General features: G+C 40.0%; 2 protein-coding genes, 1 long non-coding RNA gene, 1 other non-coding gene and 2 pseudogenes across 5 annotated transcripts; 3 read left to right on the top strand and 3 right to left on the bottom strand.

Moving 5' to 3' along the window:
• Positions 1 to 997: 997 nt before the first annotated feature.
• Positions 998 to 6,826, bottom strand: PFN2 (profilin 2). Of its 2 annotated transcripts, none has more exons than XM_024244098.3 (3): positions 6,580 to 6,826; positions 4,226 to 4,418; positions 998 to 2,379 (listed from the first exon to the last, which is right to left on the bottom strand). In XM_024244098.3, the coding sequence occupies exons 1-3, from the start codon at positions 6,709 to 6,711 to the stop codon at positions 2,282 to 2,284; spliced, it is 423 nt and encodes a 140-aa protein (XP_024099866.1). In that variant the 5' UTR covers positions 6,712 to 6,826; the 3' UTR covers positions 998 to 2,281.
• Positions 6,827 to 18,625: 11,799 nt separating this feature from the next.
• On the top strand, positions 18,626 to 22,788 carry LOC129058380 (peptidyl-prolyl cis-trans isomerase A-like; annotated as a pseudogene).
• A 15,156-nt stretch (positions 22,789 to 37,944) lies between these two features.
• Positions 37,945 to 38,617, top strand: LOC100441275 (heterogeneous nuclear ribonucleoprotein A1-like). Its single transcript, XM_054551161.2, has one exon. It carries the CDS (start codon positions 37,945 to 37,947, stop codon positions 38,443 to 38,445), a length of 501 nt encoding a protein of 166 aa, XP_054407136.2. The 3' UTR covers positions 38,446 to 38,617.
• A 17,052-nt stretch (positions 38,618 to 55,669) lies between these two features.
• LOC129058274 (uncharacterized) lies at positions 55,670 to 61,641 on the bottom strand. The gene is made up of 4 exons (XR_008523345.2): positions 61,434 to 61,641; positions 58,488 to 58,849; positions 57,105 to 57,214; positions 55,670 to 55,992 (listed from the first exon to the last, which is right to left on the bottom strand). It is a non-coding gene; the product is annotated as an uncharacterized LOC129058274 (long non-coding RNA).
• A 28,981-nt stretch (positions 61,642 to 90,622) lies between these two features.
• LOC100441646 (eukaryotic translation initiation factor 3 subunit J-like) lies at positions 90,623 to 91,658 on the top strand (annotated as a pseudogene).
• A 26,163-nt stretch (positions 91,659 to 117,821) lies between these two features.
• Positions 117,822 to 117,926, bottom strand: LOC112132938 (small nucleolar RNA U13). The gene has a single exon (XR_002914637.1). It is a non-coding gene; the product is annotated as a small nucleolar RNA U13 (small nucleolar RNA).
• Positions 117,927 to 144,179: the final 26,253 nt, after the last annotated feature.

The following is a 144,179-nucleotide window of genomic DNA, read 5'->3' on the forward strand; positions in this document are numbered from 1 at the left end:
TAGCCCCAAATCCTTTATCTCCCATATTTGTACATCTCTATGTACAACCATATTCACAACCTATGCCTGACAACTAGTCAAATAAAAAAAAACTTCTTTCATGATGCGTATATTAAGACAGAGAGGTTAATTCCTATTCCCTAACCCATTGTTTCTCAAAAGGTAGCATATATACCACTTAAAATGAATCAGACTGACCCAGTGATTGTTTTTGAAAAGGGATTCCTGGGCTTATGGACTCTCCATCTCCAGAGTGGAACCCCAGAGTCCATAATCTGCCTTATAACCAGCTCCCCAGTTTTATTGAGCCCTACTAACTTTTGAGCACCCCTGGCTCTAAGCGTCTGCTTGACAGTTGTTGGTAATAATGATTTATCTAAATAGCCCTAAATTTACATATTTACCGAACTTCAATACATATCAGGGATTTTATGGCCTCTGGATTTAAACCTATTACATAGCCATGGTCAACATGTCACTACAAAGCCAAAAAATGCAAAAGCATCCCAATTATCTTATATGCTGCCTAAGGAATGTCTTCTGCTCTTATGTGGGAGGGCCCCAGCTGGCTGACTTCAGCCTGCCAACACAGCCTCCAAATCTAAAGTCATATGACATTTCAACACAGAAAAATCCACAATAGTGCAGAAACCCTTCTTGGTACTCCCTTTACTGTTTATTAGATTTCACATCTAGAAACCAGCAAGAAGAGGAAAATACTTATTTTCTAGCAGATAAGTCAGTTGCTTCTCACATACGCCTGAAGATGAGCCTGAAATGACTAAAAGCTATGTGTAACAGATCAAAGCCCATTAAAAAGGAATTCCCAGGCACTAATTTTATCTGTAATATTACTTGAAGTAGGCCATCACCTAATGTTGTTAAAGTTTTATGCTTGCAGCAGACTTTGGCCTATTCTGTGTATTCCCACTTTGTCAAAAATCAACTTTTAACAGTTTATATAAACAATGTATATAAACAACAGGAGCCTAGAGTATTTGGTTGGAATAAATTTATTTCATCTGTCTGTAAACAAGGTGTTTAATAGTTATGGCATTTTTTTAAATGCATATTAAATCAGATGAGTTAGACTGTATCCCAGATGTAACAAAGTGCAGGGAAAGAAATGGACAAATCAGCAACAAGATTTGTTTTTAAATCTGTACATTATCCACAAGGCCCAAACAATAGAAGCAAACACTAGAATGTCCCTAAAGTAGTGCCATTCGAAAGAAACCCTTAATAGGTCAGTTAAAATCCATCTCACAATAGCAACAGTTCATTTTAACAATAGTATGGCACAGAATACATATGAAAAAAATTCATCACAAGACAGCCAAGTCCACAAAAATGCAACTTCATATAAAAACTCAAGCTGCAAATAAAAATTGGTCCTATGAAGAACAAACTGGACACACTCCAGATGGTTATGTTGGGATACCTAATGTCCATAATGGCAGCCTTTTACAATTTTACTAAAGAGTAGAGCTGGTGTGCAAAGAAAAAGGAAGAAAAATCTGAGCTATTGCAATGATGGAATGTCCCTGGGGATTCAATCAGTATGGTTACTGTAAGGTCATGGGAGGAAGTGCTTTTTGCTCTTGTTTTGCCATTGCACTCTTCATATGTCCTGTAGACACTATGAATAAAGGTTTGTCTCTACTCAAGTGCAACAACAATACTAAAAGCAAACTACTGCAGCTCTCAATAGCTCATCAACAAAAGGGATATTAATTGGTTAAAAAAAACAGGCACTGCATTAAAAAAGATGGACGCAAACCAAATGCCTATGTGCGAAGGGAGTCGGGGGCCCGGCGGGGGGTGGGGCGGGTAGGAAAAAGAGAAGAGTGAAGGAAAGATGCATGCACTTTTTCCTCCCAACCATGCGCTACAAAAGGAAGACTAAATGAGCCAAGTAAATGCTCAAAGTGCTGAAAAGACACTGATCAGAGATTGTACAACCGGCACCTTGCTTAATATTAACTTATTTTAGTAATCAATATCCCATTAATTGCTAAGACAAAGTGATGCCCAACTTGGCATGCCCCCTCCCCCCAATTTCAAGGTATCATGCAAATCATTATTGTGCTGCAATTATGTTGCCAGATAAGGGTTGGTTACATACAATGGTTAACATACAAATGATCCATTGGGCAAACAGGAATCATGACATTAGAAAATAGGTGAAGAAAAATTAGCTACCATCTATAGTTTGGTAGCATTGTGACCATAATTAGGGTTGTTGATGAAGACAGTTGCTAGGTAGATGGGGAGAGGCTGCTTACACATCAGACCTCCTCAGGTATAAAGCGAGTTCATATGCTTTCTTGTTAAGTGTGCCTCCGTGGACACCTTCCTTTCCCATGACTATAACCAATGCTGGAGTACACAAGGAAACAAAACAAAAGTGAACAGAATTATTTTGGGGGGGGAGGGCAGAAAGAAAGACACCTTTCCCCACCAACAGAGGGATACAAAGGAGACACAGGTTCATACCCCATCACCCTGCATTGCTAATAAAATTTCCAGAATTAAGACTTAAGCTTACAGCTAGGAAAGTTTAAGAGCAATTTTCCCCTAATACTTAACAGTCTGCCTAGCAGCTAGAACCCAGAGTCTCTCAAGTATTTTGCCATTGAGTATGCCTTCTTATTCAATCCGCCTCCATGGACCCCTTCTTTTCCCATTACAAAGACCAAGACTGAAAGAGAAAGAAGAAAAGTGTTTCAAAAGAAGTGTTAATCAAGAAAGTCACATAAGTTTTAGCAGACAGAACCCCGATTAATAAGTTAACATTAAGTTAGTTTTCCATGAACTGCCAAGCACTGAAGTCAAGTAGGTTTCCGAAAAGAACTTTCAAACTAGTAATATACTAAACAGAAAATAGTAAACTTGACTGCATCTTGGAAGCCAATCAATGCAAGCAAAAGTTCTATACAACTATCTTTACACTAGCTACAGAAAAAAAAAAGGGATCATTTGTCTTCTATTTTAGGGCAAAAAAATTCTGATAACTTCACCGTAGTAGCCTTGTTTTTAATTGCGTCTAAAAAAATAGGTTTACGATTTCTAATTGCTCTTCTATGATGCAATTCAAAGGTCTATAACCCAAAATATATGTATATGTCAAATTTTATATTCACTACCACTAGATGTCAGTAGTGCTGTATCATATAAAATATTCTGTTTTTTTGTCTTGTGTTTGACACTTCTTTTTAGCGTATAGTGCAGCTAAGGTTTAAAGAGATTTGTCACTATTTCAAAGTCATCTAATTTTCTTATAAATACTTTAATAAACATCAACTCACACCAGAATACGAGTAACTTTTAGGATAATCACAGGGAACTGGTACAGCCATAGCATTAATTATAACTCACGGCAGCTTCAACTCCCCTCACATGGTAGAGCTGTTATTAAAATTAGATGTGCCAAGTCAGCTATGTGAGGCTACAGAAGCACTCTCTATTTACAAAATATTCGTATGCGTTAACACATTAAAATGTATTTGTAAATCAATTAAATGTCATAATAAACCTCAATTTCAAAAGTTTATTTTGAAAAAGTAGGGAGACTTCTTTAGTGCAATTAAGAGTTTCTAAAATGCTGACAACAGTCTGGAGACACCTGATTTTTGGACCAAGTATACAAACTAAATGTAATTTCCTACTTTTCAAATCTAAGTCTCAGACACAATCTTTGAAAACATTTCAGTGAATGGACAACTTACTCCAAAATCCTCATCTAATTATCTTTTCCCCAGCAAAGTTCCTAACTGAAAAATGAACGGATGTTAATTTTTCCTTCTTTATGCTGAGCAGTGAAATGGTTAGAATACAAGCAAGAAAAAAAAGGAGATCCAAAGGTCAAACACACACCGAAAGGGACTAAAATAACCAAGTGATTCGAAGAATTTAACAATCTGAAACACCACAGGATTATGATTTGACATGTCAAGCAGTTTAAGAGACTTTTAAGTTTACTAAAGCTTAAAGTGAGTTGATACGAATATTCTATCCTAGAAACAAAATCAGGATCTAAGAGGCCAGGCTGTAGATGCTGTAGAGTAGGTAAAACTAAAGCAGTGCTTTTCCATAGTGCTGGGCAGTTCACAAAAACCACCTTAATAGCCATTATAGACTAACTTTTATTCAAAATGTTAAAAGAAACTGCTTAATAAATTGTAACTGTGGCATGCAACTTTAACCAAAAGAATGCCTTACTTACCTCTACCAGCTCTGCCGACAGCCACATTGTATGTTGGCTCCCCACCTTGACTCTTTGTCCGGATGTCCATTGTGCAGTCACCATCGACGTATAGACTATCTCTGATCACTGAGCATTTCTTCGCGCCAAGAGTCAAACCGTTGGTAAAGAAACCTTCCCGGTCTTTTCCTACAATCATATCTATTTCTATTGGCTGCCCCCCACCAAAAAGAAAAAAAAAAAAATTAAGTTGTAGTTAATTCCTTTTAGGGCTTGATGTAACAGGAAAGGCTGTGTGCTAGGCTTATACTACCACTGCCAGATAACCACATTTCACTAATGTAAAACCAAGATTCAGTCTTTTCTAAATAATTACTTAATCCTATATAATCACATCTTTTACATCAGTTGATTTGACTTCAGTTAACGGTGTCGTCTCTTAACCAAGACCAGTCTATACAAAGAAACTCTAAAGAGTTGATAGTTGACACTAGACAAAGTGCAAACTTAAAGAGTTATTTATAAACTGTATTAAGTCAGCTGGTGCCTGAAAGTGTTTACGTAATGGTAAAAATTCAGCTATCAACTCTGAACACAGCTGGTCTATCATATTCAGTCCCATTACAGTAAATCATGTTTCATCAAATTTAAAGTTGCTTCAAAGTCTCCCAAAATAAAGCCTGTTCTTTGTTCACTTTTCTGCTTAGAATAACTAGAAATATACCTGATGATATGGACTTCAATCCCTGGACATCAGTGCTTTTCCAAATTCATATTTCCCTCCTATTTTTCTAGCCACGACTCCTGTTTCTTTCCAACTTCCCTTCCCCTCCCATCTCAGTAATCAGTTTTCTTTCTGGGCAAACGCAAAGTGGATTCTGTCTACAGCACTGCGGTAGGCACTAGTAAAACAGAAAAAATGGAGGGAGATTGGGAAAGAAACTGAGGTAGCCACCAGAACCGGAAAGGAGAAAACGTGCATTCTAACATTCCATGAATAAGAAGGAAGGCGTCGCCCCCATCAGAACTGCAGAGTCATAGCAGGCCCCAGCCATTTCCAAGCACACTCCCGCAATCTTCCTAGTCAGACAGCGGGAACTCACACACAAAGACAAGAGGACTGCAGGAAAAAAGTTGATGACCAGATGCCAATTCCCTACAAGAATTGTAGTCCACTGCGGGTATACGAGACCTTAAAGTACTACTGTCAAGGACTGAGTTCCAAAGTTAGACTTTAAACCATGTTAAGTAGTAAAAGAATAATTAGCACCCTTAATAGGGGACCTGAATTTTGGTGTTTAACGGGAAGGGAGCGCGGTGCTAAGAAATTAAGGGAATGGTCTCGTATTTAATACAATTATCATAATTTTAGAAACAGCCTTGGGCAGAAACAGGCAAAACAATAAGCTGGAGGCTTAGTGGCAAATATTCCCCAAACATACTGCAACCAACTCAAAACCATCAAGTCTCAAGAAAATCAGGCAATGTGAAGCATAAAACTGCAGTAGTTCCTCTACTGCCACCACTAAAGAGGGAGGGACTTAGAGAAGTGAAGTGTGCTCCTGGTCTTCACAGATAATTGAAAGCCCCCGAAAAGCACCCCTTTTTTGAGCTATGTTGCGTAACTGGGGATAACCGTATATCGATGAATCTCCATATGAGGAGAGAAATCAATGGCAGTTCGCCATCTTGGAGAATTAAAAAAAAAAAAAAAACAGCCTATAGAGCTAGAGCCGAAGTCGAGATTCACGAATCCACCTACGCGGTCGGCGTACATCTCTCGCAAGCCCCAGAGGCCTGGACATCGGCAAACCTACGCAAAGTCGCTTCGAGAATCCCGGGGGCCGGGCCGGGGCCGCCGCCTCCCACAGCCGGAGGCGCGGGAGGCGCGCTGTCCGCGGAGCAAGAGGCGGCCAGAAAGCCTGGGGACCTCCACCCGGGGCCCGCGCTCCCCAGCCCGGATCCCCGACCCCCGCTTCCACCCCAGGACGTGCATAGCAAACCTCAGGGCTTCAAGAGAACCTAGAGGAACCGCACTACGAGAAAAAAGGAACCCCTCCCCTTGCCCTGGCCGGTGCGTGCCCCCTCCCCCAACCCGGGCACCTGGACCGACGCTGGAAACGCCAGGGGCGCCCCGGCCAGGGCCAGCAAGGAGTCCGGCCGCCGCCCCCCGCCTGTCAGCGCAGCCCCGGGTGAGGGGGCGTCCCCAGGCCTTGGCCTCCCCGCCCGCCCGGCAGCCGCATCCTCGGGGTCCGCTGCCTAGCACACCTGCAGGCTCGGCCCTCAGTGTTCCAGCCCCGCGCTGCGGCGCCCCCGCGGCCGGCCAACCCCGCTCCGGTGCAGGGACCAAGGTACCGGCCGCCACTGGTCCTCACCGTAATGCTCTGAAAGACGCCCCCGGCCGTGGCTGCCCAGACGTATTTGGCGTCGCAGTAGCCGACAATGGCGGCCTCCTGGCAGCAGCCATCGCACATCAGGTTATCCACGTAGCTCTGCCAACCGGCCATCTTCGAGCCCTTCGCACTGCAGCGCGGACGGCGAGGAGCAGCAGGCGCAGCGGCAGCGGCGGCGGCGGCGGCGGCGGTGGTGGTAGCGGGCGGCGGCGGCGGCGGCGGCGCGGGGGGAGGCGGGGCGGGGGCGGGGAGGAGGCGGCTCTGCGCAGGCACCGACCGCCCCCCTCCCCGAGGAGCTGCGGAGGGAGGACGCGGGTTCAGCGATGAGGGACGAACCTCAGAGCGCGCTCGGCCGCCCGGCCGCCCGCAGCCGCGGGGCTGACAAACCAGCGGCGGCAGGCTGCGAAGCGGCTGTGCCGGCGGCGGCGACGGCGACGGCTGCTCCTTACCGCAGCGCCCTCCGTTTTCCGCGGACACGGCTGGGCGTGCGCGCGCGCGTGCGTGCGATCCTTCCGCGGCGCCCGGGCACGGAGGGTCCCGGGAAGGGCGGGGGGAGACTGAGGCGGGGGCGCGGAGGGATACCGCCCCGGGACAATCACGGCCGCCACGTGCGGGAGGCGCCGGCCGGGCGCGGTGGCGTTGCGGTGAAGGGCGGAGCGTCGGACCCCGGGCCGGCGGAGAGGGTGGCCCCCGCGTCCCTCTCGGCACCCCAGGAACAGCGGCGAAACGGACGCTTTGGAGCCCGGCGGCCGGGCCGCGATGTGCTTTTCTCCTGTGTCCGCTGCCCGGGATGCGGAATCTTGAGCCTTGGTGTTGGGTTGCAGAGTTGCCCTGGTGACGGGATGCGGAGCGTTTCCTCTTCTTTGTGGTGGGGGCGGCTGGTGGCAGGGGCAGCTGGTGGCAGGGTTGCCCACGCTAATCTCCGAGTCTCTAAGGGCACCCTCTTTCCTGGACCCCTCTTGCGCCTCATCCATAAAGGCAGACCCGCGGGCGCGCGCCGGCAACCTGAAATCAGAGCAGGCGTCCGTGGCGCTCAGGAACCTTGCTGAGCTTCGCCGATCATTCATTGTTGCTTCATTTGGGTACCAAGGGCCTCTCATTCTGTGGATTCTTTGCCTGCAGGAGCCCCCTTAATGTTGCTAATCACGTGTGTGGTTAAATTGTTCGTAAATTCCGAACAAAACAAATAGCGACCTGTGTTACACTGTTTCTTGGTAACTGGGAAAGTTACGGTGGCTTGAAGTATACGCAAAAAATACAAAGATTAAAAACCAGGGAAGACTTCACTGAATGAACACCATAACACCTCTGCTCTGCAGGGTAAAATAATTTCGGGACCCAGGTCTGGGAAAGATTTGTATTAACAAGGTAAATGGTGGGCAGAGTGCCTGAGAAGCTATTCGTATCGTCTTTGGTAGCCTCTGGGCACTAGGACTAGACATGGAATTAGGGGTCCTCCAACAATGACTTCAATTTTAGGTTAATATAAACCATCTGCCAATTAACGGAAAGAAAGCACCAAAATGTAGATAAGTTGATGTTCACCCTTAAAGTTACCGTGTAAGGTCATGATTTGTAGGAGGATTAAGGAATGTATCTCTGGAAAGGGCAAGAACGTTGCTTTTAAAAGTCTAATTGGTTCTGAAGTTTTATATTTTTTTCTGCTGATTGCTTTAAAATGTTCAGCTACTAGAGAAAAAAAAAGTACAGTAAAAGAACCCCCAAGTCAGAGACCTATCAGACTGAGAATATGTATTTTCTCATGTTCTAAAGATACAGAATACCTGTGCGGTGTAAAATGTGAGCCAAAAATTGTTTCATTTTTGTAAGTGTGCCTCCCACCTGATTTAATTACACTTAATTGTTCTTGTTTATGACTCTGCTTTTTATGGTGATGTTGATCATTTTAGTCCTTCGATCATAGCACTGTATCATCTTAAAAGTTAATAATAGATTACTTGTAACACAGGCTCACTATGTGAGAATTCATCAAGCTGTATGTACATTTATTATTGTGCTCTTCATTGTATGTATAATTCAATAAATTGAAACAGTAAACAAAAAGGTAATGATAGAAAAAATAAAGTGATAACTTGAAGTATGTTGAATTTTTATTAATTTACTCTGAAGGTTTTAAGATATAATTTCTAGACGTTACTATCTTATTGTTATAGCACAGAGTTGGAAATAACTATATTCTTTTCCTATTCTTTTACTGTTGGCTTTAAACAGTGAAAGAACTGGACCAACAATATTTTCTAATTCAAATCTCAAAAGATTCTAAAACACATTTCTTGGGTAAAATATTCACAAAAATTTAGAATTCTTGTCATTTTTCTATATTTTTCAAAATATAATTCATTTTAAATTACTGCTACTTTTCCAACATGATGTTATTTTTCTAGAATTGCAAACAGTAAAATTTAAACAACTATGAAAAAAAATTCTGTATAATAGATTAAATTTTAGTTTCAATTTTTAGGTTATATATTCAAAGAGAATCCCTGTGCTGTCTCGGTTTTCAATACTGTAATAAAGTAACCTGTGCTTTTTTGTTTGTTTGTTTATTGAGATGAGACTCCGTCACCAGGGCTGCAGTGCAGTCAGTGGCATGATCTCGGCTCACTGCAACCTCTGCCTCCTGGGTTCAAGTGATTCTCCTGCCTCAGCCTCCCAAAAGTAGCTGGGATTACAGACGCCTGCCACTATGCCCAGCTAATTTTTTGTATTTTTTGTAGAGACAGGGTTTCACCATGTTGGCCAGGCTGGTCTCAAACTCCTGACCTCGTGATTCACCTGCCTCGGCCTCCCAAAGTGCTGGGATTACAGGCATGAGCCACCATGCCCGGCCACCTGTGCTTGTTTTCTTTAGAACCAGCTTCCTTGCATGCTGCTTTATTTTCCATTTGTGTACAGTGATCTCTTCCTATTTCATCTAAGTGTTGCTTATACGTTTCAGAAAGTATAAATAGAGGTGGAATACTGAGCTTTAGTAATAACAATATTGGTTCACTTAAGTCCAAAGGAGTATCAATGTGAGAAAAAGAATTGCCAATTTGTATCTTCCTCTACTTTTCTGAGAGTGAGTAATCCCTAGGATAATAATTGTAATATCTGGGCAGAAGTTTAGAAAAGTTGTGGCTGTGTTGATACAAATATCCAGAATAATGTGGCCATTAACAATCAGTAGCATATTTAAGTTTGGAGTGCATTATTATGCATTCTTTCCAGAATTATTTTATTCTTATTGAGTAAAGCAGAAACTGTGTAGTAAGCCACATTCTTTAATGTATAAGTCAAGTGGTGTCTGAACCACTTGAGTCCATGTAAAAATCATTTGAAATTTTAGCAAAACACAAACAAGAAATTACCTTTAAAATGTACACAACCTGATAATCATTGGGGGCAGGATCTAAAACTATACACTGTAATTACCCCCAAATTTAGTAAAACCATAATTAACCATCGGTTATTTAAAAATTTCACGTGCATACTTCATTTCTGAAAAAAGTATATGAATTATAAAAGCAATATCACAGCAATAAAGTTTAGAAAATGGAGAAAAATCCTTAATCCCACAAGCTAATACAAATATCTTTTGAATGTATTCATTGTTTTATTTATGATTTTTACAGTAAAGAACAAGGAGGACTTATAATTCTGCATTTGGCCATTTTACCCTGAAATTCTATGAATTTTTGCTTTTTATATTTTGAGGCTATCAGGAAAATGGAAATTTAAATTGTTATATTTTTCCTTTCTGATGAATTTATTCTTTATTATTTAGTAGTTGCCCTCTTTATCACCAATACTGCTTTTTGTCTTAAAATTTTTGTCAAATATTAAGGTAACATCCCAGCTCTCTTTTTATTGGTGTTTACCTTATATGTCTTTTCTCTCCCCCACCTCTCTTTCAACCTTTCTCTGTCCTTTTTATTTGTGTCTCATAAACTTCACACAGCTGGATTTTGTTTTTTTATCCAATATGGCAGTATAACCTTTAATTGGCAAGTTTATTCCATTTACATTCATTGTAATTATTGACATATATTTGGACTTGTTTGAACTAATTTTATTAGTCTCATTTTTCTTTCTATGCTTCTTTTTTCTTCCTTGCCTTTAAAAAAATGTGGGGCATGTGTGTTTTATTCTTCCATATTTTTTTCAAATTTATGCTAACAATTCTTCTTGTGTTACCCTTAAATTTTTGCCTTGCATATTTAATACAATAAAGTTTTAAGTTAAAGATCTTAAACATTACCCCTAGACAATTCAAAAACCTTAGAATGTTTTAAATCTGGATACCTCTCTCCAGACTATCTTACACAGATGTTTATGTATGTGTGTATATATATGTGCTTACATGTTTGTATTTTATTTACTTACTATTCCTTTTCATATCTCAGATAATTCTATGATCATTTTTCTTTCTTTCTAAAGTACATCTTTTAGAAGTTCCTTTAATAGCAGTCTCTTGGTGAGAAACTGTTTATCTGAGAAACTGTTTATATATATGTGCTTACATGTTTGTATTTTATTTACTTACTATTCCTTTTCATATCTCAGATAATTCTATGATCATTTTTCTTTCTTTCTAAAGTACATCTTTTAGAAGTTCCTTTAATAGCAGTCTCTTGGTGAGAAACTGTTTATCTGAAAATGTATTTATATCACTGTCATCCTCTGACAATGGGTTGGATCTACAATGCAAAATGGACACTTTGAAGATGTTATTCCATTTCATTTTGGTTTTTGTCACTGCTGTTGTATCATATGGATGATTTGTCTCTTTTCCTCTCGCTACTTTGGAACCTTTTTGTGTTTGCTCTTCCACAGTTTCACTATGATGTGTCTACATTTGGGTTTCTTTTATTCTACAGATTTATATTTATCATCACTTCTGTAAAATTCTCAATCACTATCTCTTCAATTAATTCCTTTTTCTCAGTTCTCTTTACTGTCTTAGAGTTCAGAATACATATGTTTCTGTTTCCTCTTCTGTTCTCCATATCTCTTAGCTTCTTTCATCTTTTTCATCTTCTTACTACTCTCTGTGCTCTATTCTGGGTAATTTCCTCAGATGTGTATTCCAGATCACTGTTCAACTATGTTTCATCTGTTGTTAAACCCATACATTGAGACTTTTTTAATTTCTAAAAGTCTATTTTTCATTTTAGAAGTTCCATTTTATTGTTATGCATATCTTCCCAGTTATTCCTGATACTCTTGTATTCTTTCCCAATCTTTGTGGTTCCATACTTCTTTAAATGTTTCTTACCTACTTATTCTGTACTCTGTATCTGTATCTCAGTACTCAGTATTAAATGAGGCTTTTAAAATCTTTTGTTTTTGCCCAATGAAACCATTCCAATATATAAACAAGTTGTATGTTGTTTTTAATCTACCTCACCCATAGTGGCTTGCCTCCTTGTATGCTTGGCGATCTTAAAGACTGTGAATGATATTTCATTGATCTTAATATGTGGGAAATTTAATGGCCTAAAGTGTGGAGACTTTTCTTCAAAAACAGTTTGTATCTGCTTCTACTATATGTCCAGGGTGCTAGCAACCTGGGGACACTTTAACTCTTTCTGTGGTGCCCCCTAAATGCAGGAGTATCTGATTCAGCTCCTCACATAGCTACCACTGGCATCTGCACTCAGACTAGCCCCATTTTTCCTGGTTACATACAGACTTCAGCTCTGCTTTCTGCTCAAGATTTGTTTCCCTTTATTTGGCGGGAAAAGGGTATTTTGAAGGTTTTTCTAATAATTTCTGTATGAGGATTTCAGTTGCTCCACATATGCACCAACAGTTGATATTGTGTGTCTTTTTAATTTTAAACATTTTGCTAGGTGTATTATGGTATTTAATTATGGCTTTAATTTGCATATTTCCAATGACAAAGGTGAGCATCTTTTTCATGTTGTTAGTCATTTACTTTTTTGTGAAGTGCTTGTGCAAATCTTTTGCTACATATTTTTCACTGTTAATGACTGTGTAGTAGTCCATCAAGTGGCTGTATCATAAGTTATCATTTCTTATTGAAATATCAGGTAAGTTGAGAAACAATAACCAAAAGAAAACTTCTTTATGACCTGTGTGGTGGTGAACTTTGAATTGTGTGGAAATGGATGAAATACATTCTTTTAAATGTCTGATGGCAAGATTTAAAATATGAAGTGTGGCACTTAATTCAGTTAGTGAAATGTGATAGACATTGCTGGTTTGCCTATCGAGTGTGTACTCTTCTTCCTTGCTAACAGAATCTTGAATTTGCTTGAGATAATAGTAAATAATTTAAAATACCTCCATAAACGCCCTTCCAGCTAGGGTGGTCATCTATTCCATTGGCCAATAAACTAGATCAAAAGCTACTTCATGGAAAGCTATTTTTTCCTTGATACCTACATCTTTCTGTAAAGGACTGCTCAGCTGGCATAAGCTTTCTACTTTTAACCTGTCTTTTCTCTTGTCCAGATTGTGATTCAGTGTCAAAGTGGGGCAGTCATTCGTAAGTGCTGAGCATTGTGGAGCAGGAGGGGAAAGGGGCCTGTTCTCTCAAGGGCCTTCACTATCCATACATTTCCTACCCCCAGACTCTTGTTACATTGGGTAAATAAACTCCTTACTTCGTTAAAGTACTGTAATCAGTCTGTGTTAAGTGCAACCAGACCTCGCTCTAACCAGAATATCCATTTTGTTATCCCACCTCAGGTTTCTAAGCATTCTAGTTTACCCAGTTTTGCTTTTCCATAATGAGTTAAGCTCTTGAGGAAATGCTTTATATCTATTACATCCCTATTGTAATAATGACTGAATTAGCCATATCATAGAAAATTGCTCTACTGTTTTTTTTTTTTTTTTTGGCAATAATACATTAAATAGTGCCCTAGAGGCTTCAACGATTCCGTGTACCTCCCTAAATATCACATTAGCTGATAGAAAATTCCTTAGGAGTTATGACTCATTTTTTCTGATTTGATGCAGAAAAGAGAATTCTGGAAGCACATGTGGAGCATTTCATTCCAAGTTATACGTGAACTTGAGAGATGTGTTTTGTAGAATTCCAAGGGTAAAGGCACAAAGCCTATAAAAACACTGGCCATCTTGTTATCTGATATGTGAGAGAAATGCAGGCAATCCATCAAAACACCCCCCAAAGAGATTACATGTCTAATTTTTCTTCATCTCAGTCCCAGAGGACAAATAATAAAATTTAATTAAGTAGCTGTTTCCACCAAAAAAATATTAAATGAGGCTTTTAAAATCTTTTGTTTTTACCCAATGAAACTCAGATATCACTTCTGGGAAAAATTCTTTCTGGGTTCACAAACATACTGACAGAGAACTAAAAGGAAAGTGTAAATTGAGCAATGGCTGTGTTCCATTTACAAGCATTTTAAAAGTGAATGTCAAATATATAGATGTCTAAATCATTTGATTTTCAAAGAATGTAAACTTTGCCACCACCAGCTACAGCACCCGCATACTTATTGAGAAATTTATATTAGGTAGCTAATTGTGCACATAATAAGACTGTCAAAGATCATGTTGACACCTTATCCCACTTTACTATTTCAGGCTGATCCAAACTCATAATACGAATAGACGGACATTGACCAAAGAGACCAGCAGCAGAACAAAAGCATAAACAAACATGAGAGTAGGCTAATTTTACCAACCTGAGGTCAAAAGGAAGTAGTTTTAGAAGTAAGTGAGTAACTAGATGAAGTAGATGATGAAGGTGGTATGCAGGACTGTTAATAACTGAAATTCCAAATAGAATCCAGGGAGGTTAAAGTGAAACACTTTCAATACGATTCCTTTATGTTGTAGAGGTTAGACTCACTTGATGACTTACTTGGCTCTGTTTTAAAGACCTCTTGAACAAAATATTTAATTGGAACAATTTATTTGCTATCAGTTCCTTTAGTGGATAGTAGATATTCCTGGTAATATTTACATTTTTCAAGTCATATAACAAGTATTGAACTCTTGCTCTTGTTACATATAACAAGTATTACATATAACATATAACAAGTATTGTAGCTCTTGTTACAGATAACAAGTATTGTAGCTCTTGCTACAGCTGTACTTGTTGGTATGTATTAAGGATAACATTTGTTAAAAAGGCCCTTGCCCTCTGATTTAAAGTCAGGCAGGAAAGTAGTGCATGCAAAGCACGTAAGCAATGTGGTCTGGCTGTAGAGTATGTGAGAGGCAAACAAGGATACGAACTAATTATATTACCAGTAGATCACAAAATCAGGTGGTAAACACTCTAGAAGGGCAGAGATGGTGAAAATTAATGGAGGCTGGAGTTATAAGAAACTAATAAAACAATGTTTCATAGAAAAGACCCAAGTACTGTTAGACCTTAAGGAATGGGTAGAACTGAAGTTTGGTTTTCAAAATCATAGAGACAGCATAAGCCACTGATTCCCCCTTCCACTAGAAAATGCAGCCCACAGAATGAGAGAAGATATTTGCAACACATACATCTGACAAAGTACTTCATATGGTTTGGCTGTGTGTCCCCACCCAAATCTCATGTTGAATTATAATCCTCACATGTCAGGGGCCGGGCCTTGTGGAAGGTGACTGAATCATGGGGTGGACTCCCTGCCTTGCTTTTCTTGTGATAGAGTTCTCGTGAGATCTGGTTGTTTGAAAGTGTGTACCACTTCCCTCTTCGCTCAGTCTCTCTCTCTCCTGCTCCACCATGTGAAGATTGTGCCTGCTTCTCCTTCACCTTCTGCCATGATTGTAAATTTCCTGAGGCCTCCCGAGCCCTGCCTCCTGTACGGACTGTGGAACTGTGAGTCAATTAAACCTCTTTTCTTTATGAACTACTGAGTGTCAGGTAGTTCTTTATAGCAATGTGAGAACAGATTAATATAGTACTCATTCAAAATATGTAAATAAACTACAGGACAACAGAAAAAGGGTGACAACTTGTAAGAAAGGTGGGCAAAGGCTTGAATGGAAAATCTACAAAAGAGATTACAGGCCAATAACCACAGGAGAAGATGTTTAACTGCGTTATTCACCAGGAAAAAGCAAATTATCTTTTGCACCGTCTTAGACCCATTAGGATGGCTATTATAATAAAAAAAAAAAAAAAAACAGAAAATAGTAAGTGTTGGTAAGGATGTGGAGAAACTGGAATCCTTGTGCACTCTTGGTGGCAATGTAAAATGGTACAACCAATATGGAAAATAGTAAGGTGGTTCCTCAAAAAATTAAAAATACAATTGCCATATAATCCAGAAGTTTCATTTCTGGGTATAAAAACAAAAGAAGTGAAAGCAAGAATTCAAACAGATGTGGCACACCCATGTTCACAGCAGCATTATTTCCAATAGCCAAAAGGTAGAAGTAACCCAAGTGTCCATGACAGATGGATAAACAAGTGGTGGTATATACATACAATGGAATGTTATTTAGCCTTAAAAAGGAAGAAAATTCTGACACATGCTAAGACACGGATAAATCTTGAGGACATTATACTTAGTGAAATAAGTCAGTTGCTAAACGACAAATATTGTATGATTCCACTTATATGAGATACTTAGATTAGTTCAAATCATAGAGATAGTAAATAGAATGGAGGTGCCAGGCCTGGAGGGAGGAGGAAGTGAATTATTGTTTAATGGGTACAGAGTTTCAGTTTAAGAAGATGAAAAGAGTTCTATATGTGGACGATGGTAATGGTAGCACAATAATGTGAATAGAATTCATTCTACTGATCTGTACACTTTAAAATGGTTAAGATAGTAAGTTTTGTTATGTGTATTTTACCACAATTGAAGTTTAACCACAATGCAATATCACTATTTACCTATTAGAATGGCAAAAATGAAAAAGAGAGAAAATACCATGTGTTACCAATCAGAACAACACATACACTGACTGCTATTAGAAGCGTAAAATAATACAATAATTTTGGATGATGCTTGCAGTGTCTACTATAACTGAACATACACAAACCTAAGACTTCACAGTTCCACTCCTAGATATATATCCAAGTAAAAATGCTTCCATGTCTTCCCTAAAAGACTGCAAGAATGTTCACAGCACAATTCATAGTAACTCCAAACTGGAAACACCCAAATGCCTATCAAAAATAGGATGGATAATAAATGTTATATTCATGCAATGGAATATTATACAGCAGTGAGAATAAACATAATGGTAACTATTTTCAACATATGAATGAAACTCACAAACATACAGTTAAAAAATGCCAGATAAAGTGTATCCTTTGGGTGGATTATTTGAAGGGTGCCCTGGATTAGTGTTATAGTACTGTTTCTTGATCTTGGGGCTATTTATATGGATGTGTTAACTATGTGGAAATTCATCAAGCTATATACCTATAACTGGTGCAATTTTCTGTATTTTTATCATAATTAAAATGAGAAATTTTGAAATCCCAACAGTTATGTGTGTGTGCATATGTGTGTGTCTGTATGAGAGACAGTGAGTGAGAGAGAGACACAGAGAGAGAGAAAAAATTGGCAAACTGTTAATAAAATTCATACATAAATGCAAAGGACCAAGAATAACCAAGAAAATGTTTCTTGAAGAACAACAGAATTGGAGGACATTCACTATTGGCTATCAAGTCTACAGTATGTGTAATAGTGGCACAAGGATAAACATATAGGTCAGTAGGCCACAATAGAGACTCCAGAAATAGATCTATGTATGGTCAATCACTTTTTCAAATAGATGTCAAGGTAATGGGAGAAGATGATTTTTTTCCAAAAATAGTGCTGGAACAACTGGACATCTGTGCAAAAAAAGAACCTCTACCCTTACATCTCACTCTCTGCAAAAAATTGAAGGGGATCCTAACCTAAATTTAAGAGCTAAAATTATAATATTTCTAAAAGAAAATGAAGAAGTCTTTGTGACCTTGAATTAGGCAAAGAATTCTTAATTAGGACACAGAAAAGCATGAATCACAAAAGAAAAAAACGATAAATTGAATCTTATCAAAAAGTTTTTAATTTCTTTCTTTATACGACAAACTCACACTGATAATGGGAATGTAAAATATGGTACAGCCTTTTGGAAAACAACTTGGCAGTTTCTTAAAATTTTAAACACAAACCCACCATATGACTGAGCTATTGTACTCTTAAGTATTTATCATGGAACTTTAAATCACATGTTTACACAAACACTTGGACAAAAATGGTTTTAGCAGCTTTATTTGTAATAACCCCAAACTGGTAAAAAACCAAATGTCCATCAGCGGAGGTATGGATTAGAAAATTGTGATGTATTCATATAATGGAATATTATTCAACAATAAAAAATAACACATCTGATACATCCAACAACAGTGAATCATGCTTAATGAAAGAAGCCAGACCACTCCCCACCACAAAAGAGCACTTACTGATAGAGCTGACCTAAGAAGCTTTGAAATGCAATATTTTGACTTGATACTACAAGGCAGACAAAACTGTATACAAACACTACACTCTGGTTGGTAAATTTATTTCTCATAGGAGCATGGTTAGCAATTCTGAAACTCTTTTACATGTTGTGTTTTCTAAGGCTGCTGTAACAAATTACCACAGACTTGGTGGCATAAAGCAAGAGAAATTTAATCTTTCATAGTTCTGAAAACCGGAAGTCCAAAATCAAGGTGTTGTCAGAGCTGCGGTATCTCTGAAGTCTCTAGGGGAGAATCCTTCTTTGTGTCTTCCAGCTCCTGGTGACTTCAGGTGTTCCTTGACTTGTGGCTGCTTCACTACAGTCTCTGCCTCTGTCTTTACCTGGTCTTCTCCTATTGCCTCTATGTTTCTCTTCTCTGTGTGTTTCTTATAAGGATACTTGTCATTGGATTTAGGGCCCACCGGGATAATCTAATGTAAATGAATCTTGAGATCCTTGATTATGTCTGTGAAGACCCCTTTTCTAAATAAGGTTACATTCACAGCTTCCAGTGGTTAAGACATAGGCATATATATTTGAGGATCACCAATCAACCTAATACACATGTATATAAAACGAATCGGTGCTTTGCAAACACTGTCACTGCCCAGACCCCCTGACACCAGCCATAGTCGACCCCACCATACTCTTTGACATCACTGTCAGTAGCGAGCCCTTGGGCCACATTTCCTTAGATCCATTTGTAGACAAAGCTATTAATACAAAGACAGCAGAAAACTTTCATGCTCTGAGCACTGGAGAGAAAGAATTTGGTTATTAAGAGTTCTTGCCCTCCTTTTTTCTTTATTAGTCTTGCTATCGGTCTATCAATTTTGTTGATCCTTTCAAAAAACCAGCTCCTGGATTCATTAATTTTTTGAAGGGTTTTTTGTGTCTCTATTTCCTTCAGTTCTGCTCTGATTTTAGTTATTTCTTGCCTTCTGCTAGCTTTTGAATGTGTTTGCTATTGCCTTTCTTGTTCTTTTAATTGTGATGTTAGGGTGTCAATTTTGGATCTTTCCTGCTTTCTCTTGTGGGCATTTAGTGCTATAAATTTCCCTCTACACACTGCTTTGAATGTGTCCCAGAGATTCTGGTACATTGTGTCTTTGTTCTCATTGGTTTCAAAGAACATCTTTATTTCGGCCTTCATTTCATTATGTACCCAGTAGTCATTCAGGAGCAGGTTGTTCAGTTTCCATGTAGTTGAGCGGTTTTGAGTGAGTTTCTTTATCCTGAGTTCTAGTTTGATTGCACTGTGGTCTGAGAGACAGTTTGTTATAATTTCTTTTCTTTTACATTTGCTGAGGAGAGCTTTACTTCCAACTATGTGGTTAATTTTGGAATAGGTGTGGTGTGGTGCTGAAAAAAAATGTATATTCTGTTGATTTGGGGTGGAGAGTTCTGTAGATGTCTAGACGCAATAAAAAATGATAAAGGGGATATCACCACCGATCGCACAGAAATACAAACTACCATCAGAGAATGCTACAAACACCTCTACGCAAACAAACTAGAAAATCTAGAAGAAATGAATAAATTCCTCGACACATACACTCTCCCAAGACTAAACCAGGAAGAAGTTGAATCTCTGAATAGACCAATAACAGGATCTGAAATTGTAATAATCAATAGCTTACCAATCAAAAAGAGTCCAGGACCAGATGGATTCACAGCCGAATTCTACCAGAGGTACAAGGAGGAACTGGTACCATTCCTTCTGAAACTATTCCAATCAATAGAAAAAGAGGGAATCCTCCCTAAAACTCATTTTATGAGGCCAGCATCATCCTGATACCAAAGCCGGGCAGAGACACAACCAAAAAAGAGAATTTTAGACCAATAGCCCTGATGAACATTGATGCAAAAATCCTCAATAAAATACTGGCAAACCAAATCCAGCAGCACATCAAAAAGCTTATCCACCATGATCAAGTGGGCTTCATCCCTGGGACGCAAGGCTGGTTCAATACATGCAAATCAATAAATGTAATCCAGCATATAAACAGAACCAAAGACAAAAACACATGATTATCTCAATAGATGCAGAAAAGGCCTTTGACAAAATTCAACAACCCTTCATGCTAAAAACTCTCAATAAATTAGGTATTGATGGGACGTATCTCAAAATAATAAGAGCTATCTATGACAAACCCACAGCCAATATCATACTGAATGGGCAAAAACTGGAAGCATTCCCATTGAAAACTGGCACAAGACAGGGATGCCCTCTCTCACCACTCCTATTCAACATAGTGTTGGAAGTTCTGGACGGGGCAATTAGGCAGGAGAAGGAAATAAAGGGTATTCAATTAGGAAAAGAGGAAATCAAATTGTCCCTGTTTGCAGACGACATGATTGTATATCTAGAAAACGCCACTGTCTCAGCCCAAAATCTCCTTAAGCTGATAAGCAACTTCAGCAAAGTCTCAGAATACAAAATCAATGTACAAAAATCACAAGCATTCTTATACACCAATAACAGACAAACAGAGAGCCAAATCATGAGTGAACTCCCATTCACAATTGCTTCAAAGAGAATAAAATACTTAGGAATCCAACTTACAAGGGACATGAAGGACCTCTTCAAAGAGAACCATAAACCACTGCTCAATGAAATAAAAGAGGATACAAACAAATGGAAGAACATTCCATGCTCATGGGTAGGAAGAATCAATATTGTGAAAATGGCCATACTGCCCAAGGTAATTTATAGATTCAATGCCATCCCCATCAAGCTACCAATGACTTTCTTCACAGAATTGGAAAAAACTACTTTAAAGTTCATATGGAACCAAAAAAGAGCCCGCATCGCCAAGTCAATCCTAAGCCAAAAGAACAAAGCTGGAGGCATCATGCTACCTGACTTCAAACTATACTACAAGGCTACAGTAACCAAAACAGCATGGTACTGGTACCAAAACAGAGATATAGATCAATGGAACAGAACAGAGCCCTCAAAAATAACGCCGCGTATCCACAACTATCTGATCTTTGACAAACCTGACAAAAACAAGCAATGGGGAAAGGATTCCCTATTTAATAAATGGTGCTGGGAAAACTGGCTAATATGTAGAAAGCTGAAACTGGATCCCTTCCTTACACCTTATACAAAAATTAATTCAAGATGGATTAAAGACTTAAACATTAGACCTAAAACCATAAAAACCCTAGAAGAAAACCTAGGCATTACCATTCAGGACATAGGCATGGGCAAGGACTTCATGTCTAAAACACCAAAAGCAATGGCAACAAAAGCCAAAATTGACAAATGGGATCTAATTAAACTAAAGAGCTTGTGCACAGCAAAAGAAACTACCATCAGAGTGAACAGGCAACCTACAAAATGGGAGAAAATTTTCGCAACCTACTCATCTGACAAAGGGCTAATATCCAGAATCTACAATGAACTCAAACAAATTTACAAGAAGAAAACAACCCCATCAAAAAGTGGGTGAAGGATATAAACAGACACTTCTCAAAAGAAAATATTTATGCAGCCAAAAGACACATGAAGAAATGCTCATCATCACTGGCCATCAGAGAAATGCAAATCAAAACCACAATGAGATACCATCTCACACTAGTTAGAATGGCAATCATTAAAAAGTCAGGAAACAACAGGTGCTGGAGAGGATGTGGAGAAATAGGAACACTTTTACACTGTTGATGGGACTGTAAACTAGTTCAACCATTGTGGAAGTCAGTGTGGCGATTCCTCAGGGATCCAGAACTAGAAATACCATTTGACCCAGCCATCCCATTACTGGGTATATACCCAAAGGACTATAAATCATGCTGCTATAAAGACACATGCACACGTATGTTTATTGCGGCACTATTCATAATAGCAAAGACTTGGAACCAACCCAAATGTCCAACAATCATAGACTGGATTAAGAAAATGTGGCACATATACACCATGGAATACTATGCAGCCATAAAAAATGATGAGTTCATGTCCTTTGTAGGGACATGGATGAAACTGGAAATCATCATTCTCAGTAAACTATCGCAAGGACAAAAAACCAAACACCGCATGTTCTCACTCATAGATGGGAATTGAACAATGAGAACACATGGACACAGGAAGGGGAACATCACACTCTGGGGACTGTTGTGAGGTGGGGGGAGGCGGGGAGGGATAGCATTAGGAGATATACCTAATGCTAAATGGCGAGTCAATGGGTGCAGCACACCATCATGGCACATGTATACATATGTAACTAACCTGCACATTGTGCACATGTACCCTAAAACTTAAAGTATAATAATAATAATAATAAAGAGTTCTTGCTTTCACAGTATTATTCCAGGATTTATGTGTCTGGGTGGTGATTTCACATGCCATAATGGCACTGGTAGAAAGTCCATCTATGGTGAGAAATTTAATAATGAGAGCGTCATCCTGAAGTATACAGGTTCTGGCATCTTGTCCATGGCAAATGCTGTACTCAACACAAACGGTTCCCATTTTTTCATTTGCACTGCAAAGACTGAGTGGTTGGTAGGCAAAGCATGTGGTCTTTGGCAAGGTGAAAGAGGGCACTAATAAGGTGGAAGCCATGGAATGCTTTGGGTCCAGGAATGGCAAGACCAGCAAGAAAATCATTGCTGACTGTGGAAAACGCTAATAAATTTGAATCGTGTTTTATGTTAACCACAAGAGAATTGCTTCTGTAGCTCAGGAGAGCCCCCTCCAACCCATTTGCTCACAGTATCCTATAATCTTTGTGCTATCTCTGCTATTCTTTAGGTTCCATATTTTCCTTATTCCCTTCCATGTCTAGCTGGATTACACAGTTACATTTATGATCATGAAATAAAAACTAAACAACAAAAAATAAAAATTGAATAAGACAATATATTGTAAATAATGAGAGCCAGGTTTCTCACTGACATGAGAAAGAAGTTACAAATAAGCAAGAGTGAAAGGTTAGAATGACCCCTGTGGTGCTGGATTAGAGTCACATTTATCAGCATGAACTTATATTAATATGTATACAGATATATGAGCATAAATACAGGTATTGTAGATACATGGGTTAGTATACATACATATATCTCCTACCTCTGTTCACTAACAGAAGCTGAAGCAATGACAGTCGAGTAGTAACAAGTACACATACTACTTAGATCTTTATTTCTAAATACCTTTTTTTTGTTTGTTTGTTTGAGATGTAGTCTCACTTTGTCGCCCAGGCTGTAGTGCAGTGGCATGATCTCGGCTCACTGCAACCTCTGCCTCACAGGTTCAAGCAATTCTGCCTCAGCCTCCCAAGTAGCTGGGATTACAGCCACGCACCACCATGCCCTGCTAACTTTTGTATTTTTAGTAGAGATGGGGTTTCACCATGTTGGCCAGGGTCTCAAACTTGTGACTTCAGGTGATCCACCCGCTTTGGCCTCCCAAATCTAAATACCTTTTTCCAACAAACAGAACCAGTGCTCCTTAAAGAAATAGTTGTTTCTAGATCTAGAGCAGAGTAAATACAATATAAGCCTGGAGCATCTTACAGTGCCAGAAAGGAAGTGTCCAGAAAAAAACTCTATAGAGATGGAAATTAGATTAGTAAACGCCTATGGCTGAGATTGAGAATGGGAAAATGACTGCAAATGAAGATGAGGCTTCCTTTCGAGATGGTAGAAGTATTCTACAATTAGTTTGTCCTATTAGTTTTACAACTCTGTAAATATACTAAAATTCATATTGATATCATGTACCTCCTGATGTGATGAGTATGAAAGTTGAATATGTGCATACACGTCAATAAATTTTATGGTATATAAATTATACCTCAACAAAGCTGATTAAGAAGAAAGTGCTCTATAAAACAAACAAAAAAAGGCCAGGCACAGTGGCTCACACCTGTAATCCCAAAACTTTGGGAGGCCGAGGCCGGGGGATCATGACTTCAGGAGATCAAGACCATCCTGGCTAACACGGTGAAACCCCCATCTCTACCAAAAATACAAAAAATTAGGCAGGTGTGGTGGCACACACCTGTAGTCCCAGCTACCTGGGAGGCTGAGGCAAGAGAATCGCTTGAACCTGGGAGGCGGAGGTTGCAGTGAGCCAAGATGGCACCACTGCACTCTAGCCTGGGCAACAAAGTGAGCTTCCGTCTCAAAAAAAAAGACAGAAAGAAAGAAAAAAGGATGGTGTATATTGAAGACATACAAGAACCAACTGAAAGTGCTACCAATGGCCAAAGTTGGAACAATTTGAGCAACAAATTAAGTAATGGTAGTATTGAATTAAAGCCCCAAAATAGAATCTTCGTGATATTCATGACTCCATACTGACATACATACATACATACATACATACATAAATGGGTAAGAAGGGACAAATCTTCCTTACAGAAGAATTGTAAGTACTAAATATACAAGGAATGAGAGAAATAGAAAATCACCATTAGAACACCACAGTAATAGCTACTATGAGCAGGATCCACTGATGAATGCTAAAATTAGTGAGTGAAACTTTTAGGATGAGTGAGATATTTGCATAACCTCAAAGTGTCTCCTTCTAAATATTTATTAATTACTGTGGTCATTTAACATAAGCCTATAAAGTCTTTCATATATACCCTCCTCCAGAAGTAGAGTTTATCTCCTTTTCCCTTGAGTGTAGGCTAGACTTAGTGACTTACTGCTAATGAATAGAATATGAAAAGGGAAAAATAGCAAGAGAAGAGTGGCAAGCATGACCTTGAAAGTGGGCCAAAGTTAGCATCAACAATAAGTCGTTGATATAATGTGCCTGCTGATATGTGATAAATATGTATCTTTGGGGTTTGTTCATTTGTTTATTTGTTTGTTTTGAGACACAGTCTTGTTCTGTTGCCCAGACTGGAATCCAGTGGCGTGATCTCAGCTCACTGCAACTTCTGCCTCCTAGTTCAAGCAATTCTCGTGCCTCAGCCTCCTGAGTAGCTGGGACTACAGGCACTCTCCACCACGCCTGGCTAATTTTTTTTTGTATATTTGGTAGAGACAGGGTTTCACCATGTTGCCCACGCTAGTCTTGAGCTCCTATGATGTGATATATATCAAATCTCCCAAAGCTGATCCTACCCATACCCCAGGACCTATCCATTCCAACCATAGTTATACATGCAACAAAAATGTGTTCACATTTTTTGCACCAAAAAACCTTTAAAAGAGGTTGAAAAACAGCATTATTTATAATAGCCCAATAAGTAATACCTAGCTCAAAAGACTATTTTGAGGACTAAATAAAGACTATTTTGAGGACTATATAATATATATATAAAATATACAAAGTAGGACCACAGGCTCTGGTGCAATAGACAATAAAAAGCTGTCATCATCATCATCATCATCATCATCATTATAATAAACAAAGGGGGCTGGGCGAGGTGGCTCACACCTGTAATCCCAGCACTTTGGGAGGCCAAGGATCACCTGAGGTCAGGAGTTCAAGACTAGATTGGCCAACATGATGAAGCCCCGTCTCTACTAAAAATAAAAAATTACCTGGGTGTGGTGGCAGACGCCTGTAATCCCAACTACTTGGGAGGCTGAGGCATGAGAATCGCTTGAACCTGGGAGGCAGAGGTGGCAGTGAGCTGAGATTACACCACTGTACTCCAGCCTAGGGGATAGAGCAAGACTCTGTCTCCAAAAAAACAAGGAGAACCTTCCTTTTAACTCTGGGCCATTCTTTGTTGCATATGCCTCCAAAGCAGCTCAGTTTGGGTAAATCTCACAAAGTCCCACTTGACTGTGTCTGCTTTTAGCCTCTCCGAAGAGGTTCAAAATCAGCCAAAAAAGAAGACATGCCATCCTATCTCTATTCATCAGCTCAACACAAAAGATCCCATTTGTGTGTGTGGCCAAAACTGCCCTTCTCCCTGCTCCCCTAGGTGAAGTAAGGATGTGAAGAAGCCATGGATTGGGTAAGAAGCTTTGAAAATGGCATCTTCCAAGGTTAACTAATTAGAAGATATTTTGCTTGTGATGTCACTCAAGCTCAAGCAGAAGATAGGCTCTAGTCATTATGTGGTGATATAAGCATAAAAATAGAATAAGTTTAAATTGAAACAAGTGGTGTTTATGAAGGGTTATGAGCTTCTAACTAATGAGTTAACAAAAAGTACAGAATAATTGGATTGTTAATTAGCACCAGGGGTCAGTTGCATAACCAAATAAAAAAGAGGTCCATTCGTGTATTCCAAAACGATAAATTTCCTAAATGTCCTACAGAGGTTTGCTAAGCACACAGACTGAGGTAATGAAACTCTGGTGGTTCCAGCAAAGGCAATAAAGTACCAATAAGAACATATATGTTGTTTAAAACCCTAATATGACAGATCAATCTACCCCAATACAGGGTAATGTATTATATCGTCTTGACCAAGTGAGACTTTAAAATACATTATTTCAGAAAACAAACACAAAGTTCTGGGGACAAACTAAAATCTAGAGAAAGGAGTTGACTTTAAAAAGTTTAAGCAACCTAACAACAAAGTTAAATAATAAGAAAGAGAGGCTATTGTCTTAGGTTTAAGTCACTTTAGAAGAAAAAACTGAATTTTGTGTAATCCCAGCACTTTGGGAGGCTGAGGTGGGAGAATCACTAGGTCAGGAGTTTGAGACCAGCCTGGCCAACATGGTGAAACCCCATCTCTACTAAAAATACAAAAAATTAGCTGGGTGTAGTGGTGGGTGCCTGTAATCCCAGCTACTCAGGAGGCTGAGGCAGGAGAATCCCTTGAACCTGGGAGGCGGAGGTTGCTGTGAGCCGAGATCGTGCCACTGCACTCCAGCCTGGGCGAGAAAGCGAGACTCCATCTAAAAAAAAAAAAAAGAAAAAAGAAAAAAAAATCCAGGACCCCAGGGAATTTGGGGTTGAGTAAAAATTATTACCCAGAAGGTATCCAACTAATATTACTGAAACATTAGGAAGAAATCAAAATAAGTTTATCTCTAATCCTAGAAAGGTATAAAACAACTTTAAGGAAGAAATAAATTCACCACATGGTACTTGATGTTTGGAATAGCTTAAGGTTAAATGTTGTAATAAGTTTTATTGTTTTATCTACAAAATGCATTTTGTGTATTTTGTATTTTAAGGTGTTGAAATGTTCAAAAGAATCAGACATACTAAGTTTGCAATTGCTGTTTAAAGGAATTTAATCAAATTTTATATCAATACCTAAATGCTCACTCCACTGACATTAAGGTTCATATAATTGTTAGTGTTCCTCTCTATGCAAAAACTCTCTCAGATATTAAAGGCTAATCTACATGCCAGCAAACTCAGTCTCTGCAGAGAGAAGGGCTGTGACTCAAAATGCACCCTGTGTGCTGGGAAGATTTCTGTCTTAGTGTGCTTGGGCTGCTGTATCAAGTACCACAGACTGGGGGATTTAAACAACAGAAATTTACTTCCTCACAATTACAGAAGCTAGAAGTCTGACATCAAGGTGTCGACAAGATTACTTTCTTCTGAGGTTTTTCTCCTTGCCTTGTAGATGGCCATCTTCTCTCTGTAGTAATACATGGTTTTTCCTCTGTGCCTATCTGTCTCCTAATGTCCTCCTCTTGTAAGGACACCTGTTATATTGGATTAGGGCCCACCCATATGAGCTCATTTTACCTTAGTTACCTCTTTACAGGCCCTGGCTCTATAGTCACATCTTTAAGGTACTGGATGGGTGTTAGGATTTCAACATATGTGTGAATTTTGAGGAGCACAATTCAGCTCATAATGATTTCCAAGAACCAAGAGACTGAGGGCTCAAACACTGTGGGCAGAAGAACCCAGCCTTGGAAAGGAACTGCGATGGAAACTCTGGGGGTATAGAAAAGGAATTGAATGATACGAGGAGCAGAAATCAGAGAGGAGGGTGTATTCTGAGGAAGTGAGAGAGGAGCGCCAAGGGTTGTGGTACAGAGGCCCCCGTCTGCACACTGGTCATCATAATCTGAATGCCCAGGTTGTACTCAAGAACAGTTCAATCAGAATGTCTGGGGGTGAAACCTGGGCATCAGTAACTTTTAAAGCTCCCCAAGTGATTCCAATTGTGCAGCCAAGGTTGAAAACCTAAAGGTTTGATCACAAGGCCTTCAGCTCCAGTACCCTACACAAAGAAAGTTAGACTAGACGATGGAACTTTCTGACCTCTTGCTCTGCAAAAGGTGGGGACGAATGGCCCCCACAGCCACACCATAGTAAATGGCAGGTGTCTTGATCATCTTCACTCTGACCCAGAAGGTCGTCTGAAAGAGCCACTGGTTGTAATGACTCCTACTGAGAAATACTAAATCTGACATTCCTGTCTCCCTTGACTCTTTCTAGGCACTTTACCCCTGATTTTGAGCTTCAGGGTTTTTCCATAGCTGTGTCCAACCCCACCCACACTCTCCCCACCCTCTATCCCCAAAAACATAGAAAAAGAGGAAGTGGGAAAGTGTGTTTAATATATTTGCAGATGTACATATTCACAAATATGTTGGGAATGTTTGAGCCATGTTAATTGGGTGAATACTTTGACCCAATCCTTCAGGAATATTGAATCATGGGAATACTGTACTTAGAACAACACAATATTACCATGGGCCTCTCTGCCCTGTGCAAATATTAGTCTTTAACTGGAATGACCAAAAACAGATGTTTCATATCTAGAATGTTTTCTCACAGAGAGTTTCAATAGAAATATTTTAGCCCCTCAGATACATCCAAATAAAATATTTGGTCTTGAAACATTCTATTTTAAAAGTCAGTGAGTTGTGGCTTCATTATAGCAGAAGAAGCATGAATCAGAGATCGGTTTTCATTTGTCACCTTCAGGTTAAGCAAGAGTGAACAGTGAAAAGTGATAAAATTCTGAACTCTGGTGATTTGGAGATGATTTTTTTTTAAAAACATGCATCCTTCATGTAATAAACCTGAGAAATGACAGTGACATTTGCTATAAAACATGCATGGTGCCTCCTTTCATGCTTATTTGTATTATAAAACCAGAAGTGACTTTTGATTAGAAAAAATTGTCCCTGGGATATACTAAAACCATTGCATGTAGCCAAATTTTAGTCACACCTTCAAAGAAACATGTATCACTTTAAAAAAGACCTAATATGGCCAAAACGTTAGTATTATTGATATGGCATATTCAAAATAAACTACAGGAAAAAAACATGGAAAGTAAAAATATTATACAACAATGCCTCTCAAATTTTAATTTGCATAAGAACCACCTGGGGATCTTGCTAATTCTGATTCTGGGAGGGCCCAATATTCTGCATTTCTAACAAGCTCCCAGGGGATGCTGTTGCTGCCAGTCTCTGGCAAAGGCTCTGAAAGCTTGATTTCTTCCGTATTAATTATGCCCACCCTAAAGGTAAAGCCTTGGTTCTTCGCTAACATTTTCATCAGCTTTGAACAGTCCTGACAGTTACAACTTTATATTACCACCCCCTTTTTTTTTTTTAAACTCCTACGGGATCTCTTCTTGAACAGATTTTCCCTTACCATCGCTGTTTTACTTGATTATATGGCCTATAAGGAAAAAAACTGCATAAGGGTTATGAACTCCCATTATTAATGAGCAAACAGACTTCTCCCCAGTGTAGGATTGAAAGTCTACTAGTAAGGAAATGTTTAGCAATGATCACCACATCACCTCCTGTAATGGTAATGGCAACTCCTGTTGACTACTTACTATTTGTCAGACATAATGGTGACTTATTTAAGTCATCTTAATTAAATGTTAAATCAAGGAAGTATTCATTTTATTTAGCAAACACTTATATAATGCTTTCTACATACAGGCATTATTTTGAGTGCTTTACAAATATTCACTCAATTAATCCACATAAATCATATAAGGTTGGTGTTACTCATCTTACAGATAAGGAAGTTAAGGCATGGAGAAGGTGAGTACTTGCCTAAAGTTATTTAGTTAGGAGATGGATTGATTGAACCTACGTAGTTTGGCACTTAATCATCTTCCTAAACAGAGGAGGGAGCAGGTGGCTCTGTCGCCCCGGCTGGAGTGTAGTGGTGCCATCTCAGCTCACTGCAAGCTCCGCCTCCCGGGTTCATGCCATTCTCCTGCCTCAGCCTCCCGAGCAGCTGGGACTACAGGTGCCCGCCACCACGCTCGGCTAATTTTTTGTATATTTAGTAGAGACGGGGTTTCACCATGTTAGCCAGGATGGTCTCAATCTCCTGACCTCATGATCCGCCCGCCTCAGCCTCACAAAGTGCTGGGATTACAGGTGTGAGCCACCACGCCCAGCAGATAATCACATTTCTAACAGATCACCTAAGAACACTGGAACTCAACAAAGAAATGACAGTAGACACCTAAGACAAAGGAGAGGGGAGTGAGGTAGTCAGCTCAGGGATGACAGGATCAGCTGGAGTCTGCAGAGGCTCCTCAATGTGGGGAAAGAGTAAGTGAGTGACTCCCAGTGGTCTACATTCTCACTGCAGACTCTCCCAATCCTAGCCATGGGAGAGCCCCTCAACTCATGAGGGCCCTGAGACTAACATAGGGATCTGCCTGGAGACTGCATAACAGGATTGCTTCAGAGGGGGGTCCCACAGATGCCCGGAGTCCTAAGCAGCTACAGCAAAGTGCCATTTTGAGAGTCCAGCTCCCACCAGCCTGCATCCTGCCCTGGGGCTCAGTAGCCCTTGCATCTCCATATCCATAGAGCCCCACTGACATACCTTGCATGCAGCCAGGTGCTGCTGCTAGTTGCCGCCACCAGGGCTGAAGTGCAAACTATTGGGAGCAACCCTGCCACTCCTAGTAGCATGGCTGCTTTGAAAGCACCCTGAGGACAGGCTATCCTCCTTAAATCTGCCACCAAGGGCCCAAGTTTGTATGCCCCCCTGCCATACATTTAAGACTGCAGCCACTGAAAGCAACCCTGCTTTTCACAGGAGCAGAGTTGCAGCATAGCCGCAGCTTCCCCCTACTTGAGCATTTCAGCCAGAGGCCTGGTGATCATCTCACCCCTGCCTACCACAGCCAATACCTGCATGCACCTCCAAGGGGTCTGAGGACAGGTCTACATGGCCCAGCTCATATCCACCAGTGCCCAGGCACGCCATTCAGGAACCTGGGGATCTCCCTTCCCCGTCTACCACCATTGGCATGTGAGGACTCCTCTTGGGGGCCAGAGAACAGACCACCCAACCTGCTGCTAGTACCACAGCTGGCACTCACCCATGTGTATCACCTTCAGGCCTGGGGACTGGCTCACCCAGCCTATCATAGCCACCGTCAACACCACTTAGGAGCCAGAGAATTGTCCCACTACTGCTACTGTCATTGGCCACACTACACCCACTGCCTAGAGGCCCAAGGACCCACCCACCTCCCTGACCCACCACTGCCACTACTGGCTCCCAAGTAAGCAGCCTAGAGGCCCAAGAATTGGCTCACCTGTACCTGCTAAAAACAATGCCAGCATATACTTCCCTGGGAGCGAAGGACAGGCATGCTTGGCATGCTGCCGCCACCATTGGGACCCAATGGCTGGCCCACCTGATGTGCCCGTCTCCAGCAAAACTTCACCACGCCCTCCGTTAATGATTACACCCTAAGCCACTGAGGGAACTACAGACACTCTTGACACTGTTTATAGGCAAAGAAATCAAAAAGAGACTACACTATTGCACACACCCTAATTCAAAGCCAAAGTACCCTGCCAACCAATGCCATAGGGACATCTTCAGGAAAAAGTCCTCCGCTATGAAAGCAAATTCAAAGAATTGGAAGAAGTGACCATTACACCAGATGCACAGACATCAACATGAGAACACAGGAAACATGAAAAAACAAGGAAATATGACACCTCCAGAGGAACACAATAATTCTCCAGCAACAGATTCCAATGAAAAAGAAATTTACGAAATCTCAGAAAAATAATTCAAAATGGTTCAAAATAATATTTAAAAAGCTCAGTGAGACACAAGAGAACTCAGAAAAACAATACAAAGAAATCAGAAAATTCAGGACATAAATGAGAAATTTACTAAAGACATAGATACCATAAAAAAGAACCAAATATAAATTCAGTAATGCAAGAATTTATTGAATAAAATACAAAATACATATGAAAGCTTTAACAATAGACTAGACCAAACAGAAGAAATAATTTCAGAACTTGAAAAAGGTTTTTTGTTTGTTTGTTTGTTTTTGAGACGGAGTTTTGCTCTTGTTGCCCAGGCTGAAGTGCAATGGTGTGATCTCGGCTCACTGCAACCTCTAACTCCCAGGTTCAAGTCATTCTCCTGTCTCAGCCTCCCAAGTAGCTGGGATTACAGGCACATGCCACCACACCCGGCTAATTTTTGTATTTTTAGTAGAGACGGGGTTTCATCATATTGGTCAGGCTGGTCTCGAAATCCTGACCTCAGGCAATACAACCACCTTGGCCTCCCAAAGTGCTGGGATTACAGGCGTGAGCCACCGTGCCCAGCCAAAATAGGGTCTTTTAAAATCACCTAGTCAGACAAAAATAAAGAAAAAAGAATGAACAAAGCCTATGTGACATATGGAACACCATAAGGCAACCAAATTATTTGAATTTTTGATGTACCACAAGGTGAAGAGAAAATAAAAGGGATAGTAAACCTACTTAATGAAATTTAGCTGAAAACTTCCCAAGTCTAGCAAGAAATTTAGATACCTAGAAACAGAAAGCTCAGAGATTTCCAAACAGATAAAATTCAAAAAGGTCCTCTCCACAGCACATTATAGTCAAACTGTCGAAAGTCAAGGATGAAGAGAGAATTCTAAAAATAGCAGGAGAAAAGTATCTAGTTACTTATGAGGGAAGCCTCATCAGACCAATGGCAGATTTCTTAGCAGAAACTTTATAGCTCAGGAGAGAATGAGATTATATATTCAAAATGCTGAAAGGAAAAAAAAAATTGTCGGCCAAAGATATTACACCCAGAAAAGTTATCCTTCATAAGTGAAGGAGAAATAAAGTCTTTCCTATAGAAGCAAAAGCTAAAGGAAGTCTTCACCATTAGACTGGTCCTACAAGAAATACTTGACCAGATGTGGTGGTGCATACCAATAGTCATAACTACCAGGGAGGCTGAGCCAGGAGGATCACTTGTGCCCAGGAGATCAAGGCCAGCCTGGGCAACATAGCAAGACACTTATCTCTTAAAAAACAAAAACAGAAAGAAAATTTAAAAAGAAAGAAAAAGAAATGCATAAGGAAGTCCCACATGTGGAAGCAAAAGATGATATCTATCCTCATTAAAACATACAAAAGTATAAAATGCACTGGTAGAGCAAACACATAAATAAGTAAGAAAAAGAATTCAAATGTTATTACTACACAAAACCACTAAACCACAGTGATAAATAATAAAAGAGAACGAAAAGAACAAAGGATATACACAACAACCAGAAATCAATTAATAAAATGACAGGAATAACCCTCACATAGCAATAAAAAGTTTGAATGTAAATGAATTAAACTGTCCATTTAAAAGATATAGAGTGGCTGAATGAATTAAAAAACATGACTCAACTACATGCCAACAAGAAACTCATCTCTCCTGTAAAGACACATATAGACTGAAAATAAAGGGATGGAAAAAGATATCCCATGCAAACAGAAACCAAAAATAAGCAGGAATAGCTATATTTACCTCAGACAAAACAGACTTTAAAGTGAAAAACAGTAAAAAGAGACAAAGAAGGTCATTATATAATGATGAGGAGATCAACTCAGCAAGAGGATATAATTATACTAAACATATATGTACCCAGTACCAGAACACCCAGACAGATAGCAAATATTAGATCTAAAGGGAGAGATAAACTCCAACACAATAATAGTTGGGGACTTCAACATCCCATTCTCAGTATTAGACAGATCATCTAGACAGAAAATTAACAAAGAAACATTGAGTTTAAGCTGCACATTAGACCAGATGGACCAAACAGACAGAGAACACTTCATCCAACAGCTACAGAATACAAATTCTTCTCATCACCACATGGAATATTCTCCAGGATAAGCCATATATTAGGACACAAAACAAGTCTCAACAGATTTTTAAAAATTGTAATCATATCGAGTATCTTCTCAGACCACAATGGAATAAAACTAGAAATCAGTAAGAAGAGGAACTTTGGAAACCGTACAATTACATGGAAATTTAAAAACATGCTCCTAAATGACCACTGGGTCAAGGAAGAAATTAGGAAGAAGCTCAAAAAAATTGAAACAAATGAAAATCAAAGCACAATATGCCAAAACCTATGGGATAAAACCAAAGCAGTGATAAGAAGGAATTCTATAACAATAAATCTGACATCAAAAAAGTAGAAAGATCCCCAGTAAGTTCTAATAATTCACGTTAAGAAACTAGAAGAGCAAGAAAAGAAGGAAAGAAATAATAAAGATCAGAGCAGAACTAAATGAAACAGACTACAAAACCATACAAAGGATCGACACACTGAAAAGTTTGTTTTTTGAAAGGATAAACAAAATCAACAAACCACTAGTTAGACTAAGAAAAAAAAAGACACAAATAGAATCAGAAATGAAAAAGGAGACATTACGACTGTTGTCACAGAAATGCATAAGATAATCAGAGATTGCTATGAACAACCATACACTAACAAACCAGGTAACTGTGAGGAAATAGATGAATTCATGGACATATATGACCTATCAAGACTGAATCATAAAGAGAGAACCTGAATAGACCGATTACAAGTAATGAGATTGATGCAGTATCAAAAGTCTCCCCACAAAGGAAAGTCCAGGACTGGATATCTTCACTGCCAAATTTTGCCATAATTACAAGGAAGAACTAACACCTCAAACAATTCCAAAAATTGAGGAGGACGGACTTCTCCATAGCTTATTCTATGAAGCTGGCATTGCCCTGATATCAAAACCAGACAAGTTTGCAATAAAAAAGAAAATTACAGACCAATATCCCTGATGAATTTAAATGCAAAATTCCTCAACAAATACAACCCCCCAAAATCCAGCAGTACACCATGATCAAGTGGGATTTATCTCATGGATACAAGTACAGTTCAACATACACACATCAACGGAATAAAGGACAAAAACTATGTGATCATCTCAATAAAAGCAGAAAAAGCATTTGATAAAATTTAACATCTCTTCATGATAAAAAAAACCCTCCTCAAATTGGGTATAGAAGGAACATACCTCAAAATAATAAAGGCCAAATATGACAGGTAACACCATACTAAATGGAAAATTGAAGGCCTTTAGATCTGGAACAAGACAAGGGTGACCACTTTCACCACTCCTATTGAACATAGTACTGGAAGTCCTAGACAGAACAATCAGGCATGAGAAAGAAATAAAAGGCATCCAACTTGGAAAAGTGGAAGTCAAATTGCTCCTCTCTTCAGATGACATGATCTTATATCTAGAAAAGCCTAAAGCCTCCACCAAAAAACTCTTAGATCTGATGAATAAATTTGGTAATATTGCAGGATACAAAATCGATACACAAAAATTAGTAGCATTAATATACACCAATATTGAGCCAGCTGAAAAAGAAATAAAAAAGTGATTCCATTTATAATAGCTATAAAATAATGAAATATGTGGGAATAAATTTAACTAAGGAAGTGAAAGACCTCTATAATGGAAACTAGTGAACTATGATGAAATAAAGAGGACACAAACAAATGGACAGACATCATATGCTCATGAATTGGAAGAATTAATATCATTAAAATGGCCATGCTGCCTAAAGCAATCTACAGGTTCCATGCAATTCTTATGAAAATACCAATGCTATTTTTAGAAATAGAAAAAACAATCCTAAAATTCATATGGAACCAAAAAAGAACCCAAAAAACCAAAGCAATTCTAAGCAAAAAGAACAAATCTGGAGGCATCATTATAAGGCTATAGTAACAAGAATAACATGGTATTGGTGACACATAGACCAATGGAACATAATAGGAAATCTAGAAATTAATTTACATATTTACAGCCAACTGATTTTCAACAAAGATGTCAAGAACAGACATTGGAGAGAGAACATCTTCAATCATGGTGCTTGGAAAATTGGATATCTATATGTAAATAATGAAACTGGACCCCTATCTCTCACCATAGATGAAAATAAACTTGAAATGGATTAAACACTTAAAATATAAGACCTGCAACTACAAAACTACTAACAGATAATATGGGGAAACACTTCAGGACATTGGTTTAGGAAAGATTTTATGAGTAAGACTTCAAAAGCATAAGCAACAAAAACAACAAATAGACAAATGGAACTTAACTAAACTAAAAAGCTTCTGCAGAGAAAAAATAACAGAGTGATCAGACAACCTTCAGAAAAAGAGAAAATATTTGGAAACTATGCATGCAACAGGAGACTGATATTCAGAATTTACAAGGAACTCAAACAACTCATCAATAACAAGAAAAACCCCAAATAATCTCATTAAATAGTGGGCAAAGGATATCAATAGATATTTTTCAAAATAAGACATACAAATGGCCAAGAGGCATATACAAAATGCTCAACATCACTAATCATCAGGGAAATTAAAACCATGATGCGCTATCACCTTGTATCAGTCAGAATGGCTATTATTAAAAAGACAAAAAATAACAGATGACAAGGATATAGAGAAAAGGGAATGCCAGTCACTGTTGGTGGGAATGTAAATTAGTACAACCTCTTTGGAAAACTGTATGGAAATGTATCAAAGAACTAAAAATAGAAGTGCCATTTGATCCAGCAATTCCACTACTGGGTATCTACCCAAAAGAAAATAAATCATTATATCAAAAAGATACCTACACTTGCATGTTTATCACAGCACAAAATTACAATCACTATAGCATAGATGTGGAATCACTTAAGTGTCCATCAATGGATGAATGGATAAAGAAAATGTGGTATATATACACAATGGAATACTATACAGCCATAAAAAGAAATCATGTCTTTTGTAGCAACATGGATAGAACTGGAGGCCGTTGTCTTAAGCGAAACAAGTCAGACACAGAAAGACAAATACTGCATGTTCTCACTTATAAATGGAAGCTAAATAATGTATATACGTGGACTGAGAGACAATGGAACCTGAGAAGGGTGGAAGAGTGTGAGAAGGTAGATGATGAGAAATTACTTAACAGGTACAATATACATTATTTGGGTGACGGATACACTAAAAGCCCAGACTTCACCACTTCACAATATATCCATGTAACAATATTGCACTTGTATTTCTTAAATGTATAAAAACAAACAAATAATAAATGAGATATATGTTTGTTAGCTTACTCTTTTCTGTCTGTGGAAAAAGTATCATTAAAGTATCCTCCCACTGCCATCTGTCTAATTCTGCCATCTGCCATCTGCCACTCTAAGTCAGAGTCTCCTAAAGAGACCAAACAGCTGTGGAAGGTCTTCATCAAAGGCTTGGTGAAACAACCAACGGGAGTGTGAGGAGCCATTGTGAGCAATGGGAAACACTCACAGAATCTGTGGTAACGAGAGATCCAAACACCTAGCGCCATGAATCAAGGCCACACAAGGTAGATGGAAGAGTTGTGGAAACAAAGGGAGTTGTCTCAAGCGAAGATTCCCAAAGACTAGGTGCCCTCTTAACTGTGAGAAAGATATTTGTTGGTGCTATTAAAGGAGACATTGAAGAGCATCACCTAAGAGATTATTTTGAACAGTATGGGAAAATTTAAATGATTGAAATCATGGCTGTCTGAGGCAGTGGCAAGAAAAAGGGCTTTGCTTTTGTAACCTTTGACAACCATGACTCGGTGGATAAGACTGTCATTCAGAAACACCATACTGTGAATGGATATAATGGGGAAGTAAGGAAAGCGCTTTTAAAGCAAGAGATGGCTTCACGGAGCCAAAGAGGTCACAGTAGTTTTGGAAACTTTGGTGGTAGCTGTGAAGGTGGTTTTGGTGGAAATGACAATTTTGGTCATGGAGGAAACTTTAATGGTTGTGTGGGCTTTAGTGGCAGCTGTGGTGGTGATGGATTTGGCGGCAGTGGGCATAGTTATAATGAATTCTGTAATGTTGGTGCTTATGGAGGAGGAAGCCCTGGTTATTCTGGAGGCGGAAGCAGAGGCTACAGAAGTGGTGAACACGGTTACGGAAACCAGGGCAGTGGCTATGGCAGGACTGGCACCTATGACTGCTATAACAATGGAGGAGGCAGAAGCAGCGTTAGTGCTAGCAGTGGAAGCAATTTTGGAGGTGGCAGAAGCTACAATGATTTTGGCAATTACAACCGTCAGTCTTCAAATTTTGAATCCATGAAGGGAGAAAACTTTGGAGGCAGAAGTTCTGGTTCCTATGGTAGTGGAGGCCAATACTTTGCCAAACCATAAAACCAAGGTGGCTATGGTGGTTCCAGTAACAGCAATAGCTATGGCAGTAGCAGAAGATTTTAGTTACTGCCAGGAAACAAAGCTTAGCAGTAGAGGAAAGCTAGAGAAGTGATAAGGAAGCTATAGGTTACAAGAGATTTGTGAACTGGGCCAAGCACAGTGCTGGCAGGGCCTAGCTACCACACACACACAAAAAAGGACATGTTTTAGACAATACTCATCTGTATTAGAAAAAAACTTGAGGACTGTAGTTGTGACTAATTGTATAACAGCTTAATGTTTCTGTTCTGTGGAAAGTGTAAAGCATCCCAACAAAAGGGGTTTAATGTAGATTTTTTCCACTCATACTGTTGACTGCCAGATGTAATAGTCTGTCTGAACATGATGCTGAATAAATATGCCTTTTTAAAAAAGTGAATGGTGCTGGGCAAACTGGATATCCATATGCAGAAGAATGTTCCCCTATTTCTCACCATACACAAAAATCAACTCAAAATATGTTAAAGACTTAAGTGTAAGAACCAAAGCTATAAAACTACTAGCAGAAAATATAGGGGAATCACTTCAGGACACTGGTCTAGGGAAATATTTTATGCCTAAGACCCCAAAAGCACAAGTATCAAAAACAAAAACAAAAACAGACAAGTGGAACTTGATTAAACTAAAAAGTTTCTGCACAGCAAAAGAAACAATCAATAAAGAGAAAATCTCTTGAATGGGAGAAAATATTTGCAAACTATTCATTCAGTCAGAGACTAATATCCAGAATATACAAGGAACTCAAACAACTCAACAATAAGAAACCAAACAATCCCATTAAAAAGTGGGCAAAAGACATGAATAGATATTTTTCAAAATAAGACACAGAAATGGTCAACAGGTATATGAAAAAATACTCAATATTCCTAATCATCAAGGAAATGCAAATTAAAATCACAATGAGATATCATCTTACCCCAGTTAAATGGGCTATTATTAAAAAGACAGAAAATAACAGATGCTGGTGAGGATATGGAGAAAAGGGAATTCTTATGCACTGTTGATAGGAATAAAAACTAGTACAGCCACTATGAAAAACAGTATGGAGATTTATCAGAAGAACTATAAATAGAACTATAATATGATCCAGCAATCCCACTACTGGATATTTATCCAAAGGAAAAGAAATCAGTGTATCAGAAAGATACCTGTACCCCCACGTTTACAGCAGAACTATTCAGAACAGTCAATATATGGAATCAACCTAAGTGTCTCTCAACAGGTGAATGGATAAAGACAGTGTGCTATACTTTTTACACAATGGAATGCTATTTGGCCATAAAAATAATAAATGCATGTCATTTGCAGCAACATGGATAGAACTGGAGGTTACTATGTTAAGTGAAATTAAGCTTGGCACAGAAAAACAAATATCACATAATCACATGTTCTCACTCATCTATGGGAGCTACAGAAGTTGATCTCATGGAGACTGAGAGTTGAATGATAGTTACGAGAAGCTGGGAAGGGTGTTGGGGGTTGGAAGAATGAATAGAGTTTGGTCAGTGAGTAAAAACATGCAGTTAGATAGAAGAAATAAGTTCTAATGTTTGATAACAGAGTAGGGTGATTATAGTTAACAACAATATATTGTATCTTTCAAAACAGCTAGAGGAAAGGACTTGAAATATTCCCAACACATAAAAATGATAAATACTTGAGGTGATAGGTACCCTAAATACCCTGACTTGATCATTACACATTCTGTGCATGTAACAAAACATCACATGTACCCCATACATGTGTACAGGTATTACGTATCAATTAAAAATAAAGTGGCAAGTTAATTTTTGATTAGGCTGTTTCCTAGAGAAAATAACTAATTTTGATAATGATAGACAACACTACGGTCTGAATTTTGGGTTTGCCCTCCTAGCGGCCTACTGAACAACTGACAAATTATGTGAGTTATATAAAGTATTAATTGCTTCAAAAATAAGATTTCAACTAGGAAAAAGAAGGATTAACACTATTTGATAAAAATATTTTTCTTTCCAAAATCTGACAGATTATGACATGTGATATTATATTTTGATGAACATAGTGTATAAAACTATGATGGTTCAGACTAGATTTTTAAGTACAAATGTTTCATATTCATGACTATATTTCCCTGTTTATGTTCCATTACATTATCAATAATGAGGTCAATTTGGGGAATCAGTAAGGATGTAAAACTAGAGAAAAACTTTTCATAAGAATTTTCAAAATGTTTAAGAAGCATTGGTAATTTTTAATTTGTTTCTTCTCCAGTTGTTGTAGAAACCAGAATGACTACATGACAAAATGCAGGGTTTCATTTTACCTTCTTCTTTCTGGCTTTTTATTGTGATATTCTGTGGTTCAGAATTTTTTTAAATAGGCAAGAGTTCACATGTATACTGCATTTTAATAAAACAGGGAGAGTCCAAAATTGGCTGTAGAAATTCTTTGTTTCAAGGGCTACCTGCAACCTACTCTCCTAAAGTAAGATTTTTCCTGGTTTCTTGGGTCCCTAATGTATTAAAAGTGCCCTATGTAGGGCAGTCTCTCTAGGTGATAGCTAACATTCCACAATTCTGAAAAGGGCCAAGAAGGTCTCTAAAAGATACAAACCTGAGATTTATAACCTTTTGTCCTGTCTCTCCTCTCACGAACACCTCACTGCACATTTGGCATGCATAGAAAGCCCATGACCACAGACTATTATTTCTAGATACAGAAATAATTAGAAATAAATTAGAAATAATTCTAGTTCTAGAGTATTTTATTTAGTATAGATAATTACAAGATTAGAGATTCACATTACATAATTATTTTTGACATGGGCTAAAAGCTTTGTCTTTTTCACGCTCTGCCAGTTTTATGGCCCCTTTACCTTGATGCAAGCCTCAAATATGGCTGGTTGCTCTTGCTTTAACTAAGCATTAGTTCAATCTCAGGCTCTGTCCTGTAGGACCCATTTAGAGCCTGGGAATGACAGTGCTCTTTTTCACTTTTGGCTCCCAGTGAGCTCCATGGGCTTTAGGTCAAACCTGGTCTTGCAGACACCTTGATCCATTGTCCCCGAGCTTTGATTGTCCAGAAATGCTTTGGATCCTCCTCTGAGAACATTGGCTGATGCTGTGACACAATATCTACACCAAGTTTAAATAAATTGTTTGTCAATATGTGAAATGTTATTGATAAAATTGTACCAGTTCTAAAAAGCCCAGTAAGCAAGCCCCTTTTTGTGGAATTATGACCACCTGAGGAATGTGTGACATTGTCACATTCTGTAGCCTTTCAGCAAGCCTGGAGTTTGTGCATTCTAGATAATGTAATCCAGCTGACTTCTATATGTGAATTATGAACATTGATACCTAATTACTATTTTTCTCTTTATGTCTTATCTAATGAGTAATAAGGAAGATGAATTAGTAATTCTAGTTAATCTCCGTCTCATGGAGACTGACTATAAGTCAATATCATAGTCAATCATAGGGTAGGGTGGGTGGGGAATCTCCACTCACAAAATACATGAGAGGCTGAGCTATAGAGTAAAGCCTAAAATCAGCAAATGAGACCCACCCTGGGGTACATTCCTTGTCAATGGAAGTGTTTGATGACAGGGAGAGGTTACAGGAAGAAATGCCAAAGAAAGCTGTTTCTTCAGGTCTGTACTGAGTCCAGTCTCAGACTATTAATGAGACATGGAAATTACTAAGTGATTTCCATATATTTCCATATAAGCAAATTACTTGCTTATATGGAAAGAAAGATAATAAGTAGAAAACAGGTTCCAAAAGTTTGGGTTGGCTATTATATTAAGACATTTGAAATATGCTAAATTAGTTTACCTTTGAACTTAGCTGGCACCATTTTGTCCTTGGCTAAGGTAGACCCTACAACATGGACGGAGATCTGAGCGGTGCTGTGATGATCTCAGTGGCTTTAGTGTCTACCAGTAACCATACTGCACAATTTTAGCATAATCATTGTCATCATGATCATCATCATCACTACTACTATTCAGAAGAGATGCGATATAGTAGAGTCACATAATATCACATAATATGTGCATATTGTGAGTCCAGTTCAACTACGTTCATGGAAATAAAATACTGTAAACATATTTGGCATGTGTATTCTTTATTATATTCTGTCCATCCTGCACACATAGCAAAAAGTTGTAAGTCCAAAGCCATGAATACTGTGTTTGATTCTTTTTAAGAGAAGATTGGATTATATGTAATCTTCTTATTACAGATTGATTTTAGAGTCTATGTTCTGGGTAAGACATGATTCTACTCTATAGTATAGATTCTCGTTAAGCAAATAAAACGTATTCTGTTTGTATTTTATCTTCACACATGGATTTATTACACTCATTTACTATAATAGTTATAAAAATAAGTTCTAAAGCAATATCCTAATTAATTATTCATTCTTCACAATTTATACTTATTCCATGGAGCCAGAACTCTTCTTTCTGCCATGAGGTGTTGGGAACCTGAGAGAACTCAGGCCAGTGTGATGTTCACCTTGGTTGAGGAAAGGTGCCCAGTACAGTCAACAGGGATACCACACACTTGGTTTCCCTTATCACAAAAGTATTTTTCTTGGCTTCTAAACTTAATTTTATTAAAAAAAAAAAAACACATATAGAATGGGAAATGTGTTAAATAGTGAGAGTGGGTGAAATTTTTATTAGGTTTTCTAAAAAGAGACTGGAGAAGTTAGTACAAAAGGAACTAGCTGACTAGACAGAATAAACATGAATATCATAGAGGGGAGAGGTCACGAAAAACACTGAAGACTTTGAAAAAGTTGCATGAATGTCCAGAAGGAGCCTCATCAATAGAATCTTTCATTGTGGAGATGAATTGCTAGGCAGGAATTACAGTCTTTCTCAGCCAGGTTGATGAATGGCATCATCTCAAATTATACAGCCTGTGAGACTGATTACCTTAGAGAGCCTAGACATGTACTGTCAGGAGCTGTGTCAGGGTCAACCCCCCACCATCAACTGGCAATTACACTGAAGCTTACATGCAAATTTACCTACAAACCTGTCAGAAATATATGTTTTGCAAAAATATATTTAAGAAGATAGGCATAAGATGTATCTGAATCAAAATATTGTTTCTACTTCTTTGGAAGACATAGAAGCCTTTAAAAAGATCTGCTTTATCCGCATTGCTCAGGTGATAGATACTCTCATCCATGTTAAGATAAAGCTTGATTGTTACAAGATGTATCTAGAGTCATGAGTCACAGGAACAGAGTCTGTTAGAGATTAGATCCTATCTGTTACTCTTGGGAAAATGCGGAAGTTCTGCTTCTTTTAAAGAAATATAGGTTTTTCCTGCCTCACTGGTCAGCCTTTCCCAGTGCACGGACACACACTCACGCTATTTGTACTGTGCCTTTCTCTCTAGAATAAGAACCAAAAACCTTTAACTCTGCAGAAAAATGATATTTAAACTATTCAGAGAAACCTAATGTGAGCAATATAATAAGATGCTTGGCTCTGAGCAAAGTTATACTCCAGGAATATGATTGGGAAATTGTAAGCTGAAAACATTTACCGATTTTGCTTCTGTAGCCCCAAGAAGATGAACTAAAACAACAGTGAAATGCTATGAATCATTAAGGAGACATGGGAAATGAAAATAACCACTATCCTGCCAGTTTATTGAACCTAGAAATATCATGTGTTATTCTGGTCACTGCATTCAAAGAAATCAAATCATAGCAGGCTTGAAGAAGAGCAGGGGGGACTTCCATATACAGAAAGCACAGAGCCTCCATTTCCCCTGAAGAAAGGCCTAGAAGGGGATAAGATTAAAATACATACAGCAGAGAAAGCTGTGACTAGATAAACACAAATTCACCAGGAGTAAGTCTCATGGGAAGCTTGAAAGTTGCAAATTTAAGACAAATAAAAGGAAGAATTACTTTGCACAGTAGTTAGTAAGTACAATGTACTGAATATTTGTATTCCTATAAAATTTATATGTTGAAGCCTAGATCCTCAGTGTGACGGTATTTGGAGATGGGGCCTTTGAGAGATAACTAGGTCATGAGGATGGAGCTCTCATGATGGGGTTGGTGCCCTTATAAAAGACAGGGGAGAGCTGGCTCCCTCCTTCTCCACCAGGACACAGCTCCTCACCAAACACTGGGTCTGCCAATGCCTGGATTTTGTATCTCCCAAAATTCTGCCTGCACAATTTTTGAGAAATTTCTGTTGTTAGAGTCATTCAGTCCATGGCATAGCTGCCCAAACAGACTAAGATAGTTAAGTTTTATGCAGTCTTTTCTCAGAGGGGAAGTACTAGTGACAAACATCCTTAATGCCATTTGCTGAGAGTGACTTTGGGCAAGTTAGGTAATCTCCCTGGAACTTCATTTTTCTAACCTATAAAATAGAGATGTTGACATTATCTACCTCACTAGGTTGTGAAGATTAAATGAGATAATGAATGGAAACATCTAACATGGGGCCCAGCACATAGTAAAAGATTAACACAGGTGAACTAGCAGTATGATTTATGCATTATTCATGGGTAAGAGTTCCTGTAATGCGGCTGGATGCAGTGGCTCATGCTTGTAATCCCAGCACTTTGGGAGGCTGAGGCGGGAGGATCACCTGAGGTCAGGAGTTTGAGACTAGGCTGGCCAAAATGGTGAAACCTCGTCTCTACTAAAAATACAGAAAATTAGCTGGGAATACCACTATTCCCAGCTACTCAGAAGGCTGAGGCAGGAGAATTGCTTGAACCCGGGAGGTGGAGGTTGCAGTGAGCTGAGATTGTGCCATTGTACTCCAGCCTGGGTGACAAGAGTCACCCACAAGAAAAGCAAATTAGGGCCACATCAACAAAAAATACTATAATAAATTTTCTCTTGTTGATATGTTCTGAAAATAACAAATATGAAATATTGTAGGAGCCATTGCCAATCTTATGTCTTTCTATTTGTGACTCAGTGGATCATAAGACTAGATACTCAGTTAATCAACAGCTGAAAAATATTATGATAATAAGGCCCAAGATTCTGAAGGTAGTTTTCTAAACATCTTTTAGAATAGTCTTTCTAATGACGAATGCTTAAAAAAAAAAAAAAAGAAAAAAAGAGTTCCCATAATGGGATTACTAAAAGAAACTTGGTGCTTCAGATCTTGTTCAGGAATTTCTGTGCTCCAAGACAGGGGTCCAGTGTTTTCTGTAAAGAGCCGGGTAGTAAATATTTTAGGCTTAGTGGGCCATATTATCTCTGTTGCAAATACTCAACTTTGCTCTTTGGCATGAAAGCTGCCATAATCCATAAATAAATTGACATAGTTATGTTCCAAATTAAACTTTATTTATGTATGCTGGAATCTGAATTTCACATAATTTTTTATGTCACTAAATATTATTCTACCATTTTAATTTGAATTTCATATAATTTTCATGTTACTAAATATTATTTTTCTTTAGGCTTTTTTTCCAACCATTGAAAAAATGTAGAAACCATTTTATCTCCTGGTCTAATCAAAAACAGGTGGTGGGCCAGATTTGGCTCACAGGTTGTAGTTTGCCTACTGCCGCTCTAAGATAATAACTCAGTTAACTTAGTTCTGACAATATTAAGAGCCGTTTTCAAACTCTCTAGTGTGCCACTCCATCCTTGCTTGAGGACACACACAGTCTACTGCTAAACACACCACTTGGCATCTCTGTGTTAGGTTAAAGGGAACTCAAAATATATTTTGAAAAGCATAGGATTTTCAGGATTCCATCTTAGATTCTCACCATTGTAGACCTGTAGAACAGTGGGGAAAAGCAAATTAGGGCCACATCAACAAAAAATACTATAATAAATTTTCTCTTGTTGATATGTTCTGAAAATAACAAATATGAAATATTGTAGGAGCCACTGCCAATCTTATGTCTTTCTATTTGTGACTCAGTGGATCATAAGACTAGATACTCAGTTAATCAACAGCTGAAAAATATTATGATAATAAGGCCCAAGATTCTGAAGGTAGTTTTCTAAACATCTTTTAGAATAGTCTTTCTAATGACGAATGCTAAGACATCTGCAGTGATGTTTGCAGTAGAAGACAAAATTTATTCTTGATATTTCTGTCAGTGTGCTTAAATTAATTTTATTTTAAATCTGAAAACTATAATCTTGTATTAGTGTTGTGGTGACTTATATGTGGGAAATGAAGCTTCACATCAATGCTCCCATCCTTCAAAGTGAATTGGAGATCCAGACATCATGGCTGAGAACAGGGAGCTGAGGGCAGTGTGAACAGATAGAAGGAAGCACAGTAAATGATTCCCTCATACCTCCATCTCTCTTCTATGTCGTGTTCTTACCCCTAAAGTTAACTTTTTTATAACATTCATCCATCCACCCATCCATCAACAGATACTTAACGGGCATATCTTAACAGGCGCAGTAGGTACAGCAACTAAGATCCACACTATTTTCAGAGGTCTGTGAAAATGTTTTAATTTTTTTTAAAATTAGAAGAAAAAATAACTTTTCAGTTGAAGAAAATGTTTTCATACTAATATTATTTGTCTTTACAGCAATGCAGTGACAAAATATAATTTCAAATATTTTTAATGAAGGAAGAAGCCCAGGGAAGTAAAAGTGCTAAGGGCCCTTGAAATTCATAATATGTATTGAAGGAACATACCTCAAAATAATAAGAGCCATCTATGACAGACCCACAGCCAACATCACACTCAATGGGCAAAAGCTGGAAGCATTCTCCCTGAAAACTGGCACAAGACAAGGAAGTCCTCTCCCACCACTCCTGCTCAAACACAGTACCAAATGTAGTCCTGGTCAGAGCAATCAAGCAAGAGAAAGAAATAAAGGGCATCCAAATAGGAAGAAAGGTAGTCAAACTATCCTTGTTTGCAGGTGAAATAATTCTATATAGAGAAAAACCACACAATCTCAACTCAAAAAGTTCCTTCAGCTGATAAACAACTTTGGCAAAGTTTCAGGATACAAAATCAATGTACAAAAATCACTAGCATTCCTATACACCAAACAACAGCCAAGCTGAGAGCCAAACCAGGAACACAATCCCTTTCACAATTGCCACAAAAAGAATAAAATACCTAGGAATACAGCTAACCAGGGAAGTGAAAGTTCTCTACAATGAGATTTACAAAACACTTGCCAAAGAAATCAGAGATGACACCAACAAATGGAAAAACAGTCCATGCTCATGGATAAAAAGAATCAATATCATTAAAATGGCCACACAGCCCAAAGCAATTTACAGATTCAATGCTATTTCTATCAAACTACCAGTGACATTCTTCACAGAACTAGAAAAAAAAGTTTTAAAATTCATATGGAACCAAAAAAAGAGCTCGAATAGCCAAGGCAATCCTAAGCAAAAAGAACAAAGCTGGAGTCATCACACTACCCAACTTCAAAATATACTACAGGGTTACAGTAACCAAAACACCATGATACTAATTCAAGAAAAAACACGTAGACTAATGGAACAGAATAGAAAATCCAGAAATAAGGTCTCACACCTACAACCACCTGATCTTTGACAAATTTGACAAAAGCAAGCAATGGGGAAAGGATTCCTTATTCAATAAATGATGCTGGGATAACTGGCTAGCCATATGTAGAAGACTGAAACTGGACTCCTTCCTTATACCATATACAAAAATCAACTCAAGATGGATTAAAGATTTAAATGTAAAACCTAAAACTATAAAAACTGTGGAAAACAAGCTAGGCAATACCATTCAAGATATAGGAACTGGAAAATATTTCATGATGAAGATGTCGAAAGTAATTGCAACAAAAGCAAAAATTGACAAATGGGCTTTAACTAAACTTAAGAGCTTCTGCAGAGCAAAAGAAACTATCATTAGAATACACAGACAACCTACAGAATGGGAGAAAATATTTGCAAACTATGCATCTGACAAAGGGTCTAATACCCAGCATCTATAAGGAATTTAAACAAATTGACAAGAAAAAAACAAACAGCCTCATTAAAAAGTGGGCAAGGGACACGAACAGACACTCTTCAAAAGAATACGTATGTGGCTGGGATGGTTAATACTGAGTGTAAACTTGATTGGATTGAAGGATGCAAAGTATTGATCCTGGGTGTGTATGTGAGGGTATTGCCAAAGGAGATTAACAATGGAGTCAGTGGGCTGGGAAAGGCAGATTCACCCTTAATCTTCGTAGGCACCATCTAGTCAGCAGCCAGTTCAGCTAGAATATAAAGCAGGCAGAAAAACGTGAAAAGGCCAGACTGGCTTAGCCTCCCAGCCTACATCTTTCTCTCATACTGGATGCTTCCTTCCCTTGAACATCAGACTTCAATTTCTTCAGCTTTGAGACTTGGACTGGTTTCCTTGCTCCTCAGCTTGCAGGCAGCCTATTGTGGGACCTTGTGATCGTGTGAATTTAATACTCCTTAATAAACTCCCCTTTATATTTATCTATCTATCCTACTAGTTCTGTCCCTCTAGAGAACCCTGATTAATACAGTGGCCAAGAAGCATATGAAAAAAAGCTTAATAGCACTATCATTAGAGAAATGCAATTAGAGAAACAACAATGAAGTACCATCTCACACCAGTCAGAATGGCTATTATTAAAAAGTCAAAAAATAACAGATGCTGGCAAGGTTGTGGAGAAAAGGGAATGCTTATACACTGTTGGTGGGAGTGTAAATTAGTTCAACCATTGTGGAAAGCAGTGTAGCAATTCTCAAAGAGCTAAAAGCAGAATTACCATTCACTTCAACAATCCCATTACATATACCCAAAGGAGTATAAATCATTGTGTCATAAAGAGACATGCATGCATGTGTTCATTGCAGCGCTATTAGAAACAGCAAAGACAAAGAATCAATCTACATGTCCATCAATGACAGACTGGATACAGAAAATGTACATATACACCATGAAATGTCATGCAGCCATAAAAAAGAATGAGATCATGTCTTTTGCAGAAACATGGATGGGGCTGGAAGCTATTATCCTCAGCTAACTAACGCAGAAACAGAAAAACAAATACCACATGTTCTCACTTGTAAGTGGGAGCTAAATGATGAGAACACAAGGACACAAAGAGGGGAATAACACACACTGGGGCCTACTTGAGGGTGGAGGGTGGGAGGAGGGAGAGGATCAGAGAAAAAACTATTGGGTACTAGGCTTAGTACCTGGGGGATTAAATAATCTGTACAACAAACCCCTGTGACACGAGTTCCCCTACATAACAAACCTACACATATACCTCTGAACCTAAAATAAAAGTTTTTAATAATACTTTAAAAAAAAGAAGAAGAAGAAGAAGGCCGGGCACGGTAGCTCACGCCTGTAATCCCAGCACTTTGGGAGGCCGAGGTGGGCAGATCACGCGGTCAGGAGTTCCAGACCAGCCTGGTCAATATGGTGAAACCCTGTCTCTAGTAAAAAATACAAAAATTAGCCGGGCATGGTGGCACACGCCTCCCAGCTACTTGGGAGGCTGATGCAGGAGAATCGCTAGAACCCGGGAGGTGGAGGTTGCAGTGAGCCGAGATAGCGCCACTGCACTCCAGCCTGGATGACAGAGTGAGACTCCATCTCAAAAAGAAAGAAAGAAAGAAATTCATAAAGTGACCCTGACTCTTACTTAAGTCTCAACTCTCTGCCACGAGCTGCAAAGGAAACCGAGAAAACATAAGTTACAATCTCTTATCCTTTCCCAGCCTTTCTCTTTGGTTTTAGTTCCTGTGTGTTGCCTACAAGGCAAAATTGAGAGAAGGTGTCCTGGACCTTGGCCCTGAAGTAGCAGCAACTCACCAGTACCTCAGTTCCAGATAAACATACATATTTATTTGTAAATATAGTTGAATGTCCCCCCAGAACTGAACTTCAGGGGCACCTTCAGCAAGAGGGCCTGCCAGCAGACTGACGTGCAAAGCAAATGACGTGCATGCAGTCTCAGCAGATCTCCTCATGGAGCAGCACCTTGGAATCATCAGGAAGTGATGGAACCCACTCCGAAACTGCAGAACCAATCTTTGTAAGAATGTCTGACCCAGAGTTGGGTGAATGGATATCGAGTCACACTTGCACGGGGACTTTGAGACAGCTTTAGATTGAGACTATCCACTCCCTCGTCAGCTTATAGGCTAAACACAGTTTGTTTTTTTTAATTAAAAAATTTTTATTTGAGCCTCCATAAAGATAAGTTTTTTTCAGGAAATGTGAATGCATTTCAGAAAAGAAAAGGAAGTCAGGGGCACACATCATGGGGTAGGTAGTATAAGGAGTGTAAGGAGTGTCAGTGGGTTCCTGAGTCCCACCACTCAGACTGCTGTTCCTCTGACACTGGTCATCCAGCAACACCATCTGGCAACACCATTGTCTGCTGTAGTGATGAAAGACTCTGACAGCCAGACTTCCTGATACCAAGGGACTGTACTGTGGCCTAGTCCTAGACCAGACCTCATCCCCATCTCTGGTGGCTAGAGACCCCAGAGAAGTTGGACTAGTGTGCATTTTAGAAGCAGCAGCATCACCATGTCATGGCTTACAGAAGCAGCTTTCTGAGTGTGTATGAATTTTTTTTTTTTTTTTTTTTTTTACCAGGGTTCAGAGTCTTACTCCTCAGAGTCACTGTGAATGGGTCAGTTTTCTCAGCCAATTGGAGGAACTGATGCTTCATGAGGGCTCCACAACCAGGGAGTCTCCAAGAGAGCTGTTGATAGCAACCCAAAGGCAGGTTGAGAAATAGGTTCCAGTAGAGAATTACAGTAAATAAAATAAGGTTCACTGTCATCCCGCCATGGTAGACTGCCACATTTTCCAATGTGGTAAGGAAGGTTACCACTGGAATCAGCTATTTATGTATGTAGGTTATTAAGAAGGATGTTAGCAACCTTTTAATAGTACATTTTATGGAAATTGGGATAGCTTTTAATTTCTTCCAGGAGGTCCATACTTTTATAAGTTAGCAGTATCTTTCTGCAGCGTTGTTTATGTAATCTTAGAATTCAGTAGTGCATTTAGGGGCCTCCTTTTCCATGTTTCTGTTTAGGAGTCAGAGGACTCGGGCTTGGGTTTTCTTGCTGATGGTTTCCAGGAAAGGTGCGCTGCAGTTTTATGCCAGTCCCCACTCAGAAGATCTGACAGGTCAATGGGTGTTGCAGGTACAATGTCAGGAGCCCCATAACCAGAGTCCTTATGAGACAGGTCTATCACTACCCAGTAGATGCCTTTCAGGAAAGCTGGGATGGTGGAGTCGGCCTCAGAATGAGCTTTATAGCTTTCTGGTCTAAATAGTATATGGGATCACACTCTCTGTTACAGGCAATAGGTGCTGCCCATCCTTCCTCAACTGGGCGCTTGCCTTTTTTCATAAACATAACCTCAACTATGGAGATCATATCCCAGGTGGCTGGCAACTTGACATCAAATATAAACTTTATCAAGCATTCCTGGAGGGTTGGCGGATGAACACAACTGGAAATACTTCCAGTAAATCTCACTGTCATGTCTAGATGGAATGCAATGATTACCTCCTTTTTTTCCCCACTTAAAACAGACACCAGACAAAACTGCCTTGACTGTCTTTACCATCTTTTCATTGTTTTTCCTCCCTGAACCATATTCATTTTTAACCATACAGACAATAATAGTGTTGGGATCCACTGGGAATTGGGCCGCTGTGGTGTTTCAATTGATAAGGGTTTAGAAACCACTAGTAGGAATTATTTGCTTTCAGAAACTACCGAAAATGTGGGCCAGATGGGAGAAGGGAACCTTGAGTTATGAAGGTGACAGGCCTCAGGTGGGGAAAAGATTGGGTTTGCCAAGTCAGCATTGTGAACTCAAAATTCGCGGGGCCTTTGTTTTTGTGAGAGTTGCTTTAGCTATGGAAAGACTTTTTTTTTTTTCTTTTTTCAAACCAAAGTGGGATTTCTAGGTAGAGTTCATAGCTACCTAGCAAAGGGAATAGAGAAATGGTCCATGTGTGCTTTCAGACACAAGAGGCGGCTGAGGCATCCACTCAGCACAATGGAGAGCTCTGGAGAAGCAGAGCTGAGGCTTGTTCAGGAAAACCTTGTGACCAAGAGATACCAAACAACCTTATATTTGGCCACAAACTAAAGGGCTGCCTGAGCTCTTACTTCCATGAAACTAATTAAAAAATAAGAAGAGCATGGGGTGACCATGGAGGTCATCAGAGAACACCAGGAAAGCACCAGGGAGCAGCTAATGAATCAGAAGTGGTGAACAGCCTGGCTGTGGAGGAGAGACTGAGCAGCCTTTCTTGCCCAGCCCAGGATCCTACCAGATCCTTTCCAGGATTTTGGTCACAGACAATATCCCTTAGTTTGCTTCCAACATGACTGGGTTGCTCACAGATAGAATCTCCCAGGTGGCTGGCCCTGTGGCCCCCAGGGACAAATCCCCTGATGTCTAGGAAACTGCAGTTCATGAGAAACTGGCTTGAATCTTGGTGGGTGGAGATCACCTCTTTGTTTCAGTTCTGGCAAATAATGACATCTGATATGAAATCATACTCTGAGGGTGGCAGAAAACTCAGTAAATATCCTACCTCCTAACCCTGGAAGAAGAAATAGACTTCATTAGGGGGTGGGGTGTAAAGAGAGTATTAGATTAAATTTAGTTGTAGATTTGTTTCCCTGCCACCTAATTTTAAACTTCCCAACTCCTAGATTTTTCTAGAAGGTACTTTACAAACTAGTTCTTGGCCTATTAGTGGGTTCTGAAACCAATTTAGTGGGGCATGACCAATAATTTTATTTTGTTTTAAATTTTTTATTATTAAAGATATCAAATATATAAAATATTAGAATAGTGTAACAAACTCCCACGTGCCTATCACCCAGTTTGATATGATCAACTCATGACCAATCTTGTTTCATCTAGTCGTCTGTCTCAATTATTTTGAAGCAAGCTCCAGACCTCACATCATTTCATCTGTAAATATTTTGGTATGTATCACTAAAAGATGATTAGTACCATTTTGAAATGACATACATAGAATAGAAAATATCAGAGTGAAGGTTAAGTAATATTAAACTTTTGCTTCAGATGTGTGTGTGTACACATATGTGCACTTGGCTGAGATGTGAAATGTATTTCTTACAACGAGTTGCAAAAGAAAAGTGTGAAAGTCACTTTTCTAGGAGAAAGTCTAGAGGACTTGGTCCTCACCAGCAACCTCAGTAGTGGCCTTCTACCCCACCCCCACAAGGCCTATGTCAGAGCAGAACCTGGCTGGACCCAATAGGAGAAAAGGATTGGGGGAAGTATGCTGGGGTGTCTGGAAGGTGACCCGGAGAGTATGATGTCCTCATTTCAGAGAACAGTAAAGTTTTCCCTAGAGAGAATTTGTGACTGGGTGAAAAGGAAACAGAATAGTATAACAAATGTTTGCAACCTCCCCCTTTCTTTCTAAGGAGGTCTTAGAGCCTGGCTTTGTGTTGCTGCTTGGAATAAAAAATGAATTGAAGGAGACCTAGAAAAGCTAATTGGGTCTCCTTAGTGAAGAGCTGAGCAGAAGTGGGGAGGGGAGAGGGAAACAGCCAACGCCGGAGGAGTTTAGCGGGAGAGTTTGCAAAGAAAGGGTGGGGAAAGGAGCCAGGAGAGATTTCTGAGTGGCTGCCGTGGAGACGGGCATGGATGGCTGGAGAGGGATTTTAGAGTAATTTGCTGTGAGTCATGCAGTGTATCTTGCTTTAGGCCTGTTCTTAAACCCCAGCAGAATGTTAACATCCTTTTCAGTGCCCTTTGGATGTTTCCAGTCAGTCACCCATATGAAGAGGAGGCTCAGGTTGTGTGGGTCAGAGTGAAATGGGGCAGGCAAGTTAGGAGGCTTGAAATTTCAGCAATTCAGTGAGAGGATGGTGGCTTGGACCAGGATAGAAATGCTGAAGCTGAAGAGGAGTGGGTGGATTCAGGATATGTTTTGAAGGTAAAGTCAATAGGACTGCCTACTGGGTTGGATGTGGGGGGAATGGGGAGAAAGAAAATAAGGATAACTTATCTATTTTAGAAATAGAATTGGTGAAGAGGCCATTTATGGGGGTATGGAAGAATGTGAGAGGGGGTAGGTTGCAGGTGAAACATCTCATGTTCTATTTGGGTCATGCTAAGTTTGAGATAGATCAGATATCTAAGTTGAAGGGCCAAGTAGAAGGCTGAATATATAAAAGTCTGTGGTTCTGCAGATAGATCAAGGCTGGAGATATGGGTTCCAGGACCATCAGCCCAAAGATGGTATTCAAGCTGGGATCCTGGTTGAGATCATCTGGAGCATGTTTGCTTTCTGATGAAAGTGATTGAGAAGTCATTGTTAAGGGGATGGGATCCAGAGCTCAAGTGGATGGGGCAATCTCTGGAGACACTTCATCCAGAGAAAAGAAAAGGTGGAGAATTTTACATAGATGCTGGTAGGTTAGGAGTCTACATTCAAGGTTGATGGAGTTCCTTTCTGATTCTTTCTAAAGTCTCAATGAAAAATGAGAAAAGTCACCAGCTTAGAGTGAGCACAGGGGAACAGGTATTAGAAGTTGAAATGATCAATCAACCAATTTTTCAATGTCTTGCCAAAGGACAGTCAACCCCATAAAACTAGTAGGGGTTGGGCCTGTCTTGTTCATTCTTGTTCCTAGTGCCTTGCAAGTTGATGCACATACAGTAAGTGTTCAATAAACAATTGCTGAATGAAAGAGTCAGTGATTGAATGAAAGTTAGACACCTCTGCTAATTATTTGTTCCATATAACCATCTACCCCTGAACTTTGTGGCTTGAAACAACCATTTATGATTACCTCTCACCATTCTGTGGCCTTGATGAGCTCAGAGATGTAGTTCTTACTTGGGGTTCCTCATATGATTCCAGTCAAATGACTGGGGTTAGCTTACAGCTTCTTTACTAATGTGCCTGATGCCTGTGATGTCTGAGACATTTGGGTATACTGGTGGAGCATCTCTGTCTCCACCAGAAACAGAGAGATTTTTTTTTTTTTTTTTTTTTTTTTTTTTTTTTTTTTTTTTGAGACGGAGACTCACTCTGTTGCCAGGCTGGAGTGCAGTGGTGCAATCTTGGCTCACTACAACCTCCGCCTCCCGGGTTCAAAGCTGTTCTCCTGCCTCAGCCTCCCGAGTAGCTGGGACTACAGGCACGTGACACCACGCCCAGCTAATTTTTGTATTTTTAGTAGAGATGGGGTTTCACCATGTTGGCCAGGATGGTCTCTTTCTCTTGACCTCGTGATCCGCCCACCTCGGCCTCCCAAAGTGCTGGGATTACAGGCATGAGCCGCCGCACCCGGACATGGTTTCTTCTTGTTTGCTGGCTTGGTTTTCCTTACAGCATAGTGGTCTCAGGGTAGTTGGATTTCTTCCATGATGGCTGGCTTTCTTCAGGGATTGCTTCTACCACAATTTGTGTTCCAAGGGACCCTGGTGGACTCTGCAAGGCTTCTTAAATCCTAGCCTTAGAAGTGTCACAGCATCACTATTTCTGTTGGTTAAAAAAGTCACACATCAGCCCAGATTCAAGGGGGTGAAGGGATAGAATCTACTAACAGGAGAAGAAATTGATGCAGCATTCTTGGAGACAAGCTACAACATTCATGCAAATGTGTCATGCAGACCTGGAATTTAGATGAAAGAATAGAACTAGAGACCAAAAATAGAAATCACAGACAGAGATAAGAGAGGTGGATTCACAAGAATGGATTGGACCCTTCAAAGGAGAAATGGTAAAAAGCCTGAGCCTTGGAGGACATTCCCCCACCAGCAACCAAAGGTAAAGGAGAGAGAAGAGGGAGGACAGGGGAGGGAGAGATAAAAAGGAGGTGGGAGGACCAAGGTAAAGGAGGTGAGGAGACAGAGCTGGGGGAAAAGAGAGAGAGAGAATATTAGATTTAGAGTCTAACTTTAGCTTATGGAATAAATAAGAACTCAATTATCTGAAGAGTAAAATCAAATTCTCAAATCTGTTTTTAGACACTACTCAGCCTAACTGATAAAATTAATTGCAGTTGCTACTTTAACCCTCAATGGAGCAGAAGTTTAAGATTTGCTATTTAGATTTCAGTTTCTAGTTACACCTGAGGTTGTTCCAGCTTGGTTAGGTTCAAGCCGGTGAAAGGCAGGCTGGTACTAATGATTCTTGTAAAGATTGCCATTCACACACCCTACTGCATGCTTGATTGAGTTTCATGAAGCTTTCAAAAAGTAGTGATTTGGTTATGCTCTGAGTTTGAAAAAGGACCATTATTATGTCAGATTTAAAGTTGGATTTGGGTTAGCTCAGTTATCTGACTCATCACTAATCTTCTTTAACAATTAAGTCAATTCTTGGGTATACCTTGTAACTGAGTCTCAGTTTTCATTGAGAAATAAGATTTTATCTTTGCAAAGTTAGAAAAGGGAAAAGATAAAGCAGCAGGTCCTGTCAAAAGGAAAGGTGAATTCAATGTCAAATGGTGGGACTGCGAAATTAGAGAGCCAGGGGCTGTAATGAGGAGGAGTTCAAAGGACAGAGAATAAAGGGGTGAAGAAAATGACGGAAGGAAGAGGAAGTCAAATTGGCTTAGCTGAGCTGATGTGTTTTCTCGATTTCTTGACCTCGTGATCCGCCCGCCTTGGCCTCCCAAAGTGCTGGGATTACAGGCGTGAGCCGCTGAGCCTTGATGTGTTTTCTCTTAGAAACCTTTCCAGGATCTAGCAGTACGCTACTTTACATAAAAAAAGAAATACTTCAATTAATCATTTTATTTAAGGTAGAGTCATACAATGTATGTGACTTTCTAAAAAATGATAGCCAAGTTAAAATGTAGCTAGAATCCTTTATATCAGCTGGTGTCTGTAAATATGCTCACATTCTTACACAGACACTTCATGACTTCTGCTCCAAGCTCAGAGTTAAGACGAGCGAGAAGCTTGATTTGTCCTTAAGTCTTGAACTGTTTGTAATAAGCAATTACTCCTACTTTGAGTTAAATTTCCCATGTTGAGCCAGCCTAGGATGTCGACGCTGGAAGGTACTTCCCAGCTCATTCATCTCTACCCCTCATTTAGCAGATGAGAACACACCATTCAGCAGACGAGAACACAGGCATCAGAACCCAAATGATAAGCCTATTCATTTTAGTTTAAAGACTGTGAATTTCACAAGAGATTTTTTAGATAAAATTGTATAGATGCCTTCAAAAAATCATTAATAGAATATTATTCCCTCTCATATCATCCGAATAAACTTATCATTGCCATAAATGTTTTGAATGAAGCCACAACAAAATATGAGCTGTCCTTTGAACCTCACTTTCAATGTCTTTAAAGCTACTCTTCCGGGCTTTGCAAACTCCTTGGCAAAATTAGTCTTTTAAGTCTGAACAGAAAATATCTTCACAGTGAAACTGTATTAGTTAGGGTAACCTCACTGCTGTAATGAATAAAACTCTTAAAATCAATAGCCTTGTAAGATACTTGTGTCTTGGGAAGTTATTTAGCCTTTTCTTGTGTCAGTCTCCTAATCTGTAAAGCGGGGATAATATTAGCATGTGCCTCACAATGCTGTTTTGTGTATTTAAGGAGTGAATATATATGAAGCCCTTAGAGTAGTGCCTGGCACATAGTAAACCTATGTAAGTGGCTGCTGAATGAATGAATGCGTAAGTAAATGAATGAACAAAAATGTATTTCTTGCTCACTCATAGTCCAGTGTGGGTGTTCCTGGTCTGGCTGTTTTCTCTGGGCTCACTCATTCCTCTTCTTGGGGCTGTGCTATCCTCTAGGTGCCCAGGGTCCACTCCATCCCTCCAGTAGCACCTAGCATCAGGCACTTGGTGCCCTCTCCCCTCCCCCAGCATCAGAATTGGAAATGCTCAAAAGCTGGCCAAGTGGGGAAAAATCCTGATTCAGCAGTCACTACAGGAAAGAGACCTCATCTGAGAAACCTACCTCATTGGGCCCTTTTGAGAATCATCTAAGACAGCACATATAAAGTACCTGGCACACAGGACCAACACGTAGTAGCCACTATTCATTTGCCATTGCTTGTTTATGCTTGTCTTCTGTATTTGAGCTGTTCTTCTGTTATTTCCTCCTCCTCCACCTCTGCCTTTCCAAATAGGTGTATGTATTTGACATTATTTTGTTGGTATTTAATGACATTTTCCATAGTATTATGTCTTGTTTCCCAAAATGTCTTCCACCTCATCTGTGACCTCTTCATTGTTTTGGCCTCTGGAAGAAATCTCCTGGATAAAGATGGGGGTGGTCCAAAAACACCTTCACTGACAGAGGTGCTGATGCAAAGCAGTTTTCAGGATGAATTCTCCTTTATTCCTTTGAAGCCAGTGGCATGGTTCCTGGTAAAGGATGAGTAGCAGTGACATGGAAGAAAACCTCTCAGGAAGAACACAATGTCTTTCACACACGGGCCATTTTTCCTGTTACATAAACACCATGGTCCTTGTTGCTGTTTACCTCTTTTGGGATTAGAAGGGCAAAAGTAAGATAGATGTCCTTCTGGGATGTGCACTGGCTCCCAAGCTAAGCCTTTCACTATGGTGCCATGAATTTCTGTAACCTTGGGTCAAGGCCTACTCGTCAGGCAAAAATTAAGCTATATCAGGTCACTCAAAGTTGACGGGCAGCAAAGCACTGATTTGTTTCAACTGATTAAAGAAGGACCAATTGTCTAAACCAGAATCCTAGACTCAGGATAGCTCAGGGATTATGACCACAGGCTTTGGACTCAGAACTATGTCCTTATCTTCACTCTGCCACTATGTGGAGCAATGTGATCTTGGACAATTGACCTAATCTTGCTGAGCCTCAGTTTCCTCATCTAGAAAACGGAGATATTACGTACCTCAGAGAATAACTGCAAAGACTAAATTAGATTGTAAAGTGTTTAGTGGCTGTCAGGTGCAAAGTAAACACTGATGTTGCTATTATGATTCTAAAAGTGGTTGTTTTATTGGGAGACATTCTTTGAAATGCCTGAAAGATTCCTGTATAATGTGCAGGATCAGGGCATAAACCTGAAGTTGCTCAGTGAAGATGGAATCTGATCAAGGCCATAGACAGGAGCAAAAGATTAGCAGTGCCTCCTCAGAGAGAGAATCTTTCTAGGGCTGAATTCCTGTTTGAGTCAGTGTCTCACTCCTTTGCATGTGCCTGCTCTATCATAGATATTCAATAAATATTTTTGGACTGACTAAGCGTGCTGGACAACAATGTATACTTTTTGCTCATCGAGTTTTCTTTTTCTATGCTTCATTCTCACCATCCCATGATAAAATTGATTCAGTTTTTATTCACTAAATTCAATCACTTTCAAATCTGCTTCCCAGAAATTAAACTTAGGTCACCTTGATTGCAGTCCTAGGTATTCTAAGACATTCTCATTCTTTTTTCTTTTTTATTTTTTTTAGATGGGGTCTCACTCTGTCATCCAGGCTGGAGTAGAATGGCGTGATCTCGGCTCACTGCAACCTCTGTCTCCCAGGTTCGAGCGATTCTTGTGCCTCAGCCTTCTGAGTAACTGGAATTACAAACATGCACCACCATAACCGGCTAATTTTTGTATTTTTAGTAGAGATGGGGCTTCACCATGTTGACCAGGCTGGTCTCAAACCCCTGATCTCAAGTGATTCATCTGCTTTGGCCTCCCAAAGTGCTGGGATTACAGGCATGAGCCACCGTACCTGGCCACGTTCTCATTCGTAATTCCACTTAAAAAATTTACAACTCTTAGCCCGGCGGTGGCTCACGCCTGTAATCCCAGTACTTTGGGAGGCCAAGGTGGGTGGATCACGAGGTCAGGAGATGGAGACCATCCTGGCTAATACAGTGAAACCCCATCTCTACTAAAAATACAAAAAATTAGCCAGGCGTGGTGGTGGGCACCTGTAGTCCCAGCTACTCGGGAGGCTGAGGCAGAAGAATGGCGTGAACCCGGGAGGCGGAGCTTGCAGTGAGCCGAGATAGCGCCACTGCACTCCAGCCTGGGCCACAAAGCGAGACTCTGTCTCAAAAAAAAAAAAAAAAAAAAATTACAACTCATAAATACTTACACAAAGACATATGACTTAAATATAAAACCTAAAATGATATAAAACCTAGAAGAAAACCTAGGAAATACCATTCTGGACACAGGCCCTGGAAAGAGTTCATGATAAAGACTCCAAAAGCAATTGCAACAAACAAAACAATTGATAAGTGGGACCTAATTAAACCAAGAGCGTCTGCACAGCAAAAGAAACTATCAACAGAGTAAACAGACAACCTACAGAATGGGAGAAAATATTTGCAAACTATGCATCTGACAAAGGTCTAATATCCAGAATCTGTAAGGAACTTAAGCAAATCAATAAGCAAAAAATAAATAACCCCATTAAAAAATGGGCAAAGGACATGAACGGATACTTCTCAAAAGAACACATACACATGGCCAAGCATGTGAAAAAATTCTCAACATCACTAATCATTAGAGAAATACAAATCAAACCCACAATGAGACACCATCTCACACCAGTCATAATGGCAATTAATAAAAAGTCAAAAAATAACATGCTGGCAAGGTTGCAGAGAAAAGGGAACACTTAGACACTGCTGGTGAGAGTGTAAATTAGTTCAGCCACTGTGGAAAGCAATCTGGAGATTTCTCAAAGAACTTAAAACAGAACTACCACTTGACCCAGCAATCCCACTATTGGGTATGTACCCAGCGAAATATAAATTGTTCTACCATAAAAACACATGCACATGTATGTTCATCACAGCACTATTCACAATAGCAAAGACATGGAATCAGCCCAAACCAGGATTAAGATGGCGAATAGGAGGCAGGACTAGCTTGCAGCTCCTGCTCATATGGAGAGAGCAGCATGTGGAGACTCACATCATGAGCTTTTTTGCTACAATTCTTGTAGCACAGGAACATACCAGGAAAGCCGAGAGAATCCACAGACAGTTTGAAGGAACTGGATCACTGCTGCAGGCTCCCTGAGATGCTGAAAAACTGTGAGTTAACTTGCTTTCTCAGCAGGGAGGCTCATGGTCTGGGGCAAGTTCTCAGCCCTGGTCACGGGCTGCCTGGAAATAGACTTGGTGCTGTTGCAGGGCCTCGGTGGGAGTGAGACCAGCCTTTAGGACTGTGGGCTGAGTGGGAGTGAAGTGAGGCCTGTGACTGCCAGCTTTCCCCCACTTCCCTGGCAACCTGTATGACTCATCACAAGCAGCCATAATCCTCCAGGGAATATAACTCCCTTGGACTGGGAGCCACACACCCATTCCCCACAGCAGCTGCAGCAAACCCCGCCCAAGGAGAGGCTCAGCACAGACACACCTATCCCTATCCCCACTTGGTGGTCTTTCTCTACCTGCCCTGGCAGCAAAAGATAAAGGTCATAATCTCTTGGGAGCTCTATGGCCCTGCCCACTGCCTGAGAAACCTGAACACTTAACCAGGTCTCCCTAGGGCAAATTTGCATCCTCCTTACAGGGCCAGAGCTGATAAACTCTTGAAAGTGGCACCTCCTGCCTGGAGGTTAACCAACACAAAACCAGTGCACTCAACAAAAACACAACCAAAGATCCTCACAGAGTCCACTTCACTCTCCTGCTGCCTCCACTGGAGCAGGTGCTGGTATCCATGCCTGCAAGGCCTGAAAATGGATCACATCACAGGACTCTTTGCAGACACTCCTCAGTACCAGCCCAGAGCCTCGTAGCTCTGCTGGGTGGTAAGACCCAAAAGAACAAAAACAAACACTACAGTTCAGCTCTCAGGAAGCCATATTCCTAGGGGAAGGGGGAGAACACCACACCAAGGGAGAACCCCATGGGACAAAAGAACCTGAAGAGCAGCCCTTGAATCCCAGGTCTTCCCTCTGATGTAGTCTACCCAAATGAGAAGGAACCAGAAACACACTTCTGGTAGCACGACAAAACACAGTTCTTTAACACCCCCCAAAGATCATACCAGCTCACCAGCAATGGATCCAAACCAAGACAGAATCTCTGAATTGCCAAAAAAAGAATTCAGAATTAAGCTAATAAAGGAGGCACCAGAGAAAGGTAAAGTCCAACTTAGAGAAATCAAAAACATGATACAGGATATGAAAGGAAAATTATTCAGTGAAATAGATAGCATAAATAAAAAACAATCGCAACTATGCAAATCAAGGACACACTTAGAGAAATGCAAAGTGCACTGGAAAGTCTCAGCAATACAATCGAACAAGCAGAAGAAACAACTCCAGAGCTTGGAGACAAGGCTTTTGAATTAACACAATCCATCAAAGACAAAGAGAAAGGAATTTTTTAAAATAAACAAAGCCTCCAAGAAGTTTGGGACTATGTTAAACGTCCCAAATAATTGGTGAGTAACCGGTGTTCCAGAGGAAGAAGAGAAATCTGAAAGTTTGGAAAACATATTTGAGCTAATAATCGAAGAAAACTTCCCTGGCTTTGCTAGAGATCTAGACATCCAAATACAAGAAGCTCAAAGAACACCTGGGAAATTCATCACAAAAAGAACATCCTCTAGGCACATGATCATCAGGTTATCTAAAGTCAAGACAAAGGAAAGAATCTTAAGAGTTGTGAGGCAAAAGCATCAGGTAACCTGTAAAGGAAAACTTAACAGATTAGCAGCAGATTTCTCAGCAGAAACCCTATGAGCTAGAAGGGATTGGGGACCTATTTTTAGCCTCCTTAAACAAAACAATTATCAGCCAAGACTTTTGTATCCAGCAAAACTGACCTTCATAAATGAAGGAAAGATACAGTCTTTTCCAAACAAACAAATGCTGAGAGAATTTGCCACTACCATGACAGCACTACAAGAACTGCTAAAAGGAGCTCTAAATCTTGAAGCAAATCCTTGAAATACACCAAAACAGAACCTCCTTGGAGCATAAATCTCACAGGACCTATATAACAATATCGCAATGAAAAAAACCAAGGTATTCAGGCAACAAATGCACAATGAATAGAATAGTAACTCACATCTCAGCACTAACATTGAATGTAAATGTCCTAAATGCTCCACTTAAAAGATACAGAATAGTAGAATGAATAAGAATTCACCAGCCAAGTTTCTGTGTCTTCAGGAGATTCACCTAACACATAAGGACTCATATACACACACATAAGGACTCACATAAACTTAAGGTAAAGGGGTGGAAAAAGATATTCCATGCAAATAGACACCAAAAGCAAGCAAGAATAGCTATTCTTCTATCAGACAAAACAAACTTTAAAGCAACAACCGTTTAAAAAGACAAAGTGGGACATTATATAATGATAAAAGGACTAGCCCAACAGGAGAATATCACAATTCTAAATATATATGCACTTAACACTGGAGCTCCCAAATTTATAAAGCAATTACTATGACCTAATAAATGAGACAGACGGTAGCACAATAATAATGGGGGACTATACTCCACTGACAGCACTAGACAGGTCATCAAGACAGAAAGTCAACAAAGAAACAGTGAACCTAAATCTAAATGTACCCTACAACAAATGGACTTAACAGATATTTACAGAACAGTCTACCGAGCAACTGAAGAATATACTTTTTTTTTTTTTTTTTTTTTTTTTTTTGAGACAGAGTCTCCTTCTGTCACCAGATTGGAGTGCAATGGCATGATCTTGGCTCCAGCTCACTGCTGCAACCTCCACCTCTTGGGTTCAAGCAATTCTCCTGCCTCAGCCTCCCAAGTAGCTGGGATTACAGGCGCCTGCCACCGCACCCGGCTAATTTTTATTTTTTATTTTTTTGTATTTTTAGTAGAGATGGGGTTCCAATCGCTTCTTGGCCTTTTGGCTCAGATCAAGTGGAGATGGGTTTTTGACATGTTGGCCAGGCTGGTCTTGAACTCCTGACCTCAGGTGATCCACCTGCCTTGGCCTTCCAAAGTGCTGGGATTATAGGTGTGAGCCACTGTGTCCGGCCCTAGAATATACATTCTATTCATCAGCACAGGATCATTCTCCAAGAGAGATCATATGATAGGCCAACAAACAAGTCTCAGTAAATTTAAAAAAATTGAAATTATATCAAGTACGCTCTCAGACCACAGTGGAATAAAATTGGAAATCAACTTCAAAAGGAACTCTCAAAACCATGCAAATATGTGGAAATTAAATAACTTGCTCCTGAACGTTGGGTCAACAATGAAATCAGGATGGAAATTAAAAAATTATCTGAACTGAATGATAATAGTGACACAACCTATCAAAACCTCTGGGATACAGCAAAAGCAGTGCTAAGAAGAAAGTTCATTAAATGCCCACACCAAAAAGACTGAAAGAGCAAAAATAAGCAATCTAAGGTCAGACCTCATGGAACTGGAGAAACAAGAATAAGTCAAACCCAAACCCAGCAGAAGGAAAGAAAGAACTAAGATCAGAGCAGAACTAAATAAAATTGGGAAAAAATACAAAAGATAAATGAAACAAAAAGCTGGTTCTTTGAAAAGATAAATAAAATTGATAGACCATTAGTGAGATTAACCAAGAAAAGAAGAGAGACAATCCAAATAAGCTCCATTAGAAACGAAATGGGAGATATTAGTACTGATAGCACAGAAATACAAAAGATTATTCAAGGCTACTATGAACACCTTTATGCACATAAAATAGAAAACCTAGAGGGGATAGATAAATTCCTGGAAATATACAACCCCCCTAGATTAAACCAGGAAGTTATAGAATGTCTGAACAGACCAATAACAAGCAGTGAGATTGAAAGGGTAATAAAAAACTGCCAACAAAAAAATGTCCAGGACCAGAGAGATTCACAGCTGAATTCTATCAGACATTCAAAGAATTGGTACCAAACCTACTGGCACTATTACAAAAGATAGAGAAAAGAGACTCCTCCCTAAATCATTCTATGAAGCCAGTAACACCCTAATATTAAAATGAAGGAAGGACATAACAAAAAAGAAAACTACAGACCAATATCCCAGATGAACACAGATGCAAAAATCCTCAACAAAATGCTAGTGAACCAAATCCAACAGCATATCAAAAAGATAATCCACCATGATCAAATGGGTTTTATACCAGGGATGCAGGGATGGTTTAACATATGTAAGTCAATAAATGTGATACACCACTTAAACAGAATTAAAAACAAAAATCACTTGATCATCTCAACAGATGCAGAAAAAACATTTGACAAAATCCAGTATCCATTATGATTAAAAACCTCAGCAAAATTGACACAGAAGGGACATACCTTAACATAGTAAAAGCCATCTATCACAAACCCACAGTCACTATTATACCAAATGGGGAAAAGTTGAAAGCATTCCCCCTGAGAACTAGAACAAGACAAGGATGCCCACTTTCACCACTTCTGTTCAACATAGTACTGGAAGTCCTAGCCAGAGCAGTCAGACAAGAGAAAGAAATAAAAGGCATCCACATCAGTAAAGAGAACTGCTGTTTGCTGATATGATTGTATACCTAAAAAACTCTAAAGACTCATCCACAAAAACTTTCTAGAACCGGTAAATGAGTTCAGCAAAGTATCAGGATACAAATTTAATGTACATAAGTCAGTAGCTCTACTATACACCAACAGTGACCAAGATGAGAATCAAATCAAGAACTCAGCCCCTTTCACAATAGCTGCAAAAAAATAAAATACTTAGGGATATACCTAACCAAGGACATGAAGGACCTCTACAAGGAAAACTACAAAACACTGCTGAAAGAAATCATAGATGATACAAGCAAATAGAAATACATCCCATGCTCATGGATGGGTAGAATCAATACTGTGAAAATGACGATACTGCCAAAAGCAATGCACAAATTCAATGCAATTCCCATCAATATACCATGATCATTCTTCTCAGAACTAGAAAAAAAAAAGTCTTAAAATTCATATGGAACCAAAAAAGAGCCCACATAGCAAAAGCAGGACTAAGAAAAAGAACAAATCTGGAGGCATCACATTACCTAAGTTCAAACTATACTATAAGGCCATAGTCACCAAAACAGCATGGTATTGGTATAAAAATAGGCACACAGACCAATGGAACAGAATAGAGAACCGAGAAACTCTAATACAGCCAACTAATCTTTCACAAAGCAAACAAAAACATAAAGTGGGGAAAGGACACCCTATTCAACAAATGGTGCTGGGATAATTGGCAAGCCACATGCAGAAGAATGAAGCTGGATCCTCATCTCTCACCTTATAAAAAAAATCAACTCGAGATGGATCAAAGACCTAAATCTAAGACCTGAAACCACAAAGATTCTAGAAGATAACATTGGAAAAACCCTTCTAGACATTGGCTTAGGCAAAGACTTCATGACTAGGAACTCAAAAGTAAATGCAACACAAACAAAGATAAATAGATGGGATTTAATTAAACTAAAGAGCTTCTACACAGAAATAATCAGCAGAGTTAACAGACAGCCCACAAAGTGGGAGAAAATCTTCACAATCTATATACCCAACAAAGGACTAATATCCAGAATCTACAAAGAATTCAAACAAATCAGCAAGAAAAAACAAACAATCCCATCAAAAAGTGGGCTAAGGACATGAACAGACAATTCTCAAAAGAAGATGTACAAACAGCCCACAAGCATATGGAAAAATGCTCAACATCACTAATTATCAGGGAAATGCAAATCAAAACCACAATTCCATACCACCTCACTCCTGCAAGAATGGCCATAATGAAAAAATAAAAAAAAAAATAGATGTTGGCATGGATATGGTGAAAACAACACTTCTACACTGCTGGTGGGAATATAAACTACTACAACCACTATGGAAAACAGTGTGGAGATTCCTTAAAGAACTAAAAGTAGATCTAGTGTTTGATCCAGCAATCCTATTACTAGGTACCTACCCAGAGGAAAATAAGTCATTATGTGAAAAAGATACTTGCAGAGTGATATATATCACATATATCTATATATATCTATATCTATACACACAAACACACACGCACACACACACATATATACACACACACACCATGGAATACTACTCAGCCATAAAAAGGAATGAAATAATGGCATTCACAGCAACCTGGGTGGAATTGGAGACTATTATTTTAAGTGAAGTAACTCAGGAATGAAAAAACAAACATTGTATGTTCTCACTCATATGTGGGAGCTAAGCTATGAGGATGTAAAGGTATAAGAATAATACTTTGGACTTCGGAGGCTAAGGGAAACAGTGGGGGTGGCAAGGGATAAAAGACTACACACTGAGTACAGCATACACTGCTTGGGTGATGGGTGCACCAAAATCCCAGAAATTACCACTAAAGAGCTTACTCATGTAACCAAACACCACCTGCTCCCCCAAAACCTATTGAAATAAAAAAAATTAAAAAAATTTAAAGCAAAAAATAAAAAATAAATTAACAAAACAACCCCTTCCCCCCACCAAAAAAAAAAGACATGGAATCAACTTAGATGCCCATCAACATGGGCTAGATAAAGAAAATGTGGTACATATACACCGTGGAATACTATGCAGCCATAATAAAGAATGAAATCATGTTCTTTGTGGCAACATGGATGGAGCTGGAGGCCATTATCCTAAGAATATTAATGCAGGAATCCAAAAATCAAATACTGCATGTTCTCATTTATAAGTGGGAGTTAAACGTTAAGTACACATGTACACAAAGGAGACAACAAAAGATTCTGGAGCCGCTTGAGGATGAAGGGTGGGAGGAGAGTGAGGATTGAAAAACTACCTATCAAGTGCTGTACTCAATACCTGGGTGACAAAATTCTTTGTGTACCAAATCCCCACAACATGTAATTTACCCGTGTAACAAACCTGCACATGTATCCCTGAACCTAAAGTAAAAGTTGGGAAGGAAAAAAAGATATATGCATACAAATAAATATTCATGTAATAACAAAAACCAAACCAAAACATAAAGTTTATGAGAGTTATTCACACTGGAAATATAAATTTGGGTGTCATCAGCGTACGACGGTGTTTAAAGCCAAGAGACTTGCAGAGATCACTAAGGGAGTAAGTGCACATAGAGCAGGAAAGGGCTTGGAGGACTGGGGGTCGGGGGAAAGGTGTTTAAATTTAGAGATCAGAGAGAGGATTAAAGAAAAAAACTGCAGAGGAGACTGAGAAGGAGTAGTTGGAGGTAGGAGGAAAACCAGATGTGTGTGGTGTCAGGAGTGAGCTACTGTGACAACTACAGATTTGCCATAGGATTTACCACCGTGGGAGCTTTGCTGAAGTTGCCTGTGATAAAGTTGACTGGGATAAAGGAAAACCTGACTAGAGTAGATTTAAGTGGAAATAGGGAAGACTTGGAAACAGGATGCAAAAAGAAGAAAAAGCTATACACACACATACACACGAGCATGCATTTGTACACGCGCAGAGGAGCTCTGGAAGGAAATGCGCTAAACTCAATGAAAACTCTCTTTGAGGAAGGAGGAGCTGGGAGCAGGCGGCAGTGGGGAGTGAGAGAGGGTATAGAAATGGAAACTTTACATTCTTACCTCATATAACTCTTTCCAAAGTAATTTATTTTTAGAAAGATATTATTTCAATAATAAAAGTATTCTATTTAAAAGCCAAAGAAAACTTTATAATCACATATTTACAATCATTTGGTTGCTTAATTTTATCCATTATGTGTGGACTGTATTAGTTTCAGCCTTAGGTAAAACATTATTCTTCCTATTTCGGGTGCTTGGGGAAGTAGCACCTCATGGTCAGGATTCATGCCACTTATACCAGACCTTTTGCAGCATCTAGCACTTCCCCCTGAAAAGCAGTTCTAATGTATTCACATTATAAAGTACAGAGAATTAAATTAAAACTACTTTCTTTGAAAAATTTGCAGTGCTTCTAAGATGACTAGAGACACCTTCGCCTTAATGTGTTGGAGAATGATAGAAGAAGTCAATGCCTAACAACTTCTCACCTACCGCAATGACAGTGCAGCTGATGAGCTAATGCCATCTCCTCTTTAGCCATAGAGGAATATTGTTCATGTGTTGCCCAATCTAACTATAGCAGACTCTCTAGAAGTGAGACCCAGGCATATGAATGTTTTCATACAAGCTCGCAATTCTAATGTGACCTCAGGTTTGAGAACCACTGGGGTAGACAATTATAATTCTGCCTAAATTCACACAAGGGCTACATGATTACTTTATTTTTCTAGTAGTAAACTGCCTGTTAATTTTATATACATGAAGGCACATGGAGGTAGGATGCCCTGAGCCAACAGAAGCTAGAAACTAAGTCTGCTGCCAAGGTTAGAAGTCCCCATTGTGTTTTTAAGGCCAACTGATTCACTTCTCTTAAGCCTAACATTGCCTGACAGGGGATCCACGCAGCTGTTGGGGAATGAGGTTGGGCAATGCTGCTGGTGTTAGTCCTGCTGAGAGTCCTGCAATGGGGGCATCAATAGGGGGGACCATAACCACTGTAAGTGGCATAGTTTTTACATCCTAACTGACTGTGTTTTCCCATTATTGAACTACCTTCCATCTTCCCTTACCCTCTTAATGAGCTCTCATTTAACTATGTCATTATGATAAGCAAACCCTACTCATTGTGTCCCCACCCAAATCAGGTCCTCTGCATTACTGCATATACATTGTGGAAATAAAAGACACGTATTGGAGGAGGTAGCAATAAGGAATAAGACATGTCATTTGTCCTCACAAGTGGATGTTTGCATACATTTCTAAGCACCTGCGTTTTCCAAGTCCAGGCTTTGTGCTCAGGACTAAAGCCAGCAGCATCTGCAGAAATTTCGTATTTTAGGCCTCTCCCCAGAATGAGTGAATCATCATGTTACAGTAGGTAGCTAGTCAGGCATGCTCAGGGCAGGAGAGGACTCCCCCCACCCCCCACCAGGAATGTCAGGCAACCATCAGGTGATGGTCAGGCGGTTGTTAACTGTCTTTCCAAAATAATAATTGGTCAGTTGCAGCTAGTGCCAGGGAAAGGCAGTCTCCCGATAGATAGAAAATGCCTGAAACTGGTAATCAGCAGCTTCCCAATAAGACCTCAGGAGTTGGGCAAGTGAGCTCAAGCATGAGCACTAAGAGGGAAAATGGTAGAGTTTAAATGGTATATGACCTTCTAGGGACATTCGACTGGTAAGAGGAGAACGCCTCAAGAGAGCATGCGTACAACTCCACTAAACACACCGTGCATGTTCCCCTCCCAAACGCTAGCAGGCCACTGCCTATGCGGACAGCCCACCCCATGGGAAGAATCAGGGAAGTAATGCAAGACCCTGGAAGTCAGAGGTCAAAGCACGTACTTGATCTCTCAAGTCGCCTTTTGGCCCTCTTCCTTTCATTCCTGCCCTAAAGCTTTTTAAATTATTAATAACTTTGATTCCTGCTCTAGCACTTGCCTCAGTCTCTCCTTTTGGCTTATACCTCCTCAGTCAAATTCTTTCTTCTTAGGAGGCAAGAATTGAGATTGCTGCAGACCCATACGGATTCACTGGTGGTAACACTCAGTGATTTGGATGCACATTAAAATGTGAGAAACACTGAACCAGCACACAAAGATGACTGTGAGAGTTCCACCTGCAGGGAGTGCATGGCTGCTGGCAAATACTTTTTTTTTACAAAAAGTAAAAAGCATGGATCTCAGAAAAATGTATAGTGAGTGTGTGCCAAAGATTTATTTAATTCACTAATGAGGGGACCAGCAAAATGGCAAAGCTGGAGCAAAGGAGAATAGGAAGAAACTGATAAATGTAGTCAATAGGAAAAAAGAAAATGCTGGAATACGGTGGCAAAGACAGGTACAAAACAGGTTAAGGTCCTTTCTTCAGGACCCTAAACCTTTGGGTTTATTCTTTTTGACTGGAAGAAAATAGTTTGCCTCTTTCCTGGATAAAAATCATTTGTAATTTATCAATCTTCTACAAATATCTAACTTTCCAGAATCTAGCCTCTAGTTAACAAAAAATAATAAGTCAAAGTTACTTTCCCTTTAAGTCTGTGTTAAATGAGGCTTGAGTATGATGCCAAAAACTATATGATTATCTTCAGTTTTGTGTAATTTTTCCTAACAACTCAAAGAGGAGACAGATCTAGAAATAAATAATTGCAACAAAATTGCACAGGTAATGATAAAAATAGTTAACATTTTTGGAGTGCTAGGCACTGTTCAAAGTGTTTCCATGAATTGGCTCTTCTAATCACTGTCAAAACCCTATGAGGCAAGGGCTATTCTTATCCCCATTTTACAGAGGAGGAAATTGAGGCACAATGAGGTAATTGTGTACAGGCTGATGGTGGCCTTGGATGCACTCCCATTTCCCATTTCTAATTAAAATTTGAATCGGGTGATGAGATGTAATATGACAATTTGGTCTGTGGGCTGCCTGGAAACCCTAAGATGGTTTGTGTAGAATGCCTGCTGCATTTTGCAATTGGGGCTGCTCCACCTGGTGCTCAGACCTCATGTGTCAGCTCATTACACCATCATTCCCAGTCTTAGGGCTGGAGCAGTTAAGTTGGTGTGTCTAGTAGAGACAAGGGGAGGGAGACTGGTGTGTATGCTGTAATTCAGTGGGATGGATGTGTCAGTTCTCTTTGTGAAAAAACAATTTCATAAAAATCTGGCATTTTCTGGAAGTCTGGGTACTTAATTGGAGGGCTATATGGCTTGATTTGGTGTTTGGAATCCACTTTAGCAAGATGAGTTGCTTTTTTCTAATTAAATAAATCCACAATCTAATCCTCTAAAAATATGTTTGTACGGCCGGGCGCAGTGGCTCACGCCTGTAATCCCAGCACTTTGGGAGGCCGAGGCGGGCAGATCACCTGACGTCAGGAGTTTGAGACCAGCTTGGCCAACGTGGTGAAACCCCGTCTCTACTAAAAATATAAAAATTAGCCAGGCATGGTGGCAGGTGCCTGTAATCCCAGCTACTCGGGAGGCTGAGGCAGGAGAATCGCTTGAACCCAGGAGACGGAGGTTGCAGTGAGGCGAGATCATGCCATTGCACTCTAGCCTGGGCGACAAGAGCAAAACTCTGTCTCAAAAAAAAAATGTTCATAGACAGTGGAAGGACTGCTCCAGCCTGCAAATCCCAGGGTAGGTGCTACTTTCCTGTCCCTGCTGTTCTACCTTATAGCTGGCACACGGATGAAGTTGGAGATAGGACTTGATGAGCCAAACTGTTCTCCTCAGCCTCCTTTTGTTTTGTCACAATGAGCTGCACGTGCAGAATTGTTTTTATATGTAATTGCTCCCATGAGGGGGTAATTGCACCCAAAAGTGGCTGGTTGCACCAATGGCAGGAGCAATTAGTAATAAAAATGAAAATAATTGCAGTCATCCAAATTGCAGTCTTAAAATAGGGACACCCAGTAGAAGCTTGGTGAAGGATTTGGCCTGCTTTTTGTCCCATTGAAAATATATTTGTAATTCAAAATCAATATTATAATCTCTGGGCCTTCCTTGAGTTTCCATGCTTTTAGGAGCCTCTTTAAAACGGTGTATATTATGGGACCAGTAAAAAATTAGACTAATTCCAAATGTCAGCTCATTTAAGAACTAGAAAATGAAGTGACTTAGAGTCAAAATTATATTTTGGAAAAAAAAACCCCACTGACAAATGAATAAATGCATTTTTATCATAACTGTGAATTTGATCTCCACACATCAAACCTGGGGGAAACAGGTCACGGAAGCAGTAATAAAGTGATTTTTTATTACTCAGCATCTAGGCGCAATTTCAGCAACTCTAGCTACACATCTTTCCTGCTACCCCTGCCCCCAACCAAGTTATTCCCAAAGAATGCAGAGAGATGGCAGCCTTGGTGAAGCCTGAGCATAACCTGTCTCCACAGCTTTGTACATGTCTCCTGTGATCTCCCACCTTCCCCACTCAGATAGCACTGGGTTGTGCTGGGTGGCTTTGGTGCTCTGCTGCTCTGGATGGCAATGTTGAGCTGACAGGTTGCCCCCTATAAAATGGGGATAAAATACTATTTTCTATTTGTGTTGTGCTCTGTAACATGGGCCATAGGGGATGGCATCTTTCTGCTTTTACAGCCTCACAGAGGTGTTAGTGAAACACCTCTTCTTTGTTTTTGTATCTCAACCTCCCTTCCCCACTCTAGCTAGAGAACTGCGGGAAGAAGGTACAGGGGAAAGCTAACGGTGGGGGCAGCAGGAAGGGGGATCCACGGGCAGTGTGAGCCCTGCACTCCTCGTCATACTCAAAATCATCCCTTCACTCACATTTATGCACACACACGAATCCTTTCTTCTTTTAGGAGTTTTCTCCCATAAATTTCTTGGACACTCATACAAATGAACATCCAAATGGGCTCCTTTTATTGGTCCACAGTGTTCCAGAGGTACCTGGACACGCCTGAATTTTACTGGTAAGACAGCCCCAGCTATCCTTGAGACCCCAGCTATAATGGTACTTGGTTGACAGAGAAACATTGCCCTAAGGAACACAGGAAGGGAAAGCAACATTTTAGAGCAAAGTATTTTACAGCACAGAAATAGCAAGCTCCTATTGATTACTGGTCCGTAGGGACCAACGTCACCAACAGAATGAAGAAAATAAACTCTGGTGATGTGTGTATTATTTAGCATTCTTATATTGGCAAAGTCTTTTCCTCAGGGAAGAAGTTTGTTACATGGATCAATGCCAACTCAACCAGAAGAATGTGGAAGAAATGTAGGAATACATAAGGCACTTTTCTCCTCTCAAAATGCCACAATTTTCTTTTGCTTGCAGGGTAGTGGTAGACCTTGCAATGCTTTGTGGCCACCCCCAGGGGATCAGGGTAAGCTCATTTGTTGACAAGAAACAATTTAGAGAAAACATTGGGCCACCTGTGGGCAGAATGTATTTAAAAACCAAAGGCTGGCCCAGCAGTGGAGATCTCATGGCTGCTGCTCTACGCATGAGCTGTTAGTTGATTTAATAATAGCCTCCTCCACCTAGTGCTGGGACAAAATGTCACCTTCCATTTATTCCCACTGTTTGTAGCATCTGGGATGCCACTCCATCACCTGGCCAATATAATTCTTCCTTCCTTTATTGCTGTAGGCAGCTCTCATTCAAAAGAGTTATGTAGCAGATAAAAGAAAAGGCAGTAAGTGGTCAAAAATGACTAAGAGAGAGGGGTTATAATGTGTTTTTGCAGAGACTGAGAGAGGAAGTATGAAGAAAAATAGAATTGTGCAAGAATAAGAGGGCTATTCAGATATGGTGATATCAGATGAAATATGGTTGGGTCAACTATTCGGTTTGGGTAACCAGAGAAGGGAAGATCATTTTGAGTCCCTAGTAAATCTCCTTAAGAAGAAGCGACTGTCCATGTGTCCCAGGCCTAAAAGAAACTATGACTGTTTATGGAAGGAATTCTCTGTGTACAGGCTGCAGGCAGATTCTGTTCTTCTGCCTTGATGAACCAGTGTGTGGTCAGTGAACTCTGTGTGACAATGGCTTGCATATGGAAAACTGCCCATCTGCTGGACTTTCACGTGTTGCAGGGAAGCTGCAGCCTCCCTGTTTGCCTATGCTAAAATTAATTTAAGCTAGGGATAAATGCTTTAATTGCTCACTTAAGCTTCAAGTTCAAATATTACTGGGAGACACAGTGCATTAGTGAAAAAAATCACATTAAAATGTAAGTGATTGACATATAAGTCTAAATCAGAAAGAGGCTGTGAGAGGGGAGTGACAAAGCAGAAATATAATCTGTTGAGAGCTCTGGGTAGATTCATGCAGAGATGTTGGAGTGTGAGACCATAGTTTCTAAATGGCATGAAGAAGGTGGAGCTCTGGGTCAGCAGAAGGAGGGAGAGCAGTGTTTCATAGTGTCATGGATGTCCACTGATTTCACCTGATTGGTATTCTTTCCCCTTCGTCAGGTAACAGCATGCTCTTTTTTCTTTTTGGGCACTATGCTTCTCACACTGCGTGTGGTCCTGGAAAAACTAAGTTCCCCCACGACCTTCTTCCACGACCTTCACAGAGGGCATCTCTGTGGCCCAGTCTGACCAACCGGCAGTCTCCATCATCTGGAACACTGGCCTTCCCTATGGCATGCTCTATGGACACTGGGAGAGAGGAGATGTCTATTTAACTCTGGGATTTCTAGTTGTAGGGATTGGGTAAGCCTGGAGTTGTTGGAAGCAATTTTCCCCAGTAGTATGAGAGAAACTGCCTGTAGAACCAAGCCAGCACACAAAGAAAAGCAGAGCCAAGGGGTGGGGAGACAAACACACTCAGAGTTCTGATGGTGTCACTAAAGGCCCCAGATCAAGCCATGCCTGAAGGGAGAACACCCTAGTTACAAGAGCCTCAATAGAGCCCCTTTCGGCTTGAGAGAGTTTCAGTTGGATTTTTGTCATGTGAAACCCAATGCAAGGGAATTAGAGAATAAAAAAAGCCAAAGGATTTTAATAAGAGTAGATACAAACACTGTGTTTACACTACATTTTTCAAAGGCCTGACACAGAAAAATGCAAACTGTTTGTGTTTCTTTGAATGAGATTTTGCTCTGAGATGGAAACGTGGGTTTTGGCTTTACCTGAGCAAGTTATTTATTCATTTTGTTTCCTCCTTTATAATATAAGAATAGTAGCAGTGCCTGCCTCCAGTAGGTTAATACATGCAGAGCTCTTAGAACAGTGCCCAGCACATAGTAAATGCCCTATACATATTCTCCACTCTAGTAGTCTCCTTGCATTTCCTTTCTTTCCTCTGTTAATTTTCCCCCCACCCGAAGTCAGCATCAAAAAAAGGCAGAGCCAGGTGTATAGGCCTGTTGTTCCAGCTACTTGAGAGGCTGAGGGGGGAGGATTGCTTGAGCCCAAGAGTGAACCCAGGAGCTCAAGGTCAGTGTGGGCAACATAGTGGGACCCTGTGTCAAGAAAAAGAAGAAAGAAAGGAAAGAAAGGAAAGAAAGAAAGAAAGAAAGAAGAGAGAAAGAAAGAAAAAGAGAAAGAAAGAAGGAAAGAAAGAAAGAGAAAAGAGGGAGGGAGGAAGGGAGGGAAGAGAGAGAGAGAGAGAAAGAAAGAAGAAAAGAAAAGAGGAAAACTAGTCTGGTAAATACCAGGCAGAACTTGCTTTGCAGGTTGGGGGCTGGGAAATAACTGAGCTGGTGAAGGCAGAGCCTCTTCAGTGAATGGGGATAGAAGACAATTTGTCAAGAACACATATTTGTTAACAAAGTTGAGTTCGTCAAATATAGACTGAACACAAATTAATCAGTTTGTTCACATTAGCCTTTAATATCTTCTTAATTAGTGAAAATTTAATGCTGGCACATATTTTCTGGTATAAGATTTTAAAGACAATTTGTAAGGCTGTAGGGAATTCATTCAACCAAATCACCTGTGGAACAGTGAGCAGAATGATCTTAAAATAATATAGAATATTAGATAATACAAAAAATTATAGGTGTTTAGGTTGGTTATTGATATGGTTTGGCTGTGTCCCCACCCAAATCTCATCTTGAATTGTAGCTTCTACAATTCCCATGTGTTGTGGGAGGGACCCAGTGGTGGGAGATAATTGAATCATGGGGCTGGTTTTCCCCATACTGTTCTCATGGTAGTGAATAAGTCTCATGAGATCTGATGATTTTATAAGGGGAAACCCTTTTTGCTTGGCTCTCATTCTCTTGTCTGTCTCAATGTAAGATGTGCCTTTCATCTTCCATCATGATTGTGAGGCCTCCCCAGCTGAGGCAGGAGAACAAGGTATAGAGGCAGGGAACCTAAGGCCATTTCACACCGACTTCCCAGAACTAAACTGAAAGGAAAACCCTAACTTCCCACGCCTAAGTAACAAAAGGACCAGAGACTACTCCCTTTACAAACCCCCACCTTTTCTGCAAGGCAGATGGGAAATTGAATGTCTGCAACCAGTCAGACTGATTGCAGGCAGAGTCTTCATTTGTGTAAAAGTGCAACTTTGTAACTTCACCTTAACCTCTGATTGGTTGTTTTTTGCAGCCTATCAGATGTTTGCACAGGAGTGTAACCTTTGTAACTTTGCTGCAGCCTCTGATTGCAGGCCACCACTTCATTTACATGAGGTGACCACCAAGTGGCCAATGGGAAACCTGCAGAGGGTATTTGGACCTGAGAAGATTCTGTATCCAGGCCCTTGAGCCCCTCTGCTCCGGCCACTCCCACACTTGGGAGTGTACTTTCATTTTCAGTAAATCCCTTCATTCCTTCCTTGTTTTGCTTGTGCGTTTTGTCCAATTCTTTGTTCAAGATGCCAAGAACCTGGACACCCTCCACCGGTGACAGAGCCACGTGGAACTGTAAGCCCATTAAACCTCTTTTTATTTATAAATTACCTAGTCTTGGGTATGTCTTTATCAGCAGCATGAAAATGAACGATTACAGTTATACACTAACTCAGAGCTGAAGATACTTGGTTACAGAATATTTGACATAAAAAAAAAAACAGGGACCTTTTTGTGCATGACTCCTTCCAATGCCCTTGGGGGATATAAATTTATGTGTTCTCATGTTTATATATTTCTATAAGATTTGCAAAAGTAAAATATTTTTGTATTCTTTTTTTAAAAGAGACTCTAATATTGTAAGAACTCCAGGCCCCATAAAACCTGGAATCACTTTCTGTCAAAGGACTTAACACTATTATGATAGATTTCCTAGTGTATTGATAAGAAAAATAATCAACCAAAATTTGGAAATAAGACCAAGAGAGAAACCACGACCTTTCAGTATCAGTCAAGGAGTTGTTCAAGAAACCCATCAATGAGTATTTAATTATCTAGGGAAATGTATCTTTGTTTGATTCCTTTTTAATTAATGTTTACAGGTCTCAGACTTTGTGAAATTACATGCTAACTTGTAGACATTTTTGTCTGGTGGAGATGCAAATGATTTCTGTCTGAGAGAAAAGGTAACCTAAAAGATTATAGTTTTATTGCCCTGTAAGACATTAACAAGTTTTGTATCTAATCTAGTAATCTCATTCTCTCTTTATTTTTTGTTGCCAAGGAACACCCAGTTCCTCCAATATTCTTTGCACCAGAGTTACCATCTTACAAATTCCCTCCTTAATGAATTAAATAACATATTTGACATGTGTTCATTCTAAATTTGTACAGGAGTTATGTCTTTAACTTCTTGAAAATTGTACTTTGACAGTATGTTAAACTCTCTAAAGAAAATCATTCTATTTATAATTTATTATGACATACGCAAGTATATGTCATCCGTCTTTATACGTTTACTTATAGTCAGGATTCGAACTTGGCTTGAGCTGCTCTCACCACAAAACCTAATAATCTCTTTCATTTTATGGCCTGGTGGGCTGGCACAGAGCCCCAACTTGAAACCATGCATGTAACCTTTCTGAGCCTCAATTTTCTCATCTGTGAAATGTGGGTTGCTGTTAAGCTTACGAGATGAGGTCTTTAAGGCTCTGACACAACACCTCACATATTTTCCCTCAACAATTGTTGACCTCTTTCTTGTCTCAGCCAGTATCCTTTCAGTTACCCAAGGCAGCCCAGGTGTCTCCCAGAACCCAAGGTAGAAATTGAGAAGATCAGACCCACAGCTGTGCTTTCCTGGCAAGTAAACAGTTGCAGCAAAAAAAACCTAGACCAGGGAGCCCATTTCTCTTTCTGATTATGGCTTACATGACTCTTTCAGCCCCAAGACTCACCCAGAAGCAGAAGATGGCTTCCCTCCTTGGGGCTTCCCTCCTGAACCCATTTGGTTCTCAGACAGCTGAAACTTCACTGTCTTATTAAACATTTTTTTTTTTAACCACTGATTGGATTCTTTTTAATCATGTATAGTCTGTCTTTCCATCTTCTCATTTTCAATCTTGAAGGCAAAAGATGTTTCCATTTTAGTTCTCTAGTTCCTTCAGATAACTCCCCCCTCCCCCTAAAAACTAGCAGCATGATCAACATTATTTACATGGTCTGTATTCTTGGCAAGACTCTATGGGATGAAGGATGTATGGGCAAAGAGGACATGAAGCTGAGTAGCTGGAATGGCTAGAGTGGGATACTGTTTTAGCTATATTTGTGGATTCCAGCAGAGGGACTCAAGGACACTGGATTCTGGACCAGTGTTTGCTCCATTCTGCCTTCATAATCCACCCCTGGACCTCCCCTTCATGTGTTTGCACCTTTCATTGTCCAGACTCCGTCACTATTTCTGGTTCCTTAAAGGCCATGTTTTAATTTCTTCCATCTTTAGAGATACATACACATATCCCTTTCTCCTTCATTTATTTACTCTTTTGAAACTGATGCCCAAGAAAGTCATTACAAAGTTTAGGGGAGGCAACTGGATTAGATTTGTCATAAAAAGAGCACTCTGGGCTCTTAGGAATTCTCTTTCAGTCAAGATGGAGGAACCCGGACCAGACTTACCCTCATGCCTATACAGCTAGAAAACCAAACAAAATATATGAAACAATGGCCTTCGCGTGATTAAATAAGATGTGGTGCAGGATTGTGATATATGATAGAAGGGAAACAACTGAGGTGACTTCTGTAATGTCCCCAGGTTTCTACCTGCAGGCTCTTTCTAAGCTACAGCACAAGGAAGAGGAACCTGACTTGGCCCAACCATCATGCCGAAGAGACGAGACAGAGATCAGAGTTTGGGGAGCCAAGGCAGCATAGTACCAGAGACAGAGAGAGAAAGGGAGAGAGAGAGAGACAGAGAGAGAGAAAGAACCAACAAGAGTGCCCTAGAAAGATGTAGAGGAATATCCTCAAGTTTTTGGCTGAGTACAGATCTGTATATGCATGAGAAGCAGCAAAAAAAGCCACTAAAATGGTGTGGCAGAAGAATTCCTAGACTTGAAAATAGCTTGTATTTCACCATCCAGAGTTAAAAGACCTTGTAATACACAGGAAATTGAATAGATTCCTCAGAAGGGTATTATTTTAGCAGTAGGGCTAAATTAGCCCTAAAGACCCCTCTGAACTCACTCTAACAGAGTTGGAAAGCAAGCCTCAAAAGGGTCAAAATCATTCCATGTAACTTATCTGTGTATCAAAAAATCCAACACTATTCAAAGGAATATAACAAAATCCAGCAATTAATAATGTAAATTTTGCAATATCTGGCATGCAGTCAAGACAAAGAATATTACTAGGAGCAAAGAAGGACTTAATAATAAAAGTGTCAATTTACCGAGAAGACATAAGAATCACAAATGTGTATGTACTTAACACAGAGCTTCAAAACATATAACGCAAAAATGATAAGACTGAAATGAGATATACACAGATCCACAATAACATTTGGAATCATCAACATTCCTCTCTCAGTAGTTGACAGAACAATATAGAGACACAAAAGCCCGTATATGAATATTCATAGCAGCACTATTACTAATAGACCAAAAGTGGAATCAAGCCAAATGTCCATCAGCTGATGGATGGGTAAACAAAATGCAGTATAGTAAATAAAGCCACCATAAGCATTGACTTAGTGAATACTGAACCACTGCACCTAGGCAAAATATACAGTTACGTTCCTGTGAGCCTCTGGTCACAATATTTTTGTCAACCAATCAATACATAATTTTTCTTTGCCTTTGTTTCTGTTTTAAAGACACCTTATTTAATATATATTGTTGATTCATTAACATCTAACTCACAGCCAACAGCATTATAATTCATGCCTCAATAAAGCTTATTTAAAACACGTATTTTCACTGTAAGGCGTATCACAGATTTCTTATTCTGAGCAACACGAGATAAGCACTTCAGCACTACACTTGGTGGGGCGCATTTTAAATAGCAAATTCACCAACAAAAAGCAAAAAAAAAAAAAAGGCAAAAAAGATAAGTGCTATGGCGTGGATATTTGACTCCTTCAGACTTCATGTTGAAATCTGATTCCCAATATTGGAGATGGGGCCTCATGGGAGGTATTTGGATTATGCGGATGATCCCTCATGAATGGCTTGGTACCATCTTTGTGGTAATGAGTGAGTTCTTGCTCTATTGGTTCCTGCAAGAGCTGGTTGTTAAAAAGAACCTAGCACCTTTTCTCTCTCTTGCTTCCTCTCTCACCATGTGATCTCTGCACATGCTGGCTCCCTTCGGCCTTCTGCCATGAGTAGAAGCAGCCTGAAGCCCTCACTGGGGTGCAATGCTTCCTGTACAGCCTGAGAAACATGATCCAAATAAATCTCTTTTCTTTATAAATTACCCAGCCTCACGTATTCCTTTCTAGCAACACTAGGTGGACCAGGACAACATGGCAATAAACAGACCACAAAAAGGACACTTGTTTATAGTATGACAGCTAAAACAAGACAGCTGAGTATCACTTTGTTTGACCTCAACTGGGAATATGCACATTGGGTAAATCCAATTTTTTGTTGTTCTGTTCATGTCCACAAATGACTGTGAAAACACTATGAGTGGTTATTTTTGGGATTACAAATAAATTTTAGCAAGTAGGCAAATTCACAAATATGGAATCTTTTAATGATGATGATTGACTATATATACATATGAAATATTATTAGGCCATAAAAAGGAATGAAGTTCTGACAATTGCCACAACATAGATGAACCTTGAAAATATTATGCTAAGCCAAAGAAGCCAGACACAAAAGGACACACATTGCATGATTTCATTAGTATGAAATGTCCAGAATTGGCAAAGCCATAGGAATAGAAAGTAGATTAGATATTTCTATTTCTAATCTATTTTTATAACTCCAAAAAGAAATTTCACATTGTTTAGCAGTCACAATTGGAGCAAATGGGGAGTGACTGCTAAACAATATGAAATTTCTTTTTGGAGTTATAAATATGTTCTGGAATTAGATAATGGTGATGAGTTATGCAATGTGAATATACTAATAATCCACTGGATTGTACACATTAAATGAGTGGATTATATGATATTAAATTATATTTAATAAAAATAAAAAAATAAAAATTTTAAAAAGCATATAGAAGGCTTGAATAACATAATCAACAAACTTGATTTAATTGATATTTATAGCACATTCCACTCAACAGCAAAATACACATTCTTGTCACATGTACATGGAACATTCACTAATATAGATAATATTCTGGGCCACAAAACAAGCCTTTAAAAATGTAAAAGTATTGAAATCATACAATATATGTTCTTTGTCCATAACTCAATTAAACTAGAACTCAGTAGTAGAAAGATATCTGAAAATCCCCTAATATTTGGAAATTAAACAAAATAGTGCTAAATAACTCATGAGTCAAATAGAAATTCGTAAGATAAATTAGAAAATAGTTTTAATGAAATAAAAACAGCATCAGCTAAAATAATGCTTAGAGAGAAATTTATAGAATTAAAGACTAATATTAGGAAAGAAGAAATGCCTCTAAACTTTCAGCTTAAGAAACTAGAAAAAAAAGAGTAAATTAAATCCAAAGCAAGCAGAAAGAAGACACTATATGAAAAGAGCAGAAATCAATGAAATTTAAAATAGAAAAGCCATAGAGAAAATCAATGTAACAAAAACTGGTTCTTTTAAAAAAATCAATAAAATTTGACAATCCTCCAGCAAGCCTGAAAAAGAAAAAAGAATGAAGAAACAAATCACAAATATCAAGGATGTAACAGGAGATATCACTACATACCCTGCAGACACCAAAAGGATAATAAGGGAATACTATGAAAAACTCTACACACATAAGTTTGACAACTTAAATGAAATAGACCAATACCTTGAAAAGCACAAACTACCACAGCTTGTCCAATGTGAAATAGATAATTTGAATAGTGTTAACAATTAAAGAAATTGAGTTCATGATTACAAACCACCCAACAAAGAATACTCCAGCCCTAATTGTCTATTCTGCTGAATTCTATCAAACACTAAAGAAAGAAAGAAGACTAATTCTTTGTAGTGTATTCCAGAAAATAAAAGAGAAGATACTCCCCAACTCATTTTTTAATATGAGTATTATCGTGATACCAAAACCAGTTAAAGACACTACAAGAAAGGAAAACTACAGATCAATATTCCTACAGACCAATTTTCCTACATGCAAACATCTTCAACAAAATGCTAGCAAATGAAATCCAGTGGTATAAAAAGATAATATATTATGACAATTATAATAGAAATGCAAGGCTGGTTCAACGCTTAAAAATCAATATAATTTACCATATCAACAGATAAGGGGAAAAAAAGCATAAGATCATTTCAACAAATGCAGCAAAAGCATTTGACAAAAATCAACAGAGGCTCATAATACAAACTGTCAGCAAACTAGAAATAGAAGGGAAAGTCATTAACTCAATAAAGGTCATCTTAGTTCTTTTGACCTAATTGATATTTACAGAATGTTCCACCCAACAGCAGAATATGCATTCTTATCAAGTGCACATGGAGCATTTACTGCAACTGCCTACATACCTACAGCTACTATCATTCTTAATGGCGAAAGACTGAATACTTTCCTTCTAAGATAAGGTATAAGGCAAGGCTGTGTGCTCTCACCACCTCTATTCAATGTTGTACTACAGACCCTAGCTAGTGCAATCAGGCAAGAAAAAGAAATTACATGCATACACATTGGAAAGAAAGAAAGAAAACTGTCTCTATTCATAGATGTCATGATTGTCTACATAAAAAATGCCAACGCACCTATAAAAAAGTGACTCAAACTAAAAAGTGAATTAGCACCTGTGCAAGATACATGTCAATATGAAAAAATCAATTCCATTTCTATATGCTATGAATACATAATTAGAAATTAAAATGAAAATATTATTTACATTAGCATTAAAAAATCATGACATTTATAAGTTATATAACAAAATACATGAAAGATCTGTATGCTGAAAACTAAAAACATTGAGAAAAATCAAAGACCTAATAAAAGAAGGGTATACTGTGTTCATGGTTTGGAAGTCTTACTCTTGTTACAATGTCAGTTCTCCTTGAATTGATCCATAGATTCCATAGATTCAATGCAATCTCAATCAAAATTCTGGGAGGCTTTTTTTTTTTAAAGAAATGGACAAATTTAGCTGAGCTTGATGGCATGCACCTATTGTCCCACTTACTCAGGAGGCTGAGCTAGGTGGATGGCTTGAGCCCAGGTGTTTGAGACTGGACAACATCGTGAGATCAAATTTCTAAAAAAGAAAGAAGGAAGGAAATAAATAAATAAATGAATAAATAAATAAATTGACAAGTTGATCCTCAAGTGTATATGGAAATGCAAAGGACCTAGAATGGCCAAAACAAAAAGCAAAAACAGAAGTGAAAAACTAACGCCACCCGATTTCAAGATCTACTACAATGCTAAAATAATCAAGAAAGTAAGGTATAGACATACAGATCAATTCAGCAAAATAGAAAGTCCAGAAGTAGACTCACATATATATGGTGAATTGGTCTTCAATGAATGAGCCAAAGCATATCAATATGGGAAAGGAGGGACTCTTCAATAACGGTGCCAGATCAACTAGGTATTCATATGCAAAAGAAGTACCTTGACCTTTCCTTCACATTTTAAACAAAAATTAACTTGAAATGGATCATACACCTAAATGTTAGAGTTAAAACTACAAAAGTTCTGGAAGAAATTATGGGAGAAGATCTTCATGGCCTTCTATTAAGCTGTCTTCTTTGATAGAACACAAAAAGGCATAAACCATAAAAGCAATAAATTGAGCTTCACCAAAATTAAAAACTTTTTCTTTTCAAAAGAAAAGAAAAGTGAAAAGGTGAGCTGCAGTGTGGAGGAAAATATTTACAAAACATATATGACAAATGTCTGTATACATAATCTATAAAGAACATGTACAACTAAATACTAATCAAACTACCTGATTAAAAATTGTACAAAAGATTTGAATAGATCAAAAAAAATACAAATGACCAAGAAGTACATGAGAAGATTATCAACATCATTAATCATTAGGGAAATGTAAATTAAAACCACAATGAGATATTAGCACACTCATAATTGACAAATGACTGACAATACCAACTGTGGTGAGAATGTGAAGTAACTGAAACTCCTAGATGTTGCTGATGTGAATACAAAATGATAGAACCAGTTGGGGAAGCAGTTTGGTAGTTTTTAATAAGTTAGATATACAACTACGATTATGATATGACCCAGCAATCCTACTTGTAGATATTCACCCAAGAGAAAAGAACATTTATATTCAAAAAAACCCTTTTACTTTAATGTTACAGGAGCCTTCTGTATAACAGCCTTAAACTGGAAACAATCCAAATGTCAATTAATTTCTGAATAGGTAAACAAATTGTGGTGTGTCAATATGATGGAATACTAGTCAGCAGGAAAAAGGGAATGAACAACTGATATACACAACACAGATGAATCTCAAAAGCATTATGCTAAGTAAAAGAAGTTTGACAACAAAGACTTCATACAATATGATTTCAATTATATGAAGTTCTAGAAAAGTAAAAACTGAAGTGTTCCGAAGCAGATCAGTGGTTGCCAGAGGCCAGGTGTGGAAGGAGTCTCGAGATTACCTGCAAAGGAACATTAAGAAACTTTTTTTGGTGTCATAGAAATATTCTACACTCTTGATTGTGGTGATGGTGGTGGTTATACAACTGTACACATTTGTCAAAACTCATAGATCATACATATAAAATTGGTGAGCTTTATTATATATAAATTATATCTCAATAAATCTGATTTTAAAAGACAGAAGGAGAGAGGCCCTCTGGTTGGCACAAAGAGGATGGGTTGGTGAGGGTGATCAAGACTAAAGGCCTAGATGTTAATTATTTAGAGACAAAAGCTAGAATATTCAAAAAGAAATTTGAATGAGAAATGAAGGGAAAGCACAAGACGACCAAAAAAGGGAAAAACAGAAGCACAGAAACAGATGAGCTTCCTGAGCACAGATTTGTGTCCTAAGATAACTTGGAGACAAGGCACAGATTGGCATGACAGACACTCCCTGGGTACACAAGCCCCTGTTCCTTCTTCTGCCCTACTTTGGTCTCACTTGAATGTTGCACCAAGCAGCTCAGGCTAATTCCAAGGTAGGCTCGTGCTAACACCACTGCTTCGGTTTGCCACATGCATTTTTAGTACACCCTGAAGATTGCTTCTACTGTTGGTAGAATTTGGTAGAATTCTAAATTACCTTCTGAGGCTGGAATGCCCAGAGGCCACTCGTTTACTCTGTTGGTTGGTGAGCCCATATTCCTGCTGGGCACTCACCCAGTGGCCATTTCTTATGTTCACATAATTCCACCTTGGTAAGGTGGTCCCATGCAATATAGGGAACTTATATTCTTTATCTGAAATTTACATTAAGCGGTTTTTCTGTATTTTTACTTGCTAAATTTGACAACCTTATACGTGAGGGCTTTCCCCCAAGATTCTGCCTCTGCCTATTGTCCCTCCTAAGTAATCCCTGAGACACTGTTTACCCCAAATCTTATCACCTAGGGTTAATAGTGGAAATATGTTTATCCATCAAGAAACAAAAACAGCCTGCCCAACAACTGGAACAGGGGGATTGTCCTCTCAAGATTCAGGCTAGCCAGAAGAATGGAAGTATCTTTTTCTTAAACAGCTATTTCCTCAACCACAGGTAATAAAAAACTGCTTTGTCCTGTCTCCTCACCGTGGAGCAAAGGGATATTTCCTTTTGCGTGTTTAGATATAAAGATTAAGTTCTTGCCTTAAACTAGTAGCAATAAGTTAAAGATGTAACCAATATAACCTAAGATTGTTTTACTTCTTTTTCAAGTTATTTTACCTACATTTTGTATGGAAAGGTCTTAAGAAACCTATTTTTTTCCCAAGTGTGTCAGAGTTTACATTGAAAGTAATTTCATACTAAAGGAAAACAATGTGAATCATGGCATTTGGTGCAAGGATTAAGAATTCTTTATTGCCTGCATAATGTTCTAAAATGTCTTATGAATAAGCCAATATTTTCAGTCTTCAGCTGAATCAGCTTTATTATTTGAAATCTGTATCTTATACTTGTAATGTATTTTGAGCACATTTTTCATCCTCATTAATAATGAAAATGAGATTGTTAATGAAGCTAAATGACATGGCTGGGGTTATAGTAAGTTGATTGTTACAGAGTTCCTGAGTCAGAAATTCTTGCTCCCTTTTCTCTCCATGCAATTGGTGATGAGAAATCTATCTATAATCTGATATATTATAATTATAATCCACCTTACAATCTATCTATAAGATAATTATCTTTTATATTCTGGTTCTCCATTTTTTTCTCTTATGATCCATAAATTAAGAACATATACTTATGACTTAAATATTTAAGAATTGGATAGAAGTATTCATCCATAAATTTTTCTCCCCAAAAAAGCCACAATCCATAGCCCCAAACCACATGAGTAATGCCTATATGTGTAAATATGATTCTTGTGTATTAAATACATATACGTATATATCATGTTAAGATACACACAGGTGGCATATATTATATACTGCCAGGTGGGTACATGTGATTGGAGGAAAAGACTGTTGTCTCTCTGCACTCCATTTTCCTTTGCCCCACTGTATCACTTAGGCATGCAACCTCTTTGCTTCAAGTTATTATAGCAGAAAAAAAGGCTATGCCTTTTAAAAGCATAGGTGCTGAGGGGCTCAGGGCATAAAGAAGACTTAATGAGAAGGAGACAGTCTTCCTTTTGACCCTTAATTCCTCCAAAGGTTCACAGGTTACTGGGATAGGGAAAGGAAGATAATTAGAGGGGAGGCAAAGGGAGGTTAGCTAAACTCTGGTGTGACCTGAGAAACGGTCCCACATTGCTGCTCCCACCCCTAGGCTAAAGCCCTGGGAAGGAGGTAAGGAGCAGGGTAAGAAAAATACCAGATAAAAGGAGAGGATCTGAGCGTGGTGAGCATCTATACTCTCTTGTCCCTCTACCCCAACTTCAAAGGAGTGGCAGCCAGAACCAGAGTCCCCTGAAATCTTCATGTGCATGCTGCAGCAGCAGGGTTCAGGGCCCCAGGCAGCCGCATGGAGCTGCTTGTGCCCTGGGCTGCAGCTCTGAGAGCATTGAACCCTTGGAGCCTTGCTGCCTCTCTGTGTGAACAATCAAAGACCAGAAAGCAATAAGGATGCCTCAGTCTTCACCAACTTGGATCATGACCCAGACCAGACACCCTCCTCCGCCCACTGCCTGGGCACACAGCTCTTCTCCAGCAACTTAGAAGGGAGGAGAAACCCTCCTTGACTGAGATTGTTTCCTCATAAGATGTGTTCAAGTTTGTTCTCATGAGACTAAATAAAATGATATATTTTATACCACTAAGTTTGTGGTCTGAAATACCCTACACACACATATACATATACACAATGTCCATACATATAATTTTTATTTATACCTTATATATAATTTTTACCTATACCTATAATTTTTTATTTATACCTATGTGGTATACATTTTATATCTTTTAGTTATGTGCATCCTCTATTTTATGTTTCTGGTTTGCTTTAGGGAATTTGCTTGGGAAGTGGACAACAAGAAGGGTAGGCTTTTCTTTGCTATCTGTGATGGGGACTTGAAAGGGTACCTAAAAAACTTAGTATTTTAGTGGTTAAGATAAGGAAAATGAAAAGAAATTGTGTGTGTGTGTGTGTGTGTGTGTGTGTTACATATATGTGCATAGATGGATACGTAGATACATAGGTAGGTAGATAGATATGGAGCTGCCATCTCTCTGCCTACAGCAGTTTTCCTGATGCAGAAAAACCAGAGTGCCACAAAAGCCTCCACATAAACTTGAATAACGTTATCTCCTGGGTTCTCCAGTCCTCGTCACCAGTCTTAGCTATGTGGTTCATCTCGTGGCCTCTTGTGCTCTCACAAAAGATGGGTAGAATTCCTGCTTTAATTCTGGTGCTGGATTGTGCTTTTTAAAATAATTAGATAGTGAGTGGGGAACACGTTGACTTAATTTGGCCCAGCAAGACTTTTTCTCTATTAATGAGGGCAGCATGAATAAATGAAAGACCCTTTCTGCAATAACCTGTCAAAGACTCTTTTTCAGATAAAGCATTGGTCGTAGGTTTTTATTTTCAGGAAGAAGGAAAAGAATTACATTTATTTATAAAATAATAAAGAAAAAAGAAAAAGGTTTTTGGTGTCTCTTCATGAATCACTTACACAAACAAACAGAAAAAGAGAGAGATTTGTGAATAGCAACCCAGATGGAGAATTTGCTTATGGGAGGGGCAAAACGGTGCAGTGACTGAAGCAAAGATCCTGGAGACAGGGGCGTGGGCTCAGATCCCAGCTGTGTCTCTCACTAGCTGGTGTTTAGCTTCTGTGCCTCAGTTATTCCACCTGTAAAGTGGGATTAAAACAGTTATCTATCTGATGGAATTGTTGTGAGAATTAAATGGTAATCTGTAAAGAACCTAGATTAGTAAACACTATGTGTGTTGCTTGTCATTGTTATTTATTTTAAAAGTGTAGTAGTCCGTTCTCTAACTGCTTTGAAGAACTACCTGAGACTAGGTAGTTTATAAAGGTAAGAGGTTTAATTGACTCCCAGTTCCACAGGTTGTAAAGGAAGCATGGCTGGGTAGGCCTCAGGAAACTTACAATCATGGCGGAAGGGGAACGGGAAGCACGCACAAGCATGGCCGGAGAAAGAGGAAGAAAGTGAAGTGGGAGGCGCTACACACTTTTAAACAACCAGATCTCCTGAAAACTCTATCATGAGACAGCACTAAGGGGATGGTGGTAAACCATTGGAAACCATCCCCATAATCCAATCACCTCCCATCACACCCCACCTCCAACGCTGGGGATTACAACTCAACATGAGATTTGGGTGGGAGTACAGAGCCAAACCATATCAAAAAGTGTAATGTGCTGACGGTAACCACCAGTTTACCCTTCTCCATATATGACAGAATTAGAGGAAATAACCTAGAAAGCAATGTAAAGGACTTAGGTTAGAAATAAGAAAGAAGTGGAAAGTTGTTTTTTAAGTTCTGGAACGGTCTACCCAAGAAGTTATAAGTGCTTAAAAAACAAAGCAGGAGAGTTACTCATTTGACCAGAATACTTTGGGTGCAAATCTGTTATACTAGAGCCATTTCAGAATAAGCACCTACCTTCTTGACCTGATGGCTTAGAATTTCACTCAGTTCTCACACTGGGTGACTTTAAATTATCTACGTCACTGTTGACCACGGTGGATAATTGTCATTTTCGTAGACGTACATTTGCTCTGGTGGTCAACTACTGCATATTAAATCCCTAGAGAAGAGGCGTCACTACAGTCAGAGTTGTTTGAACATTTAAGATGATAAAGATTGAGCAAACCCAGTGACTCACCTTCGCCGCGCTAACTCCTCGCTAGCTCTCCCCCTCAATACACGCTCACACCCTCCTCAAGATGGCGGCGGCGGCGGCGGCGGGGGACTCCGACTCTTGAGACGCGGACGCATTCTCCGTGGAAGACCCAGTGCAGAAGGTGTGGGGCGGCGGCACTGCTGGCGGGGAGCGCTGGGAAGGCGAGGACTAGGACGAGGGCGTCAAGGATAACTGGGATGACGATGATGACGTAAAAAAAGAAGAAGCAGAAGTAAAACCAGAGGTAAAAAGTTCAGGAAAGAAAAAAACAGCAGAGAAGATAAAAGAGAAGGAACGGCAACAGAAGAAAAGGCAAGAAGAAATTAAAAAGAGGTTAAAAGAACCTGAAGAACCTAAAGTGCTAACACCAGAAGAACAATTAGCAGATAAACTGGGGCTAAATAAATTACAGGAAGAGTCAGACCTCAAATTAGCAAAGGAAACTTTTGGTGTTAATAATACAGTTTATGGAATAGATGCTATGAACCCATCTTCAAGAGATGATTTTACAGAGTTTGGAAAGTTACTGAAAGATAAAATTACACAAAATGAAAAGTCACTGTATGATGTCTTTTTTTTTTTTTTGGAAATCTTAGTTCGAGATGTGTGTATTTCATTGGAAATTGAGGACTTGAAAAAGATTACCAATTCACTGACTGTACTTTGCAGTAAAAACAGAAGCAAGAAAAGCCAAAAAGAAGAAGAAAGGTGTGGTTCCTGGAGGGGGATAAAAGCCATCATGAAAGATGATCTGGCAGATGGAGGTTATGTACAAGACTATGAAGACTTCATGTGACATTTTATCTTTTCCTGGTGTCTTTTTTTTTTTTTTTTTTTTTTTGAGACGGAGTCTCGCTCTGTTACCCAGGCTGGAGTGCAGTGGCGTGATCTCGGCTCACTGCAACCTCCGCCTCCCGGGTTCAAGCAATTCTCTGCCTCAGCCTCCCGTCCTGGTGTCATCTTTATGTTGCCCACAATCCCTTGAACATGTAGTACAACTTCCTTTCCTTTCAGTTCTGCCAAATGCTACAATTAGAAGTGCAGTAGTATCTTTTGTGCTGGTTATTTAACCCCTCAACACTTAGATGCTAATGTGCAAATGAGGGAACTTGGATCTTGCTGCCAAGGGGTTAAAATTGGGAACCTCAGCTGCTACTAAATCATAGTTCAAAACGAACCTAATAATGTTGTCATTGTTGCTGTCTGATTTCATAGAGCAGCAGTCACAGAATTGGAAATAAAACGTTGCAACATGACAAAAAAAATTGTGTAGTATTTACCAGCACCATTCAGTAATACAGCCTTAACCATACCTCCTTGAACTACTTCATAACTTGTCAAGAAAACCAGCTTGCAGCAAGGGCATGTGATATGCACCTAGTATTAAAATTGCTTTGTCTTAAAATTGAACATAAGGATATTAAAAATACATTGTGAAGAAGACTGCTTATCTCAGAGTGAAGATACTGTGGCTGATATCTTCACTCTATAGTTTTCATATCAAACTATAGCACTAGTTTGATATAAAATTAAAATGGCCAAAACCCTCCAACTTTGAAGCTAAAGGAGGTAAACCTCTCCATTATTGGATTACATGTTGTGGAATCTCTTGAGTGCAGACTGTCTAGTAATTTATCAGGCTATTTCTACTGATGAAGTGCTTCAGATGGGGGAGGGGAACTCTTTACCTGTTTTTATCTGCCTGATTTAAGTGTCTGAGAAACAAATCTTTGTTCTCTTAGGCCACAATGGAACAACTTTACCAGGATTTTGGCATTTCCTTTCCTTTATAAAACGTGCTCAGCACACTGCACCAGTTAACTGCAGTTTGGTAAATTGTTATGTTAACAATTATGACATCTGCAATGTTTTATAAAGCAACTAATTTAATAAAATCACTATTGTGAGGACTTAAAAAAAGATGATAATGATTTACAAACAGCGTTTTGACACTCATTTTAACTGTTCAGAATAACCAACTATGCAAGTTGATGCTATCAAACAAAATAGAAAGTTTCTGAAAGTTTTCCCAGACTCAGTTGTATGACTTGATACATGCTCTTTAGTTGCTGAAAAAAGGTCAAGACACAATACAGAACGATTAAAATAAACTTTAAAAACTAGGTTCCTGGGACCATATGTGAGCTGCTAGTATTTTGCCACCAGGAACCAAAAACTATCTATGGCCAGCTGATCTTTCTGCCATTACTAATCCAAAAGATACTTCGAAATAAGCAGAATAAAGGATTTTACATCATGGGGCCTGATTAATTTTACAGATAACTCTTGCCTAAAAATCAATATAGACACTTGCAAACAAGACTAGACAATCTGTAAGAGAGTCATATTTGACTGCAGTATTGTCATCATAGGAAGAGTAATAGTGCTTTTGGTCTATGTTACAGTCAGAGTTGAAAGGACCTTAACAATGATCAAGGGTAACCCCTTCCCCTCATTGTTCAGATGGCAAAACTGAGAGATTTCAAGAGTTTAAAATCTTTATTTAAAGCCCAACAGCTTGCTAGTAGCAGAGCTGGGATAGGAATTCAGATCCCCTGCCTAGACCTTCAACTACATCTCGTCCCATCTCTCTTTCACCACCCCAGACACCATTGTTCTCATTCAGTTCTCCCTACCAGCCAGGCTTGATCCCACCTCAGGCCTGCGCACTTGTTTCCTCTACCTGGCCCCTTCTCTACTCCTATGGCTTCTCCTGGCAGGTGTTACCTCAATTATGATCCCTTATAGAGGTTCTTTCTAAAATCCGCCAGTCACTGTCTATCATATCACTCTGTTTAATTTTCTTCTCAACATTTATGGATATCTGAAATTATCATCTTTATTAACTTATTTCTCTATTATCTTCCTGCCATTCACAGGTAACCTTCAGGAGAGCTGGGGCTTTACCTGTCTTGTTCTCTGCTGTATTTTCTGCTTCTAGAATGATGTTTGGTACAGTGTAGGTGCGCCGTGAATACTGTTAAATGCGTAAAGGAAGAAAAAGAGAGCTTTTAAGAGTTGCTCTGTTTATCTGTGTCTTCTGATTATCCTGTACTTACATCGTAATGTAGCACATTAATACTAACTACTATTTATTGAGGATGTGCTATCTTTTCAAATGTTATGTTAGGCCTTTTACAAATCTTACCTCATTGTCTTCACAACAACCGTAGGTGGAAGGCATAATTACCCCTGTTTTACTGATGCAAAAGTTGAGGCTGAGAGAATTTAAGTGGCTCAAGCATCTGGCAAAGCCACATCCAGATCCATACTTTTCCAACTTGAAAGTAATCATGTCTAAGATTTGCAACCTCCTGTATTTATTATATCTGTTCCCAGGTGTTCAATATCAGGGCAGTATCAGTAAAAACAATTATAGAACACTTACCAGATTGTAAGCACTCAGAAGGGGTTTAATTTCACATTAATAATGAAGCAGTCGGTTGGAAGTACAAAGATGCTCATAATTGCATTGATCTGTGAATGTTCAAGAGAGCTTGGCATCCTCACCTGTTTAGGGTTTGATTTATTGGTTGTCTCTGCTAGGGCTCATGACAGGAGAGGGGACCTAGAGTGTTCCGTGAAAAGAAAGCTGTTGGCTGTGGGCTGAGAGCTTAGGAGGGGCCAATGTCAAGTTTGGGGTTCAGCCTGCCCTTGTGAAGGAGGCCTCCACCTGAAGGAGATGGGGTTGGGGTTTCTTCATTTAGGCAGTGAATCAGGATCTTAAGAAGAATTGAAAACAGGACCCATAGCCCTCATCTTGTTCTCTGTCATGATATGAATGACTAACTGCCCTCAGCTCCCCAATCTGTAAATGTGGAGTGCTATGTAAATGCTGACTGACAACCATGTTGGAAAATGGTTTAGTGTCATTTGGGGCTGGCAGCCTTTTGTGGAGGGCTATTTTCAAGGCGACTGTAACTTTCTGCCTTGATTCTTACATCTTTGCTATTATGGGAGAAGGGAGGTGGGACACCAGAAGAAGGTCAAACAGCTGTTCACTACAAGTCTGAGGATATTTCTAGTCTACCCAGAGAGCAACAGACGGAGAAGGTTCAGGAGTGGGGTCACTGGTCTAGTCGGCTGATTCTAATCCTGGCCCTGGTCACAGGCATTAGGCACAGGCCTAATGTCCTCCATGGACATTGTCTCCTGCCTTCTGCCCCAATGCCTCAGTCCTTTAAAATGCGTTCCTGCCACCCTTCCTGCTTGCCTATCCCCTGGAGTTCTATCACAAGAGCCCACTTTCATGACTGGAGCTTGCACTCTATAGACTGCTGGGGCATCCCTGAGCAGTGGGTTGCATGTGAAAAAAATAAAACTGGATTTTAAAATATGTTAATGGCAAAAGGAAAGAATACTACTTGGACATTAGATGTAAAGTGGAAGGGCTTTAGCAGGCTACCTGGCAGCTTCAGGATAGCAATATGGGGAAAGAAAGTAAACCATGAGGTTTTAATGAGATGTTGTGGCTTTTATGAGGGAAAACAGAAAAGGCCTGGGAGGAAAGCAGGATATGCTCACTGAGGCTGGGGGTTCACCTAAGAGGAGTGTGTAGGATTGGAAAAGACAGGGGGCCGGTTTAGGGAATTTCAGCTGCCAGAATCCTGGGGTGCCCGGGGAGAGCGGGTGTTTTTCAAAGTCAAGGGACAGGCATGGAGCTCAGATGGGAAAGGACTCAGCTGTTTTAACATAGATTTCCAGTGATCAGGGCTGGGAAGGATTGGCAGATTTTAAGGCTGGTAAGCAGAGCACCTGCACCTTGAATGACAAATCAGTCATGTGGCTCAAAGAAGCAGCACAAACAAAGCAAGCTGTTCCTAGGGCTGGCTGAGCCATTACCAAGGTCAGAGGAAGCCTTAACTGTGAGCATGGCACACTGAGCTCTGATATGGCGAAGGACTGAAGTCAGGGTGAAGTGGTGTCCAGGCTAGGGCGTGCCATGTAGACACAGGTGTGGGGGATAGGGAAAAAAGCAGAGGTTCCTAAATCCAGATGCCTACAGGAAAGAAAGGGAGTCTACATAAGCCTCCAGAGGAGCTTGAACAATAAGTCAGATCTTTTAAGGCTACTGTAACTTTCTGCCTTGATTCCAGAGGAGATTGAACAGTAAATCAGATCTTTGCCATACTTTGGGCTGATTCCCATTCTACCCTGGTTAGAGCTAACCTCTGATTGGGCTGCCTAAAGAGAAAAGCGAACAGCTAGCTTCATTGAAGAAGCCCTTAATATAATAGTGGAGATAATGTTTCTCATCAATGTTTCACTTCATCATAGGGCTGGAGCTAGAAGCAGGCAGCTAACTAACTGGAAGGGATCAAAGGGGTTTGGTTCAGAACAGACTGGGATGGTTTGCATTTATGCCAGGTTGTCAGAGTGACTGAGGCTGTGGACCCATTACCCACCCAACCACTCCTGTACTCAAGATTGCCAGTGCTTGGGCTTGTTACAGGGAAAAAGCCCATGGGAAAAATAAGAGGAGAGAGCTAGATACTGTTCACCTTAAACCTAAATTCCAACCCAAATGGGCTGGCAATCAAGGGAGTAGTCTGAGATCAATGACCTGTACTGGGTCTAGAAGAAGCAGATGTTTAGAAGGCAAGGCATCTGTCGGGAGACACAAAGATGGGGCTCCATCTTAAGGGTCATGGCAAGGAAAAAGTCAAGAGTTCAGAAGTTCAGTCAGTATAATGCTTGTGACCGGGCGTGTTCTATTTAGCATGGGGTTGGTCTCAAGGTGGGGAAGGAATGGGTCTACGCATGGTTTGGGTGGGGTTTATTCTATCCTCATAACAGGAGTGAGCCCTGTTGACTTAATCTAGTGATTGGTTTATGGGTGCATAAGCCAATCTGAGATGATGAGAAACAACATGCTGGCTAGGGCTTCCAGGAAAGAAATTTTTCCTTTTCCATTTGATAAGCCTCTTTTCCTCTGGGCAGTGGAGTGTGAATGTGTGAGGTGCACAGTGGCTGTAGTCACGGGGTGAAGGGCATGGGGCAGGGTGGGCTGCAGCCCCACATCACGTGGAGCTGAGGATGGATCCTTTGTTGTGGCAAGGAGGAGGGAGGATTTTACTGAATTATCTGAGCTGCTGGATCAAACCCGACTTAATGTACCAATTACCCCTGTGTTTCAGATACTGGAACCAATACATATTATTATTATTATTATTACTATTACTATTACTTCAGCCAATTTTAATGGTATTTTCTCTTTTTCTTTCTTCAACACAGAGTTTTACCTGCTGTTTTTTCAACACAGAGTCTTAGCGTGAAGGGAGCAAAGCCTAAAGGAGGAGTAATAATGGGATACAAAGACCTCTGAGTTCAGGAATCAGGCTTTTAGAAAATAACTCCTCCTGGCTTTTCTGGGGATGGTGGTTTGGAATGTTACCTGAGCACAGTCCTCCTGGATTGGGGGCTTCTTTTTGGAAGCAGCAGCCCCTACCACAAACTGAACACAGGGCAGTGCAAGGCCAGTAAAGATGTTCAGAAGGTAAATGGTGAGAATGTTGTCACCTTGGGTTGATTTTTGTTCAGGGCTTTCCTAAAAGGGTAGATGTGTCAGAATTTCTTGTGCTCTGTTAATCGTTTTACTGATCTCATCTCTGAGGTTAGAGGAAACTCGCAAAATTGGCCCTTCCAGATTGTTCTCTAACTTCTGAGAAAGTAAGACAGCCCCAAATACCACAAGCTGGCAGAGCGTGGGTGGTGCTGGGAGAAGGCGCAGAAGTGTTCCTGGTAGACGGCCCCTGTGGGACCTTTCAGAGGGAATGTGCTCCTGGGGCCCAGAAGTCACTGTCAGCCTCAGCCTCACAGTCCACAGAGGGGGAACCCAGGCCTGAAGCTGCTCTTATGAAGCATTCTGTTTGGGGCTCAAAAAGCACATACTCATCCCAGTGAAAAATCACCTGAAAAAAAAAAATAAAAAAAATAAAGCTGTACAAATAGGTGGTCCCTTTCAGCGGCCTGACCTCAAGAGCAGAGAAACTCCCCAGTACTGCCTTGCCTCTTCCATTGGCTTGTATTCTCTCTAATGTGAACATGCTGGTGCTGGGTGATCTATGAGCAAGCACCCTAAATTAAATCATCTCTTAGTATAAATTATTTTATCAACCCTCTGCTGGGAGCAAGGTTGGTGTTTTGGAGAGAGGAGAAAGAGCATGAATGTATTGATCAGACTGGCTGGGGAAGAGACCAGGAGGAGAGAACAGATAGTTGTTAAGCAGCTGCTGTGTGTTGGGTCGGGCCTCTTCACAGACTCTTCATATACCTGTCTAATTTAGTGTTTCCCAAAGAGAGTGCTGATAAAACTAGTCTTGCAAGAGATAAGTCTCCAAACCTTTTTGCTCACTTACCTCACAAAAGAATTTTGAGGAGTCACATACCCTTTTACACATTTTTAAGTTAACATCTAAGATTTTTCATTACAAGTCTAAAGATTCCTTTTTTAATTATAGGAGTAGCAAATATCAAATGTTTGATAACTTGAAATCAGGTGGGGGTAGATCACAATTGACATAAATATTTCATAATATGACTTGATAAAATGTTTTAACTAGCTTGTTGAATAAGAGGACCAAATCTAAAATAAATAATGTAGAATTTTTACCCAAGGGTTTTCTTTAATGTATCTTCAAAAATGTGGGAGTCTCAGAAAACTTTCCAGTTATAAGCTAAAGAATATGTGTCACGAACCCACACCACTTTAGCTATTCTGAATTCAGAGCATATCAGCAGGCCCCAAACACATCATTAATGTAAAGCTTCAGGTTTAAAAATCTGTGTAAGACAGTGGGCCCTAGGGACTTCATGATTTATCATTAAAGAAGTGGGAAATCCAGAGTAATCAGATCTCGGTACAGGTCCCCATGGTAAGATTTGGGATAAGGGTGGAGCCGGACTCTCTCTTATAAGGGGGAGAAGACCACAGTATTGGGAGGGCAGGCTGATTCTTCGGTGGGTCAGTTTTATGAAAAAAATCCATGTGGAATTAAGATCTGGAAACTGGTTCATTTTACTCTATCTGTATCTCTTAGAAGTCTTTGTGTATCCCTGAAACACATGCATGTATGTATGAAGACAACTCTTGTACATTCTTCATGATAGTAGGGTTCCAAGTTTAAATTGATTTGGGAAATGCATACCAGGTTCCCTGACTGGCTTCTTAAAGACTCTGAGAGGCTCCAGTTGTGGTGGCTCACCCCTCTGTAATCCCAGCACTTTGGGAGGCCAAAGTGGGAGGACTACTTGAATATGTGTCACAAACCAGTACCAGGAATTTGAAACTAGCCTGGGCAACATAGCAAGACCCTGTCTCCATAAAAAATAAAAATAAAAAAATTAGCTGGGCTTAGTGGTACATACCTGTAGTCCCAGCTACTCAGTGGGAGGCAGGAGGATTGCTTGAGCCTAGAGGTCAAGGTCAAGGCTATGATCTTGTGACTGCACTTCAGCCTGTGTGACAGAGCAAGACCCTGTCTCAAAAAAAAAAAAAAAAAAAAAAAACAACCAAGCATCCTTGTTTAACTTAGAGTTTTCCAAGTGTACTTATTTATTTTTGTTTTACATCTATTAGCATTATCATAAAATCTTTTGGAATATTATTATCAGGATTGTATGGATAAAGAAGTTGAGATTAAGTCACTAGCTCTAAGTCAGGGAGCTACAAACTCTGTAAAATGTCAGGCGAAAAATGTTTTAATCTTTGACAGCTGTGTAGTCTCTCTTGCGGCTACCTGACTCTACCGCTGGAGCACAAAAGCAGCCATAGAAGATACCTCAATGAGTAAGCATGGCTGTGTTCCAATAAAACTTTTCTTTATAAAATCAGGTGGCAGGCTGGATTTGGCTCTTAGGCCTTAGTTTGACAACCCCTACTCTAGGCCATGTATCTTAAGGGATTTGAACCCAGGCCTGATGACTTTATAGTGTTAACCCTGTCTCTATGTCACTCCGATGAGGTGCCATGGAGGGCCCCAAAAGGGGAGGCTGGGGCCCAGGAGGCAAATCTCATCTTCTTGAGCCTTTCTCCAAGGCTGGCTTCTTCCAGTTTGGCTGGTTCTAAGGGCAACTAGGGTCTCTCCCTCAGCGTCAGAGTTTGCCTGCCACCAACCCCACTCATCTTTAATAATAAATTAATATAGATCTCAAAGCCCAAAGAGTAAACATCCCCTAGCAGGCCTCAGTGGCAAAGTACAAAGCAAAGTACACCAGTAATTTTTGTAGCATGAATCAACCGCCCAGCAGTTCTGGGCTCAATTGGGCCCACAAGGAGTACTTTCTCTTATCATTTAATAGGCTTGGCCTTGAGTCAACAGCTTCTGAATAGTGCTGTTAATTAGATTGGCTATTTCTATTTCAGTTCTTCAAAGCTTTCAGAATGCTAAAAAATATTCGTAAACGTTTGTCTGCTGCCAAGGTAAAGATATTTACCTGGGAAAGGAATGCCACATGTAACCTGCCCTGATTTGAACTCACCCTCCCTTATACGACTGTCCTTGGGAAAAGCCTAAGCGAGTTCATTTTTTAACAGATTCCAGTGGTGGTCATTATTTCTTGACCAGAGATTGCTCCCTGGAGGCAGAAGTCACTGGGGGGCAGCTACAAAGTGCTGCAGAGGGTTCAGTAATCCCTAATCATGGAGACCAGTTACAAAGGCCTTCATTACATTATTAACCTCTGCAACAACAGAAAGAACTATTTTCATTTTTATAAGAATGGTAGGCAAGGGTCAGGTCATAAAAGCCTAGAGATGTCATGCTAAGGAAGTCAGATTGGATACTGCAGAGAACTGTTAAAGAAGGGGAGTGACACTCAAATATGCATTAAGAAAGTCCATCAAGCAACAGGATAAATGAGAAGGAGGGCAGGTGGTCTTTACAACAGTCTGGGAGAGAGATGATGGGGTCCTGGTTTTAGGCTGTGACTATGGGAGAACCCACAGAGGGTAGGTTCAAAAGAGAGGCGTCAACAATAACCCATGTTGCTACATAAATCATAGGTTGAAATGAACATTTCAGAGTAAAATGCCAAAACTAAGCAAGGCTTTCCTTGGAAGGAGTGGGAAAGATTGAGAATCATGTTGAAATGCAAGATTAAGCTAAAAGCAATGACACCTCAGGGGTAGGAAGGATGATGATTGTAGTTCGGGGGGCTTTAGTCCTCACTCCACTCTTGGTATAGAAAATTGAGGTTTTCCCAATATTGTGAAAGTTACCATGTAAATGCAGCTTCCAGCCTCCTTCTCTACTTCCAAAGATATGCGTACTTTAAACCCTTCCATTATAGAAATTCTGGATCTTCTCTTACCGCTAACCATCATATAAGATGCTGCATGTTTTCACAACAAGCATGTGCTCTTCGAAATAATCTCTATTTCGAAGCCAGGATCAGTGACCCCAGCTTCTTTGCTTAACTATAAATTAAACAATCCTTCTGTTTTATAATTATTACTGCAAACATGGATAATATCCAGATGGGCTACCTCTTGAAACAAAAAACAAAAAGTGACTTTTTCAATGCAGGGTGTCAACTGCAAAGAAACAACCCCATAGAGAAGCACTCACGGTTTAGTTATGACAAACTGCTTCCAAATCAGAGGCTGAGACAACCATCTTAAATATAGAAATCTGTGCAGGCAGTGTCCTTTCTGCCCTCTTAAAGCCTGCCAGGACTTGGAGGCTGTGTCATAGATCAGTGCCACCCACAACCAAAGGGCTGAGGACTTGTGATAATTGTTGAAGCTTCACCGATTGTTTCCAAGGCATATCAGGTCTTGGAGCGACAGGTGAGATTCCCTTTGAATCATCTCCCCTTTCACTCCGGCCAGTTCAGAAGTTGCCAACCGGCTGCTGCCTCATCTCCCTGTGGCAGCCACCTGACACCACTTTGGGCTTTATGCCTGTACCACTGGAACTCAGTGGCAAAATCAGATCCAACTCAGTGTTATCATGGGCACTGCAGAAGTGGCCGAGTCTCAGGTTTTAGATGTTCCTTTGTGTTTGGCGTTGCTTCCTTCTGGCCGTCTCCCTGACCTGCTCTCTGAGCCGGCCTCTATCTTCTAATCTATTCATTGAATACCTACCACAACAAACTAGATATGTGGGGGCTCTAAGATGCACAGGGCATGGTTCCTACCCTCAAGGACTTGACAAACCAGCTGGAGAGAGAGAGGAATATGCACAGCAATATTAAGCAGCAACAACATTCTCTTAAAGGCACACTTTTTTTTTTTCAATGTTCTCTGGTCTCTCCATGTGTCTGTGTGGATATGAGTGCCAAATCAGAGGTATGATGTGAAAAAATGGTATTTATTTGTGGAGGTTACAGATCATTGCTTGTGAGGTTTATGGGAAAAGTGTGGACAAATGTGGATAGTGTATACATGGCTGGGTGTATCAGGAATACAAAACCCCCACAGGCTGGGACAGAATACCTTTCACTATCCAGATTCGTTTCATTCATATAAATTTTACCTGAGGTTAGTTTTTAATTTTTTGGGTAGCTAGACTGTGGGATCATGAAAGGAATTTCCAGGAAACTAGGTAAATGTAGGTGAGATATGAAACAAATATCTTACTTCAGTGTAAACCTAAACAATAGAGTCCTAACAAACTCTGTTTTTAGGTTTTTATCCCTCCCCTGCAAGGTAGCAAAGGAGTGAAACCAGGAAAAGGATGAGCGGAACCCCCACGGCATCTTCCAGGCCTCTGGTTTTTCTTCATCCACTGATCTCTCCACAGAGGAGAAATTATATTTAAGGTCCCAGTGAAACTTGACCCTAAAGCATTCTGTTCAGAAGTTTCAACCCGTAAGGGAGAAAAAGCTGTTCCAAAGGGCCGATCTTATTTTTTGTTGGAAGCTTCTGAGCTCTGTCTGTCCAAAGAACATTCTGCTGATGAGTCACAACAGACGGTTAGTTAGAACTGCTTGGTTTTTTAGGAAACAGGCATTGTACAAAGTGTAAGGATCTCTCTGGCAGTTGGGATTTCTGCTTTCAGTTTGCTAACACTGAGTTCCTCTCTGTCGCGATCAAAAAAGTCGAGCCCTTCTGTGACTCCAAGCACCACTGAGTATTTGTTCACAGGCCTGTATGTGGCTTGGAGGAGAGAAAGCTGTTAGGAGTTAGGTCTGGGCCAAACTGCAAGGCTGATTAGCAGGAAAACAGACTCTATCCTTATACATACTGACGAGTGAATTGAAATTTCTTGGCTCATTTACTCCAGTAATTTGGACTGGGGCTGGATCATTGCCCTTGGTGGTCTTTAACTTTTTCCTCTGTCCTTGTGTGATTTATTGTATAGCAGTGGACTACAGCACAGGGCTTCGGAATCAGACAGACATGAATTCCAATCCTAAATCTCTTTGCCTACTTTGGGAGGGATTCTTAATCTCTGTAAGCCTCAATTTCTTCATCTATAAAATAGGGATAATAACTGCACCTAGGGTTACTGTGAGGATTAATCCCAGTAAAGTATATGAATGCCTGGCCCATTGCCTAATCCACCATGGGTGCTCAATAGTTGATTTTCCTCCCTGGTTCCAGCTTTGCCACTTAATAGCTGTGAGACTTTTAACAAGTCATTTCAATGTTCCTGGTCATGATTTTCCCCATCTTTAAATTGGGTAGCAATAGAACACACCAGTAATACCTGCTCACTGGGATGTTCTGAGCTGTGCCTGGACAAATGTGCTTGTGGCCGTGGGCAACTACCCCAGTGAGACCTGCCTGATGGCTTGATGGCCAGCTTCACAGTTGTTTTCCCTGTTGGATGGTAGAGTGTCAGCTGTATGTCTGAGAGGTCAGGGAGGGTCTCTTCCCAGAGTTGGGACAAGACTGTAGGTGTACTCCTGGTAGATGGACATCGTGAATCCAAATTGTAAATATTTTATTTCCTTGGGGAGTCTTTCATTTGTCCCTTTTTTGTCTGCCACTGCTGCTATTTTAATTATTTTAATCCAGGCTCTTCTCATCCCAGATATGAACAGCAGCAGTAAAACTGATCTTTTTGCTTTCTGCCTTCAGATGAGTCTTTCAAAGATTCCAGTTACCTGTACTCATTTTATTGCTCAAAGGCTCAGCAGCCCCATCATTTCCTGAATAAACTGAAGACCCTTCAGCCTGGTATTTAAGACCCTCTAACCTGGCCCACTTTATCTTACTTCCTACTATACGCCTCACAAACTCTCCACTCATCCGCTCGTGTTTCCTCACAGTTTTTCGATGACGACGTGCATATTCTTAAATACCAGCCCTTGTTAATTCTGTTCTTCCTGGCTGGAATGCATGGCCCCTCAGCCCATCCTAAATATAACCTCACTTTTGCCATGTGGTCTTTTTAGTCATTGCAACTCACTGCAACTTGGTTTGGGAAACAAGTGCCTGGGTTTGTGAGTTCAAGGATGGTCCCAATAAGTCAAGCAGGAAGGAGAAGCAGGTTGAATGGGAGAGACAGTACATCTTGGAGATGTTGAATTTGTGGCAATGGCATTTTTGTTGTTGTTCCTTCTTTCAAAATCACATGGATTTCAGTCAGAGAAATGTTGTTCAGGGGAAATATTTCTTAGTTAGAAAAAAATACATACATGTAGTTTTTTAAAATTTTGTTTGTAGAGAAGACTAGAAAGAAAGATATCAAGAAAAAGTAAAAATTACCTCTATTTCCAACACCTTGAAATTGCTACGGATATTTTAATGCGTGTCTTTCTTGGCCTTAAAAAGATATTTTTAATTTTTTAAAAAAGAAAATTATGCCATATATACTCTTTGGTACATTATATTGAACACTATATTGTGAATGTGATTTACATCAATAAATCCTGACTAAATAATAATTTTTAATATCTGTTTAAGGCTACACTATAATGTATTTAATCAATCTTGTATTGGTGAAACTTAGCTTATGTCCAGTTTTCAGTTCCTCAATATGTGACATTATTTTTTTATACCTGAGTTCAAAAAACAATATTGACCTTTAGCGACAAAATTTGAAGGTGTTCATTGTAAAAACAAAAAATAGAGTCAGAAGCAAAAATAAAATAAATAAAATAAAAATAACTCATAATTCCATTACCCAAAGTTAAACTCAGCTAGATTTTGATGGCACTCCATCCCCAAGTTGACGGAACATTTATTGCAAAATTCTGATAATTTCCTTCTATTTTCCTCTTTGCCCAAATGGCTGAAATTTTATCAGGGTACTTATGTAGTAAAAACCTACTGATGTCTTCACATTTTACACATTACTACTATTTTTCTTTCAGAGCTTATTTATTGGGTATTCAGCAAAATCAAGATGAATTCTGACATGATACATTACAAATGCCAAGAAGGAAAACCATGATTCTACTGCTCCATGTCTCGTCATTATAAAATATTTTTTAGCTTTACGCTCCCAACTTGGAAAAATGATATGATGCCACAGTGCTGTGTCACCTTCCTCCTGATACACAGAGTTCATCATGCTGGGATCATGTGTTGGGAACTTCCCAGTCACTCACATCATTGGCTTTTTGAGGAAACAATAGTCCTCTCTGGATTATTCCATCTCTTTATCACCCTCCTTCTTTGCCTCTCCATTACCTAATACTGTGCCTGATGAGCACCCCAAACGCAGAGAACCCCTCCCACTCTTTCTAGGTTTTGTTCTTTATAGGGCAGTGTCTGATCTACAGTAGCAGCTTAATGTATAAAGTTTTAAATCAAATTATCCATTGGAATAACAAGAATAGAATGATGGAAAGAAACAGGAACACATTGTAACTTTTCATGGGGCCTTTCTTTCATCAAAACAAAACAAATTATATTATGTTTTATAACCACATTGGTATAACAGTGAATATAATCCAGGCTAGATTTATTATTACATACTCATTTTTATTATATTCCTTTTGCTTCTGATTTTAAAAGAAATAAAACCTTTTCATGGGCCCTAGGCATTGTGCCTAATGGGTAAATTACCCATCTGTACTTCGAAAGCTAAGGGCAAAGAGATGCAATTCTAGGAGGAAATTCTTCATTTAGAATTGGCCAGGGCTTTTTATGTTTGCATTATTCATTGAGAGCTCACTATAGTCCAAGCAGTCTTCTTATGTGTATTATCTCATGTAGTTATCACACCAATCTCTGTGTTAATTGCTATTATTATTCCACATTTTATAGTAAAGGTAATTAAGGCATAGAGAGATGACCTAATGTGCTCACAGTCATGCAGTTAGTATTTGGTGGAACTGGGATTTCATTCATTGCACAAATTTTCTTGAGCATCTGCTGTGTGCCAGGCACTGTCCTGGACACTGGGGACGTGAGCAAAACAAAGCACCTGCCCTTGTGCAGCACCATCCTTGGTCTGATTTCAAAGCCTGTGCTCTTAAGTCTTGTGCTACTTGTCAAATTTTCAGACTGCTCGTATTCTGTGGGCTGAGGTTTTATAAGTACACATTGAGTAGCCCTTATTCAAAATGCTTGGAACCAGAAGTGTTTCAGATTTCAAATTTTTTTGGATTTGGGAATACTTGCATATGCATATAATGAGATATCTCGGGGATAGGACCCAAACCTAAAAACAAAATTTATTTCTATTTTATACACAACTTATGCACATAGCATGAAGGTAATTTTATACAATATTTTTAATAATTTTGTGACTGAAAAACTGTGCAAAGTTGTGACTGTGTTTTGACTGCAACTCGTCGCGTGAGGTCAGGTGTGAATTTTCCACTTGTGGCATCATGTCAGTTCCCAAAAAGTTTTGGGTTTTGGAGCATTTCACGTTTTGAATTTTCAGATTAGGGATGTTCAACCTGTAGTGAGAAGGTGTATTTCTTACAGATGGACAAATTCCTGACCAGAATTTTACCCATCTCTCGCTGCCTCTTGTGTCTGAAAAAAAATATATTTATTGTTAGAAAAGAATAGAGGTTCATAGTCCAAAAAACAAGGAATAAGAGGAAGAAGAGGGAGAAAAGTAAGAGAAAAAGAAGAAGGAGAAGAAGAAGGAGGAGGAGGAGGAAAAGGAGGAGGAGGGGGAAGGAAGGAAGAAAGAAAGAAAAAACAAAAGAAAGGAAGCAACAGACTAGGAAAAATATATAGAGAAGTGAAAATTACCTGCATTCCTTTCCTTCCCCCCCGCCCCCAGGTTCCAGGCTTAAATTACCTGTATTTCTGATATCCCAAAATTACTGGTCATATTTTGATGTACATCCCTCCTGGCCTTTTTAATTTTTTAAGAGGGAAAGTATGTTATATATACTCTTTTATATATTATATTCAACAAGATATTGTGAATGTCTTCCACATGCCATAGCTACATATTCTCTTGGACTCAGAGGATTTCCCATCTGCAATCTCTTTTTCTTTGCTTACTCTGCCCTGCCTTGGCAGAGGCTGGCATTCTTTTTGCTCCCCCATTGCCATCTTGGTTTTTCCATTGCTTTCTGACTCATTGATGCTGCTAGAGAGCTGCATCAATTCACATCTGGTCTGGTCTTTACTCCTACCTAAGACCCTCCATGGCTCCCAGTTGTCCTCAGGATAACACCCGTAATCCTCAGCCCAGTTTATCAGGTCCATTCTCATCCAGGTACTGCTTGCCTCCATCCTCACCTCATATTCCTTCTCTTTTCTCCTCTTTGTCCACTGTGTCCCTTGTGAGTTAACTGCACTTCATTCCTTAGTCAACAAACATCAACTGGGCACCAATGATGTGCCCTGCTCTGTTAGTATATCAGGATTTAAAGAAGAATAAGATCCTGTCCCTGATCTTTAGAAGTCCACAGTCTGGAGTGGAAACAGAAGAGCATAGGGATGATCAAGCATCCTGTGGGCAGGACTGAAATAGAGAAAAACACCAGGCACCATGGGAACACAATCGCGGCCACATCTTCTCACCTGAAGGGAGAAGGCGCTGGTCACTGACAGCAGGTGAGTGATCCCAAAGGCTTCTCATGGGAGGCAGTCCCCTGAGGTTTGTTCTATGGGATGAGGAGAGTGAGTGTAGAGAACAAGTGGGGGAGGTGGACTGATGAGGCAGAGTAGTGGCAGCAAGTGCAGGAGGCTGGGCCTGAGGCCAGTGGGCAGGGCTGTGAGGACCATGCTGAGGAGTCCACCTTTACCCTGAAGCTTATGAGGAAACAGTGAAGGGGTTTCAGCAGGGGTGTGAGAATGACTGCAAAGCTGGTGTAGTAAGAGAGGCAAGAAATCCAGAGGGCAGCAGAGGTGGAAAGAAGTGGGCAGGTTGGAAGATGGTGAGGAAGTAGCATGGACAGGACTTGGTGTCCAGGTGGATGTTGGGGGTAAAGGAGAAGGAGGGTTCAGGGATCATGCCTTGGCTGCTGGAACACCCCATGATCTCTTCCCTCTGCTGGCTTCTTGTTGCTTGTGACTGAACCCTTTCCACTTTTCTACCCAAATAATCGCTTGTTATTCCATACTCAGTTTGGGCATCACTTCTCCCTGGAAATCTTCTCTGACCATCAGGATTCCAGAGGAAAGGCATGGCACATTATCACTGGGTAACTGAGGAGCACTGTTAAAGGGACTAGTTATAAAGGTGAGAGAAGGGTTTAAGGAAACAAACGATGGCACTGAACCTGATGGCTAGTAGTCCTGTGACCATCTGAGAGGCTGGAAAGCACCAGGGGAGAGATTACTAGGACACAGAGAAAGAGTCGGAGGAGAGGGCTGCTTGACCGGAGCTGTGTCCTTCAGTAGGGGATACAGCCAGTCTACAATGATCCTGAAAGAAGGGATTCCAGAGAATTAACACCTCAGCCTTCTTCTCCTTCCTCTAGCTCATCTTTGCTGTAGCTCCCCATTGGCCAAATCCAACTAGAAGCAGCAGGCACAGGAGCCCATTGAGACAGTCCCTGCAATCAGCCCCCAGGGCACAGAGCAGTATGGAGCATGGGCCTGTAGGGGCAAATGGGAGACGCCCACAACCCTTTCCCTGACCAACCCTAACCCCAGTCTAGGTCAGCAGCTTCTCCTGTTAGGGCCTCCTGTACCGTGTAATTCTCGCTGTCAAGCATTGCTCTATCTGCCCCCCTCCACCTAGGCTGTGAGCTACTTGAGGGGGTTCTGCCACATCTTAGCCATCTTTGTATCCTTGATACCTAACACAGAGCCTGGCACTTGGTTAAGGCTCCATAAATGTTGAATAAAGAATGATCCTCCTTTCAAATGCAAATTTCACATAGAACGTAAACTTCTTAATCTATTGTCAGCTGGTGCCTCAGGGTGGTTTATGGTAAGAAAGAACAAGTTTCTGCATTATAGGCTTGAAGTTAAAAGGCCCCCAGAGGACATGTACTCACTGGTTTTATTATCATTTTTTTTATTGATCAGTGTGTCATCAGTCAACAAGTATGCAGTAGCTTCCTCTACAAGGAACCAGAATTCCTACCAGAAATTAACACATGCTAGGGATTCATTTTCCTTTTGTAACAAAAGTAATGCAAAGTAATTGAAAGCAATGACATTATTTCATCCAAATAGTATAGGATGGATCAAATAGAAAGATGTGTTGGGAAATTAAATTTACTAGGTAAACACAGCCACAGAGAGCTCACGGCTGTTTACAGCTCAGTTGTATTTATGGGATGACATAGCCTAGCCATCAGGCATACTTGGGATGACTGGGCTGTACATTCTGGCAGTCTGTCCCGTCTGTTCCAGCTTCTTCATTTTCACAGCCATCCCAGGCCACCTCCTCTTTCAACCTGTCCTACACTGGGGAAGTGAGGAAGATTGTTCTGGCAGCAATTTTCATCACATCATATTATTCTCCAGCCTTATGTTCAAACTCTTTTGACAAGTGGCTCCCACTTCACTCTTAGTAATCTAACATGTCCCCTTGTAATTGCTTCTCAATCACACATCTATAGCTCCTCTCCTTGCTTATTATTAAAGGGAAGACATCTGTCTTCACATTGCTGTGAATTCTCACCATTCCCATACCTAGTAGGCACTCAAGGGGGATTTCTGATTAATAATCCACTTAGATATACCTACCCCATACATGTCACCATGGTAACTCTACACCTTGCTAAAAGTTGATGGCATAGTGTATAATGACTTGGCTTCTTCCCCATTCAGCCACTAATTCTGTAGATGGATTATTTTGTTCCTACCCCCACAAAGCCTGGAGAGCTCTGTAGCTCGTGAAAAAATCAGAAGAGTTGCCAGCCTGCTACCTGATTCCTCTCTGCCTCCAAACACAATGCAAAACAAGCTCCAGTTTCCATGCTGCACATAAATAGAGATTGTTCTTCAACTTCAGAAATGTCCTTAGCCCAGAATGTGCAAGCCTAGCAGTCACAGGAATTTTCTCTCTCCATCTTACAGGGCAATGGCTGAGGTCTTGGGAACTCTTTCAGGAAGCCCATTGGGGAGTGAACCTTCATTTGTCCTGATTGCCCTGTGTTAGGTAGGGAGTGAATGTCCCCTCAACCACTAGCTAGAAACCAGAGCCAAACCCGTGAAAACTCTTGGATTCATTCCATGCCTCCTTCTCTGATATCCTACTGCCAGGCACAGCCACCATTTTGCACAAATCTGGGTGAATGGTGCCCCTGAGGCTGGAAACTATGATGGGCCTGGTGCTGAGCTTCATCTTGAGCCTAGTGAAGATGATGCTATGCTTCTTGAGAGGTGCTCGGCCGTTTACCCTCTGCTGTGTCCCAGGAAGCCGACTGGTATGGGCTGCATTGAGTCTTTTGCCCTCCAACTTCCTGTTGGATAATGGGGACCTGTGACAAGAGGTTGGACAATGAGGAGGAGGAGAGTGACCAGTGAACCTGCCTCCCTGCCAGTTTGCTGTGGGTTTGTTACTAGCAGCTGTTGCCCACCAGACAGTCCTGTCAGAGTTCAGGCAAACACTCTGATGACCCTGGTGTTACTAGCCCCAGAATATTGCCCTATCCCCTGTTGCCCACATCTTTCTAAATGATTCCTTTATTAAACTCCTTTGACTCAGTTTGAGTGTGCCATAATCTCTTTTTTGCAGTAACTCTGACTGTACAGTGGTAAATAAGATAAAGCCTTGGCCTCCTTGGAGCTTAGGTTAGTGTGGAACAAAGACAGACAACAAATGTGTTTGCAAATACAATCTATGTAATTTCAGATAGCGATAAAAGCTATAAAAAAAAAAGTACACTAGGGTAATGGAATGGCTGGAGAGGGTCTAGGGAGGAGGGCTACTTTATTTCAAGTAGCCAGGAAAGGCCTTTCTGAAGAGGTGACATCTGACCTGGCACGATGACAGTGAGAATGAGACAGCCACATCAGCATGTAGAGAACAATCTAGAGGGGGGATCACTGATGCAAACAGCCCCCAACAGGAAACAATTGGAACAGAATGGAACCTACTGGACAAGGGGAGAGTGGCAGCAGCTGAGGTCAGGAAGGAAGGGCATAAAGGAGTTTAGAGTTGATCATTAGGACACTGAGAACTTATTGTAGGATTTGGGCAGGGAATTGTGATGGTCACTATCCTAACAGAAATTAGATGAAACAATCAAAAGGCTTAACTGAAGACAATGCAATAAGAGAATTATTTAATTAAATGTGGGCAGGATTAGGAAACTAATAAAGGGTGGTGAAGCATCCAGGAACTAGCAACAGAGAGAAGCTCTTATCATGGGGTGAGGGTCCAGGTGCGGATGGGTGATATGGCAGGCCTGGACTTCTGAGGACAATGGAGCACACAGCAATCTGAACATTTGACACAAATTACAGAGGCTGGAAAGAAAGAATTTCATATCTTCCAATCAATACCCTTAGTCCAAATATTTGTCAACAAACTCTAACTGTTCTCATAAACTTTAATGCCTTCAGGGCTCAGTCAGGAACCTGTGAGGAATGCAGGTGAAAACCAATAATGAGCAGGGGAGCGGTGATGAAAGGGTGAGGCTGGCCTTACTGAAGGGCATTCAGATGGAAGCATTACACAGTCCTGAATTCAGGAGAGCTGTCTGGTTCCTGGAGCCAAACTGCAGCTTCGGAGATGATTTATTCAGCAAGTTTCCCAGCTTGCAAAACTTTCCAAAGTCCTCTTATTGCTGTACTATCGTTGCTGTTTGGGGGCCAGTAAAGCCCATCAGGGGCTTATCTGGGGTTAACAAAGGCGTCGCTGACTTGCACCTCTTTACCCTGAGGGGCATCATTTAGGTGACTCTTCCAAGTTGGCAAAATAGATGCCTTCCATACCATTGGTCCTAAATTTAGAGAGTGCAGAGTCCTTATTAAGACTAAATTGTAAGGAAAGAAAACACTTGTGGGGTTACTGAGGGCAAGTAATTACACATAGTCTTTTTTTATTCCTCTTCTGGTTTCTGTCTCCTAGTAAGATACGTGTAAAAACAACAACAAAAATGAAGAGAGGCATTGCTCTGTTACGACACCTTGGCTGCCCCTCACTGGCATTCATCTTATCCTGTGGTTTCCAAGTGTTTTTAGCAGCAGAGCTCTTTTTCCAGACAAAATCTGCCATGGAGCTTTAATGGATAATACAGGCAAAATCCAAGTGGCCATTTCCCAGACACCTCCACAGACCCTGATTCCAATCATCTCCAGCAGGACTGTCCTGAGTGTGTGTATGTAAGTGAGGTTCATTGCGGTATGATTTTCATACAGTAAAATTCCATACAACAAAACTGTAATAACAGTCTTGTAATAACGCCACAATCAAGACACAGAACAGCTCCATCACCCGCTAAATTCCTTTGTACCCCTTTCTAGCAAATCCCCTCCCCTCATCCCCATCCCTGATCTGATTTCTGTCTCTACAGCTTTACCTTTCCCAGAATATCATATAAACGGAGTCATGCAGTGTGTAATCTCTCGTGCCTGGCTTCTTTCACTTAGCCTGATGCTTTTGAGGTTCATTTGTGCTTTTGCATACATCAGTATTTTGTTTCTTTTTATTACAGAGTAGTCTATTGTCCTTGTGGTATTTTTCAATGTCGTCCTTCAGCTTCCAATTTCTTTTCTGTATAAACTGTAAAGCTGCCCATTCAAATAATTTTCTTTTTTCCTTGAAATGCTAAGATTGAAGCCCTGATAACACCATTGCAGAGGCACAAGTGGGAAAGAGGGTGCGTGACCTGAGAGGCGTCCTCGCTGTGCCATGCTGCTGCATCAGAGCCGCTCACAGAGCTGGCTCCCGAGCCTCCAAGTGCCTCATCTCTTCCCAGGACTAGAAGTCCTAGGAATTGTCTAATCAAAGGAAGGAAGTGCTGCTTGGATTCCCTTTTTATTGAATTTTCAATTGTAATTAAGAGACAAATTTTTAAACCAGGAAAAGAATATGAGGGAATGTGTTTCTTCAGAAATATACCTAGGCCGCTAAGTCTTCCAAGGACAAAGATGTGCCTAAAATACAATTTCCATACAAAAACTTAAACCAAAAATCTCAGCTTTGTCCACTGCATGTGTGACCACACAGTTGTAACAATCTTTTGGATTCTCAATTCTGCCATCTCATAAGTAGCTTTTGTCCCCCTCTCAAAGGCCATACCACTTGTGGATGCTCTCACGTCTAAAGAATCTACCAGAGCAGTCAAGGGCACTTTCCTTCCTCCTCCCCAGCCCCACTCTTACAGTACTCCAGGAGACTGAGGCATCTCATTCTCTGCTCCCTTTAAAATATTTTTGCTCTGGGTTTTATTTCTTTAATTCGTCATGTTTTAAAGATGCTTTAATATTTATGAACTACCCCCAGACACTTTCTTGAAATAGATGGAGTGTCATTGATAAAATAAATGTTATGAGAATTAAGCGTTTTGTTTCTTATCATTTTGAGTCCCCCTAATATTTTGCTTGTGCTGAAAATAATGGCTCCTCCCTGTCCTGCCTGCTTTGAGCTGAGCTAGATCCATGCAGTTTGTCATTGCTCCTGCAAGTGAGTTTGACTTCTTGAGACAGGAGGGAGGGAGACAGGAAAGTTATCATTTAAAAGAGAGTGCGTGACCCTAGAGGCGTTTATTAGTTCATTTAGGCCAACATATTTTGAGTCATTCTTCTCTGCAGACCTGTGCAGTACCCTGAGGCTACAAAAACAGTTGCTGCAGCTGCCAGCAAGGTGGGGTAGACTGTAACACAATGAAATGCAAAGTGCCCACATGGAGGTAGAAGGTGTTGTGCAAAGAAAGGGGAGCCCACCTCTTCCTCGGCTATGGAGAAGGAAACTTCATGGACAAGATGATTCCTGTGATGAGTATTGAAGAGTGCATGGGAATGTTCTGGGTGGAAAAAAGGAGCTAGAGCCCCCTGTGCAGAAAAAGTGACTTGTGTAAAAATGCAGTAGACTTGAGAAAGAGAGTGACAAAGAGAAACACAGAGTTTGCTGGAAAAGCAAACGCTGTCATGAAGTGGGAAACTGTGTGTGGAGAATGAGGTGGTGGGGGGATCCTCAGGGCGGGATCACCGAGCCATGGGTGTTCTGCTCCAGTTTGGACTGTAGCCTACGGCCAATGAGGGTGAGCAAAGAACTTTGGGTGGAGGAGGGTCAGTGTGCATTCTGAAAAATCCCTCTGGCATCTGTGGCAGGGGGATGGAGGGTCCTGCCAGGGTCCAGGTGAAAGAAGATGTGTCAGCGGCACAATGGAGAAAAGGGAATCCATCCCAGAGACATGTGGGATGCAGAATTGATAGAGTCCAGGAGAAAGGTGAGAGGAAAGAGGGTGCAAATTACTTCATTTCACTCCTGCAATAACACTGTGACATAGGGGTCATTATGTCCATTTTACAGATGACGAAACTGAGATTAAAGAGGTGAAGAAACTTACGTGAGTTTACACAGCTAATGAAACAGAAACTGTATCACAGTATTGAGGTGCTGCCCTCAGGAATTGCTCAAGCATGTGAGATCGTGAGAAAGAAACACATTTAATGAATTATGGAAAACTACCTTTAAAAACCCCAAAAACAAAGCTTTGGGAAAAGTTTCCTTGAGTCCTCGGAGAACAGTGTTTGGTCAATATGCTACCAGAGACATACGTGGAATGAGCAGATCTTAAAAGGGCTTGCCCTGAAGATCGAGGGTGTCTCCTCAATCATCCTCTTTCACTTTGTCCTTCTGCAACTGGGGAAGAGAGATTTGTATAATAACGCATTTGCATCTGAGAGCATTTCAGCAAAGCATGCTTCCAGCTGCCTTTTCTGACACAGGCACATCTCCCACCCTCATTTTATTGCTTTGGGGTAAGTGGCCTTCTCCCCACTCCCGACTGCTTTGGAGATAAGAGAAGGCAGTGAGGGATTTATCCTTTTACCCATAGTATTGTGGCTGTAATTTAAAGCTGCCATAATTCATGTTTAGAACTATGACTACAATATCATGGAAAAAGCCATCATTCAGACCCCAAATGAAGAAATGTGGAGTCCTGCTTCTTCCAGCTGTAAATTGCCTCAAAACCAGCAGACACCAGCTGGCGTACCCAGACAATGGCAACTAAGGTTTGGAAAGTTATCCATGACGAATTGCTTTTTCTTTCCTCTCTTTTTCCCACATCTTCACTAACATCAAAACAGTTTTTCTGCTGGAAGGTGATGAGAACTAGATAATTGATCCTTACTGAGTTAGTACATGCCAAATTTGGGAAGTGTCCTGAAACATTTTTAGAGCTGGATTAAATTTGTAGATAACACAGCCTAGTAGAGTTGGGATGGGTTACTTAGACTAGTTCTGTGGTGACAGCAGTTATAAGTCTTCCAGGAACCATGGCGTCTATTTTTCCAGTGTTCCTAGAGTGAGGTATGGCAAACCAGTAATTTCTCCAACCCTGTTCTGACCCATGATTCCCACCCATGGGCAGGGGTAATAGCCTATCCTGTAGTTTAAGCTCAGCACCCTAATCATCCTCCGGAGAGCTAACGGAGGAGATCGTGAATCCCCTGAGACCTGCTTCCCACGTGTCATGCCATGCTCAGCTCCATCTACTGGGCGCCCTCACACATGGCTCTGAGTACCTTCTATGCATCAAGAATATTTTAGATACTTTATGCTCACTGTATTATCTAACTTAACCTTATCACAGACTTGCAAGTTAGACATTATTACTGTTCTCATTTTATAGTTGAGGAAATTAAGACACTGAGTGACTCAATGAATAAGGAGAAGTACAATTGTCACCCCGGTCAAGCTACCACTTTTGCCTCTGTGATTCACAATACTTTAAGCCCTCTCTTCAAAAAAGCAGGACAAAAATATTATAATTATTATTGAATGTTTAAATTCTCAAACTAATTATTACCTAAGTATTTCTGGAATATCATTTACTTCTAGAAGTTAATAATTTCCTATTCTTGTGCTTGTGTCTTCAGATTTGTGAGTTCAGGCTCTGGGATTAGGTGGCTTGGGTTTAATCCCAGCTCTGCCACTTTTTACTGGTGTGACTCTGTTCAAGTAACCTAACCTCTCTGTGTCTATTTAGAATGAAAATTGTAAATAGCATCCACTTCATAGGATTGTTTTCATTTTTAAAGAAGATAAATGGATGTAAAGTGCCCAATCCAAGGTGTGATGTATAATTTGTGTGGTTGCCTGCCACACTGGTGACATGACCCCGAATGAGCCATGCCTTCCAGTATTTAAATCCTCATGTAGTTCCCTCTCCCATTGACTCTGGACTTGGCTGAGCAGCTTGCTTTGGCCATTGAGATTCTAGCAAATATGGAAGCAGAGTCTTAATAAGTGCTTGCAAATAGGGGTTCATCCTCCTTGCACACTTGCTCTTAGAGCCCTGAGCCACCACATAGAGAGATTACGTTGTCCTATTGGAGAGACCACCTGCAGAGAGAAAGATAGAAATGCCCAACAAAACCCAAGCTCTTTTATCCAGGCCAACTGAGGCACCAGACACCTATCTTGGACATTCTAGTCTCAGCAGACACCATGTGGAGCAGAAGAACCTCCCAGCTGAGCCCAATCAATCCATAAAATCCTAAGAAATAATAAAATATTGTCTTAAGCAACTAAATTTTGTGGCCTGTTACATAGCAATAGATAACTGAGATAGACTGCATTTAATAAAGGTTAGCTATTTTTAAGTTATCATCATTATTCAATGACTTTATTTCCTCCAGAATAATTAACATGAAGACATGAAAAACTTTCTTAAAAACTCACTCAAAAAAGTGCTGTCTTCCTACTATTTGCAGAGCAACAATGACTTGTCTCCTGTGTATATAAAATAGTATCCCCCCAAAATATGCCTTCATAGCAATTTTCAACTCTTAGATCTGCAAAGCAGATAAATTTAAATTTCTCATAATGTTTGGATTATTATTACTTATTATGTGACTATAAAATTTCTCTATTTTTAAAAAATGTTTGAAAATGCATGGGGGAATTAGTGCATTTGTGCAGAACCAGACCTTATTTTTCATCTACTTACAGACACTTCTTGAGAGAAAGTTAAAAAGTACTCAACACTACATCAAAACCACAGACTCTCGAGGATAAAAGGGACTTTGAAAGGTCAGTCAGTCTGCTGTACTCTAGGTAGACTTTTCATCTTAGCTTCCCTGAGAGCTGGCAAGGCTCCTGTTTCTAAAGTTCTGCAAGCAATGTTCCCTGGGTTAGCAGCCACAAAGCCCTTCATGCATGGCACTGGTGTTTCCAGGGGAAATCATGGGGCAGTGTTAACTTCGTGTCCCTCTTTAGTCTGCCACATTATAGACTGCTGTAGTTTAGGGTCACGTTTGCAGCCATGAAGAGTGCCATTTGGTAGAAAGTCATTCATTTTTTGCTTGTATTACACACAGCTTCTATTGGGCATATATGAGTAAAAACAAAATTGTAAGGTAGGGAAAGTTTACCTGTCCTCCCCACTCCTCTTTTGGCTAGCACCTGCAGGCTTTCATCTTCTCAAAGACTGGCTTGTCTTCAGTTGTTTACAGGACAAGTGAGTTTTAGCCTTGCATTACCTCTCCTTCTACAATGACTTTTTTTTTTCATGTCAGGTGGGCAAAGTGCCAACCTGTAGGAAGAAGGTTTGAGGGAGGCACATCTCACACATAAGTGTGATACCCCATCATCATGCTCATGAATTGCAAAAGGATCTATACTGACATATTAGGATGAATATCTCTCTCTGTCTCTCTCGCTCTCTCTCTTTCTCTCTTTCTCTGTGTGTGTGTGTGTGTGTGTGTAATATATATAAAACTATAAATCATCCAGTTGTAGAGGTAAAGGCCTTATGCCCTGTTAATCTAATTGTAAAATCAGAGAGACAGGAAGTAGAGTCTATTCCAACTCCCCCCACCCTTTTCTGCCCTAATCATTTTAAGATATGAATGGGGGTGGGAGCAGGAGTCAGGAAGGGGACCAGGAAAAGCATTTGGCTTGGAGACAAACATTTACAAAGGACCTCAAATTTAGGCTTTTAACGTTGCTTCCAAATAAGGTTATAAATACGGTCATAACACAGATACTTCTCATTCAGCTCTAAACTCACGTCCCATGATTGAACCATCCTACCTCTAGGGTGCTATAAATTAATTATATAGAAAAAAACCCTAACTTCTATATTACCTGTAAATATCACAGTTATATGCCTTTGCATTTTTTGAATTAAAGGGTATAATTTGTTAAATGTAAACATTAATGATATTCCACAATTTTGTGATCCTGCTTTTACAACTCCTTGAAATAATAATAGCTAAACATTTATGGAGTGCTTTTCATATGTTAGGCCTTTCACAGGAAACGTCACAATGACTCAGTAAAAGTGGGAACTATTACCACTCCATTTCACATCTGAGGAAACTGAGGCACAGGCATGTGGGGAAATGTGCCCAAGGTTCACAGGTGATGAAGCCATGGATCTGGGATTTGAGCCCAAGCAGTGTGGCTCCAGAGCAAACACGTGCAACACCCAAATCTGTTTCTTAGTTTCAAAAGTCTCATATGGAGAGCCCCTTGTGATCTCCAAGAGGTGCTGGACGGATGGAGAACAATGTCAGAAAGGAAAGACCAGGTGTCCCGTGAGGCTGCTGAAACACAAACTGCTGGAGCAGGGCTGGATGAAATGGCCTTTTCTGGAATCTTCCAGATGCATGTCTGTCTTCCCAGCTGTTTCCCCACCTTATTTCCTCACTACTCTCCTGCTCCCTCTTCTCTCTCTCATCCCCAGCTTTGCCTTCACCTCTTTCCACAAGATTCCGGCATGTGGGGGCCTCAGTCCTTTCTCACAGTGTTTTCTCTCTAGCCTGGCCTAGGCTTCACCCTCAGCTTCAGTCTCTGCCTCAAAATTTCTCTCGCCTCAGGCTCTGGGTCACTCCTTCTGGGCCGGAGGTCTGGGGAGCAGAGCGTGGCAGTGAAGAGGAAGGAGCCGGAAGGAGGAAGGAGCTGGAAGGAGCCGGAAGGAGGAAGGCAACCCAGGAGGCCTGGTCTGTACTGCCAGGGCCTGGTAACCAGCAGAGTGTGGGAGAGATGTGTGCTCTACATCGCCGGTGGTGTCATGGAAACCTGCTGACACCGCAGTTCATACTTCTGTGCAGTGAGATGGAGATGATGTTATTCACTTGAATGCCAGCCAGGCTGGGCCACACAGGCAGTCCTGGTCATGGCTGTTTGAATCATTAGGCCCCACAGACATAGGGGACATGAGCTTTGTAATGGCCCACAAAATGTTTGAGATCTGAAAAAATACATATAGATTACAACAACAGAAAAGTAAATCATAAAATAAAGATAAATGCCTAATTAAATGTCTGCAAACCATAACACCATATCATCTAGTCAGCCACAAGTCAACTCATGTAAATAATATTTAATGTGGAATGTGGGTGGATTTCCGTGTGAGTTAATATGCTTGCAATGATCTGAAACTGACATTGATGCACAGGGGCTGCTCCCTTGGAGGAAGCTGGTTGTGGGGGCAGGATTACATATGTTAGAGGATTTGGATAGAGGGGAGGGCCATGGGTAGGCACCAGGGACCCTTAAAAAGGGCAGAGTGAGACAAAGGGGGCGGTATCCAAGATACCCACATGTTCCCCAAAGTGAACCCCTCCTCAGGGCCCTGCAAATCTTTTGTAAAAATCCAAAAATTCCAGTTGGTTCAATTGAGTTTCTTGCAGAAGCCATCAAAGGGAGTAGGTGGGAGATTGAGGAGGGAGGTTTGCCTCTCTCAGTATCTCTACAATGGAAACTGCCTCTGTCTACTTCTGCCTGCATGTCCAGTACCTTGTAGTTCAAGCAGCCTCGCTCTCGACGCAAGAACCTCCTAACGTGTGTTCTGCTTTCATTTCTGCTTCTGTTCAATCTTCTCTCCACAAAACAGAAACACTGACCTCTTAAAAATCAGCAATCAGATCCCTTAGGACTCCCACTTAGAAGAAACGTCCACCTCCTTCTTCTGGTTACAAAGCCCTGTGTGATCTGGCCCCTTCCGGCTGCTCATCCCTCATAGCTACCCCTTCTCTCCTGAGTGCAACTAATCTCAGCCACTCAGGCCTCCCTTGTCTTTGAAATGTGCCCAGCTCAGCCTGGCCTCAAAGCTTTGGCTCTGGTGGTTCCCTTTGCCAGGAACCCCTCCTCCGGATCTCTAGGCTGCCAAGCTGGCCATCCAGGCCTCAGCCAGCAGCCACCTTCCAGGGAGGACTTCCCTAACCCCCAAGGGGAAATTCACCACATCTCAGGACCTCACAGGACCCTGTTTCACTTTCTTCATCAAACTTTTCACTATCTGAAAATCTCTTTTCTTGCATTGAATTCCTCCCTTTCATTTGTTTACCTCTCACCCACTGGAATTTAAATTCTGCCAGAACAGGAACTTGCCTGTGTTTTGCACCATTGTGTTGTTGTTATTGCCTATAATAATGCCTGGGATGTAGTAGGAGGTCAGTAAGTACTTGTTGAAAGAATGAGCTAAAAAAATGAATAAATGGGGCTGAACTGACGTGGCCCACAGGAGTGTAGAAATCATGGGGATACTTTGAGATCCTGAGGTTGGGGATAAACTAATTTTTACCTAATCTGCAAGTAGTCTCCAAGTAACATCTGGTTTACATGTGTATTTAATTATACCCTATCTTGTTTCAAAAAAATTTATGGTCATTTTCAACGATACATATACTGCAATAATTTATTTTTAAATAGTGAATATGGGGAGGAAATAAGCATTGAAAAAACACGATGAAATGGGGAAAAGATTAGTAATTAAACTAATATCACAAAGTTCTCTTTACCTTGCCAGAAGTGGATTGCAAATTGAACATTGAACTTCTTAATAACCAGTGATAGCTTATCTATACCAAAGTCCCTAAAAAAGAGAAGATAGAAAATGCAAAATTTTCCTTATAGAATTTTTACTTGGCCATGAAACATAACAAGTATGCATAACATGAGAAGTGTTCTCAATTAATGTTACTAATCTTAGTTATAGCACTAAATTTGGTTTGCCATCAATTAATATTTATCGAACACGTGCACTCAAAGAGTTTACACATTCCAACAAATTTATGTGTCTTCTTCACATCCTGCTCAAGTCAGCTGGCAGGATTCAGACCAATTCAAAACATTTCCAAGGAGCACAACCCGCAGGAAGTAGGGTTGGCAGCTCCCTTGGGTAACGCGCGTCTGACTTAGCTTACTTCTAATTGGCAGAAAATTCTTACTTGAGTTAACATACAGGCTCCTTAATATTACTGAGGCTCATTTTCTTCATGCTGCCTTCTCAGCCCTCTTCTCTAGAATAAAGCCCCTCCATTGGTTTAATTTTTTCCAAAATTTATGTTTCCCCAAACTTTGGTCATCTTTGTTTCTGTCTTTGGAGCTTTTTCATATTCTCTCTTTCACACACACACACACACACACACATTTTTGAAAGATAGTCTAATAGCACAGTATTGAAAGTACGAGCAATGAAATACTGACAAAGTTGCTTCGCATTTTTGTGCCTCAGTTCTTTGTTGCAATTGGGGGTGCTAATTTCACCTACCTTTCAGGGTGGCTGTGAAGATTAAATGCATTTGTATATGTAAAGTGCTTAGAATATAACCTGGCACGTAGCAAGCACTATGTGAGCATTAGTGATGATTATGATTACACGCCATTCCCCTTTAAAATGGCCCTCCACCCTACTTTCCAGAAACTGTGCCCCTTGGCAGAAACTGTGTTTATTCTTGCTGTCTCCAATCTCCACATCTCTGAACATGCCTGGAATTTCCTTCCACCCTTCTTTGTTTGAAGAACTCCTACTCATCCTTCAGAACTAATCTTAGATGTCTCCCCCTGCAGAAAGCCTTTCTTGGCCAGGCGCGTGGCTCACGCCTGTAATCCCAGCACTTTGGGAGGCCAAGGCAGGAAGATCACGAGGTCAGGAGATCGAAACCATCCTGGCTAACATGGTGAAACCCCGTCTCTACTAAAAATACAAAAAATTAGCCGGGTGTGGTTGCGGGCGCCTGTAGTCCCAGCTACTCGGGAGGCTGAGGCAGGAGAATGATGTGAACCCGGGAGGTGGAGTTGGCAGTGAGCTGAGACCGTGCCACTGCACTCCAGCCTGGGTGACAGTGAGACTCCGTCTCAAAAAAAAAAAAAAAAAAAAAAGAAAGAAAAAGAGCCTTTCTTAATTGACACTGCCTCCCCTGGGCTCTCCTAGCAGCCGGTGCATACTTCTCGATCACAGGACTCAGAACACTGTGAGGTGTTATCTGTTTACTTGTCTGTCTCCACAAAGGACTGTTGGGACAAGAGCCAGGACATATTGGTTGCTATATAGTGGTTGCTCTGTTCAATGCTGGTTGAACTAAAATGAGTACAGAACTGATTCTGTGGGGGAAAAAAGCAACCAACAAAATGACAGCATCACATTCTCATATATATCATACTTAAGCAATCCAGTATCATGCGGGCTTTTCTGGCTGGGACTAAAAGAAACTACTTATTTTTATTCTTTGTCATTTAAACAAATTGAGATTTAACTCATCGTTGCAGGAGATGAAGCCTTATTTCTCTTGCAAAATAAAAATCATTTCAGGGAAGTGGTATAAAGTGTTGGACAGAACCCTTTACTGGTCACTGGATTTGAGCCCCACTACTGCCCCTCCTAGTTGTGAGATTTGGTGCAAATTAGTGAATCTTCCTGGACTTCAGTGTCCTCATCTGTAAAATGGGTATTGTGGTACCTGCCTTGTCTCCCTCTCACATTTCTTGTGAAGATCAGATATAATGGTAGATGTGAACGTGCTTTTACAATAGTAGATCACACCTCTGTAGATGTGAGATAATGTATTATTTGGAAAGAAATCTTGGAGTTAGACACCTATTCCAATAAGGGGTAGGGAACTATTCTAGCTGCAAGGTTAACTGTAGATATTAGTCCTTTTGAATCAAGATTCAACTGTAAAGCAATTTATATTCATTAAATGTTAAGAGATGTCCCAATATATTTCACATAAATGGCACTGTTTTGAGAGGCAGGGTGTGTCTCTGCAGGCTTGTTTGGTGTTCCTAGGGAAGAGGATAACTATGTAACTTCATCAAGGGGATGTGGGGGCAGGGCTGGACAGTAGGGGCAAATGCCAGGGTGCACACTCCAAACACAGGGCTGTGCCAATTATGACTATTTTTACATGACCACTGAACTCTGAAAACTTACCATATAACAATTTGTCAGCTAGAAGATGTCTACATGCTAGTCCTTTAATTTTTCTTTGCTGCTTTCTAATTTTACTGTGATGATAACAAAATGAAACCACAGCACTTCCATCAGCAATCAGAGCATGTCCGTGAATAACTAACAGACTGCATACAGTTTTCCCAGTGAATTCTCAAAGCCAAACGTGGGTTGGCTTTTGTATATAAATTGCCAGTGCGCCTTTTCCATTCCGGTGGGAGCTCTCTGAAGGGAACATTACAGCTGTGATGAATAACAGTCCCTCTAAAGAAGCTGGCGTGAAGCACGCATTTCATCCCACTGAGTGGAACACCGCGCCTGCCGCCAAATGTTGCTGGGTCTCCCACAATTAAATAAATATATACATATGTCGCTTGGCTTTGTTTCCAAGTCTTAGGCTCTATAGAAACCAAGCACTTTATTACTATTAATAATACTTTGGTTATAATAAATGCAGAGCCAAGGAATGGTACTTTGTCCTTAGTGGTTTTGATGAAAGTTCCCATTGTTCATTACTTATTTCTTACAACAACCTTTAACCCCTTGTTTACCACTATAATAAATGACAGTATTTTTCCAATACACATTATCTCTATGTAGCCAATATTTTGATCAATTAATCTATAAGAATGATAACATCTACCTCAGAGACCAGGATAATCATAGTTAACATTTATTATGTGCCAAGCATTTTTCTAATTATTGTTATAGCCATTTTGCAGGAGAGGAAAGTGAGGTTCAGGGAGATTAAATTACTTCTCTAACATGGCATAGCTGGAATTTGAACCCAGACCACTATGTTCTAATGCTTCTCCATGTAAGTAAAACCCCAAACCGCTGTACAATGAATTCTCTTTGCCTTTTACTGCCAAACAGTGACAGAATCACAACTATTCCTGTGTATAGAAAGGTTTTTTTTTTAGAGACATAACACTTGTTAGTGGCTCTCAGTAATGATTGTCAAGATACTTTGTTTTTGAAATGCCACTTAAAAAACCCAAGATATTATTTAGACCCAAATAAGAGACTATGGAGTAAATATCTAGTTTTCTGTTTCATTAAAAATTTCTATTATCTGTAATTCTTGAAGATAATGTCACCTGCCCTTTGGACAATTCCTATCAATTTTAATTTGTCTTGTTACTCTCCACTCGCCCTACCCTCCCACTCACCTGAAGGCTGTTTTGGAAACTGCCGTTCAATGGCCTGGCTCCCTGCCACCTCAACCCCAGCTGCAATGAGCCTATTGCCTATGGGATTGGATCCAAATTCATCACGTCAAAGCCCTCATTAATGTGGTTTCATCTTATCCATTCTTATTTCCTTCAATTTGTCCACATCTACCCTGACTTTCAATCTAGAGCAACTCCTTTCTGCTCTTCGGATATGCCCTGCTTACTCCTTCTGATTCCACACCTTTGATCATGCAGTCCCCACTCTGCGAAGTACTCAACCCCAACATATAAAGACCCTTCAAGACCCATTTCTTCCTTGAAACCAACTATTTTAGTACACCCCCATCTTGCTTTCCCCTAACTTTCTTCCTATTTCAAATATAGCTATTAACAGTTAGTTGAGCCATCAATTATTCTTTAAGGCATTGCTAAACAGGTGACATTTGGAACCCCCAAATATATTGTCACCTCCTTAAGGACAGGGCCTACCTTATGTGTTCTCTAATATCCTCCAGAATATCCAGCACAATGCGGAGGAAACATTAGGTACTCAATGTATACTCACTGGGTAATGAAGATTGGAAATAGTCAAACTTGCATTTAAAAATCTTAGGTTTTTAATTTATAGCACACTTATTAATTTTATAATTTTATTTAAGTAATACTCTAAAACAATCTGAATGTACAACAGTAAGTGTTATTTAAGTAATAATACATCCATACAATGGAAATAATATGTAGCTATTTTAAAAAGTGTTCTTTCAGAAATATTATGATGTCAAATGCTTTGCGATGCATTGGTAAATTTTTAAAATGTTACAAAAAGCGTGTTCAGAATATTCTCAATTTGGGAATGAAAACTCCAATATTAACAGAATATTAAAAAGTACTAACCATAAAGGAAAAGACTAATAATTCACACTTTGAAAAAAGCATATACCTTTAACAGAGTGTGGGGCAAGCCTGACAGAGGACTCAAATCCAGAAGATACACAAGAATTCTTACAAATCAACAAGAAAAAGGGGACAGTAACATTCACAAGATGGGCAAAAGGCTTGAACAGGCATAAAGAAGATGTCCAAGTGTTCAATAAACAAATGAAAATGTGCCCAACACCATTAGTTATCAGAAAAATGCAAATAAAAACCATAATGAGATGCCAGTACACACCAACTGGATGGCAAGGATAAAAACAGAACAAAAATTAAAAAACTGACAATATCAAGTGTTGACAAGGACAGGGAGCAACTTTCTGGGACTTCTATTACCATTCTTTTATGAAGAATCCCTTGTTTCTTCCGTTCAATAACTTTGTATTTCTTAGTTTACCTTCTATTTTTGCTGGTATTTGTATTCTTTGATGCTTTCCTAAGAAAGAATGGATAAGACTTAAATTTTTGAGTACTCTTAGAATTTTTGTGGTATTTATCCATTATCTTCTCTTTTGTTTTTGTTTTTGAGACAGAGTCTCACTCTGTTGTCCAGGCTGGGGTGCAGTGGCACGATCTCAGCTCACTGCAACCTCCACCTCCCAGGTTCAAGCAATTCTCCTGCCTCAACCTCCCAAGTAGCTGGGACTACAGGTGTGTGGCATCATGCCCAGCTAATTTTTATATTTTTAGTAGAGATGGGGTTTCACCATGTTGGCTAGGCTGGTCTTGAGCTCCTGACTTCGAGTGATCCGCCCACCTCAGCCTCCCAAAGTGCTGGGATTACAGGCATGAGCCACCATTGTGCCGGGCCCCCACTGTCTTCTACTGTCTAGTGTTGCTGCTGAGAAAGCTGAAGCCCATTTTGAAATAATCACCAAAAGCTTTATGATCTTTTCTTGTCCCTGGTGTTCTAGAATTTTTAAATGATCAGCCTTAGTTTGGGTCTTTTTTCTTTTTCCCACTGTGATGGACTTTCCAGGATCCATCCCTTTCCATGTGAAACTCATATCCTCAAGTTCTGAAAAATGTCTAAAATTTCCTCTATCTCAGCCCCACACATCCCTCATTTTCCCTTTCTGGATTACAGGTGACCGTTGGACCTCCTGGGTTATTACTTTTCTTTCTCTCTTTTATTTCATTTCTTTGCTTCTTTTTGTTCTACTTATAGTAGATTTTCTTGACTTTATCATTCTACCCTTGACATTTTCATCTCATTTTTAGTGATAATAATCACCGAGATTTTTATTTTGGCTATTATAGTTTAAATTTCTATGAGCTTTTCCTTATTATTGGAATGTATCTTTTTTCCTAGGCTTGATTTGGTTAGTGAATACAAACAACTTCTCTTTTCTCCCATAGAATATAAATTATAATTGTTTCAATATTTTCTTCTTCTCACTTCATTATCTCATTCATATACATTCCCATAGTCTGCATATTTGTCTTGGTGTCACTTTCTTGTATATTGGAGGATTTTTCTATTGTTGGTGATCCTTGGCCTCTGTTCATATTTTAGAGGGGGGAATTAAAATGTGTAAAAGTATATATACTGCACGTATCACCCGGTGGGCCTCTCTGTTGAATTATCAAGAAGAAAAAATGGCAAATTTTATTTTTAAAAATGTCATGCAATGATTTCCAAATAAAAAAGTAACCTGTTCAATACCAAAGATTCATGAATAATAAAAATTTTGGTCATGAGAAGAATAAGTGGGTAGATGCAGAAGTAAATTATTGAATTCTAGAATCTAGTTTAACTCTACACTGTAGAGAAAAAGTTGAAGTGGTAGATCCTCAGTAAAGCAGCTCTATGGTTTATTTAAAAAAAGGTATAATAGCTCTCTTCATTCTGAGCAGGTAAACAGAGCTCTTTTTAAAGTGATTGTGGAGAAAATGAATCTGACAGAATATTTAAAAGCTCATTGATGCCTGTTGGAAAACCTTGAAAGACATTATAATTTGAAGACAAATTTGTTAGTATAGCATACACTTCCTCAGAGTTTCCTTCTTTTCCTTAACAATCTTATAAAAATTTGCACTTAAAAGCACCTTGGCTGCTGAAGAGTTCTGTGGGTTGTTGGATTATTTTCCTTTCACCTCATGGTTTCACTTCACTTAGTAATTAAAACTGTAGAAAACCAAAAAGAGGCAAATAAGAATAATATTCCTCAAGGTTGCTTTTCCTGTCATTAGCAGAAAGTCGTCAAAGTATAACGTTTTTAAAAGTTTTTCGGAAGATATTGAATTCATTGAGATATTCAAGAGAAATGAAACTTGTAAACACCATCAAAGCCTCATGAATTCCTTTTACATATTTGCCATTAACTCATTTTGTCATAGCAGCCTCATTAATTCAACATCTTTGTTTTTTGCCCCTTTTCCTTTTCTCTTATTATAACTTATAGGTCACCCCAATACATAAGCACAGCTTTGGTCATTGTTTGCTGGCTCTCCTGTCTGATATATTTGGGGGAAGGAAGTCACAAATAGTGACTGCTGGCTTCACACAGGTGCTTGCAGAAGGGATCATTGATTAATGAGAGTCTCATCTTGAAGGGGATTACTCAGCTGGGTTTTTTACAGCTTGATTCTCTGCCCAATGAGTAATGGCAGAAAGTATTCACTTGCCTAAAGATGATTCCTTGTATATTATATCAGAAAGCAGCTAAGGATTTTAACTTAACTTGTAAGATATAATTTGAGATTTTTAAATGGAGAAAGTGCAGCCAGAAGACAAATTGATGTGGCATGGGGAATTAAGTACCGCTGAGGACAAAGTCATCCTGGCTAATATGGTGCAGTGGTGCTTGCTCTTAGCTGCATATCACATTAGAATCATTTGGGGAACTTCTAAACAAGCACCCATAGGTGGGCTCTGTTCCACATCAATGGAAACTGGATCCCTGGGAGGGGGCCTGAGAATTAGCATATTGCAAAGTTCCCCAGGTGATTCTGATGCACTGTGAGGGTTAAGAATTGCTGATACTGGACAAGATACATTATGCAGGAATAGGAATAATTAAGCTCTGTCTCTCCCCAACTTTATATAAGACACATCATGGGAGAATATGCAAAGACATAGAAGGCATGGCTTTCACAGGATTTTGTAATCTATATCAGAGGCAAGATAAGCACAGAAGAATAGCTGAGAGGAGCTTAAGGCAATATCTAATCATGTGGACATTACACCTACAGGGATTCTGGGGAGGAAAGACCATGGTGGGTGAGGACGGTTTAGAGGCTTCACAGGGAAAGTGTTGACTTAGGGCTTTGTGGGGAGCAGGAAGGGGGCATTCACTGCAGGTGAGACAGGAAGCAAAGGAAAGAGTGTGCTGGGGGTGTGGGGAAGAGCTAGCGGGCTGTGGTTTAGGTTTGGTTTACTCTATTCTGATTACCAGCCTCCACTGGGCACTTTACATCTGTCTTTACCGGAACTCCTCAGTGATGTATCATTACAGATGAAGAAACTGGGCCTTCAAGGCTTAAGTAACTTGCTCAGTGTCTAGTTCCGTTTTCTGTCAGAAAATCCAGGTGAGGGTCATCAAGCTGACCTGGTCCCAAGGGGGAAGATCGGAACACTCATTATCTGCAGCTGTGACATCAGTGTGCTGGAGCATTTGCAGGGGCAAGGTGGAGAAGCAGCAGCAAACTGGTCTCTAATGCGAGAGAACCTGAAGCCCCCGTCAGGATCCCAGGTGAGGATCAAGAGACTCAGATAAGCTGGGGCCACCAGACCTGGGGCAGAAGGTCAGGAGTTATTCAGACCCAACACTGGAGACGGAAGTCCTGCCTACTGTCAGGCTCTTCCATGCTCCTGGAGGCAGGCTTGCGTGTGAAGCAGAAAGTTCTGACATGGCCTCCTGGATGCCACAGATATCTCATAACCTTAAAAAAATAGCATTCTTTTCTTGTCGTTTTCTATTATTATGTAAAAATATCATATACCATTAAGCAATGTGCACCTCAGCCTGCCTCACACATTCCTGACCCTTCGAGCTATAAAGAGACATTTTTGGCACCTGGGGTAAACAGCAGGAGATGTTCTTCTCCAAATCAATTTTATAATTCATGATAGGGCTCACAGATGGGCATTATTAACAGTGCACACCATCTGGCAGCTTCCCACTTTAAATCATTACTCTTGCTAAATAGATGTTAAGCTTTCAAAATCATTATTTACAATTTTTGTGTCATCTAAGTTTCATGCCTTAGGTACAAGCCTTTTCCAATGTTTGGCTTCTGTTCTTCTCCTACTCCAGTCAGAGATTGGGTACAGCTCAGGCATGGGGTAAGGGCAGATGTTGCACAGATACCGGTATGAAAACAACTGAGTTTAATGGCTTACTTCTCAGGGTCATGAAATAACGTTAAAGTTTTAATGTTTATGGCATTCAAGAGGCCATGCCCAAACAGTATAAACATTTTATGTGATATTATGAGCCCCCTAAGGTACCCAGGAGAGACAGGAGTCTGGCAGAATCAAAGCAAGCAAGTGGTATAGATGCAATTTGAATTCAGTCTGTGTGATACTAAAAAATTTCTTTCCACCATATTATGCCCTGGCTACCTAGACACTATGTGCACTGCAAAGAGGCATCAGCTATGGTTCTTGTCTTCCAGGAGTTTTCAGTTTAGCTGTACCGACAGGCCGAAACATGAGAAGATAAATAACTCATGATTGGCATCAGACTAAAGCCAAACAAGATGAAGGCACATTAAGTGCTGAAGAAAACCAATTCTCCAGTGATTCTCTTTGAAACTTACTGTTCTAGACTATTCGAGATTGAATTTGCATTTCCACTATTTAGTTTTTATTATTTATATTTTTCAAACAGGTATTACAAGCACATGGCAAAATATTTATTGTATTTTTTTAGAGACAGGGTCTTGCTCTGTCACCTAGGCTGGAGTGTAGTGGCATGATCATAGCTCATGCAGCTTCAAACTCCTGGCCTCAAACAATCCTCCTGACTCAGCCTCTGGAGTAGCCAGGACTACAGGTGTGTGCTACCATCCCAGGTTTTTTTTAATTTTTAAAATTTTTTTTAGTGATAGGGTCTTTTTATGTTGTCCAGGCTGGTCTTGACTCTTTGCCTCAAGCAATCCTCCCATCTCGGCCTCCTAAAGTGCTGGGGTTACAGATGTGAGCCACCACACCTGGTGTCAAAATGTTTAAATGATGGAAAAGGATAGACAGCAAATAATGTTTCCCACCTATCGCCCAGGATCCTAGCAGAAAACCAAATTTACCTCCAGAAGCTTCAAATTTAGAGGCTTTACTGAAGGGACTGCTTACAGAAGTGCAGGGTTAAGGGGAAAAAAAACAAGAGATGTGGAGGCCCCAGAGACTGACAACAGCCTGAGGAAGGAAAGAGCGTTAGTGGGGCCCAGTGAGAGCCGGAGCCTTGGAGGACCTAGCTGTGGACAGACACAGCTATTGTGAGACACGGCACCAAAGCGGGGAGGGAGAGTGGAAGGAATAGCTCGTCTTTCTCACTCTCAGATCTTTTGCTGGTGCATCCCATTGGTCAAACCCAAGAGAAAGTCAACCACCAAGGAAAAAGCGTGATGGAGGCTTTGGAGGACACTCTGGACAGGGCAGAGAGGAGGGCAGGAATGTAATCTTGGGTGGTGTTGGGTTGGGGCAGGACCCACAGAACAACCAACATAGCACTACCCTACCCCTCAGTCCTCTGAGGCAACAATTCCAGTAGACTCTTGAACAAGATGGTTTGAACTGTGTGGATCCACTTATATGTAGATTTTTTTCACCCAAACTGAGCACATCAAAAATACAGCATTTGTGGGATTAGAAATCTGAGTGTGTACAAGGCTGGCTTTTGGTATAGTAGGGTTCCGCAGGTCCAACTGTGGGACGTGAAGAGTGTGTGGATTTTAGTATACATGTGGGGTCCTCAAAACAATCCCTTGCATATACTGAGAGAGAACTATATTAGCATTTTCTTTGTAACCATCCAGAAATAGTCAATGCATGTACAAGCTACAATGTCTATGCCAACCCATTTTCTATACAAATAGTAGGAAACTCTTCCCCAACTATCCCCCCCTGCCCCGCCCACTCTTGCTTTTTATCACTCAACAGTCATATTTCTTGGATTTGGGCCCATTCTAGCATCCACAGAACTACCTTGTTGGATACCAAGGGTTCTGAAAGCATGGTCTCTGAATGGACAGCATCAGCATAACGTGGGATCTTGTTAGAAAGGCAAAGAATTAGAAACTCGGTGGATGAGGCTCAGCAATTCATGCTTTAACAAGCTCTCTGGGTCCTTCTGATGCATATCCAGATCCAGAGTTCTAAACTTTGTGAATGAGGCTGGGGTCCCACCTGATCAAGCCTGCTGGCCATTCACGTGTTGATGTACCCAAGCAATCAGTGGACAGAGGTCCACATTATCAGGCCATGTCTTTCAACTGAAGCTACTGGGTAATAAAAACAAAAAGCATTAAGTATTGATTCTGTATCTGATATCAGTTCTCAGTGCAAACCTGGAAACAGCATGGAAAGGAAAGACTCACTCCCTTCCTCGTGGTACATATCATTTTCTCCCTGTCTTTTCACATTGTTAGTTCTTTAGATGCAGACACTGTGTTTTATTGGTTTGGTTGGGTGTGTGATGCAATACAAGCTAAATATAATCACGAAGATGCACAATCACCACATGCTTAGGGTTGGCATCTGCTTGGAACCCACAACTATGAGACTCACTACCCGCCCTGGTTCCTAAGGTCACTGACTCCCTCAGGAGGGCCCTGCCAGGCACTGCTCAGCCATCGTTTACTGTGGCTCAAACACCTACAGCATATACAGCAATGGCCTACACAGAAATGGACATCTTGTCCTCACAAAGATTACAAAACAGCCTGAAGCTTTGCAGGCACCTGCTGGTTTGTGATCCTAGGACCGTCTATGTGCCTTGGTTTCCCCATCTGTAAAATGGCAGTGACAGAAAAGGCAGAGCTTGCTCAACTCTGGGGACATATTCAGGTAGAATGATGCAATGTGACTAGCATTCCCTGAAGGCTGAGGGTTGAATGAAAGATGAAACATGAAACCTTTCACCTGGTGCCTGGTCTGTACCGGCCTGAACCACCCAGCTGTGTGACAGTCAGCTGCTCAGGAAAGTACAGGGTGAGTCAGTCGGAAGTTGAGTCCAGGCTCCTTTCTTTCTTACAACTTTGTGACTCCCGCAAGCTCATTCCCCTAGAGACATCACTCATGTATTGTCTGGAGCAGTTCCTGGTACATTATTGGCACGTAATAAATATTTGTTGAAATAATGAATGTGCACTTATGGATCTCAGTTTCTTACTTTACATAATGGGGACAATGATGTACCTCATGGGAATGAATTAGGATTAATTGAGAAAACAGTTTAAAGAGACCTGATACACATATGCAGATAATTGAAATCGGTCCCCTTCCTTACACCAGACACAAAAATTAACTCAGGATGGATTAAAGACTTAAATTTAAAACCTCAAATCAAAAAATCAAAGTGACATGTTGCTACTGAAGAAAGCTGGCTCAGAGGACATGGCTTAAGCATGTGAACACATGGGTCCTAACACTCCACTCAATTTAAGACCCTGCACAGATTCTTTGGACATACTGGACCACTGCAGGCCTTCCCTGCAAGGGCCATTTCCATAAGCTTATGTGTGAAGTTGCAGAGTCGGCCTCCCTCTGTAGCTGGGAGGACCAGACAGAACTGAGTATTTTCAGGCCCTTCTCCCAAATGCAGCATTCAGTTAAGTTGGCTCCCCCAGGGATGAGAGTGTGAAGGGACATAAAGATGCTCCTGGAAGAAAATGCTAAGGGAACCCTCCCCAAATGGAGCGGTTAATCAACCCCTTCGATGGAAAACTAAGGGGACATGGGAAAGATATGTCCCCTCTGCTAACATTTCTTATCTTGGACCTGTGTGCTTTATGCTTTTCTGTAACTATTGGAATACTTTATCAAGGCCAGTGAAAAAGAATTTTATTTCCTTCTTTTTATTTCTTTTGATTGATCTTAGATATGAAAATTTTTATTGGGAAAGACTGTATATACATTTGGCTACTATAGCAGGCATATTAATTACCTATTGTGCCATAACCAATAATTCCATACTGCAGTAACTTAAAACAGCAATAAATATTTATTATTTCACATAGTTTCTGCAAGTCGAGAATTCAGGCCGGGCACAGTGGCTCACGCCTGTAATTCCAGCACTTTGGGAAGCTGAGGCGGGTGGATCACAAGGTCAGGAGATTGAAGCCAACCTGGCCAACATGGCGAAACCCCGTCTCTACTAAAAATACAAAAATTAGCTGGGCATGGTGGCGGGTGTCTGTATTCTGAGCTACTCAGGAGGCTGAGGCAGGATAATCGCTTGAACCCAGGAGGCAGAGGTTGCAGTGAGCCAAGATCACACCACTGCACTCCAGCCTGGGCGACAGAGTGAGACTCCATCTCAAAAAAAAAAAAAAATAAAAAAAAATTCAAGAGTGGTTTAGCTGGGTGGTTCTGCTGAAGTCACACAGCAAATGGTGGAGCTGGAATTTGATCTCAGATCCATTAGATAAAGTTTAACTTCTCAAACAGTTCAAATCAGTACTTCTCAACTAATGCATTTCCAAATCACCTGAAGAATCTAATTCAAATACAGTCTGTTTCAGCAGGGTTTGGGTCAGGTGAGGTTCTGCATAGCTAACAATCCCCCAATTATGCTATGCTGCTGCCATTGGACCTCACAAGGAGGTAGTACAAGCCACTGCTAGTGGCTATACAAAAGAGTGAAGCCTTCTAAGTACAGTACCTGGCACAACGAATTGTCAGGCAAATGGCAAATCTTCTCTGCAAAAGGGAGCTGTGACTCAGTACCCACAATCCACGCTGGAGTCTCCTTATAATCCTGAAGAGGGAAGCCCAGAGGAAATCATCTGGTGAGCTTATCTCATTCTTCTAAAAAAGCAATGGGGATTGATTTGAGGAGAGCTGCCATGGGAGGCTGAGAGTCAAAGCCACACTATTTCTGGAGGCTTTGTCCTTTTTCCTGGGATCAGACTCTACTTTTGTGCCATCATCCACCTTTGGGGAGGTCCATGAAGGTCATCTGCTTTTGGGGGTGCATTTGGGACCAGGCAGGAAGCTGCACTTCCCAACTTACCCAAACACAGCTTCTCAACGGGGGCTTCCAAGGTGGGGGAAGGGCTGTGCATGAAGCAGTCTGTGTGTGGGTGTTGGGGAGCTGAAGGGACATCCCCAGCTGGGCCAGGGAGCTCTGGTCTCTCCTTGTTTGTCTCCTACAACTGTGGCAACAACACAAAGCCTCTCAGTATGTGCATATTGCTTTGTAGTATCTCTTAGAGAGACAAGATAATGACTATTTTTCTTAGCTTATCCATGAAGTTAACATATAATATATTAATTGCATTTAGGAGCATTTATTCAACCAAGTGTAACTAGTAATTTCAAAAAATGCCCAATAATACTGATGTTACAGCACACTTGGAGTGCTTTGCTCCAGAAATACCAAGCATTTCCTCCGTTTGGCACTGGGGAGAATCCTGGCACTTTGCTTCAGAAACAAATCTCTTTAATTCCTGCGGACTCTGAATCAAGCCTGCATTGCTCTTCGGTTTTTCCAAGGCTAGGACCTGGGCTGTTTCCCTTCTTTCATCTTCAGATTACTTTAGCCACCCACCAATGTGATTTCTGAAAGCACTGTGTGAAAATCTGAGAATCATGTTGTGTAAACCACTCTCTGTTTCATGGTAAACCTCTCTTCCCTCCAACCTCACAAAGCCCAGAGCCAGGGACAAAAAGGAATGGGAAAGTGGATTTGCCTTCCCCAGGACTTCCGAGCCAGGGCACAGGAGGATAACAATGCTACCTTCCAGCATCTCCTAATCTCTCTAGAAATGAAAATGCTGTATCCCCTTCGCACTGCAAGGAAGAGGTGTGAGGCTCTCAATCCACACAGCTGGATATCAAAATCTTAAATGTTTTGAGAAAACAAGATGAGTAAGGTTAGAGAAGTGAGTCAGAAATGCCAAGTAGCAGATGTGAAAATGTGAGTAAACCACAGCCTCAGTGAACTAAAGGCTTTACAGCAGAAGGCGCCAAAAACTTTTTGATTGTCACATGTATGTTTGTCCATGTATCTCTGTGCTGTGGCTTGAATCTTTCCATCCCTTCCAAAATTTATGTTGAAATTTAATCCCCAGTGCAACAGTATTAAGAGGTAGGGCATTTAGGAGGTGATTAGTCTATGAGAGCTCCTCCCTCACCAATGGCATTAACACCTTATAAAAGCATTAAAGGAAAATAGCTAGGCCCTTTGTGCTCTTGTGCCCTTCCACTATAAGAGGACACAGTGTTCGTCTTCTCTGGAAAAGACAGCATTTAAGGCACCAGCTTGGAAGTAAAGACTGGGCACTCACCAGACACTGAACCTGCTGGCATTTGGATTTTGAACTTCCCAGCCTCCATAACTGTAAGTAATACATTTACACTGTTTATAAATTACCCAGTCTGTGGAATTTTGTTACAGTAGCAGGACTGAACTAAGACACCCTCATATATTAATATATACATCTTAAAAATTATGTAATGGGAAATATAAAGAATAGGAGTTAAAGTCACCCTCAATGGAAGTTCCGCTTTTTTCTCTACACCCTAATGCCTCCTCTCATGTTATCTCTGCAGTGCCTGCATCCCACTGTGGAGAGTCCTGTTGTATTAATAATTAGGGCTGGGCAGACAGAGCTAAGCCTGAGGCTGGGTTCCTACTTTCTTACCCGTATAACCTCAGGGAAATGACTTTTCTGAGACTTCTATTGAAGAGTCTGTAAAAGCAGATAATGATAGTACTACTTCCAGGGTTGCGGTAAGAATTCAGTGAGATATTGCATGGAAAGAATTTAGCACAGTCCTTGTCCATGATAAATGTTTGATATTTGTTAGTAATAATTATTCAATGACTTGACGCTCCCAGTATAGAAAAATTATCAAAACTTCAGAAATAAGGTAAGAGGATGAATGACTGTGTGCCTTTCAGTGTCATAGCGGAGAGCTGTCCAATAGGCCTACCCAAGGTCATGTGACACTGTAGGGCAGGAACTTTGTCTGGCACAATTGGCTATTGATTTGCATCCAGTTCCCCTAAAGTTAGATATTAACTAACTAAGTTGCACATGATTTGGTCTACTAGAGGATGGAAATAGTTTTTGTTGAGTAGAACAGATAACCATAGAGGTTATGGTTGTATTGCTTTTGTTTTTGCTTTGTTTCATATCTACTTTAGGAACTTGGTGGCGTCAACATCTTGTTTCTTACTAAGTATGTATTCATCTTGTGTATCCTCTTTTGAACCAGCTTTATCATCCTGCTGGTTCCCTCATTAATTAGGTAAATAATCTCTGACTTATACGCATTATATACTGAGTAAAAGAGCTATATTTGTATTATCATAGTTATATGGTCTCCTTTATTTCAACTTCCCTATCAAGCTCTTGGCTACTAGGTGCCTCAACCTACCCTGAAACACCTCCAAGGAAGATAATTTCCAAACTTATATCTACATCCTACCTTCCTTTTAAGGCAAATTAGCATCTTATTTTAACTGTTTAATTCAAGAAGTATTTGCTGAAAAAAATAAAATATTAACTCTGATTGCTTTTAAGTGGTAGGATTTGGGATTATTTTTTCCCATTTTCTATTTTACTATTGTCCACATTTTCTATATTAATGATGTATAGTACTTGTAATGAAAAGAGAAAAAAATGTAACTTCTAAAAAAGTGAGGACCTACTATATGCATGTCATCAGGTAGGACCCAGAAGAGAACACAATGGTGAATAATCCACTCTTCCTGACTTTGACAGTACAAAAGTGTAAGCTATAAAACAGGACAGAATGTAAGTACAGATTGGAAAATAACATATTGTGTCTGTGGGGAAAAAGGCTGAGGAGAGGATGGAAGGGAAGGAATTGTCTTGGAGGGGTAGCATCTGATAATCCCATTAATAGCTACTAGCTAGTATTTAATGTATATTTGTTACATGCCAAGCACCCTCTTAATTCCTTCACATGCTTCTCATTTAACTTTCTTCTTTTTTTGTTATTGTGTTAAAAATATGTTGTATAAGATTTTCTGTCTTAAGCATTTTTAATTGCACGGTGTAATAGTGTTAAGTATATTCACATTATTGTGAAATAGATGTCCAGAACTTTTTCGTCTTTCAAATTTGACACTCTATACCCATTAAACAACAACTCCCCTTTTCATCTCCCCGCAGCCCCTGGTAACTACCATTTTACTTTGTTTCTATGAATTTAGCTACTTTAGATACCAGAGATCAGTGGAGTCCTACTGTATTTTTGTGTGTGAGTGACTGGCTTATTTCACTTAACATAATGTCTTCAAGGTTCATCCATGTCGTAGCATGTAACAGGATTTCCTTTCTTTTTAAGGCTGAATCATATTCCATTGTTTGTATATACCACATTTTGTTTATCCATTTATACATCGATGAATGGAATACATGGGTTATTTTCACTTTTTGGCCTATGTGAATAATGCTGCTATGAACATGGTGTGCAAATACCTCTTCAAGATACTGCTCTCAATTATTTTGGGTATATATCCAGTAATGAGGTTGCTGGATCATATGGTAGTTCTATTTTTAAATTGTTGACAACCTCCATACTGTTTTCCATAGTGATTGTACATTTCACATTCCCACCAACAGTGCCCAAGGGATCCAATTTCTCCACAGCCTCACCAACACTTGTTATTTTCTGCTTTTTGACAGCAGCCATGCAAATGAGTGTAAAGTGATATCTCATTGTGGTTTTGATTTACATTTTTCTGATAATCAGTGATGCTGAGCATCTTTTCATATATTAGCCATTTGAATGTCATATCATATTTAGAAAACCATCTATTCAGATCTTTTGCCCATTTTCTGAGAGTTATTTGATTATTTTGTTGTTGAGTTATAGAAGTTCTTTATAAATTCTATGTATTAATCCCTCATCAGATATATGATTTGCTCATATTTTCTACCATTCTGTAGGTTACCTACAGAACCTACAGTAATTGTGTCCTTTGATGCACAGAAATTTTTAAGTTTGATATAGTTCTATTTGCCTAATTTTTGCTTTTGTTGCCTATGCTTCTGTCGTATCCAAGAAATCATTTTTCATATCCAAGAAATCATTGCCAAGTTCAATGTCATGAATATTTTCCTCTATGTTTTCTTCTGGTAATTTTACAATTTTAGGTCTTACATTTATGTTTTTAATCCATTTTGAGTTAATTTTCTGTACTTAGTATAAGGTAAGGGCCCAACTTCATTCTTTTGTATGCAGATATCCAGTTTTTCCCACACCATTTGTTGAAGAGATTTTTTTTTCTTCCCCATTGAGGGGTCTTGGCATCCTTGTTGAAAATTATTTGGCCATATACATGAGAGTTTCTTTCTGAGCTACTATTCTATTCTATTGGTCCATTTGTGTTATGCCAGTACCACACTGTTTTGATTACTGAAGCTTTGTAATGTTTTGAAATCAGGAAGTGGGAGTTCTCCAACTTTGTTCTTTTTCAAAATTGTTCTGGTTATTGAGGTTCCCTTGAGATTCCATATAAATTTTAGGGCAAATTTTTCTATTTCTGCAAAAAATGCCATTGGGATTTTGATAGGGATTCTATTGAATCTATAGATAACTTTGGGTAGTATGACATCTTAACAATATTAAGTCCTCCAATCCATGAACATAGGATATCTTTTCATTTATTTGTATCTTCCTTAATTTATTTCAGCACTGTTTTATAGGTTTCAGTGCACAAGTCTTTCACCTCATTATTTATGTTTATTTCTAAGTATTTTGTTCTTTTTAATGTTACTAGAAATGAAATTGTTTTCTTATTTTTTTTGGTTTATTGTTAATGTATAGAAATGCAGCTGATTTCTGTATGTTGATTTTGTATCCTGCAACTTTTGCTGAATTAGTGTACTAGTTTCAATAAGGCTTTATTTATTTATTTATTTATTTGGTGTATATGGTATCTTTAGGACATTGTACAGATAATATTATGTCATCTGCAAACAGAGATAATGATCTACTTCTTCCTTTCTCATTTGGATGCCTTTTATTTCTTTTTCTTGTCTGATTGCTCAGGCTTTAATTCTCTTCATTTTATGGATTAGGAAATTGAAGCTTTGAGAAGTTAATTAGCTTGCCTGAGGTAATCAGCTAAGCAGCAAAGTTAGAATAAAAACATGACTTTTGAACTCTACAGCTAGGAATTTAATCAATAGTGTTGAGTAGGGCTTTACCTGGTTGAGATGGGAAGGGCGGGGGCATTTTGGGCAGATGGATTCTGACTTGTTTAATATGATCTGCTATATCTTTTAGCGATTGCCACATTCCAATCAATAAACTCAAAGATGCTGAAGCAAAACTATGCTCAGTATAATTTTCTTTTTTTGTTTGTTTGTTTTGTGATAGGGTCTCACTCTGTAGCCCAGGCTGGAGTGGCATGATCTAGGCTCACTGCAGCCTGGACCTCCTGGGCTCAAGCAATCTTTTCACCTCAGCCTCCTGAGTAGCTGGGACTACATCACCACACCCAGCTAATTTTTTTTTTTTTTTTTTTTTTTTTTTTTTCCGGTAGAGATGAGGTCTCACTACTTTGTTCAGGCTGGTCTTGAAGTCCTGGGCTCAAGCAATCCTCCTGCCTTGGCTTCTGAAAATGCAGAGATTACAAGTGTGAGTCACCATTCCCAATCTTTTTTGTTTGTTTGTTTGTTTGTTTTTTAATGTTTTGGAAGACAATTTTTGTTCTAGGGTCTGTTCAAACAGCAGACTTAAATGGAATAAATTTGTACTGGCAACGAACATACTGTAAAAGTTGCCTTTGTGAATATACCCTTGATAGTCATTTGTATTCTTACAGTTTTTTTTTTCTTTACACATAGACTCAAACTTTTAGAGCTGAAAGAGATCTTAGAGAGGAAACAAAAGGGGAAAAAAGGAGAACTTAAGTAATCCATTCCTCCCTTCCTTATTTTTTTCCTTCCTTCCTTTTGTAGAAGTAGTACATGCTGCTTAACTGTTTATAAAGCAACATAATTTAAAGAAGGAATTGTCTCCTCTTTGATGTCTGTTTCATCTTCACCATTCATCTTCCTATGGGTAAAACCACATTTAAAATTTGATGGGTCTCCATCTAGACTTAATTTCTATGCTTAGACATATGCCACACATACACACACATGCACACATTTGTGATATTATTTTGTCCTCTTTTTTTTTTTTTTACAAACTAACAAAAAAATGGTATCATACTATACCCAGGGGTCTGCAGCTTACCTTTAGTCCACTCTGAAAAAGCACAAATTCTATGTGTCTTGAGTGAATTTCATTTATTGAAAAGATATCCCTAGACTCAACTAACATCTTCAGACACCATCTGCCCTGTAATGACTGAAACTCCATGGCAACATATAGTATCACTAGTTACCAAAAAACAAATATTAACACCTCACTGCTGCAGACATTTAAAACCTTCATTTCCCAAGATTCCCATTTTTTGTGTTGTATGTGCATATTTAACTCCCAATGGAATCAACAGGAAAGTTGTCTTGTTTTCACTGTGGTTCAGGGCCATCCCCTAGTATAGTTTTTGGTGGAGGACTTAGGCCAAGAAAAGAGTAAAGCCTTAGTGAGAACCAAGTTCATTCATGCTATAAAACAAAAGTGCCTACCATTTTCCCAGGCCTTATCTCCTGATCCTCTCTTTGAAGGAGCTGTTCTTTTAAAATCATTAATCTCTAAAATGATACTCTCCCTGTTACGGCACTCACCCTATCACCAATTTACATCATTGAAAAAATCAAGTCTTAAATATTTCACAATTACAATAATACCAGGCACATGGTTAAACATTTTTATGAATTATCTAATGCAGTCATCTGAACCATGTGTATAATATGTAATGTTACACAGCATTGTATATTCTCCTTATTTTACAGGTAAGGGAACTGAGGCTTATGGAGCTTTTGTATCTAACCCACATCATAAAGCTTGTGAGGAAGCCAGAGTTTGAAGCCAAACAGCCTTGCTCTTATATTTTAAGTGACCCTAAAAATGAATTCCCAGGAGCTGTATTATCATGATGTGGATGTGGATGTTTAGGTGGCTGGGATTTCCTTCTATCTGGTTTCTTCAGAAAGGCATATTCTGTTGTTTGGAAGTCAATTGGTTTTGAAACAAGAACAAACCCCTTGATAGCCATATGGAGATTTGCTATTCTGCCTACACTTTAAATTAACCTTATTGATGGATTTCCTGCCAAGCTTAGTTTCATTTATTATGCATGTTCCTTTTGGTAGGTGGAAGGAAAAAAATGTGAGAATTATCCTCTAAATAAAGCAATATATAAGCCAGGCTTATAAATTTTCTAAAGTTTATTTTTATTTGCCAAGTGTTCTGTACTTTTTTGGGGGGTAAGTGTGTTTATTAAGTAAAAAAGTATAGTGATATCTTGAAATAAGGATATTTTAGTAGTACACACCGTGAGTGGATCTATTTTCTCTTTCATTCATCCTTGTCAGCTGAGGCCATTCCCAGCCAGCAGCTAGGGGTGAAGTGGTATCAAGATGGGTGAGCTGGTTTATTGTTTCTTTCTGAGTTAAAGAAATTTCAGCCTGAAATCCTATTCCTTTTGGATTCTAAAATGTGGCAACATATGAATGTATTAGAATAGTTGTCCTAAGACTTACTATAGGGCTGCAAGTCAGGACCAGGCTTCCCTGTATGTGATGTGGAAAATGAACACTCTGGGGTATTCTCATCTTGGGATAAAAAAAATATGAATCAGAGAAGGGGAAGTAAGATAAAATGTCTTCATTTAATCTTTTCTGACATTACTGAAGGTGGCCAGATGACAATGCCATGTGTATGGAATAGCCTTGGCATTTGATGATGGGGAAAGAAGTTCAGGTCAGTGGTGCTCATAAATAGCTATTTTGTAATTGTCCTATCTAAAGGAAGCTGGACTTGGGAAAGGTGAGAAGTTCCCAAAACAATTCACAGCCCAGTGGTTGCTGTAAATCACTTGGAGCTCTGGATCTTTCTGTCTGACTGGGAAAAATAATGACCCAGCTGAGCAGTTACATATGTAGGTTTGTTCAGAGAATTTCTGATGGAATCTGTGATTCTAAACCTTGTCAGGTCCCATGCTCCCTTTTATAACAAATATTTGAACACCCCTTTTAGTATACTGGAATGAAATTTATATATGACACATTTAAAAATAAATATAACACCCTGTTATAACAGGAGAACAAAATAGAAAGTCATTTTTAATAAGATATGTATCTCAATTTGCAAATGCCGAGACAAGACTACTGTTAAAAGATAACTTTTTAAAAAAAGATAAAATCATGACTCTCACCCAGATATAAAAATGAGCATATGTTGTATATTTTAATTAACTCAAAATGAGGAACCAGGCAAATGTTATAACCTGTTTAAGAGACTAACCAAATAATGGACACATTTATAGATCAGGAATATTGAAATGAATGTACAAATGAAGGCAAAACTAACTTCTTTAATAGTGGGGTAGAGAGGTCAATTGAACATTTACCAAACAGGTCAGAATTTGCATGTCTACAGACACAAATTATTTTGCATTGCTGTCAGTTATCTATATTTTACAAAGTTGTAGCATAGTCTCCATGTAATTAGAACCAGATAACCTGGAGGGGTGTCTGGTAGATGGTGCACAGTTCTCCATTGCAGCACATTCTATATTATCCCTAATGAAATAGTCAGACATTTGCAACTATAGGTAAAAACATGCTGAATGAGGCATCTATACAGGCAGACTGACTCAGTTGGCTGGATTGTCAGCGAGAATACCTTAAACAGTGATGGCTTCAGCTAGTTTCTGAACTTGGAACCAGCCCTTAGTAAATTTCTGAACAAAGAAGGTATACTCTTTCCTCACTTTACACCACACCTGAACTCCTAGAAAATTCAGTGCTTTCTAAGACTGTTCAAAAACATTTTGTATGCATAATGGGGTTGGATTTTAGTTAAGATAATTATAAGTATGTTTTTCAGATTATTAATATGATAATTATAAACATACAAATATCTGGCAGGATGTCCAAAAGTTGTGGGGCATGCAGCAAATCCTTTATTTTGCAGGGACTCTACCACCTTAGTCCTAGCCACCAAATGCAAGTGGTGTCCTTCCAAGCACTGTGACAACCAAAAAAAGTCTGACAAGTCAATACACTCCCTAGGGATGGATAGTGCCCACATGGAGAAGCACTGTCATTGCTGAAATATGTTTGGGACCCATAGCTTTATTCCCACTTCCGGCAAAACCATCTGCTCAGCTGGGCAACTGTGGAGAAAGGCAGAGAGCCTTCTTGACCAGGGCTGTGCCAAAAAAAATTCTAGATTAAAAAAATTGACCCATCCTTTCTGAATTCCTCTCTTCCAAGTTTAACTCTTCATCAAGGTGAAAGACAAAGGAGGACCCTCATTG

Source organism: Pongo abelii, chromosome 2 (assembly GCF_028885655.2).
Source record: "Pongo abelii isolate AG06213 chromosome 2, NHGRI_mPonAbe1-v2.0_pri, whole genome shotgun sequence".
Taxonomy (NCBI): domain Eukaryota; kingdom Metazoa; phylum Chordata; class Mammalia; order Primates; family Hominidae; genus Pongo; species Pongo abelii.

Coding starts and splice junctions, on each gene's coding strand:
- PFN2 (XM_024244098.3), bottom strand. CDS start 6,711: ATGGCCGGTTGGCAGAGCTACGTGGATAACCTGATGTGCGATGGCTGC. Junction 4,419..6,579: donor GCGTCTTTCAGAGCATTACG/GTGAGGACCAGT, acceptor GGTGGGGGGCAG/CCAATAGAAATAGATATGAT. Junction 2,380..4,225: donor TGTCGGCAGAGCTGGTAGAG/GTAAGTAAGGCA, acceptor TGTGTACTCCAG/CATTGGTTATAGTCATGGGA.
- LOC100441275 (XM_054551161.2), top strand. CDS start 37,945: ATGGCTTCACGGAGCCAAAGAGGTCACAGTAGTTTTGGAAACTTTGGT.